The 135212-nt window shown below is 30.7% G+C and overlaps 3 protein-coding genes across 3 annotated transcripts; 1 reads left to right on the forward strand and 2 right to left on the reverse strand.

Annotated features, from left to right (window-relative positions):
* Positions 1-6137: 6137 nt before the first annotated feature.
* On the forward strand, positions 6138-25658 carry flfl (serine/threonine-protein phosphatase 4 regulatory subunit 3 flfl). The gene is given in 14 exon segments (XM_040713686.2): positions 6138-6515; positions 6591-6659; positions 8073-8158; positions 20577-21032; positions 22229-22312; positions 22314-22436; positions 22499-22774; positions 22864-23056; positions 23129-23332; positions 23429-23598; positions 23672-23823; positions 23922-24247; positions 24323-24486; positions 24549-25658. Coding segments are annotated over 14 exon segments (2562 nt in total). The 5' UTR covers positions 6138-6373; the 3' UTR covers positions 24666-25658.
* Positions 25601-26916, reverse strand: LOC121119067 (protein C-ets-2). The gene is made up of 4 exons (XM_040713687.2): positions 26406-26916; positions 26118-26297; positions 25946-26061; positions 25601-25884 (listed from the first exon to the last, which is right to left on the reverse strand). Exons 1-4 carry the CDS (start codon positions 26844-26846, stop codon positions 25758-25760), a joined length of 864 nt encoding a protein of 287 aa, XP_040569621.1. The 5' UTR covers positions 26847-26916; the 3' UTR covers positions 25601-25757.
* Positions 26917-38800: 11884 nt separating this feature from the next.
* LOC121118242 (uncharacterized) lies at positions 38801-120437 on the reverse strand. The gene is made up of 5 exons (XM_040712802.2): positions 120161-120437; positions 42050-42409; positions 41838-41976; positions 41595-41779; positions 38801-38978 (listed from the first exon to the last, which is right to left on the reverse strand). The coding sequence occupies exons 1-5, from the start codon at positions 120213-120215 to the stop codon at positions 38878-38880; spliced, it is 840 nt and encodes a 279-aa protein (XP_040568736.1). The 5' UTR covers positions 120216-120437; the 3' UTR covers positions 38801-38877.
* Between the last annotated feature and the right edge of the window lie 14775 nt (positions 120438-135212).

The raw sequence follows: 135212 nt of genomic DNA on the forward strand, positions 1-135212 counted from the left end.
CTCTAGTTAATAATGCTCTCGTTGGAAGCGATCCCATTAAGATCCGACTCTGAATTTTGGATATGTTTGAAAACATATACTTAGACATGTACTAACAAAATTAAAACAAGATCGGTTTGGTTGCTTGGGAGAGGCGTCATTTTGAAAGACGCAGAAGAGGCCCCAACTTTTATTTTTGGTTAAAATAAGATTATGATTGAATATAAGTTAAACTTTGTGTTCTTATGCCTCTTTTGATGTATTTTTTTGTTTATTTTTTATCGAGCCACTATGAGCAGAATTATGATCTTCTGAACAACGCTGGTACAACGCATTAAGCCCAACTTTGAGCGGGCCTAGAACGGTCCAGGTGAGTCAGAGAACCCTAATATTTCACACACTCTCTTATTTCAAGTAGAAAAGCTAGTTCTCCAAAAATCATCAAAATCGGTGATGATCATGTCGTATATGGTAAAAAAGTGTGCTTACCAAATGTATTTTTTTAGTTATTGTGATAATGTAAAGGTAGTGGATATTGTGATGGTGTCAAGAAAGCTCGCCTTGGGAAAGTTTACAGTAAGATTACTCGCCCTGGGCAAATTCATCTTAGGTGAGGATCGCCGGGAGGAACATTGCAATCCTTTATTTAATCCTAGTGGTAGTACACGGCACTGCCCAGAGTTATTAGGGATCGACGAAGATACACATTTTGCTTAATTAATATAGAAAAGGGATGAACAACTGGCCGCCCTCGTCCTCCCTCAGTGCGGCCAACAAATAGGTTAGTAATAATATGTAAAGAAATGGTCATGTGACCCTCCAATGATAGTGCTAAAAAAATCGCCCTTTATCATAGAAGTTATCCATCCCTGATATAAAAGATACCATCCCAACAAATCCTTAGTGTCACCTTCCGTTTTTCATGAAAATACTCACACGTAGCTACTCACTCAATAATCAGACATTCTCTCCTCAAGAATAAAAAAAGTAATATCATTTGATGAGCCACGGAGTACTTTAGCTCGTTACTAAACCTCATTCATTCATTTTTTTTTTTAAGTTTATATAAAGTACTTCCAGTTTTTTCTTTTTTATATGAGTAGAACCTTCGAGATCCCATTCATTTTACAAAGTGATCCCTATATTTTATACTCCCTTTTTCTATTTATAATGTACATATAGTGTATTGTTAAAGTAATTAGGTACACTATATATAGTCCGCCCGGTGACGTCTTGCCATACTTTCATAAATTATTTTTTATTAGCTAGATGGCTCTTAAGTTGAATTAAAATTACTTTTTGAACACTTTTTTATGATAATTAGGAAGATTTTTTTGCAAAAGAACAGATGTTGCACTCAATTCAGTAAAATTGTTTCAACTCACAGAATACTCAAATTGTATCTCATGTTAACATAATGATATGCCTTAATTTCCTTAATGGAACATGCTTTTAGATTGAAGGAAGCAAGAGTTGATGTTATTAATTATTAATACTCAGGATAACAGCTGTTTTCTAATAATAAAAATTAATAGTAAACTCACTGGAGTATATTTGTCAAGATTGTGTCTTTATCAGTCAATAGGTTCTAACAATCCGAGCAGTTCCGGTTCATAAACCGCTTGAACCGGAACCTATAAAGTAGGTAATATAATTTTTAATCAATAATTTTTCAAATTAAGCAAATACGACAGTAATTCAAATGGAAGAAGAGCTGAAAACTTAATTATCCGTTATCCATTTAAATTAGTTAAACTGTAGATATAATGGATTACTCATATTAGGAAAGACTCAAGGATGGGCGACCAATCATTACGTCACATTAGGTAAGAGCAGTGATTATCACTTCGTTAAGAGCCAGGATGTGGTAGAAGAAGAGGCAGTTCGATGGGATGAGGCATTGCACAGAAAGGGAGACACTCAAAGGTCGGTTCTTAGGAGATCACGAGGAAATGAGACTTGTAAGGGAGGAAGACTGTGAAGAACATGATGAGAACAGATCCATACATAACGTACATAAATATATATACTCGTGTTGACAAGGAATTTCTTACGAGTTCGAATAAAGTCTTGAGTCTTCTTATCACTTGTTTAAAATCCTATCCATGGAACTCTAAGAAGATTATTTGCTTTGTAACATTTATGAGGAGAGAATAAAATATGTCCTAGACAGCGGGAACGACTTTTGGTAGCTGTAACCAGAATAGTATTTTTAATTTTCTAAGGCTGTTATTATTATTCTTTAATTTTTGAGAAGTGAAAATTTTAGTATACAGTAATAACTACTTCGTGTGCTCATGAAAAACGGACAGCAACAAAGTTGGGGGGTTACTCGGGATTTTTATGTGTAAGTCCTTTTTGGACTTTTTGCTTTCAGCTGAGATAATAAAACGTCATGACAGCTAAGTAGCTCTCCTCCCAAACATTCTTCAAATATCAGCTAAAGGACGAGTGTACATTTTTTCCCTATTGATTGTCCAGCTATTATATCGGTTGGTGGATTGCCACGTCCACTTTCGTTTTTTTAAATATTTAAACAACAAAAGGACATATTTTATACGCCGCCAGCGATGAGGAAAATTGTACAGGTGCCGATAGGACCATGCTTTATCAATGATTCATTACTTTTATAGGGATCTAAAAGGTTATTTTTTTTTTCTAAATGGACCAGTAAATCGTTTGTTGGGTTTTTTAATCTCCACATAGTCGGTCCTAATTCCTAGATGACAATATTTTAATTTCCAAAAAGAGGATATAATTAAAGAATACGTATTAAGGAGTGATCGAGTTCATATATTGAAATTAATAAATTTAAGAATCAAATAATAATTAATTTTGATTCTTATTTTCAATTAAAAAAAAGAATTTCTTTGTTTTTCATTTAAAGTCAATTTTCAACAAATTATATTTCGCCCACATAAGCAGTTATGAAAATTTGGTGTATTTTTTAGCTTGTTTTTTTTTTTTTTGTTGTTTTTTTGAATTGGTAATCTGAAGAATAATTTTTCTTTTCCTTAGCAGTTGTCATAATTATTTAATTCCTGAGTAGTGAACATCCTTTCCTAAATAGATTCAATAATATTCAAACCCAGATTGAACATTCGTGTGTGCTGATAAAAGACGGAGCGTAACCCTGAGGATTTGTCGTGGAGTTATATTTGTAAGTCATTTTTGGACTCAGAATAGAATTGGGGATCAAAAGCGGAGTAATTCTAGCAAATGCCCATGTTTATATCCTTTTTCCTTCCTCCCTTGTCACAGCTGATTGTAGCTGATCTAATGAAAAGTCATGAGCATTATTCTTTCTCTCCTACAAAAAATTCTTCAAAATTATCAGGGCTACCATGTTTATTTTTTTAACATGCTCAATCTACACTGTATTTTTATAATTGCACATAAGACTGGGCGTTTCAATAATGTATCAACAAGTCCCCGAGTACTCCGGATAGGATGTAAGAAGAAAACATGTCCGGAGGAAGGAGGACGATTATTCACCCAAATATATAAATAATCAAGTCATAACGTAAAACTCAAGGCAAAAATTACGTATGAGTAGATATTTTTTTGCATTCTTCAAAAAAATATGAAGACAAATGACTCCTTAGTCATGCAAATATAGACACATAAAATAAAAATATTTAAAATACAATAGAATGTTTTCACTGACGTCATAAATTGTATCATAATTGAAAGTGAAAACCATTTTTGGGGCTCAAAGTTGATATTTTTACGATATAAAATGAACACATGTCCAACAAACCCTGATAAAGCTTTATCAAATGGCTTAAATTTGGGAGGTGGGGGTGGTGTTAATTTATAAATAAGAGCAAATAAAATTTAAGGCCAACACTTCGGATGAAACAACATCCTTTGAGCTCTCTAGAAAAAAAAAAAAATTAGTTTCCAGCCAAACCCCCTACCCCAAAAATTACCTTTTCACCCATGAATCCGAATTTTTTATAATCTATTTACAAAGTGTACGAGAGTGTCCAGTTTTTAGGGTGACCTGTTAATTCGATCTTTTGTGGTATTTTAATGAAAAAGTTATGGTTGTAAATTTTTAGTCTTCAAAGGGCGTTTTTGAGCTCTATAACCAATTGAAAACTACTTTTTTTTTAAAACAACATTCTCTATTTGTAAAGGATTCGGAAGTTTGAATTTAACTGTTATGTTGTTGAATTTGGCTGGAAAGAAAAAAATATTTTTTCTAGAGTGCTTAAAAGTGCATCCCAAAAGTTGGGCTAAATTTGAATTTAATACCCACCTCTCACCTGCTTAAAATAAATAAGTAAAATACTTAACAACTGCATTGAATACTCCTTGATGCCAATGAGAAACAGTGATATTTGAATTAAATCAAAGTAATATGTACTGAAATTTATTTTTTTGAGGGGAGGGGGGCTTGGTTTTTTTTTCAAAATTAAACATTTTTCCCGACTTCATAAATTCGTAATTTTTTTTAGTCCAAAACAAAAATTCTTTCATTAAGGGGGAGGGCTACAGCGCCTCCAGCCACCCCCTGCGGACACCCTTGTTTTTGAGCTTAGAAAATGTCATAAAAAAAAACAAATCTAAAAAATTGTATGGAATAGACGATGAATATAATAACACAGTTCAACATAAAATTTTCATCATAAATAATTTTGGATGTGTTTAACAGCATTTTTGATGCTAATTCCAAATTTGTCTTCAAATTTCTTTTAAGATAAAGCTAATTTTGTTTTTTTATAAGTTGGTTTAATTATTTGTATTAAATCAATAAATTTGATAAAGCCTCCTTATAGTTAAATGATATTTTTTGAATAAAAAATAGATCTACGAGTCTCAAAATTTGTACACATATCCACTGTTATTCTTCTAAAATATACTACCCTGCTGTATAATGGTAATAAAATGGCATCCGTAACTTTTGCTCATTCAGCCCATTTAAAAGAGGCATATAACAATATGGAAATACTTCTAAAAGCAATTAAATTTGACAGTTATCATTGGAAAATCTGTGGCTATTTCTAAATTTTAGGGATGCTTATGGGTTTATCATCAAGATTAACAGAATTCTTTTGTTTTCTATTTCTTTGGGACAGTCTTGCCACAAGGAACATTATACCAAAATTGATTTGCATCTTGGGTCAACGTATGTCCCAGGGAGAAACAGTATCTAGTCTGTACCCTTAGTGGATCTCCGAAAAATCTTTCTACCACCTCTACACATTTAACTTGGGTTTAACGAAGAATTTTCTTAAAGCAATGGGTAAATTCAATTCTGAAAGGTTCCAATATCTTTAGAGAAAATTTTCAAAGGTTAGTGCAGCAAAGTTAAGAGGGATTTTTTTAGACCACAAATTAGGGGAGGTTTTGAATGACACTGAATTTCAAAAAGCTTTACTTACAAAAAAGGCGTCTAGACAAAGGTTATAAAATCTGTGATGAGAAAAAAAGTTTAATTTTGTTGGCTTGTGTATATTGTACAATGAACAAATAAATGGATTAAAAATGAAAGAAAGTGACGAAATGATTTAAAAAAAGCCCTAAAATTTTATTCATGAATTCCCTACTTCATCAATCCCAGAGTATAAACAACAATTAGATATAGATATATTAGAGATAAATAAATTGAGACGCTAGCCCAATTTGAATAACAGTTAATAACAAATTTTGAACAATAATTTGACAATAGACTCGTACCACACAGGCCTAGGCGGTTTGAATTAATAATAATAAAACAAAGGTATTACTTTTTCACCGCGGGTATTTTATTAAAAATATTGAAGGCCATTTTCTTTTTTTATGTATATAGAAAATGTATGAATCATATGCGACCCCTGTCTAATCTCTGCCATTTCTGCCAAAAAAGAAGAAGAAGAAGAAAAAAAGAAAACGAAGGAAAAATTGTAGAGGTCCGCCATTTTAGCCAAATATATAATAGATGAATCTTAAAAAAGGCTAAGTTTGAAATACACTGATAGGAGGTTTGCTAAGAGCTTAAACGGATGTTACTAATATGAATAAATTGGAAATAATGTCGTTGAAATTTAGACTGTGCTAATTTAGAATGTATTTTTGAATTTGGCGCGTCTCTAAAATAAGAAGGTAGTGGAAGAGTTTTTGTTTCAGTTTTGGTCCTCCTCGAATATTTGGAAAAGAAGCTAAAAAAGAAAAGGAAAAGAAAAGAAGAAGAGAAGAAGAATTGAAGCAGCGACGTTTTCATGAAGGAATAATAAATAAAATAAAGTTTGGACCTTCTTTCTCTCTCTAAGGACGTGTATTTCTTCATTGGTGAGGATACAAGGAGTGGAAAACAAGGATTGGGTAGTTTTTATAGAGATGTGATGTTCATTTTTTCCGAACTTTAATAATTTTCTACCAAAGTTGACACAGAATACGCATCCTTGAAATGACGGATACTCGACGTCGAGTGAAACTCTATGCCTTAAATGCTGAGAGGCAATGGGACGACAAAGGAACGGGTCACGTCTCTTCCACTTATGTGGAGAGGCTCAAAGGGATCTCCCTCCTTGTTCGAGCCGAATCGGATGGTAAGAAACCTGCTCCTCCATGCGTCTCCTCACCTCACCTCACCTCGCATCATTTCTTACCTTCTCCTCTTTCAGGAACGCTGCTGCTCGAATCCAAGATTCAAAATGATACTGCCTATCAGAAACAACAGGAAACACTCATAGGTACTCATTCCCCATTTACTTACACTCTGCGCCACTCAGCCGTCAAACCTCTCCCAACGTCACTCCCATAAATCAATAATACACTCCAGTGTTTTCAGATTCACCTGGACCATTTGGGGGGGAGGAGAGAAGGTTCTTGTCTATTGCATCATGTCAAAATCAGACCCACGAATTAAAGGACTTAACCTTTCATTCCATTCCCTAGTTTTATTATATACTAGACCCTAGAATCCAGTCAAAATATGTCATTACCTCATTTTACAATCCTATTTCCATATTCTAGACAAAAAATTAACTACTACAATGGAATAAACAACATCTTTTTCTCTAATAATCCTACTTTTATCGTCCCTAATCCATCCAAAAAAACAAACCGTAAACATTTCATAGGGATTTACAGTACCTTTTACTTTGATTTAATTCAAATATGACTGTGTATCGTAGGGATCAAGTAGTATTCACTGCAAGTTTGAATTTTTTTAAATATTCTTAAAGACAATGGATGACGTTTAATCAAGATGGATTGAAATGTTGTTCATCTTAAAGTACTAAAAATATCAACTTAAAGAGTCCCCAAGATGCCGTTTCCTTCAGTTACGATGCAAATTATGAGTCAGTGAAAATACAAACTTTGTTACTTTTTGCACGTTTCCTTAAAACGATATTCATGTTTGTAAGAGTGTCACATATCATTGACCTTTCATTTTCATTGCTTGTTTTTTTTTTTTGCATCATCTCTAATCGAAGTGTTAATTGCATTGATAAACACTTCAAAAACTATCTACTTTTCCTACTAAACATATTTTATGTCATCATAACATGTTTGGAAGCTTTCCAATATCAAGTGACATGTCTATGACTTTTCATCGTAATAAGTAAATTGAAATAGGAGTTGAATTGGAAGGAACCAATTTTGGGAAATTATTCATTCTAATCAAGAAATTGAAACAATGTACATTGAATACATTGGACTCATACTATAAGCTGTGTATGCAAATTATTCTGATAATTTGTATAAGACTCGATATTCTTGGTAGTTCTGGCTATTATTTGAGTTTATTTGCATACATTTGTGAATGAAAAAGAATCATTATTAATTGCTTTCAATATATAATTATCTACCATCAAAATATCAACATACTTTTAATTTGGTTATCTATAAAATCTGTTGAACTCATGTAATTATAATTTTTTTTACTGTTTCAAAAAATACATAGCAATTGTTATGTTTTTTATGGAACACACTTAATAATGCAATAATAAGCCAATTAAAACAAAATAACTTTGTATTATACATAATTATTGGAAACTGGGTTCTTCTATGATGTTAATACATGAACCATTTTTTATGTTCCGTTTCTTATTATTAAAATTGTAACAATTAAATTTATACTATTTTTATTTTGCTTTCAGTTTGGTCAGAAGGAGATAACTTTGATTTGGCTTTAAGTTTTCAAGAAAAAGCCGGTTGCGACGAAATTTGGGAAAAAATTTGTCAGGTACGTTTTCTTATTGTTATTATGTTAATAGTGTACCAGAATTTTTACATAAAGGCTATTTAAATATTTATTACAATTTTATATAATGTTGTAACAATGGGATCAATTATTACAAAATTCCCTCTTTGCATAAAAATTTTACAAAAATTCATTCAAAAATAATTATAAACTCATTTTTATTGAATTATTTGATTTATTAATTAGATTAAAAATGAAATTATAATTATTTTTGTACAAACTTAAGAATCACATAAATACAAAATATAATCCAAATTAGTTATAATATAGTCATTGAATATAATCAGTCTCAGTGATGAGCTATCTTTTTTACAATAGTATCCGTACAAATCTTGTATTAATTTGACACCTTGAAATATCCAACATATAGGAACTATGATATTATATTTACATTTTGTATAAATTATCTATGACCTATATATAAGAAATTTGAAATCTACCTATGGGTTCCAATCCAACCATTGATAAACATTTACCTATCACACTCCTGAGCATAGTAAATAATGTTTTATTGGTATATCAGTTAAGAAAATTAATAATAGGTAAATTAATAAGTTCTAAGCATTTTGTCTCTTTATTTTGACAATTATATTAATATAGTTAGGACTATCTCATTTAGATGGTTTCAAACGGTTTCCTGGCGTATCTTTAGTTTCTGGAACATTGAATAAGTGCTCAAATGCCGGTCCAACTAGACGATTTCCATTATTTTATCGACGTCCATATTACCAGAACGGAATTGTTGAAACCACCACTTTGCTGTTGGATTCGATACTGTATTGGGTCCATAAACAGCACAATTTTATTTGCCCGCCTGCTCCACTTTGTCACCTTGGTTGGAGTGATACTGAAGAATGTATCCTATTTTCTCTTTTTATTTATTTCCATTTTGGAACGCAGTAACACACAACTGGCTTCGCCCAACACAAAACTGGAAATGAACTTTTTAAAGTGTACACTTAACCTTTAAGCATACTTTAAGTTTTTTTAGATGCAATGTATTAATACTGAGTTATAGGTTACTAAAAACATATAGCTAAAAACGCTCTGAACTTATTACTTAACCTAATATATCCATTTCTTATGTGTACACCGTCAATATTAAAAAATCAAGAAAAATAGGAAATCCCAATTAATTTTTTTATTTCATATATACATACAGAAAAAGTAATTCGAAGACATTAGTCTCAGTTATAGGCTTTGTATTAATTTGATTTGTGACTTATATTGGCTCCAATATGACCTTTCAAATAAGATCAGTTAACTTCTCACTCTTTTTTTTGTGACGATTAATTTTGCCTACTTCAAGTACAATTTGCGGCGCAACTAAAGGGTTAATACGAATAATTTGTTTACGGAACTTGACGATAATTCATCAAAGAATAGATATGTAATCTAGACTCAAGTTTGATCAAAATTACTCTAGTTGGCTTCTGTGTTGAAGGGCAATATTCGTACAGTCAACCTTTTATTTTATATAACTACCAATTTAAAGAATCTGTTACGGGGATCCAAAAATATCATAAGCTACGTGCTAAAATATTTCACTAATATTTTATTTATATTTATTTCAATGACATTTAAAGGAGTCTATGCATGATATATAAAAATAATAATAATACAGTTAAGGTGATTTGTGTCATTTTTAGGTTAAAATTTCATAAATTGCTTCTACAGGAAATAAATTTCAAAAAAAAATTAATTACTCTAACTTGCACATGTTATTCGATAACTAAACTTGACGGATGGTATGTCATCATAATTAGATAAATGTTTATCTAAATTATTAAATTACTCAGATATGGATGAATATATTGCTTTTCAATCGTAAAGTGCAAAATGATGAAAAAAAGTAACGCTCTCTTTTACTAATGTTATTGAAATAGGTTAAAGGATAGTTTATAATTAATTCGTCTCATTTAATCAATTGATTGTAATTAGAATAATAAATGTGTTGTCCAGGCCTAAAGTTTACTGAGTCTCGTCGTAAAGTTTTTTCTAAATTTCAAACGCAGTCTATAGTCTATACAATCACAATTCCCGATCCTTTTTTAAGTCTAAATTATTATGTTACGTAGAGCATAGCCACTAGCCATGTTAGTTCATTACTTAGTGTTGTAAATAGTATATTTCATCAGTGTTAAGTGTAATGTTCCAGTTAGAGGTTGTTTGTATTGTTGTCCCTCGTTTACGAGACCTTAAATCATGTTCAGAAACTTATAGATGCATTAGCAATAGATGGAATTTGATCCATTTCATTTGTTGTCCATCTTGTTAAACATCTTAAATTCTAAATATTTTCTTTAAACCGCGTACAATTATTTTTTACATATAGCTATAAATTAAATCTATATAGTCTCTGGACTCAAATGACTAAATAATACTTATGTAGACTATAAAATAAATTATTAAGCAATTGTGTGTTGTAGTTTGGCATTTTATGTGCCAACTCCACAGCCCTGATGTAGTCTAAATTGCGAATATTTGATTCAACAATTCAAAAACTCATTAACATTTTTTTACATGACATTTAAGAAAAATTTATTGTATTAAAATTGCAATTATGAAATATATGTTGCCCGTTAAAATAAAATAAAGTAAAACTGATTCTTCTCGAATTTTTGTGTAAATTTCCTTTTTTTAAGAATATTATGTTCCCTCAAATAACATACAATCACTTAAATAAATTGGATGAGTTATGGGATACACACAAGGGTTTAAGTGAAAACTATATTACTTTTGAAAGTTAAGAATTATTAACCGAAAACGGAAATCCACCCATTTATATCATAATATCCTGCTTATTGATTTGAAATAAAAGAAATGTGACCCGTCAAAATCATTAAAGCAAGCTAGAATGATTTTTCTCAAAATTGAGTGTGGATTACATTTGTATTCTTCAATGATGAATAATTGTCCATTTCTATCAGCAAATTATTCTTATTAACCCTTTGGGTACATTTCAAATTGCACCCAAAGTAGCAAAAATTGATCGTAACAATCAAAGAATGAGAAATGAAAACTCAAATTGGGGTTCCATATAAGTCTCTTAAATCAAATAAAAGTTCTAACCTGTAGCTAAAATTGATAGATATTTTGACTCATATCACAAATTTGAATACAAAGCCTATAATTGACTCAAACGTGTTGATGAAATATTGGGCTATATGTGTATATGAAGTAAAAAAAATTATTTTTGTTTATATGTTGACACACCACATGATTGTATCGTTATAAAATAAAATAGTATCTGCAATTATTTACCAATAAATGGTTAGGTCCCCTTTTTTCCCCTTCTTCTTTAGAGGGTCATTAACTTCATTTGTCATGAAACATGAGCAAATATGTATCTATTTTTAGTATGCTATTGATGTTATTATTTTTTATATTGATTTAAAGGTCTAAGAAAGGACTGCATGTCTATAGTTGAATTTTAAATTGGGCATACGGTCTAATGTTATTTTTTCATAACTTTCTTATGTACAGTAATATCTTGATATACGAGTTTGATTCGTTCCTAAACAGAATATGTTAAAGCAATTTATCCAGGGATTGGTAAAACGTAGGAAAAATAACAGTTTTAAGATTAGAAAAGGAAAAAAGTAGGTGTTATTAGTGTTGTACCGATCCTTATTTAAGACCGAGGACTAATGTACATTCCGGTCCCTCTTGTGGGTCCTAAAAGAATGTAAAATTGATCCCTCGTGACGTCAATGTGCGTGTTTTTTTTCCTTCTTTAATTATTTAGTTATTTAATGGAATAAATTATAGAGAACAAAGTAACCATTCAATATGTTCGTCTTATATTGTATCTAATGAAAAAAGAATTTTTTTTTGCAAGATATGTGCAATAATCTTATTAAATATTTCATATATCTTATAAATTTAAATAAAACATCCAAAAAATTATGAAAGATTCCAAGGACCGGTCCCAACGATTGGACAGTCCTAAGGACCGATAGGACTGGACCGAATAAATAAACACTGTCACGATAATAGGAGCTATCCTTCTTTTTTCTTTCATTCCATAAAATATTTATCGTCATGGTGTCAACTTCTCACTCTGGGTGAGGAATTCCTTAAACTTTTGGTGCAACTTAAGCAAAATGTACCAAATTAAATAATAAAACATAGTTGTACAATATTTTCCCTACTCCAATGCTCCAAAATCATATAACTGACAGCCCATTTAACAATGGGGCTTGCTAGAATTTTCAATTTGATGTATCGTACCGACTGTTGGGGAAGACAGACAGATTTTGACGTCATAGAGAATAGCAACAGTATATTAACACTATATAACATTACAAATTATATGATCAATAGTAATAGTATATACTCTTTGACGTCACTATTCAAAAGCCTGGTTCAAGTCAAACATTAATGAGAAAAGTGTCATGGTATATAATCTTGTATTTCTATTAACCTTGAGTAGTACTATAAGTCTCGCCGCTACCTTTTTATTGCGCTCTACAAAATACTCATTCCTACTTTTAATAACTGGTTTAAAAATTGCACTTAAAGGCCTTTTCGTCCCATCGTCGACTCCTGACCTATCCGTATCTATAAAAAAAAACACCTTGCATTTCAATGCAATTTTCTCATCAGACTCCACCTCGTATCTATAAAAACTCGTATTTAAGGATGTAACTGTATTATGTTAATCTTCCTCCAGGGTAAATCCCTAGAAATACAAATAGGAAAGGATGTTTTTTTTATGTAAGTGTTATGAGTTGGTTTATGGCCTCCTTCTGTTTAGCTTTAATTTATCCGTTTCGTGCGTATCCTATAAAATAGTTTCCATAGAGTTGTATGTAGAAACTTTGGATATTATGTGGTATTAGAAAATGCCTTCTAATTAAATATGTTTATACTCCTTTGGTGCATTACGTCACAAACCGCAGTCGTGGTTAAAGATAAGTCATCACTTTAATGAAAAAACATCAAAAGGGGGGGGGGAATCACCGCAAATATTTTTTTGCCAAAAAAATATATATATGTTAAGTCCGAGTTTGTATTCATCATGGTAATTGACTTCTTTTTTTTAACCACATATTTCATTGAGTGTCAAACTTAAATTACTTATGATAACTAATTATTTCCTTATTACTTCTACTTAATAGTCATACATAATCTCGTCTTTTCTTTCTCTTTGTTTGATCATGTGATATATTTGTAGACATACATACACACACTCATATGTATGTATATATATTATTGATCCTGTTTTACATGGTTAAAAGAGAAATCATACCGTTGTTTGTATATATATATATGGAAAATGCTTCTATTTTTCTTTATATATATATATATTAAAAGGGGGAAGTTGAGCATTTGAATTATTGAAACGTTATTAGCTTGTGTAAAGAGAAAGAAAAGTAAAATAAAGAGGGGCCCTGCTTTGCCTTTCTAATCCTAAAGAAGAAAATTTCCATTGTTGTCATATTTGCTTTTTAATATATTTATGTGAATATGGGAGAAATGGACAACCACCCAAGTAACCATATACACTATTTTAAGGAGCAAAGACAGGCTTCATGTGTTCTTTTCCTTTCTTTATGTCCAGGTTTTATGTATGTAAAATCTAATTAGCATAAAATTTGCTTTCTTAAATAATAATAGGCAATTATGTGTTTTATTGATGTGGTTAATTTGTCGATGATCAGGTGCTTTGTCTTCTTTTGAATAATATATTAAATGCTATTTTCTATGTATGTATGCATGCATGTAATGTGATACATATTGGAATTGTGTGTTGACTTGTCTTGAAGCTTTCAACAAACACATTTCCACTCAACTCACACCGTATGAGGAGAATTATAGTAGCAAACCAAGTTTTATAGTATGTGTAGAGTATAGTATTAAAAAATCTTTGGTGATCTAAAATTGTACTGTATACACATAATATATATTATTATTTTATTTTTTTGTATGAGCTTTCTTGACTTTCTACCGATCCTTTTTTTTTTTTTTTTTCTTCCTTGTTATTCCTAGGTTGCTCTTAATGTTATAAAAATATCCCCCTTGATAAATTATTCTTTTATTTCCTTATCTTCCTTACTTCTAAGATCAATAGTGATGGAAATAGAAGAAAGAAGGGGTTGTATGATGATTGAAAGGGGGGGGGGGAAGGGTGTTCAAGGGTTGATCATGAGAATGCAGTTATGATTTTTTTAATCATTAAGAGTAGCAATAATTATTGACGTTCGTTCAGACATATATGAGTATACATAATATTGACTTGAATATATTTCGATTCGAGAGCTCCTGCCATTCATATTCTGCATATACTTACATAAATACAAAGCACTTCTTCTTCTCTTAGTGTTGTTTGTATATGTTATTTAATCTTATTAGAAAGTCAATTCTATGTATGGTTTTTTCCTTAAGTTGGATGGGCTTTTTATTATTATTATTCTTTTAACTCACGCGAGGAGCATGTAGGAAGAAGAAGAAAGATGCTGCGTACTTCTATTCAAAATTATGTATATACATTTTATATATATAACAAATAAAAAAATAACGACCCAACCGGTAAAGAAATATATATATATACATATATGAAAAATAACTGCTTTCTTCGGAGTTTAAAGTTTTTTTTTTTTTTTTTCTTGTAAGATAAAGAAAAGGGAGTTATGCGCAATGTAATGCTTATTTAAATGTAATGACAGTACTTGAAGACGACCTCTCCTCATACATAGACTGCTCTTGTGATTTACATATATACAGATACATTTTCTTTTAATTATTGTCATTAAGAAAGTGGATTTGAAGCTCTTTAAATCGTAGTTGTAGTAGTAGTAGTAGTAGTAGTAATTGAAGGACTCAAGCTGAGAAGGAAGTGAGCTCTTATTTTTCAGCAACAACATATTTAGAAGATTGCCTCTTGATTTCTTTGTGTACTGTGGGATACTTAGATATTTAGACTCTGTGGTACATTGTGGAATAAATAGGGCGGTTCATTTTTCAACTTTTTTCGAATTTCTAGTATGGCTACTGTAGAAAAGTTGTGATATGCACTCTCAACCTTTCTTTGTGGTTTATTTTTTATTACATAAAAAATAAAACTCACCACATTCAATACATTTACTAGTTGTACGACGACTACTACTGCCCTCTTCTCTTTATTTATTTATTTATTATTATTATTATTACTTTGATCGTCTCCGTAAATATACATATATATAAATTCTCTACATTTTGATAGTGCTCGCTTTACCGCCACTCAGTCATTGAGCTTCCGTAAAAAGAAGGGGAAAAAATGAAGGAAGAAAATTATATATATATATATTTTTTGTTCTCCTTTTCCCCCTTATAGTCATCATATAAACGACGACGACTCTGTGTTTTATTGTCTTTAAGTAATGAGGAGGCATTTTTGTTCTTTTCTTTATTGTGCTTCTTCCTCCCGTCTGTTGTAGATGTTGTAGGATTTAATTTTTTATTGTGAGTGATACTCATCAACTAACTTATTAACTAACTGCAAATACTCTGCTATTTCAACAACATCATTTGTAGAGTGTGATCAAATTTCACTTGTAATCAAACTGACTGACAAAGTCTAAATTGTACTACAACTACTACTTCTACTCCATATTCTGTGTACTGTGTGAATGTGTTGAAGGAAGAAAAAAGAAAAAAAAAACTGCTACTGATAGTAGTATTTAGGTGAAAGTGAAATGAATTTTCTGCATGAACAGCAGCATCAACACTCTTGTTACATAACGTGACTATTACTATGTACTACAGAACATTGTTGAAATAAGGATGTAATTCATCATAATTTTAATATTAATTTCTTAAAATAGTGTTTGAATAAATAAATACATGCACAAACGATGATGAAAAGACTGAAAATATGCCAAATATTATTCAAAGTGAATAAAGATAGATAAAATACACACGATGAAGAGGAAAGCAACAGCAACTACTACTACTATTCATTGTTGTAATATTATTTACAACTTATGAGTACACTTTGTCATACCTAATCAGCTTCTAATATCACAGTAATTATTATTATCACAGTGTGTGTGTGTGTTTGTGCGGTGTCGTCGTAGATGTGGTATTTATCATCATTTGAATCTGATACGTATCCCCCTGTTGTTGTTGTTGTTGTGATAAAAGTGTGTCTTCATTCCTACTGTCATGACGGGCTGTGCCAAAGAAGGAGAAGGAAATGAGGAACTACACAGAGAACCTGTTGTTGCAGACTCTTCTTCTAACTCATCCTCCACTACATCCTCGACAAGAGGAGAGACTGACAGCTCCTCCACTATTTTCGATTCTCTTGTCAAAACCATTTACGCCTCTCCGCCATCATCAAAAACACTCATGATGCCGTCGCCTTCTTCCATTCTTTTAAGCAAAGGCACGCATCATCACCTTCTCCATTCCTCTTCTGCATGCAAAGGGGGAAAACAAGGAAAATGAGGGTGGAGGGGGTGGAACAGGAACCTCTCCCTCCTCTCATCAACTTCTTCTTGAAAGGACGATTGACAGTACTACCAGTGGTGGGGGTAGTAATAGCAATGAGGAAGATGACGAAGAAATTGTGGATAAACGGAACGACATGGCCCACCTTCAATCTCATCGTCACCACCACCACCACCACCACCATAGGAACTCTGTGGACTACGTAGGCCTTGCACTCAAACATTGGTCGGTCTATTTAGGAAATGCTCTACTAAACTATATTCATAAGGAGTGTAAGGCCGCCTCCTCCTCATCTACGAGTAATATGAGTAGTTTGTCCTCTTCCTTACCGTCACCATCAGTGAATGGAGGAACGACAGGCACGTCCTTTTGCTCCTCATGTTGTTGTCATCATTCCGCCACCTCATCCTCAACAAACAATGTCGTGCCTCCTCCTAATAGCAACACCATGCCTCCTTTGCATCAGGGGTACTACAACTATGCCGCTGCAGCAAGCATGAATCCGTACCTGAACAATAATACCATGGCATTTGTAAGTTCTTATCCAGGGGCGTCCGCAGGGTGTGTAGCCCTCCCCAAATTAAGGAATTTTTGCTTTTTACTACAATTTTTTTTTGCTCAGGTAAAAAGTTTTTAGCAAAATAGGGTGAATTTTTCCCCCAATAAATTTCCTTTTTTATGAACAGCTGTAGACTTTTGATAATTGTTTTCCAAAAAAAATAATTTTTTGAGCATGCTCTGGATTTTTTAAAAACCATTCAATAAATTTAATTTTTGAATGGTTTTTGAAAATAATTCCCAAAAACCAAGACAAAATATATATATAATTCTGCAGACGTTCCTGTTATCATCATAACCTATGTATTATTGTATGTATCTATAAATTTATCCCTTTCTCTACACAGTAGATATATGTATGTACATATAGGAGGGGGAGGGTTGGAGTAGTATTAGGGATAGCGCAGCAGATACTGCTTTTCAAGTATATATAAGAAAAAGATGAATCTTTTTTTTGTTCCCCCTACCTAAAGTTAATACTTTATGTACATATATACATACATACCATTGTCCAAATATATGTATGGGTATATATATAAATAAATATATATTGCCTTCACAAAAACAAAATAATAAAAAAGAAAGGCTATGAAAGAAAACGAAGAAGAATTTCTCTCACTTTTTGTTATATTTTTTAGATGAATACATTTAGATATAATTTTTTTTTTCTTCTTCTTCATAATGTGGTTTTTTAAATTAGGTAGGGAAAAGATATTGGTGGGAGTGATGATTATGATATTCAATTTGTATATATGTACATGCAATGCAGGGGAGTCTGTAGGGGGTGGGCTAGAGAGGTTCTGGACCTCCCTCCCAAATTAAGGAAATTAAGCTTTTTGCTATATATTTGTATCGTTATTCGGGGCAATTATGCCGCAAAGTAAAAAAATCAAAATTCGATTTTTTTATTTATAACTATGAATTTTGGAATTTTTTCCCTGAAAATTTAATTTTTGATATGTTTTGTCAATATCTGTGGATTTTGAAATTTTTTCATAAAATTTAATTTCTGTAAACATCTCTGGATTTTTGATTTTTTAAAAATTTAATATTTGAAATTTTGCTCCAAAAAATATATTTTTTTTGTGAATATCTGTAGAGTCTGATTTTTTTTTTTCGAAAAATTTAATACTTGCAATTTTATTTTTGGAAAAAAAAATCCCGAAAATTTCATTTTCTGTTAGTGTTTATAGATTTTTGAAATTTTATTTCCAAAACAATTAATTTCCTGTGTATGTATTTTTGAAGAAAAAAAAACCACAAAAATCTAATTTTGAAACTTTTCTTCTACAAAATTTTTACTGCAATGTCTCCTTTACAATCATGTACATAAGAAGGGGGGAAAGTCACAGTAATTTATTTGACCTAAAAATAATTACTTCAAATAAAGAAGAAAGAGTTATAACTGTAAACTTACTCGAATGAGATAGCAAAAAGGGAAAAAAAAAGTAAAAAAATTATGTATGCATGCATATATATGTACATATATAAAAAGAAAGGGACTTCAAGTAGAAAGGCGTTTTCTTAAAAGAAATTGGAGGAATTTATTGGTTAAAAAATTGTAATAATAAAGAGAAGAAAGTGAGCGATATGAACTACAAAATGCGTACTAGGTTGTTCCTACTACTTTAATACGTTAACTCCTTCCACTTCACTTGAAAGCAATAAGCTTTTATTATATCATGTAACGCTATTATTTTAATTAGTAATGATTTAGTAAATACTCTTCATTAAAATGGGGAGATAAATGAATAAGGTAGCTCTCATTAAAGCAGTGTTATAAGTCCCTCTCATAAAAAATGAACAGTTGTTTTCTCATTACAAATTCAATCCTCAAATTAATTTTGGTATTCTGTTAGTACACATATTCAACACTTTGGCATTAGATAAAAAGTTTAAATGTCTTGCCCTCTGCTCCGCGATTTACTATTATAAAAAAAATGGAGAGATAAACAATATATTTTGAAAGATTGTTTTTTATAGAATTTTCTCGAAATAGAAAATCCTGCAGCTCACCAAAAAAAGTCAATCCTATTTATCTGTGTAAAACAAACTAACAATGCAAACTTTGTGGGCATGTGTACTAGTTATGGGAACTCCGGCTCTTTCGGCTCGGTTCACTAAAAAAAGCTGGCTTTTTTAGGTCCCAAACGTCTCATCAGATTTTGCTGTTTTTCAGAATTTTTTCAAAATCTTTGCTCTGCTGCATAATATGCCTGAATGACTTCTTTTTTTTCTTAAGAAAATAAATCCCCCCAAAAAAAAAAAAAATTTCCTCATATGTTTGCTTTAAATTTTATCCTGACGAAAAAAAAAAGTTATAATTAAAAGGCAATAAATCCATTATTTGGGGTGAGCCGGCTTCTGTCGTTCACTTCAAAGAGCCGGTTCATAGAGCTGTTACGTTCCTGAACGACACATCACTAATGTGTACCAATATAATACAAAAATTTATTTGGGAATTAAATTTGGAATGAAAAATTAACGGTGTATTTTTTATCAGACCTTGTATGTATAGGTATATGAAGTCCGGCTAAAATTGAATCATGGAGTGAATAGAAATGACGATGCCTCCAAAATTTTACTTTTTATCTTTTATTAGAAGCTTATGATGATCATTTATTAATAAATAAAATGATCACTTTGTTAATATGTGGTTCACCAACACAAAAGTAAACTAAAATGATTTTTCTCAAAGTTGAGTGTGGATTACATTTATATTCTTCAACGATGAATAATCGTCAATTTCTATGAGTAGATTATTCATATTAACTTATTGATTAATCGTCACAATAAAAGAATGAGAAGGGAAAGATCATATGGTCTCAACATAAGTCTCTTAAATAAAATAAAGGCTCTAAAGTATTGCTAAAATGCTTGGGTATCCTAACCTCTACCACATATGTGAATTCAAAGCCTATAATTGACTCAAGTATGACATATTAGGCTGTATGCATATACCTATAAAATAATTAGGATTTTCTGTTTTTTCTGATTTTTATTCAAGAATTGTTTTTTATGTAGAAAATGTAGAAAATTTTATATAATGCATTCTATACATGGATTGTGGTTAAACTAAAACACAATAATAGACTTTTGAACAAAAAAATCTTACTTACTTACTGAAATTCAATCAATGATATAATTTCACGAACCGTGCTGCAATCCTACATTGTACGTAGATGTAAAATGCTGAATCAAATGTCTCTTATAAAATATATAATATTGTGAATGGTTGGTTTGATGTACATCGACTTTTTAACAAAATATGTTAAGTAATTAAACTACATATATACAACTTCAGTTTTTGCACTTATTATTACTTCATTAGATTTCCAGAATATGTACAGATATAAAATAAAGTATTTATTTGATTCAATAAGCTTATACAATTTTTTTTTTACAGGTTCAGGGAAAAGATCCCTCTGTTGATGTCACTCAAGACATGGTAGAAGAAAGTGAGGATGAAAGGTGTTTTGATGAGATGTCTGATTCAGTTTTGCCCATTGAATTACCTCCGTGCGAATTAGTTCGTCTCGAAGAAATATCTGAACTCGTGTCAAGTTGCCTTTCGTCGCCTATGCGTCGAGAAAAATTGGCTGTTGCCATAGAAAGTGAAACATACATCAATAAACTTCTTAATTTGTTTCACGTTTGCGAAGACTTAGATAACATTGACGGACTGCATCACCTTTACGACATCTTTAAAAATATTTTTTTCCTAAACAAAAACTCTCTTTTTGAGCTAATGTTTAGTGAAGATACCATTTTTGATGTGGTGGGGTGCTTAGAATTCGATCCAAATTTACCCTCTCCCAAAAAACATCGACAGTACCTGCGTTCTATCGCCACATTCCACAAGGTATTTTATTGTTCATAATAGTTTAATTCATACGGAGCTCAAATGGATTATTTTTGTTATGAGATCAAATTAGTCATCTTTACAGTCATAAAAATTACATAAATACTGTGTCTAATGAAAATCGTATTCCTTAATGATCAATGTCAATTTACAAATTAGTTTCAATATTACATATTAATTAGTATGTCTATGTGTATTTTTCTTGTATTGAAACGTCACATTATAAAGTCTTATTAGTGATTTAATTTCAATGCATATGATTAAGTAGTTGATTGGATAGTTTCTAAGAAATTATTAATTATCACTATCCAACAAAATTTTGGTCTTGCTAGGCTAAAATCCCTATTTAATATCGTTATTTAAGAAAACGAAAATGAAATACCGCACTAGGGTTGGCCTTTAAAAAAACGTTTTTAGAGTATTATTATTATAATATATATATTTAGTTTTTTTTACCATAAATATTTTGAATTTAAAACATAAGGTTTATTCTTCAGTTTTAACTATAATATAAAGCAATAGAAAAAAATGTATTAATTATCTTCCAAATATGATCCTTCATTTTACTGGATTTTTGTATGATTAGACACATTTTGTAGGAGCTGTATTAAAATTAACTTAATAAATAACATATTTGTAGAAATGCTTTTAATCCATTTCTATTACCCTTAATTTTCATCTATATAATTATTTCCCTTCAAAATATGACTGGATCATAATTATACTCTAAAAACGAGAGTTTTTAATAAAGGCTTTAAATTGCGGTTGAAGGGTTTTATTAGGCATTTTTGTGTTTTATGGCTTAAATAACAATAATAAATGTGGGTTTTAGCCGGCCGGCGAAAATGCTGTTGCGTAGTGATTTATTTGTTTATGGTCCAATTAATCTTAATTTACATTAAAATATCGCTCTATAAGAAGTGTTGTAATCTAATAACATTTTTTGACGTATAATACTACTTAATTCATTATGTCGTATTTTTTGGTTTCTAATTTCATGCTATTGAGTAACAAGGGACAATAACTTTTTTAAATAGAAATCTCTAGTTGTTGTTTTTCTTGTAATTTGTTTATTTAAAGGAGTAAAGGATCTATTAATTTGTATAAAGTCACGTTTGAGCTTTACGTTATAATTACTATAATCTATTGAGCTCTTTATCGAACAAATGAATTATACGTACTCGTTATTAATTTAGGTGATCAACATAAATAATGTGGAGCTTCTTTCTAAAATTCATCAAACATATCGCGTTCAATATATTCAAGATGTTGTATTACCTCCCCCCTTCAGTTTTTGAAGAAAATATGCTATCTACCTTGTCATCTTTTATTTTCTTTAATAAAGTCGAAATTGTGTCGTTAGTGCAGGAAGATGAACAATTTTTGAACGAATTTTTTAATCAAGTAAGATCAAATGATATTTTAATTCTGTTATCATGTGTTGATTGACTTTGCTTGTATATTAGCTAATGGATGAAAATACCAACGAATATCGTAGAAAGGAGTTAGTATTATTTTTGAAAGAATTCTGTACTTTCTCTCAAACTTTGCAACCACAAGCAAGAGAATCATTTTTCAAAACTTTGAATAGTCTGGGAATTTTATCTGCCATGGAAATAACTCTTGCCTCCAACGACAAGGTAACCAAATCTGCGTCAATAGATGTTCTTCTTCATATTGTAGAATTTTCGGCGTCTATGGTCCGAGAGCATATGCAACTCCAGCACAATTCAACTGATGAGGTAAGACTTGATTTGCTGTTGAACCTAGTTGGTTTCTATTGACTTTACATTGAGTTTGATTGACTTTTTTTTTTTTTTTTTTTTTTCAGGAATCTCTTCTCATGAACATCATAATACGGCAAATGAATTGTGATAGTGATCCTGAGATGAGTGGTGCAGTACAATTAATGGGAATAATAAAGACATTATTAGATCCTGAAAACATGCTGGCAAGCGTCAATAAATCTGAGAAAACAGACTTTCTACATTATTTTTACAGGAATTGCATGAGGGTATTAATTGGTAAGAGTAACTCTAAATTTGAAAGGAAATCCATGATTATCATCTTACTATTCTTCAATTTTATATTTATAGAACCTTTAAATGAAAGTACAAGTGGGGATAAACCTACAACGATGATGGATTCATCGACTGTGCAGCTCTTAAGTCTTATTCTTGAATTACTGAGTTTCTGTGTTGAGCATCATACTTACCACATTAAGAATTACATCCTCCACAAAGATCTCCTAGGTCGAATCTTAATACTTATGAGCTCTAAACATACATTCCTTGTTCTTTGTAAGTAAAAGTATTCATATTTTATAAATCTACTTTTGAATGTACATATTATTTCCTTAATATCTTGTGACTTGATATAATTTTCTTTAATTTCAGGTGCTCTTCGTTTTATGAGGAAAATTGTTGCCTTGAAGGACGAGTTTTACAATCGTTACATAATTAAGGGGAATTTATTTCAGCCTGTAGTATCAGCATTCATCAATAATAATGGCAGATATAATTTATTGGATTCTGCAATATTGGAGATGTTCGAATTCATCAAATTGGTGAGTAATTAGGATTTCAAATACATATATTTTGAAGGAAGTAATCATACGTTTTTAATTGGTGTAATTATAGGAGGATATAAAATCGCTTTGTACACATGTAGTGGAAAATTACAGTCAAACTTTGGACAAAATAACTTATGTTCAGACATTTAAGGCCCTTAAGTTAAGGTATGATCAGCACCAAGATAGAATCAGAGATCGGCAACAATCACAACTTGAGAGGTATTAATTTTGATGCTTTACTCAAGGATATATTTCTTATTTATAATTATTTTTTTTACACTAACTACAACGTGTTCATTTTGTATTGTTATTTTTAGTGTTGGATCAATTTTAAGACCTGGGCGCTATCGTCGTGATCCTCGGCAGGTAGATGAGGACGAAGAAATGTGGTTTAACAGTGATGTAGAAATTGAGGAGGAGGCTTCCTCATCTCCTACACAGCTAAGAAACAATAGCGCAATCTCAAATGAAGCTGCTGCTTTGGCAGCGAATGCAGCGAGCAACAATAATACTTCACTGAATCATGATGCCGTTCCGATTACTCAATCCATTGTTTCTACTTCTTCTGCACAGCCACCAGATTTAATGATCCATCCTCCTGAATCGACCAACGGAAGATTGACGATTGAACCAGACGCAAGTGGTATGTTAGCCTCGAACCAAGACAATAAATATAATAGTTGATGCAATCACTAATTTTTCATTCTGTTTATTTTAGAACAAGAAAGTCTAACGCATGAGAACGAAAGTTTAAAACAAGTTAGTGAAGTGGATGATGATTCAGCTGCAACATTAACATCCACTACACAAGCTGATAGTAGTTGTGGAACTACTGAAAGTATTTCGTCTTCTCCTAATTCTTCCTCGAGTACAATGAAAAAAGTGAGTCTATTCTCCATCAAGATTTATTGTTCAACTTTAGTTCAACTTATTAATATTTCTAGGGTCTCGTTGATTATGATAGTGACGAAGAAGAAACTGATGAAAACAATGAAGTAGATTCTGGGCCTGCTGTTAAAAGACAAAGGACATCCTTAAATTCTGATTCATCTAGCGATTAGGGACTTTTTATAAGCGATTTTTTTTATCATCATTATTTTTATTTTAGTGTGAAAAATAAGCATTTGCAATACTAGCTGAGTCGAAAGGAAGTTTCAAAATGCATAAATGGAAAAAGAAATGTAATACGTGAACCTCAGTATTTAATCTCTAATATTATTGGATATGGACCTTCGTTTTTTTTTTGTTTTTTTTTATTATACTTTTGTTCAAAGCAAATCATTTAGCACAAAAAAAAAAAAGAACATTGCAAAGCAGTAATTTATGGTTTGCTTCTTATTAATACGCATATAATTTGCGTAAGAGAAATGGACGAATTATTCGATTGTTTCCCCCTCATCTCATGGATAACAAGAAGAAGAGTATTGTCACATTGTCTACAGTGAATAAATGAACTTTAATGATACATATTACTACACATATGTATGAAGACGGTTTCATGCAGAAGAATTGTTATTTTTTGTGACAATTACTTGTTAAGGCAGTGTTGTTATTTTTTTAAAGATATCTTGTAAACTTATGTCCTCGATAATTAATATAAGAATGAACTTATTTCCTTATCTCTGTAAATTAATAAAATATAAAAAACCAATCAAGGAACAATACTCATTCTTTTGTTTTCTCTCTTTCTCTATCAATCCATCTATCTCTTCCCACTTCCAATTTAAAGAAAAAACTAAACATTACTTATAATACACATCTATACCAAGTACAAAAAATGTCAACTTCACTAACTTTGTCCCTTACCCTCCAATCTCTTAGATATTGATTATCTATCTATTACTTTGAGTAAAAGCAAACATATAAAAATAAATTTCGTACCTCGAAAAACGAATTATTCGAGAATACATTTTCTTTTTCATATTTTTTATTTTATTACTACTACCACCCTTTATCTTCCCTTTATTAATTTTTTTGTAAAGATGTAGAAATTAAATAAATATATATAATTATTATATTGTCGAAAACAGAGAATAAACGTCAAAATACTAAAACATTGTGGTCGCGATATAGATTTAATATATAAGTATGTATAAATATGTATTTTAAAGCTTGATTTGGATGTAAAAGATTGTATGATATGTGTGATGGCTCTAATCCGTGCTGCTTTCTTCTTTAATATGCGGAGACGACTGTTGCTGTAGCTCAACCATTGAGTGTAGTTCATCAGGGGCATAACCAAGAAGAGACTGAAGATCACAGACAAATCGATAAACGTATCTACAAATAATTTGAAAATAAAGTATTATTGCTTATCATGCGACTAAAGGGACTCGCTCACCTTTTACCAGCGGTTTTGTGAATAATATTTTTATCGTAATAGTATCTCAGTCCTCGGGATAATTTTTCGTAGTTCATTTTTGGCTTGTTCTTACGGACACCCCATCGTCTTGCAACCTAAGAAATGACAATTATGAGAAATAGTCGTCATAAATATACAATAATGAGCAAACCTCATCAGGATCTGTCAGTTTGAACTCCCATCCATCACCGGTCCAAGAAATAAATTGTTGGCAATTCTTATCTGTTAACAACTCAAGTAAAAATTGCCATAACTGGATTGGCCCACTTCCTTGATATCCAGCTAAGAGTGTCGCTGGTATCATGGATGATTGATTTTGTCCTTCATGTCCCTGAAAAGATGTAAAAAATATAAATATGGATGTAGGTTCACTCAATGATCATATAAATCATGTTCCAACTGAATGATTATAATTTCTATGGGATTTATCCTCACTTACTTCTTTCGGACATTTAATGATTGTTGAGTGTAATTTGGAAAGAAATGCTTTTCTATCAGATGTCTCTGATGAGGAATCAGAGTCAAGGACAGGAAATTGAAAAATAGGATGAGGTGTGACAGGAGTACGAGGGGCTGGAGAAATGAACGGATCTGCCAGCGGGGACCAAATTCCAGTTTGAGGTGTGCTTGGAGGGGTTCCAATAGACTGAAGATAGTAGTGAAATGGAGATGAAGGGGAGAGTTCGTAGGGAGAGCCCGGATCAAGTGCTAGTGGTGGAGGAATCCTTTTATGCAAATTTACATTTACAGAAGAAAGATCTAAAGGAGATTCCGTCAATGGTGGAAGAGTTCTTGAGGCTGCAGCAGCTAGGCGTAAATATAAAGCTTGTCGATAGAAATTTTCAGGAGAAATTTCGGGATAAGATAATGGGCTTAACATTTTGAAATATAAAAACACAAGATAGAAAATCTGACACAACACTTCAAACACTAATGAACAACTAATTCGTCAAATGAATTTATGTATATAGTTAATAAGAAGAATAGGAATGTTGAGCGTACGCAGACCGGTCATCACCCCTTTCTGACCCTTCATGTAGCTAGCTCCTCAATTCAGAGTTTCACGCCCTCCTTTCACAAATGAAACAAATAGTTACATCCAATAAATATTTTTCACCCTTGCATCCAAAAAAATACGCAACACGGATTTAACAAGGTTTAACTGAGCTGATATGAACTTATTGGTACTTAATTATATAATAATATATTAAAATTATGTCTTGATTTCTTATTATACGGAATTTTGGAGGTAAGAGTCACCAAACCTACTATTAATGATTTTTTATCTTCCCATTATTTTAAGGGGGGATTTGTATCTATAAATAGAGGTGTCTAGATATTTATAATCATTTGAAAGATGAGACTATCCTTACTACATTTTTTATTAACCTTATAACATATGATAGGTTCGAATAACTAATATAAAAACGTCGATAAATAACAATACTTAATTATTATGAATTCCTAAGCATTTTTTAGCGTGCATGTTTTTTTATGGTTGACAACCTGAAAAGTTTTTATTTGATTTTCTAAAGCTGTTATGATCATTCTTTCATTCCCGAGGAGAGAACATCGAAGTATAAAGTATAAGCATAAGTCTTATTGCCAAGGTTGTGCCCTTATCGGTCTAGCAGTTTCGGTTCTTGAACCGCTAGAACCGGAACTGACAAAATGGAACCGAGACCACAATATAAAACTTTTCCGTCTTGGTTCTTGTGCTTTTGTTCCTATATAGAATATATAAAGAAAATACAATAAATATTCTGCCTGAAAGTACCTGAGTTCCAAATAGCTAAGATCCTCATATGGATCAGTAAAAGTGGTTTTAGGCACCAGACATTGTAAATAAAAAAGGGAAGTGGTGGAGTAGAAATTATTGATCCAGGTCACCTACTAAGTTTATCAGGCCCTATTATATTATGACTATAATATTTCTTATGCCAGGGGTTCCCGAACTTTACTATGCCAAGGCCACCTACACAAATACATTTTTAACTGAGGCCTCTTTTATATGAAACATGTGTACTATGTATGTGTAGACTGAAAACAATCTTCAATTCTACCTCTTCCTGCCCTCCAAGCATCCCCTCACGGCCCCCACTTTGAAAACCATTGTCTTAAGCAACCTTAGTTTTGGAGCCCCTGATGTAACTTGGGGCACTACGCACTCTGCGTATAAGGTAGCCTGCGGCCCTGTTTGTATCTAATATCATTTCCTGGTCCCGAATTTTCTACTGTTTTAAGTGCCTGTTACCAAACTGAGCCTGTATAAAAAATAACCGAGACCGAAGATCGAGATCGAAACCGTAGAACTGAAATAACCAGTACAGAAAGAACCGCTGAACTTTATCCGGGCCCAACCTTGGTTATTGCACATGAATGATGGAGAGCCACCCTGAGGATTTGTTGTAGAGTTATATATGTAAAGTCCTTGTTGAAGGATAATTGAAGATCGATATCGGAGTAATACCTTTATACTAGATACAGAATGTGATTTGTGTTTATTTCCTTCCTTTAATAACTCTTCGTAGATAATCCAATGAAACGTCATAACAGCTAACCTGCTCTTCTCAGATATATTCGTTAATTGCTAGAAGTTACATGCCAATTTTCGGTAATGTTTTCACTTACCGAAAGCCCTTCAAATTTACAACTCTCTATACAAGTATATATGAATGCAATACATATACAAAATGTTATATACATTTGAAGCCTCTTAACAAAAAAGTAAGTAAATATGATTATACATTCAATAAGGGGTTTCAAAATTATCAGAGTGGTCATATGGGCACAAGTGACGCTGAACGTTCTGGACGCCTTGTTGAGGTTAGTACTCCAGAAATCATTGATAAAATCCATGATATGGTGATGGATGACATAAGAGGGAATGTGTGTGAGATTTCTAGTGCGGTGTGCATCTTGAGTTGGAACCCTATTTCCATTAATTTTGCAATCACAACTGCTTGTACATTGCCGTGATGGAAAATGACTTTTTTGTGGGCAAATCGTGAGCGTTTGTCTAGGAGCTCGGTTTTCAAACGGTCAAAATAAGGATTAATAATATGTACTTGTAATAGTTTTACCCTTTTCCTAAAAGTCGATGAGGATTATTCCTTCCGAATAAAAAAAAACAGTCCCCATAATCTTTCCGGCCGATTCCTCGATTTAACGGATGCCAAACCGAAAGTAATGGACTGATCTGGCTGAAAATTGGTGTGTGTTAATTCAAGAGATGCTACTAACTAAACATAACTTTATACGGACCATTAGTGCCATTTCTTGGAGTTTGAACGGACTTTTTAAACGACCCTCGTATGTATGTATATTTCATATACTTGAGCAATAAGGTTTTTTGTAGCAACTCTCATAATTTTACTCGTTTTATAAATTCAAGACCTTCAAAAAAACATATTTAAGAATATGTATTACAAAAAAATGAGATACCGGAAATTAATTCTCTTTTATCCTTTTAAACAGACTGAGAAAATATGAGTTATTTCTCACATGATTTTCTTGATGCACTCTTACTTAGTTTATTTATTATAAAGAAGTCATTATATGTTATTATAATTTAGATAGGAACTGATCTTTTTTTCTCCAAAGCTTTACATGGAACAGTATAACCGAACAAAACTAAATATAAGGATTTGGAATTAAAAATCCCAAAGAAGTAATTTGTAGCTAAGAATTAAAATTATAATTTATTTGTTTTGGAGAACCAATTAGTCATTTTTTTTAAAATCCTATTAATAGTCTATATAAAAATATATCTATAAATAAATATTTCTCAAATAATTATTTGATAAATATAACAATTGAATACTGAATAATTATAAAGGTTCAATCTACGATTGGCAAAAACTCCTTAATAATAAATTATATAACTCTTCTACCAATGATGTATGGTCGAGGCTACTGTAACGGATTGTATGGAGCACAATCTGTGTAAGGATAACCACAAATTGAATTTCGAATCTTATTTGTTTATTTACTAGAAAGTGGCTTAATGCAGCCTTGCTTAAGGTAATTCAATTTTTTGTGCCATTGACAAAGAAATAGGCATATAGAAACAACAAATGGATTTCGATTGACAGTTTGGCATAGTAAGGCTGCAGTAGATTAACATCTTCAGTCTACAGCAATGAACGTCAGCCTTGACAAAGAATAAACATATAGATACAGATATAAGTACCACAACATACGAATTTGTATTAAGATACAAACTGGTCGAGAGTTGACGACGGAACACAAGAGCCACTTCGTGTTTTTTTGTTTTTTTTTCTAGTTATTTATTTTAGCTTTTATTTGTTCTTTGACTCACGAACTCCGATCCATGAACGATTTAAACTCATATACTGTATATTATTGTATCTCTGTGTATAAAGGTATATTATAATTTCAACATCAGCTATTGGAAATAAATTTGGTTCACATTTTATTAGACTACATATGGGAACAATTAGGGGGAGGGGGAATTTTGTACAAAATGAATTGAAGACAATATTAGAATTGATCTATCAGCGCAGAATCCGAAACGGATCTCAGTTTTTCTCTCAGTCATCTGAATTCTGAAAAATCTGGGATGATAGTAATTCGGTACTATTAACGTTCAGAGTCATTTTTTACCCTTAAAATGATTATTAGTAGGATTAATAAAACTTATTTAAAAGTGTTTTCTTATTATTAGATAGTGTTTTTATTGACTCGGTATCTTGTTCACAACTTGATATATTTCCATTTTTAAGGTTGAAAAATGATGAAAAACGACACTCTTATTTAAACCCTTTAACTTATTGAAATACATAGTGATGAAGAATATCATAGCTACATTATAGAAGAATATTCAATGTATTATTTAATAATAGATCTATTTAAAAAATATGCATAGCCAAGGATTTTTGTTCCATTGTGTATTTTTTTAGTGATCCCATTTTGAAATATTAAGATGATCTACTCATCGTGAATGGATCGTTTTATTGTTACGATCCTGGTATCTCATTCCACAGGAAGGAGTCCACTATAGTCCCTTATGAGGTCTGGTAGTTTTCCTCTGATGAATTCTCCTTCAATCGTCCTCGTAGAATTCATTATCTGAATTCGAACATCTCTTGAGATGGATGATCAAGTTAGAATTATTTTCCTTCAATTGCCTCGATCTTCCTCTTACAAGCCATGTCATCATGAAATTGGCATTGGAATCAGAAGCAATATGATGATAATTTTCACTATTTGCTAGAACACTCCCATAAAAAATGGGATCACAACAGAATTGAACAAAAATCATTGAAGATTCATATTTCCCCTATGCTATCAGAGTCAATCAGAGTTGAATCTCATTTATCTAGTTAGAATTGTCGATTATATTAATGTAAGAAAAACAAAAAAAATATGACGTCATATTATATCCCGTTTGTCAGCTGATACAATTGATCAATCATTCACATATCTTGTTGTCTCTATATAAATTGATTTATCAATGGTTTGCCCTTTTAAATAGCAACCACAAAGGGAGCTTAAATGATTACATCAAACCCATGAAAAATTTATAATTGATTTGAAAAAAACAACAACTTATAATTGGTCCAATAAATAGTAAGTTGCATCAAATTTCTCGTCAAAGAACTCATGAGGAATTGAGACAAATTCTTATCCTTACCGTCAAAAACAACAACATCCAACAGAGATAGTATCAGAAATAATAATAATAATTATAAACATTTACATATCTCTTTATTTCGGGGTTTTAGTAAAGAGTTACGATCATTCCCTTGAGTCTCTCTAAGAAATGTTAAATTACCTTCCTTGGAACACCTCGCAGTTTCCTTACATTTTAATTAAAATCAACTTTGTTTTTGAAGAGATAGCAAAAGAAATGAATGGTTACATACAATGTAATATGAAAGGATATGCACATATTCAAGGGATTATTGCTTAGGAAATTGCAACTTTAATTAGACTGTAAGAGAAACGGCAGTCTAATCTATTTAGTTAGTAAAAACCTCATTTGAATAATACTTTTTATTGAGCAAAATTAAAACATGTATAAGTTGATTACACACTTTAAGGATGCAGTCGATCATTAGAGATAGGTATAGGAGATAAAGGGGGGTTTAACCCCTCTCAAAAATAGACAAATTCGGTAAGTTAATTTTATCAATGCCTTTTTTTAACAAAAACCGTCATTCACAGAAACGTATTTCATAAATAAATAAAAATTACATCAAATAAATGTATTTTTAATAAATTTTGTATTTAATTAGTTATTCATATTCGGGAAAAACTGAAAGTTGTCCCTTTAAAAAGACAAATATTCCCTACGGCCATGTAGCTTTGCATTTATTAGAGGTGGGTGGGGAAATGGGTTCGACATGGACTCGAAACCTACTATATGTTAGTGAACTCAAGAAAAAAAGTATTACCAGTATGGATCCTATATAATAATTATGGAGTTGAAATGAGCTCAAAAGATATCTGAGGACTGTTGTTCGGCTAAATGAAAATGTTCAAGGACTTGTAGTCTAATAACTTTTTCCTCACCTCTAGTTATTAATATGCGACGTTGGATTAATAGAAACCTTTATTTTCTAATTCCGAATTCAATTATCATTTGATTCTCAAATTACATAATAAAATTGCTAAGCACACAAAACGACCTCTAAAATTTTTTATCTGTCAAAAACAAACTAACGATACAAAATGACTGATATTGTTAACAAACTTTGTGGACATGTGTACAAACATATTAAAATAAAGGAATTTGAGAATGGAATGAGAATTGAATTCGGAATTAAAAATCATATTTGTACAAAATTTAATTAAGAATAATGCTGATTTCATGCACACTGTACCTGCGAACTTAAATCCCTTCCAATCAATCCCGAATGGAAGTGATTGTTATTTCCAGAAGATGAATGATGCGCTGAGAGGAAGGAAGTGGAATGAGGATGGCTATGTGGATAATGTCCCGAACTACTATTCGAAGAGGACCCATAGTAGGCAGCACTATCCGTTGGCCATGAAGAAGGAGGTGGTGTCGCACTATATGAAGGATCATAGTAGCCTCCTGGACTATAACCATATTCAAATTTACGACTAGAAGTTGATCCGTAGACGATGTTATTGTTATTACTAAAGATAGACGGAGAGGAGTTTGTGTACGCTGAAGAAGAGGAGGAGTAGGATTTGAGCCTTGATTCGGGTTGACCGGCAAAGTGACCTACTCCCCCAACACTTGGAGGATTATATAAGAGATCTTCAGCTGATGGATCCATAGTTTGTTTTTTTGCAAATATGTTTGTACGTATTATAACAAACTCATGTCACATTAAAGGACGATGATGCACAACAACTTACCTCAATGGTAGACCAAATAGACTATAAAGTATTTGATTATAGGTATGAGCCAAGGCAGTAGTAGTAGTAGTTCAGAACAGAAGTCTTACGGATGGATTACCCGCGCCCGATAATTATGATATTTTCTCTTTCAGAAGCGAGGTCAAAAATCTTCTTTAATACTACTACTTATTTTCCGTGGCTTATGCGCACAGATGGAAAATAAAGAGAGAGAGAGAGGCCAATTAAGGTCTCGACCTTTCGACTTCTTCCGCGCGTTATGGAAGGTAATAATGATGAGAAAAAATATATATTATTTGTCTATTACATATATACATACATATGATTATGTAGCTTCTTAAATGAGTACGAGAAAACTTATTTTTATAAGGAAGAATGTGACCTCTTGTGGGAAAAAAATATGATCAGGGGATTTAAATATATTACAGTAAAATTTTTAAAAGAAATTAGAAGTGAAGAATAAGAAGATGATAATGTTTTGCGGGAATATGTTCTTTTAAGTTATAACGAAGCATATACAATACATACATTGTTGTAATACCTACCTGTGGGCGTTCTACAGGTAGGTGAGTAGTTACCTCAAGTTATTTTTCATCCAATGAATAAAAATAATATCCTGAGATAAGAACCAATGAGAAGATATGAAGCTCTACGGAGAAGGGAGTTTTCACTTTGCATCGCTAAATGATGTAGGATGTGGTCGTCACTTTCGGAGGGTTATTATATTATGTAGTTATGAGGTAAAGAGTCAAATTAATATACATTAATTACTCCTTCTTCGTTGCCTTATTCATAATTACTCTTGAGGAAATCAGTGTTATGTTCTGTCAAAATTGTGGAAAAATTTAGTAACTATATTAGTGATTTTATTCCTCCTATTTGCAAAATACAAAAGTATTTCTGAGAATCACTACAGTCTTTATAGAATCTCTCCCTATCAAAGTTGCCAACACATGAAGAGTAAATTTTTAAAACCAGTTATTTCTATATTTTAATGGTATTTTGTATGGGTCTAAACATTGATTTTTTTTTGGAAAGAAATGTATTTGATATATTTCCGTTGCTAATTTACCATGGTTAACAAGATTTTTTTGGAGTAAAATCTGGTATAGAATGCACATGTTAGGTACCTTTTAGATTGGCTCAAGGTTAATAGAAATACAAGGTTAAACCATCGTATAACCGGGCTTGCTAGAATTATTAATTTGATGTACCATACTATGTAACTGCTGGGAAAGACAGACAGATTTAGACGTCATAGAGTACAACAGTGGTACTTTAACAGTAACAGTCAAAGAAGGAGTTATATAACTCTTGGTAACAGTTAAACCCTATGAAGTCACTATTAAAAAGCGTGGTGGAAGTCAAACATCAGTCAGAGAAGCGTTATGGTATAACCTTGTATTTCTTTAATCTTGGATTGGCAATATATTTTTTTAAATATAAGGCATATGTTATAGATGACAGAATTTTCTTCATTTTTTTTTTTTATAAATTAGAAAAAGTAGAAATAACTGGTTTTAGACTCATGATGATTTGGACAACTTTTTCATCCGTAGTTATTATAATTGGTAGGTAAAGAGAGTCAAATATATATAAATTAATTAATCCTTGTTCATCCTCTTCATAATCACTCTTCAGCAAATCAGAGTTATGTTGTCTAAAGGAAAATAGAAATTATTATTTTTTATTTTTAGTTCATCCTCTCCAAAAAAAACCAACAAAAACAACAACACGAAAAACAAACGATGGAGAGTCAATAGTAGTTAGTGCGAACATAACAAGAGTGAGCATAGAAGGTACCAATGTGATACTGATATCATTTCCGGAACATACATTCTCTCAAAAAAGTACCCGGAATTGTTTAATAAAACCCAAATTTCACATTTAATCATTAAAATTTATTTTGTTGCCTTCAAAGTAATCTCCATTGGATGCAATACATATATGCCAACGTTTTTCCCAGTCCTCAAAGCATTTTTTATAGGCAATTTTGTTATGACCTTTAGTTCCTTCCACGAATTTTGTTTTATGGATTCAATAGAATCAAAACGGATTCTACGGAGTGGCAATTTAAGTTTAGGGAACAAAAAAAAGTTACACGGAGCTAAATCCGGTAAATATGGTGATTGATCGATGTAGCTTATTTCAATGTTTGGCTTTGAATTCCCTCACAATCTTGGCTCTGTGCGATGGTACGGTATCCTCAAGTAAAATCCCCGAGTTGTTCTTCCATAATTATGACCTTTTTTGACAGATTTTCTCACGCAAACGCCTAAGTACACCCAAATAGTACCCTTATTGACCGTTTGTCCCTTTGGAACGAATTTATGACAAATCAGACCGCAGATATGAAAAAAAACAATGATCATTGTAAAAATTGTGCACGCAAACTGGTCTACAGATCGTGCTTAAACTAGGCATTATAATGAAAGACTATATGTGCTACCGAACTATATAAAAAAATTTTAAATCTCTTCAGCGTAGGAAATTTAAATGAACAATTCCCGGTACTTTTTGACAGAATATAGGGTCAAATATGAAGAGTGATAATGAAACATTGTTTATTATCAAACCGACTATTCTTTTGAAAAAAACAAACGACCAAAATCCATGTGGATGCATTTTCATCAATGAGAGACAGATCTTTCAGTGGAACCATTTTTTTTTTTTATGTATCAAAAAAAGTAATCAATCTTTCGTACATAAACATCGGGGTTTTCTTTTATTTTATTTTTCCCTCATGTTCTTAAAATCTATTAAGAAACAATGGAATCTCCACTACTTCTATATATCACAAGAATGATTCCTCCCACAATTTGTAAAAAAAAAAAAAAAACTGACTACAGAGTCCTATAACAAGAAAAGATAAAAAAAGATTCTAATTGTTAATTGAAATTCCATTTCCCCCAGCCAATACAAAAATGTACATACAAAAGACAAAGACATTTTTTCTATAGTCTTTTAAAATATCAATTCAAACTGTTCTATAAACACTTACGTTATAGTTGTTATTATAAAAAGTTTGATTTGAGTAGGTGGGAGGGACACGAATCTAGTGGTTTCGACAATTAGGAAGAATGAAAATTTATTTTCATAAATGTTTGTATCTTATGGGTGCATCATTAAATATATGTAAAAATAGAGCCCCCATATTTTGTTTAAAAAAACAAGAACTATGGTTGAGTTTATATTATGCAATGGTATACCGAGTGTTCGTATGAAATTTTTGTAAATAAATTTCTAAAAATTAAATCGATTTTTACACAAAATTATATTTATAGGAAAAAAGTTTCAAAAAATTCTAGGTATTTTAAAAAAATTAACTTTTTTGGACAAAAAAATCCAAAAATCCAGATTTGCACAGAAAAAAACTAAAATTTTTTGGAAAAAATATTCAAATATTAAATTTTTCGAAAACAAGTTTCAAAAACCCATTACAAAATATTAAATTTTTTTGTAAAAAAATTGAAAAATTTAATTAGATTTCAAATATTAAATTTTTGAAAAAATTTCAAATATTCATAATCATAGTAAGAATAAAAATTCCTTAATTTGGGGGAGGGGATACATGCCTCCAACCCCCCCCATCCTGCGGACGCCTTTTGGTATAATTGAAGATTGCGCTCCGAAATATTGTTATCGAAAAATTGCCTTTAGAAAAAATTGTCATAAATAGAAATAAATATACCTTCTGACCCATCTGAGGATCCCTTGAAAGTTTTCTCATCTGCAGATAGGCGACAAAAAATAACTCTTCTGTTTTCCCGAATTGCTATCCATGCACACGGGATCTGTTTAGAATTCTCATAGAACCTCAAGACAGCTCTTAAAAACCATCACTGCCTCTTCAAAGAACCTCCTATAAATCTCCTATGCTCTAATTCAATGGGTTGTGTAGAATATACTTGGGGCCTCAATGCAGATTAAAAACCATAAAGAACCAAGCTATTTATTTTCGGGACGTCTGCAGGGGGTGGGCTGGAGGGGCTGTAGCCCTTCCCCACATCAAGGAGTTTGTGCTTTTTACTAGAAAATTTAATTGATTTTTTTTTCCAAAAAATATGGTTTTTTTGTGAATAGCTTCGGATTTTTTAAATTTTTTTACAAAAAATTTAAATTTTGAGAATATCAATGGATTTTTGATTTTTTTTCCAGAAAATTTAATATTCAAATTTTTTAATTTTTGATAAATTTTTTCCAAAAATTTAATATTTGAAATGTTATCCTGCGAACACCTCTGTATAATGGAGTGCAGAATCCAAAACTGATCTCAACTTTTCTCACAGTCATCTGAATTCAAAAATGTCTGGGATTATAGTCATTCGTCCGGAAGAGGAATTTTATACAAAAATGAATTGAATACAATAATATAATTTATCTAAAAGCGCAGAATCCAACACTGATCTCAGTTTTCCTCTCAGTCATATGAATTCGGATATATCCGGGATTATAATAATCCGGGACTATTATCCTTCAGAGTCATTTTTGACCCTTAAAACAATCCCCAAATTAAAAGTAAGATTAATAAAACTTATGTAAAAGGTTGTTTTTTTTAACAATTAAAAAATGTTCTGATTGATTCTGTATCTTGTTTTGACCTCAATATATTTCCATATTAAGGCTGAAAAATGATGAATAACGGAAAAATTTCTTTAGACTCTTACAACTTATTCATAATGAGAAATATCATAGTTTATATTAACGAACAATATTCAATGTATAATTAAAAAAAAAAAAATTATATAAAAAATAAGCACCTCCAAGGAATGGATAAAATATAAAGTTCAGAACAAAATACTTTTTAACGACTTTAAACGATAATCGTCCCGAATTACTATAATCCCGTATATTTCGGAATTCAGATGACTGAGAGGAAAACGGATATCATTTTTGGATTCTGCGAATTTCTTCATAAATTTTAATATTGTCTTCAATTCATTTTGTACAAAATTCACCCTCCCTCTAATTGTTCCTCTATGTTACAAATAAGTTATTTTATTATCTTGAGACAAAAAATAGAAAAGGAATAATCTTATTTTCAAAAAATAAAATTTCCGTGCGGAAATTTTGGAAAAATATTTCCCCTCCCTGAGACAAATCTAAGGCCCGGTCCATCTTAAAGTAGAAGTAACTTTTATCAAAATAATGAGCTAATGTACCACGCGTGGATATTGTGTACATTTAAGCTAGCCTATTTCTCAACACATTTCTTTCTTTCCCCATTATTATTTGTAATGGGTGTTCTTTCATAAATTTTCATTCTACTATAATTTATAACTTCCTTTTTTCAACAGAAATAAATACATATATATATATATATTTTTTTTTTTTGTGAACTTTACAAAAGTTATTAAATATTGTAATATATATTGTATGGAGATGATAGAAACGAAAAAGATATGAAGGAATGAAAAGTCTTGGAAAGAATAAACACTTCCAAGAAGTGCAAATGTACTACTGACTAATAGAAATGTGACATTTATTGAGCAAAATAGTAAAAATAGAAAATATAATTATATCAAATGATTAAAATTGGTGAGTTGATTCAATTAAAGTCAGCTTTTCCAATAGGAGAGAATGAGTAGAAGGATTAGAAGAATATTTTGTTGAGAGAGTAGACGTGAGCTTCCGGCAGAAGCAAGTACGGTCGGATTTCCTGAAAAGAAAAATAATGTTATTAATACGGCAATACTGTATATTTACGAGGGTCGTTTGAAAAGTCCCTGCAAAGATGGCACTACTGGGGCGTATTGAGGTTATGTTTAGTTAGTAGCATCTCTTGGAAGAACATACACCAATTTTCAGCCAGATTTGTCTATTTTTTTTCTCTGTTTTGCTTTCGTTTGAGTCGAGGAATTGGAGTGATATTAAAAAAATGAACGATAAAGAATTTCGTGCGTTGATTAAACATTACTTAATGAAAGGCAAAACGCCTCAAGAGATTAAAAAGAAGCTTGATAAACAATATGGGGATTTTGCACCTTCCACTAAAACAGTTTATAAATTTTTCGGATGGGCCATATGGCCACAAGTGACGTTGAAAGTTCTGGACGCCATATTGTGATTACTACTCCAGAAATCATTCATGAAATCCATGATATGGTGATGGAGGATAGAAGAGTGAAGGTACGTGAGATTGTTAGTGCTGTGGACATCTCGATTTGGAATCCTATTTCCATTAGTTTTGTGACCACAACTGCTGAGGTGTGAGCTGGTGCATTGTCGTGATGGAAAAGGAATTTTTTGGTGGCCAATCGTGGTGGTATTTCTTGTAGTTTGGTTTTCAAACAGTTAAATAACGATGAATAATATACACCTGTAATATTTTTACCATTTTCTAGATATTCGATGAGGATTATTCCTTGCAAGTCCCAAAGAGAGTCGCCATAATATTTCCGACCCATCCTCGATTCAAACGAATGCCAAACAAAAAGAAATACACCGATCTGGCTGAAAATTGGTGTTTGTTCTTCCAAAAAATGTTACTAACTAAAAATAGCCTCGATACACGGCAGTAGTACCATATTTTGGACTTTGCACATACTTTCCAAACGAACCTTGTATTAGTGTTGACACCCAAAAAAATTTAGTTCAGTCTTAAATGATTTTCTAAACCGATTTTCACCGATATTTCGGTCCAGCCTGTGATTTCATATAGTTGATCAAAAATTGACTGTTTTCATATTGTCGACCGATTTTTTCGATCTCAATCTATGGATTGATTTTCTCCCTTATCCTGGTTTAAGGGTTGTACGTATATAATTTATGCGACACTTTCAACTACATATGAAGTTTCCTAACAGAAAAATAAACAGTGTATTTTGGTATCAGCTGTGAATGAACTTGCTTCTTTTCTCCGAATCAGTGTTATGAGCATAGATTGGTTTAATTATCATTAGCCCTTGTTAAGCTGTCAACACTGATTACCAATTATTGATTAATACCTAATTCCATAGTTGTGAAGAAATGTCTAACTATCAATTGATTTTAGGTCATTTTATGGGTTCTTTTCGTAGGAAAGGTTGCAAAATGCAATAAAGGTAAGGGCGTGTCTAATGTTCACAATTTAAAAACCCAACTGGATTTTTGAATAATTCATCTATAGCGGGGGTGGGGTAACTTTTTTTGTGCAGGTCCCAAAAGAAGTTACAGTAAAATTAATTTACCCCATACTTGTGAAATTTGTTTATTTCATTTAACACTAGGAAGTCCTTCTTTATGGCGTGGAAATTACACTGAAGTAGTGTTAGATCGGACCTAGGACTGATTTCATAATCAGCCTTCCCACATCCCCTCCTTTTCAGTCTTTTTTTTTCTATCTGTCCAATCTTTTTTTAGCATTCAACAGTCCTAAGGACTGATACCTTGGTACTTCAGTCCTACATTCCTAGCTATCTTTATAGGTGTTCTTCACTCGTAGCGAGAGGATTGAATAATATAAAGCGAAGAAAATAAGGAATAATAGCTAGAACGTATGATATTACGTTTTAGTCACACACTTGCTACTTTTAACTTGCGGTATCTATCTATTTAAAGAGGTTATGCAGGCTGTGGATATTTTTGAAATTTTTTACCAAATTTTTGAAAAAATTTTATCCTATCTTTTTTTTTTAAATCCAAAAACCAAGTTCCTCACAAAAAAGAATATAATTTTGCGAACGCCCTTGTTATGAATTATGATAAAACTTCAGCGACTCAAATGACGTAGTTACTACTAACTACGTCATTTCAGCTGTTTTAGTTTCCATAAAAGACCGATAAGGACCGGTCCTTGGAGTTAAAGATTTTATTAGGACCGGACTTATATGACTGTAGTCTTTTTAGTTCAACACAACACACATGAAAAATCCACTTTCATTACCACTAAAAAATAAATTAAATTACCCTATTTGGGGTAATTTAACCCTGTTCCTCTACCATTGATCTAAAGAATCGGTCTGGATCGAATTTTAACTGATACTATTGTTACTTTTAAGACTGATCAGACCGAACTTCTTTAAAGGGCGTAGTTAAATAGGTTTATTAAAAATCATAACAGTCTCAGATCAAACTCAAATTTATTAATATATAATATATATATTGAGAAGAGCAAAAAAACAACAAGATTCAATTAATTTGAAAAATAATTACTCCCAATAGGGGTGTGATCATTTTTAACCATTTTGTTTCTTTCCTTTGGACAGAAAAAAGCCGCTCTTCATACATATTTGTTCTTTTTGTATTCTGAGATTGAAAAATACTGCTACACAAAGAATAAAAGAACAAAACTCACCGCTCTCTGTTTTGTAAACGGTCCTCCTTTGAAGTGCATATTGCGTTCCAGGAAGCGTCACATGACATTCAAATACATTTTCCTCAAAACGGAGGAGTTTTTTGGCAAGAAGTACAAAAACTACTTTATGCCAGGCTCCATTTTGATAGTGATTAATTCGCTCTTCAATCCCTTTTAATCGCTCTCTATAAATAGTCAACTATGTAGTTTAATATTTTTAAAATCACCAATCCATGCATTTACCTATTTTGAGACCCTGTTGTTGGTTGGTAAAATATTTCGATGAGTGGCTCAGGATAGATATGATCAACGAGACAGGATATATTGAGATTAGAGGACTCAGGTCTTTGATATATCTGAAGGGACATACTTTTGGCCGGCTCTAAAATAGGACAAAATAATAATATGTACATTGTACATGTCGAATAAATCATTATGAATCATCGTAATCTTACCGTAAATCACCATAGGCTTCGTCTTAGATGCTTCATTCTGCATAGTCGAAATGCGACAGGTGTAATTCCCACTCAATTCCGTCGTGGGAGAATTTAAATAAAGAGCTCGGTGACGTCCATAGGGATGAGGACTGATTTCAAAATCTAGATTAAGACTGTGGCGCATGGATCCTAGGCCCTGTGGTCTGTTTGGGGGAATCCATTGATAGACTGTCCGCTTGTTGAGGTACCATTTGAGGATCATGCCATCTTTTTCTGTATGATTAAGAGTGTAATGACAATCCAGGACCAGGAACGGAAGAGAGCCGTTCTGTATGACAGATGGAACGAGGATATCATGGATGAGAACGGAGAAGCTCTCTAAGCAAATAAATAAAAAAAAACATCAATGTAAAGGATAACTTAAGATAAAAAAAAAATACAAAATAAACTTGTAAAAATCTTAACAATGAAAGGTCAATAAATCTTATTGTATCTTAAGAGTCTTGAAAGAATACTAGAAAGTATGTACATCTTATATGAGAATGAGAGAAGCTGTTGTTAGTTAAAAGAAGTATAGCAAGAAATAAATTTAAGATCTCCTATTATTTTTGGGGTGGTTAAAAAACGTATAATTTTTCATCAAGAATAAAAAAGATATATGTATGTTTGTACAATGAATGTTATACTTATCTTTGCATTAAGACGTCATGTACAAAAACATTGATGAAATCATTGAATAAAAAGCAAAATATACATGGATTATCTCTCTAGTTTACTAAAAAGTACAGCTCAAACCCATAAAAATATAGGCATATTACTAGTGTTAAGACCCGGTCCAAACCCGATTAACCTTCCTGATTTGTTCTCAAGTGATTTGTAGATGGATTTTGAACGATATTTCATTCAGAACCACGATTTCAGACCCTAAACTAAAAATTAACTGTTTTCAAGCCATGGACCAATTTTTTCGGTCTCCCTCTATGGACCGACTTTCGCCACTATACTGATTTATGAGAGGCAGGGGCGTTTGCCGGATTATACTTTTGGGGGAGCTTCGTACTTTTTAATATAAAAAAAAATGAAAAATTATATATTTTAGAAAAAAATTCAAAAACTAAATTTCAAATATTAAATTGTTAAAAAAAAAAAATCAAATATTAAATTTTTGAATAAAATATTCAAATATTAAGTGTTATAATAAAAGGGGAAATTCCTTAATTGGGGGGGGGAGGGGATACAGCCCTTCAGCCCACTGTGGACGCCCTTGACAACATTTAACATGTTATCTCTGTAATTGTGCCGATATTCACAATTTTAAAACATAGATAACGTCATTGACAATGTATCTATGGAATCGGTCTAATCCCAATTTGAAAAGAGTCCAATCCAGACCGATTTTTTTATAGCGATACAGACCGAACATCTATAAAGAACCAAATTGGTTCGATCCACAAAAAAACCTAATGATGTCAGACCATTCTAGGATTTTCAGACCGAAACCCAACATTACTATTTATTAAGATAAGATGATTGAAATAAAATTAAACAAAAATCATGTACGTATATGAATTATGTTCAGGATTCATGTAACCTTGATCAAAAAATATAGATTATAAATACTCTTCGTAGATGATTAAGGTTATGTAATTTTGTTTTAAAATATTATTATAAATTGTATTTGAGCATAATTATGATTTAAATACCATGAACTTTAGTTTTAATTATTAGTTTATATTTCTAGTTTATTCTAACGAAAAATACATAACCCTGTCTGGAACGTTGACTTGTATTATATTAGATGAATTTCTTTGCTAACAGAATTGATTACAATGAACTGCGCAAGAGATAAAAATAGCGCATATACCGAATTTTAGACGAATCAGAATTAGAGCTAAGAAAAAATATTCTTGATTGATATACATGACGCTCTTTAGTTATACATATTGATTTAACGTCCACCAAATGTCTCATAGAAACACAACAAAGCTCCCTCTAGGGATAATTGCTTAAATAAATTTTGTACAAGGAAGTCATTAAACTTTCAGGTCATTATCTCATAATAAATATTTATATACAAAAGAACATTTATAAACGACCCATTATTGACCTACATTGAGAACGAAAAATGTACAAATTATTAGGCTTTTACTTCAGAGTCATGAATTTATTTCTTATTTGGTTGAATTTTAAAAAATTTTCACTCCGTTATTTAATCTTTATTAAATACATTCTGAAATTGTAATTAAATCATATTTATCATAGTCTTCGACTATTTATGTGTGAACAATAAATTAATTTTTTGTAGACAGCTTTGAATTTTTGAAATTTTATTCCCAAAACTATAATTTTTTGGTAATAATTGTGGATTTTTGATTTTTTTTGTTTATTTGAAATTTTTTGAAATTTAATTTTAGAAATTCAATTAAAAAATATTTAATTTTTCAAATTTTTTTTAATCGTTCCATCACTAATAATATGTACTCAAATAGAGAAAAAAGATGACATTAATTCAATAAATCCAAATATTATCACATTTACGCTTCTCAAAAATAAAATAAAGAATATGTTAGAGGATTCTACACATTTCATATAGAATCCATAAATAACAATTAATGAGAGTTGAATTGATGAATTGACAGTTGTTTATAAAATTATAAGAATAAAGACTAATCAGTTTAATTATTTCGTATTTTGAGTATCTATATTTTTTATATTCTTACAAAGGTACTTTAATCTTCATTTCTGGATAGAGTCTAATAAATATCAAATAAAATCAAACTAATAGTATGATTATGATTTTTATGACTAAAAAAATTTGATGTGTAGTTGTTACGGGTAATGTGACAAATTGGGCATTTTACAAAATACCTCTTAGAGCGAGCAATGTGCAAAATGTCCTTTAGAGCGGGTAATATAGAAAATACCCGGGCAATCTATAAAATTTCCAATAGAGAAGTCAATGTTAATTTTCACTTATTTTACATTGTCAGTCAAAATGATTGTGAGTAATTAATTGCAATTAATTTCATAATTAAGGATTTGATTAAATATTTCATTGCAAGCAATTTGACAATCTAGTGCAGGGATGTCCAACCTTTGGATCGTGTTCAACATTGCGGCCCACCAAATGTTTAGGTTTGGCCCACTAATCCATCTCACTTCAACAATATCATCAAAACGTGTAGAACGCTCATAATACGTACAAACATTGAAAAATATTTGACGGTATCTCATATTTTCCCCATCCCTCGAAATCCCAGGAATCATATGAGAGATCAAATTGAAATATTCAAAACATGCACAAGTCCACTTGCACAACCAGTGGGCCTAAGTCTGATATAGATTGCTTAATGAAGCGGTAACGGTGTCTAATGACCCACCTTTTCAACCAGCTGTTCACTTGTACAAACCATGGGCTTGGGTGTATTATAGGACATTGAAAGGGGTCCTTCATGCTCAGGAAACCTGTAGGTACTAATACACCTTCTGGACCGGGGGTTCACATGCAAAATCCGTGGGCAGGGGTGTATCATAGGATATTAAAAAGGTTCTTGATACTCAGGATAGCGGCTAAGATTGATTTTGATTCCCCTTGTGGACAACTGGTTAACTTGCGTAATCTGTGGACCGGGCTGTATTATAATATTTTTGAAGGGCTCCTTGATACTCAGGATAGTAGTGGTGGTAGATTTTGATCCACCTGCAAAACCTGTTGACCAAGGTATATTTTGTAAATTAAAATGGAGTCTCTTGTCACAATTTCTTATCATACTATAGTTTGATTGTCTGAATATCATATGAATTTCAGTGAAATGTACTTAATCCTTTTTACTGTCTAACCTTTTAATATAGTGGGCCGCATTGCCACTTGAAATATTTTAATGGGCCACAGAACCTATTAAGTTAAATTTCCTGAAAAATGGCTATATAAAACAAAACTATTAAATACAAATTTGTTTTAATTTTAGACCAAATATAAATAAAGGCCAAATTTTATTTTTTAGGGCCAAACGGATTTAAAAAAAACTAAACTCTAAATCTTGTTAGAGGCTCATAAAATATGAGATACCGTCAAATATTTTGTTCAATGAACGTACGCATTGTGAGCGTTCCATGGGTTTTGATGATATTGTGATAATTTTGCTAAAAAATACTACTTGAAGTGAGAGTGAGTAGTGGGCCCCACCTAAACATTCGGCGGCCCGCTATGTTTCCCATCATCCACGGGTTGAAAATCCCTAATCTAGATTATCAAATTGCTTGCAATGAAATATTATCTTAATCAAATCGACCGGTTATGCAAATATGGTTTATGCAACAAATTTAACTTAATATGACGTTATTGGGTCGAAATTCTCATTTTTTCAACACAAATAACATCATCAAAATTCATCTATAGAATCCGTCTGGACCTAATTTTAAATGAGGCTGATCCAGAACTTTTTTTTTTCTGGATGACCGATCCATACCAAATTATTATTTTGTGCCGATCTTGATATAATTTATCTTTGAGACTCGTGCAAACCGATCTTCTTTAAAGTTAAACTAGTAATGGTCTGAGACCGGTCTAGGATTTTCATGCCGAAACCCAACACTGCTAACTACCATATTTTTTCATGTCTATTTTTTTTTTATTTTTTTTTTATAAAGGCTTGAAATATGCTTTGAAAATTGAAGACATTTCAAAACGTATATACACGATTAGTTGCTCATATTGCAGTAAATGTATTCTTTTAAACTTAGTTTTAAGGAAATGTATTTCAATAAAAAGTTATAAAGATTGATAAACAAGATATTGGCCCAACTTATTTTTATCTGAAAGGATTTAAATTATAGTTCACTTTCCGTGTACGTATTTATAACTTATTTTTATTAGGGAGCCATTTAATTAATCATAAATCAATCACTCAAATCAGCACGCGTTTCCTTTATATACTTTGAAAAATAATCTACTAAGGGCGTTAGAAGGGTTGGGCTGGAGGGGCTGAAGTACCTCCCCAAATTAAGGAGTTTTTGGTCTTTACTAGAAAATCTAATATTACAAATTTTTTGAAAAAATTTGAAATTTTCAAAAAAATTTAATTTTTTGAAAATAGCTGTGGATTTTTGAAATATTGTTAAAGTAAAAAGATTATTATTTTTCAAACAGCTGCGGTTTTTGGAATTTTTTTTCGAAAAAAATCAATTTTATGGGAAAGCTATGAATTTTGATAATTTTTTTTCAAAAAAATTTAATTTTTCAAATTAGAAAAAAATAATAATTTTCAATTTTTTTTGAAAAATTTCAAATTTTTGGCTTTAAAAAAAAAAAATCAAAAACAAAGCCTTTTTCCAAAATATAACCCTGCGGATCCCCCTGTCAAAAAAACTTTACTTAAAAATATTTTTTACAGATCTGGTTTTTTATACTTAATTTAGAAGCATATTCCCTATTGTTGCCTTTGTTTCTCTGTTTTGTATATAACTAAAATTTGTTACAAATTTTAATTAAAAACGGTTCTTCATCACGTTCTTAGCCTCTAACGCAATAATTGACGCTGTGTAATGTTGTCAAATGTCAATATTTATGCTCCCCCTAATTGGTGTTCTGAACGTTAATTAATTCAATTAGAATCAGCTCATGTTAAGCCGTGAACAATTTTCAACAATTATTGAATAATAATTCCATAGTTGGGAAGAATTGGTTTATTATCAGCTGATTCTGGTCCTTTTTTCGGTTTGTTTTTGGGGGAAAAGTTGTCATACACAATATAGGTAACGTCGTACTATAATAACGATGTTTACAGTGAACACAAAAATCAAATCTAAAGATTCGTAAATTACAGAATAAAAAGTAATATTAATCCGTAAAAATCACATAAATTTATAAGAGCTCATTCTTAGGTTTCGGTTTGAAATAGTAGACCGATATGAGACTACGATATTTAGAAAAGCTAATTCAGTCCTTTGTTCTATTTGTCATATTTTGATGTTTAACTAAACTTGTTCTGGTAAAAAAAAAAAAAAAAAATGGCCTAAAGAAACTGTAAACAAAAAAATATCCATGTCAACCTAGAAATAAAAGTATCATAACCAAAAACAGGAGTAACGCAGAGCTGTAATTCTGGAGCTATCGCCACGTGGAAAATCACCACAGAGATCTCTAAAGTACTGACCTGTAAGCACTCTACTGTTTATCAAATGACCGCGAGGGCACAAAAAAAGCTTCTACAAGGTTCAGATCAAGGACAAAAGAATCGATTGAAGCAGTTAAAGGTACCATAGGCAGAAGAGTTAAGGACCATCACCAATGCTTGAACCAGCCCAGAGCTGAGCTTTGTAAAGAACATATGTGCGAAGCTCTGCATTAGGCCAGAGCTGGACATTAAGGGTCCATTGATTGAGCATATAAATAAGGTGTCCTTTGATTGTATTTATCAATTAAATTTTCCAAAATTTGATGATATTTTTGAAATATAACAATTTTAGTAATTTTTCAAAAATTCAATACAACCGTATTGTAGACGGAGAAGCCTGGACGGACGAACCAAAAAAAAGGGTATCGAATTCGAATTCGGAATCGAAAAAAAATCACAAAAATTGCAAGTTTTTTATTTGATTGTTCATTTTTTTTCCCCTTGCAAAATATATATGAATAGACCCCACCATTGAACATGCATTTCACCCTTATTCCCCATTTCAATAGAATTTATATTCTATTCATTTGTATAACAATTCTAATTTGAAGGTTTTTATTAAGAAAGAAGAAAACCTTTTTTATCCCTGTTCATAGATAATTATTTGAAATAATACAAAATCTATTTATGCAATATATTCATAATAAAAAAATAGAAATGTAATCTAGTGTCTCTTTATTTAATACTTTTTGGCACAAATCTTCGTTATCAGACTTTAGTATTTTTTTATTGTTATTTGTTTTTAAGGTTTATTTTGGCATTCAGTGAATTCGATGATTATGCATGAATATACTTTTTTAATTAATTAATTATTTCATAACGAAGACTTATAGAATTCAAAATGAGTTTAATTGAATAAATGTGGTATGAACAAACTAAAAAAAAAACACATATATTATCTGCAAGGGGTGTCAAAAAGTTGTGTACTAATCAAGAGAAAGAGATTGAAAGGCGTGGAGGAGAGTTTGAGTATGAATAACATTTAATCTTTAGTAAATACACTCTCAAATAGCACTTAAATCGTATTGGTCATAGTCTTCGATTATTAAGGTGTGAATGTCTCTAATATAAAAATGTACAAGTATTCAAAGTTGTTCGTAATTTTTGAATAAGTTGCAGGAAATGTCAGCAGGGTGTTGGCTCAAGGGTCTAAGCGCCCTTCCCCAAAATTGAATTCTTTTCTTTTACTAGAAAATTTAATATTTGAAATTTTTTTTCAAAAAATTAAAAAAAAAGAAGTTTTTTCCCAAAAGATTTAATTTTCTATATACAGCTATGAATTTTGAAATTTTTTCCCAAAAAATTTAATATTTGGAAATTTTTTTCTAAAGTTTTTATTTTTTGAAATATAATTTTTGTAATTTTTTCCAAAAAATTTAATTTCTTGCAAGCAGCTGGTTTTTTAACCTTTTTTTTCAAAAAATTTAATTTTTTGTGAATTATCTTTCCAGAAAATTAACTATTTTAAATTTAATTTGTGAATTTTGTTATCCAAAAAATTTAATTTTTTGTAAACAGTTGTAGATGTTTGAATTAATTTTTCCAAAAATTAAAAAAATTCAATTTTTCTAATTTTTTTCCATTTTTGTATTTAAAAAAAATTCAATTTTTCTAATTTTTTTCCATTTTTTAATTAAAAAAATTAAATTTTTCTAATTTTTTTCCATTTTTGTATTTAAAAAAATTATATATTTCAAAATGAGTTTAATTGAATAATGGATGAGCTAGCTAAAAAAAAACATATATTATCTGCATGGTGGCCTGAAAGTATTGTGCACTGACGGAGAGAAAGAGAATGAAAGGCATGGATGAGGATTAGAGTATGTATAACACTTTATTTAGATAATCATTCTAAATGATAGTGACTCGCCTCTCAGGATATTTATATATAATACAAACGGCTGATGAGAATAAAAAGAGATTGAGAGTAAAGAACTGACTTAGTGATTGTAATACCCGACAGAAATTATGTCACAACGTTAACTCGCTAGCACAAAAGCACCCTATGTATTTTTGTTGTCAGCTGTCGATTCCTTCCTCTCGCTTGTAAGTTTAGTTATGCAGTAATATTCAAGGTTATTCATAAGATACATGGACAAACTTGCACTCATATATAGTAATATATTGGGACATCATAAAAAACCAAGACTAACAAAAAAAATTGTCGGAAACTGGAGGTAGAGCCCCCCCCAAAGTACTCCCAAAACCGTAAAACTTACATTTTTATTACCCCATAAGGTACAGGGACAAAAATTGCATCTGTGTATATAACTATGTCATGACAGCATAAATAATCAAAACTGACCCAAAATTTCATTTGGAAACTTGAGATCAGACGCCCCAAAATGTACTATGTACAAAATGCACCCTCCTCCCCCCTAAATGGAAAAGAAAAAATTGATAATGCTTTAACAGGACATTATAACAATCCTAATCTCAGTGACATATAAGCATATCTCCGATGCATGCAGCACTTGGCGATACATTCTGCCTGCCTATCATGCCTTAATGGGTTGTGACTACACAACGTTATTTTTTAAGATGTGATGGTACTATATGTACATTGTTGTAAGGGTTGTCTATGTACCTTATGGTTCAAATAAACCGTCTGGAGGTTATTCTCAGGGAGATCTAGAAATAATGAAACAATGCAAATCAGGCTGACAAAAAAAAATTAATGTTTTATGTGACAAGTGGAATCAAACCTTCTGTACCTTATGGGGTGAAATCTTCTGTAGTTGGACATGGCAACAACGATATTTTGACAAGACTATGTTTGTTTTATTTAATCAGAGATATAATATAATTAAAAATTTTATACTATTATAAATTTATGTAATAGTTATGAGACACTAATGAATAAATTAAGTTTATACCTTATATAAAGAATAATTATCACTTTTTATATATCTGAATATAATTAATTTATATTTCAAATTATAACGTAGCTTTAAATATATACATAAAAGGAAGTCGTGTGAGACCGTCAATAATGTTTAAAATAAGATTGTTGTCTAGCTAAAGATGTTGGTCGATAAGGTGTATTTCTTTGTAGCTATCTGATGCTCTAATTGTCCATAATAACAATAGTCATAATAAGTGATACTCTTTTTGATGACAACTTAGAGATACATAGATCCAATCTTGCATCCCTGCCAAAGCGGAAGGAAAATATCAATTTACATTTGAATATTATTTTGACATAAAATTTCTAACCAATTTGTTAGTAATTTAAAAAAGAAAAATCATAAAAGTGTTTCCTTTTTAGCGTTGTGACTATAAACAATACTGGCCATAAATCTCCTCCTCTCTGTTATACCACCAAGATCACATTTCAAGAGTGACTAATCGGAAATGAAGCACAAGTATATTTTGGTTTGATATCCTCCCTTCAAGAAAACGAACAATAAATATATTAAAGACTGGATAATGTGTATGCAGGAGGTAGGCTAGAGGGCTATAGCCCCCCCCCCAAAAAAAAAACCACTAAGTGAAATTTTGCTTTTTACAAGAAAATTTGAGATTTAATTAAATTTTTCAAATTTTTTTCAAAAAATTTAATTTTTTGTGAATAATTATGGATTATATAATATATATTATTTATATATATATTTATTTGAAATTTCTTTAAAAAAGATTATTTAGTGGAAATAATATTTTTTTTTCAAAAATAATTAATTATCTCTTAACAAAATATGGATTATTAAATTTTTCTCAAAAAAAAAAAAATATTTGAAATTTTTTTTTAAAGTTTAATTTTATGTGAATAATAATTTATTTATTTTTTTCCAAAAAATTTAATTTTCTGTTAATAGTTATGGATTATTATATTTTTCTTCAAAAATTTAATATTTGAATTTGTTTTTTTAATGTTTAATTTTGTGTGAATGGTAAATTTTCTTAATTTTTTTCAAAAAAAATTAATTTTTTGTTAAGAGGAATGGAATTATTAAATATTTGTTCAAAAATTTAATATTGGCATTTTTTTTAAGTTTTCATTTTGTGTGAATGGTAAATTTTCTTAATTTAAAAAGAAAAAAAAATAATTTTCTGTTAAATACTTAGAAATTTTTTTAATATTTGAATTATTTTTTTAATATTTAATTTTCTGTGAATAGTATATTTTTTCAAAAAGAATAAAGGGGGCCTCAGCTGACATGGCATAGTAAAGTTCGAGAAACCTTGGCTTAAGAAATATTATAGTTATCATATTATAGGGCACCACCGAGCTTAGATGCGAACATGTATACATAATCTACCCCACCCCTTCCCACTTATAAATACACCATCTAGTGGCTAAAATCACTTTTACAGATCCATAAGAAGCCTTGAGCTATTTGGAGATCAGATACAACTCCATCCCCCTGGCGTTTAAAAAAAATCATTGGAAAATGCTGCAATTACATAAAAAAACACTGAAATTGATTTATTGATTAATGTTAATTTATTTTTATAATATAGTATTTTCTTTATATATTCTATATAGGAACAAATCTACAAGAACTGAGACCGATAAGCAATATATTAGAGTCTTGGTTCCGGTTCTACCGTTTAAAAGAACCGGAAACGCTAGACCAATACGGGCACAACCTTGGCTGTATCTCGTTTGAAAGATAATAACAATAACTTATCATTAATGAGCCCAACTTAATGACTTATTCTCTACCTGGCATGGATATGTACAAACTCCTCCATAGTTGGTACTTTTTTGTGTGCAAACTTTCTTAAAAACTTTACAATTATTGTCTATGTAGATGAAAAAAATATAAATGAATTTCCGGCACAAATATTTTATTGTTTCTCACGTCTGAAAGTCAAATTGCAGAATGGAAGTATATCTATATATTAATATTATAACAAATTATATCGAATAAATGAAGTTTATTTATGTTTAAAGTTTTTTCTGATATAACTCAATATATATCCTTATTTGGAAGTGCATCACACATTATTATAGTCAAATCCCATTTTTGCCTTTCTTTTCCTTCAAGATAAGCAACTGTTTTTGAATAAATTAATCGCTTTAGCAGATGGTATTATATATACATAGTATAGTCAGATAAGAGTAATAATACTTTATTTAATAAACATTTGTTTATATAACGAAATTGATCTGATAAGAGGTAAATATAATTTTGTAGGGATAAAACTATTTTCATTGGCGAAAAAATTGTCTTTTTAATTTCTTTCAATTAAATTTTGGAGCATTTTCTCAAAATAGTATATATATATATTTTACTTAATGGTTGTCTTAACCATATTAGGGATCTTATAAATTCTGGTCTAGGATGAATATTTTTATTTTTTTTTGGCACATGGAATCGTGTGTATATGGCACTGATATTTTCGTGTATATACATATATATAAATAAAAACAAAGTGAGTTAAAACAAATCACGTTCGTGTCTGAAACAAATGATTTTTTGTGGGGGATTTTTAAAGTAAATATTGCATACAAAATATTTATTGTACATAATACAATATTATATGTGTGGCCGTCAACACAAAAGCATGTTATAATTATTTTCTTCAAAATTGAGTGCGGATTACATCTGTATTCTTCGAGGAACTATCGTTAATTCTATCAACAAATTACTTTTTGAGTGTGTTACAAATTGTATTTAAATTAGCGAAAATTGATGGTCACAATAAAAGAATGTGAAATTGAAGTATTTTATTTGAGAGGGGGTATATTGGGGTCAATGGTGTTGTGTCATTCCTTACTTATTGGGCCCAGTCCAGTCTTTGGACCCATCCTTAGGACTTTCATTACTAGTACTGATATAACATATTTAAAAGAATGAAATAAATTTGAGAGACTTCATCAAGGAACAAAATTTATAAGTTTTAGAACTGATATACAGGACTGAACTGGATCGGAACGAGACTGAAATGGACAAGTCTGCAGTCTTCAGTCATTAAGAAGGATCGACATAACACTAGCGGCCAAACTAAGTTTCTTAATGAAATAAAGGTTCTAAACTATGACTCAAATTCTTGGGCATTTTAACTCGTTTGAATATTAAGCCTATAATTAAATCTAATAAGTTTATGAATTATTGTATGTACGAGGGTTGTTTGAAGAGTCCGTGGAAAAACTGAGAGATGACTACTGGCACGTATCGAGGTTTTGTTTAGTTAGTAGTATCTCTAAGTGAACACTTACCATAATTCAGCCAGATACGTATACCGGGCCGTGCAAAATTATTTACGGATGATGTAAATATACTTTTTAAGAGGTTTTGTGGCAACCAACCTGATTGTTTCGTATTTTTACTGTTAAAATAAACAAAAATCCTTCCTGTGAGAGCGTAACAACTTCCACACGTGAGACCATGTCCAATCAGGAAACAAAGAGGATCGAAATTGCAGCCTCCTCCGAGCGGGAGTGCCTCATAACAACATTAAGGAACAGGTTGGGGCCTCGTTGAAGACAATTTACAACATTTCCAAGCGCTTAGAGGCTGGGGGTGATCTCAAGCATTCCCCTGGGGCTGGCAGGAAGCCCACTGTCTCAACAAGGCAAGTAAAGGCAGTGTTCAAGAGGACTCCCAACAGGTCCATTGCCGACATGGCCAGAAAGATGGGAACGTCGAGATCAACTGTTTCAAGGGCATTGAAAAGGGCTGGAGGAAAGTCCCTGAGGCGTACTGAACACCCTCTGCTAACTGAACGTCAGCGAGAAGTCAGACTTGAGCGTGCCAAGAAAATCTTGAATGATATCAAAAGCTCATCTGGACGCATCATCATTTTTTCAGATGAGAAAACTTTTACGGTCGATCCTGTTTTTAACAGGCAAAATGACCGTGTTGTGAGCTTTGGAGATGTGCAAGATAAGCACCGCTATGTGGCAACAACAAAGCACCCTGCTTCGGTGATGATGTTGGGTCTCGTGGCCTCCAACGGGAAGGCCATGAAGCCGGTATGGTTCCCCACTGGCTACAGATTAACAGCGGAGGATTATGTGAAGATTCTGACGTCCAAGGTCCACCCACGCTTCCAAGAAAGCTCAGGAGTGGCTCAAGGACAACATGAACTTTTGGCCCACGGACTACTGGCCCCCTCAGAGCCCAGATCTGAACCTACTAGACTTCTCTATCTAGGCGCACGTGGAGACCAAGGCCTGCAAAAAACGACACAAGAACATAAATGCCTTAAAGGCTGCTGTCAACAAGGCCTGGGCCTCCATGGACGCCGATTACATCCAACAAGTCTGTGGCAGCTTCAGACGTCGCCTGACCAGTGTCATTGAGTCAAATGGTGGCTACATTGATTAAATTTGATCACAAACTATTTTATTATTCTAAAAATGTATGAATATAATTCGAAATGTCATTATTGTCCGCGATATGTTCTGAACAAAAATCGGTAAATAATTCTGCACGGCCCGGTATTTCTTTCTGTTTGGCACTCGTTTGAATCGAGGAATCAGACGGAAAGATTATGCCGACTGTCTTTTGGATTCATAGACTATGTCGAAAAGAGTAAAACTATTACAGGTGCATATTATTCATCGTTATTGGATCGAGCTACAAGAAAAACGCCCACGATTGGCACATAAAAAAGTCATTTTCCATCACGACAATGCACCAGCTTACACCTCAGTAGTTGTGGTCGTAAAATTAGTGGAAATAGGATTCCAAACTCGGAATCATGCATTTTCAATCTATATCTATCCATTCCCATATCTTGGATTTTATCATTGATTTTTGGAGTGGTAACTTCAACAGGGTATCCAGCACGTTCAGAGTTACTTGTACCCTTATGGCCACTCCGAAAATTTTGAAACCACTTGTAAACTGTTATAATTGAAGGTGTAGAACTCCCATAATGTTTATCAAAATTATTTTGTCTCTCTTGAGACGTTCCAAGTAATGTTTATTCAACATCAGAAATTATTTTTTGTCCATTTTTTGAAAATCACTCCACTTTCTCGATTCAAACGAATGCTAAATAGAAAGAAATAGATCAATCAGGCTGAAAATGGGTATGTGTTCTTCCAAGAGATGCTACTAACTAAAAATAACCTCGATAAGCGTCAGTACTGCCATCCCTTGGAATTTGCACGGACTTTTCAAACTACCCTCGTATATATGAAGTAAATAATCAATTGGGATTTTCTCCTCTTGTTAATTTTTGTTCAAGATTATATATATGTTGACACACTACATGACCAAACCTATTGAAAATGAAAGTGAATAAATCATAAATACATATATGAGTTGAATATGTTTGTGGGTATATAATACATACCTGTCCCCTGCCTTGATGAACAGGAAGTTCTTACCCCCTTCAAAAACCTAAAAAAAATCGTGAGAGAATTATGTATGTTGAGTCGTATTACCCACTCACACATATCTTGAGTATGATATAGGTAATCTTAGAAGAAAAAGAAGAAGGAAGTTTTCTTTGTCGTGTCTATTGTTATTTAAATTTATGGTTCTTTTTTGTAAACAATCATTTTCCCTCTCTCGCCATTTTTTTTAAGTTATTCAAAAACTCTGTCAGGCGGAAAACAATTTTACTTTCAAATCTTTCCCCTCCAAGAAAAAGCCCAAATGTAGTGTAATCTACCACTCACTTTGTTACTTTTATTGTATCTCGCAACCTTTTATCCGAAAAGAAACGGAAGAAAAGGTTCAATATAAATTAATAGTTGGTTCATTCTTCTATGCAATGAGTATACAAGGGACCACTCACTTTGTACAAATGAATACAAGACAAAAAAGTAATTTATCTTTGAGCGCAGAATCCAAAAGGGATCTTAGTTTTTCTCTCAGTCATCTTAATTCTGAAATATTTAGAAAAAGATATATTTAAAAAATATGCAACTCCAAGGATTTTTGTTCCATTTTGTATATTTTATGTGATCCTATTTTTTATGGTGGGTGTGCAAACAAATAGTCTACATTATCATCATATTTTTCAGACGTCAATACCAATTTCATGACGTCATGCACTGTAAAAGGAAGATCGATGCTATCAAAGGAAAATAATTCTAACTTGATCATCCATCTCAAGAGATTTTCGAATTCGTACTTGGATTTCCATCCAAGGAAAACTACCAGACCTCAGAAAAGAGTAGATTGGAGTCCTTCCTTGGGAATGAGTTAACAGGATCGAAACAATAAAGTAATTCATTCATGATGAGTGAATAATTTTCATATTTCAAAATGGGATCACTTAAAAATATAAAATTGAATAAAAATTCTTGGAGAAACATATTTTTTAAATATATATACTTTTTAAAATTATACATTGAATATTTTTCTATAATATAAGCTATGATATTCTTCATCACGATGTATTATGAATAAGTTATAATGGTCCAGAGAAAAATATCGTTTTTCATCCAAAAAATCGAAAATTATCAAGTTGAGAACCGAATCAATAAATACACTTTTACATAAGTTTTATTAATAATCGTCCCGAATGACTATAATCCTAGATATTTTAGAATTCAGATGACTGAGAGATAAACTGAGATCCGTTTTGGATTCTGTTCCCATAGATAAATTCGATTATTGTCTTCAATTTATTTGTACAAAATCCCCCTCCCCCCTAATTGATCCGCTGTGTTATTCACTTTTTATTTTGGGAATTGTTCATAGCTCAACAAGAGCTAATTCTAATTCAACCAATCAAAAACCTTCAGAACACTGGTTAGAGGAATCAAAGTTTGTGTTAATAAAGTATTAGAGTCGGAAAGATAGAATGTCAGTCGGAAATTTTGGATTAAAAATTGAAAAAGAGAGGTTTGAAAACATAAAATATACCTTTTTATATAAAAAATGCTTTTTAGAAATAGAATAAATATTACTTTCTTTAAAAAAAACCACGTTAATAAGCTAAATATTGACAAAATATACGAAAAGAGATCCAAAAATGTCACTTCATGAAAAATGAAATATCAGTCGGAAAATTTAAAAAAATCTGCCACATCAACATACGGTTTACATTTTTCTGTTAGTGAAGGAACGCTGTGTACGATTTTTAACGCCCATGCTTTATTGTACCAATATTGCCCATATTTTGCATACAAAATACATATACAACATTATCTTGCAGATCTTATTATTATCAAAGAAACAAAAAGTTTTTGATACTTTTTTCCGTAGTTTTTATGTTCAGTAGTCAGTATATGTACATTAGACTGTACTGTAATGACAAAAATTGGGGATTTGGACTCACGGGATATTTTGCATTTTATTCCTCCGAACAAGAAAATAACCATCAAACGTTAAAAAAAAAATGGTTCTTCATGAATCCACTTATATTCGAAAATTTGTAAAATGTCAAAAAAACATCAAAAATGAAATTTTGATGTAATTTCTTTAAAATTATCGATTTGAATGTAATTACAGGACTTTTATGTTATTAAGTACTATAGATTAAACATATATTCTGCAAAAATATTCTAACAATTGATCTCTAGCAGGCCTCATAATATGAGTATTTTACTTCCAAACATGCTTCCAAAAAATAAATATTTTCTTTTTTGTACCGTGTATAACGCGCCAATATTTTGACGTTTCTCTTCATTAATCGAATTCCATACAGCAAATATACATTCGTTGTTCATTTATGCTAAGTAAGACACCCTATTTTACCAATTGATAATTTTGAACTAAGAAAACTGTCTATAAAACTCTTAAAATTACTGCCTTTTATTAATTATTCTTTAATTTCTAGGGTTCGTTTGTTTTTATTTATTCATATTCTTATATTTTATAAGTTTGATATATTTCATTTATTATAAATATTTAATTCCTTTTTTTCAATAAAACTAATCAGTTGATTTAGAAGAATGGCTATTGTATTAAAAGGCTCAGTGGTGTTGTTCTAATCCTAGATATTAATGATTGAATTATCACCCTCAATTGAGGTTAGGGGAACAGTATGGCTGTAGACTGATATCTCCAAAATCACATCAAAATAAATACACGGTACCAAAAAAAGAATATTTTTTTATTTGGAACATGTTTGGAACTAAAATACTCATACCATGAGGCAAGTGAGAGATCCATTGTTAATATATTGTTGCAAAATATATGCTTCATCTATAATACTTAATAAAATAAAAATCCTGTAACTTGATTTAAATCGAGAATTTTAAAGAAATAACATAAAAAATTTCAATTTTTTAAACGTTTGCTGGTTATTTTCTATTTTAGAGGAATAAAATGAATAACAAAACTATCCCTATATATACAAAATTCCCAGCGTTTGTCATCACGGTACAGTCTAATGTACATAATATATCTCTGTTTTTTTTTTTTGTTTCACTTAGTCAATGCATTTTTGATTGCTTTCAATTTCCGTTATCTTCTCATAGTCCATGAACTTCCCCTCCTGATTTTCTACAGCTTCATCCATTTTCTTATGATAGATAAATATATTTTTATTAACACATCACAATATATGGGTCTGTGTTCATTCTGCGTAAAGAAATTGATCTGATTTCCCTCTTACATACACATATACAATAGGGATGGGACCGTAAGCTAAAACTAAGGTTTGGTACGAACCACAGTACATCCTTCACGGCACGCGGTTTGGTATAGTATATTAGTAAAATGTTTTTTTGATATGTCTAATTTAGTTTTTCAAATTTATTCAATATTTTATTTGTTAATCATTTTTTTTCCAGTGGAAATGGATTATTCCTAAAATTACTGATCTTCTTTAAAAAAAAAAGGTATATCCTAAATATTATTAATTTATATAGATATATATATTTATTTTTTTTGCAAAAAAAACGAGCTTGTCTACCTTTTCTGGTAATAAACAAGACCAATGCGCAGTCACAATACAGGTGTGCGCGTCTAAAACTGAATACTCCTTTAAATTTTAGGCGTTATTCCTTGTCTACAGGCTTGTCGGCTTGACGAGGGGTTCTCTTGTAGACCTTAAGGCCAATATCTTTCTTAACTAGCCGGTCCATGGTCCTTTCGCTGACGTTGAACTCCCTGGAGAGGCCGCTGACGGCGACCTTGCCTCTCTTGTCCTCGACAGACTTTTTCACGGCAGCAACCATTTCGTCCGACCTTCGAAGCCTTGACTTAGATCTTGTGGACGCCTCAGGAGTCCCTTTGGCTACCACGCTGTAAACGGTGGTGCGGCTGCAGTTCGGAACCTTGGCAATTTCAGTGGGAGTTTTTCCCCGCGCAGGAAGTTCCAAAATTGCGACTCGACGTCTTTTCCATATTATCGGCTGTTGTTTCACTGTTGCTATTTAGATTTTGTTGGAGTTTTGTTTATAACTAGTCAAGACCCTTGCCTCGAAGTATAAACCGGTTTCCACTCAATAAAATCACGAATATGTGCATGGCGTAAAATTTAAAGGATTGCTCAGTTTTAGACGCGCACACCTGTATCTCCAGCCGTCGAACAAATTATTTAACTTGATACAAATGTACCTGTAGTTGCGTGCGTGGTATTGTGAAGTTAACTTGGAAACATTGGAAAATATATGTAAATTATCCTTCCACCATACTTCTGGGCTTTCGTCAATGGGATGTATTTTATTATTTTGTCAGTCATTCACTTTTTTTTTTATAATATATATGGATAAATATATAAATTATTTATTAATATCCTAATATTCCTTATTATATAAAAGGATACTTATGGATTAAAATCTTACTTTATTATCTAAATCTATTAATTTAAGAAAAAAAATAATGACCCAAATTTTATAGTATCAAAATATTTTATCTGTCATTATATATTTACGTAGGGTAAAAACGTACCGAACCACGGCACAACCCCGTAACGTACCTGTCCTTATAAACATACATATCCATGTGCTTCTAAAATTAAGTTTTACATCAGATGGAGTGAATTATTAATTGGCTAAGATACTTTTAATTCATAACTTTATTTAACTAGTAAAATGATACCTTTTGCTGTTATTTTCTTGTATTTATATTAAAATATCTAGAGTTGTATAAAATATGACTTGCTGGGTTGTAAAAATAAAACTATTTACAAAAAAAAAAAAAATATCATATATCAATTCTCCAATTTTTTTTCAAAAATCAACAGTTATTCCCTATAAATTAAATTTTTGGAATCAAAATTTCAAAAAGTAAAATTTTTGGTATAAAATTTTAAAAATAATTTTTTTTGGGAAAAATATAAAAAATCCACAGCTATTGACGAAAGCATAAATTTTTTGAACTTTCTTCAAATATTATCAAATGAATTCAAAAGTTATATTTCAAATATTAATTTTTTGAATTTTTTTTTTCAAAAACCCAGTTATTCACAGAAAATTTAAATTTTTGGGAAAAATTTCAAAAAACCATAGCTATTCATAAAAAATTTAATTTTTGGGAAATAAATTTCAAGAATAGTTTATCCTGAACAAAAAAAATCTAGTTTTAATGAAAAAATCCTTGATTTGAGGGGGACTTCAGCCCCTCCAGCTCACCCCCTGCGGACACCCCTGGCAGAGCAGCAACTGTCACAACTTATTATTATATTAGCTGCATGTAGCTATCAGATCAAGAAAACGAACACAAATCATCGAATTTTTTGAAAATTAAATTTTTTGGAATACAACATCTTTATCTATTTTCAAGTGATAAATCGAATATTAAAGAATATAAAAAGTACGAATACTGACTCAGTCAGCATATTGTATTTGGAACGGTGCTGGAAACTTAAAATGGGTGAATTGCGACCTAAAAAAAGATCCATGTTATTCAAACTAAAATGGGTTGTTTATATACCGAAAATAGTTTTTGAGGCCTCAAACTTTGCCAAAGTTAGTTTTTTGATGGGTCCTATCTGTAAAAGCCCCTTGTTCAGAGAAAAAAAATATATATAAACCCAAAAAGGGTTATTTTAATTTAACTAAAAATCGAGGTTGAGGTATAAAAGCAAAATAAATGTTCCGTTGTAAATTAAAGAAAAAACCAAGATGGTTGAATAAAAAGTAAACAAAAACTATATATGTATGGATTATGCTGGGGATCCACGCAACTTCGATCAAAAATTTTAATACACTTTCGTAGATTATGTTTTTTTGTTCTAAAATAACTTTTATAATTTTTTAGAGTATAATTATGACTCAGATTCCATCCACTATGGTTTTAATTAATAGTTTATGTTTATTGTTTATTCTAAAGAAAAATGCATATCTCTGTCCTATACGTTGACTTGTATTATTTAAATTATTTTAGATGAACCTTAGTCAAAAGACGTGATATGAATGAACTGCGCAAGGGATGAAAAAAGCGATTAAACAAAATTTTAGACGAATCAGAACTAAAGATAAGAAAAAACATACTAGAATGATATACCTTACAAGACGCCTCTTTCCATATTAGTCTCTTTAGCTGTACATATTTTATTTCTTTGTATCCTACATTTGTGAATCATATATTTTATAACATTTAATAGTTAAATTTAAATTACATATGTAATGTGTCAACATAAAAACAATCTTGGACAAAAATCAAGATAAGGAGAAAACCTCTATTAATTTTTTTACTTCATGCTATATAGATATAGCCAAATATTTCACAGACATATTTAAGTCAATTATTGGCTTTGTATTCAAATTTTCGACATGAGTAAAGGTACTCCAGAAATTTAGATATAGTTTAAACACTTTATTTGATTTAAAAGACTTAATTTGGCACATATTAGGCCCATTGATATAAAACCTACCCATTTTGGCACACCCAAAGATTTAAAGGGGTAATAAAAATAATTTTTCGGAAGAAAATGGAGGGCGTTTGTGAAAAAATTCAGATATAATCCACACACAATTTTTCGAAAAATCCTTTCGGATTGCTTTTGTGTTGACAATAAAGTAAGCAATCTTGATTTGCAGAGGAGAATCTGCAAAGTTTTCCCTCATTCCCCTTCCTCTTTTTCATTAGTAATTAGACTAATGGTCTCCTTTCCTACCAACTACTACATCCCTCAATGGCAGGTTAAATACATAAGCGAAGTATTAAAAAAAAAAAACCCTGTTGTCAATAGACATTTTCTCGTCCATTTTAATGATCTCTTTAAAAAAGTGGGTCTAATTTTTTTTACCTCATTTTTTTCGTCATGATTTTCTTTAAAAAAAAATTAGATGAAGAGAAACTTTATATTTAGACCTTACATATATATGTATGTAAAATATGGAGTAAAAATAAAAAAAACGTTTTCTCATCCATCAGACCTGATGCAATAGTCATATTGATCATTTTACCTCGTTTTTTTTTTTTTTTTTTTTTGTATATTTATATAAATCCATAGATATGTACATAGTAGACATGTTTGTATAGTGTATAGAGTGATAACTATTTTGAAAATAATTCGTATGAAGGTGCCCATTTAAAATATGAATGTGTCATGTCCCATGATTACACAACTAGTTATTTTCAAATCTTTCCAAAACAAACCAGGACCGTTTTAAAGATTTTGACTTATTTTAGTATAAAGCTGCAAAAATATACCGACGTTAAATACGCTCCAAACATACATAGATAGTATACAATAAGAAGGGATGGAAAAGCAAAAATAAACAAATTCATCAGTCATCATAACCAATCCCTCAATAAATCAAATAACTTTTTTCTAAATTGTGTATATTTTGAACACTTTTCGTAAAACGATATCAATAATTAAGTCGATAATGATTTGTAACAGATTAAGGAATATAAATAACTGAAAAAGACTGGGAAACCACATTAATTAAAACATATTTTATTAAATGACACAAGGGAACACTCATTTTGTACGAATCAATTCATGCCAAAAAAGGAATTTATCTTTGAGCGTAGAATCCAAAACTGATCTTAGTTTTTCTCTAAATCATCTTAAGTCTGAAATGTCTAAGATTATAGTACTTCCGGAGTATATCGTTATTATCATTTTGAAACCCTAAAAAAGAATATCCAAATTATGAGTAGGATTAATAAAACTTGTGTAAATGTGTTTTTATTGATCTGGTATCTAGCTTTGAGCTCGATATCTTTCCATTTTTAGACGGAAAAATTATGAAAAATACATAGTCATTAGGAATATCATAGAAAAATATTTAATTTATCATTTATAAAGATTTATTTAAAAATTTGCATCTCCAAGGATTTTGTTCCATTTTGTATTTTTTTTAAGTGATCCCATATTGATATATAAAGAATATCTACTCATTTTGAATGGATAACTTTATTGTTACGATCCTGTTATCTCATTCCCAAGGAAAGAGTCCACTCTTCTCCCTTATAAGGTCTGTTACTTTTTCTCAGATGAATTCTCTTCCCGTATTCCCTTGTGGAATTCGAACATCTTTTGAGATGAATGATCAAAAGTTTCTTCCTTCGATTGCCACAATCTTTTTTTTCGGGGCATTACGTCATCAAATAGGCCATGAAATCGGGGAAAAAATATGATAATTTGCTGGTACATCACCATAAAAAATGGAATCACTACAAAATAGAACAAAAATCCTTGGATAGTGAGGGTAAAACTATTTTTATAATAGTTAGGCATGTCACATTCATGCTTTAAATAGGCACCTTGATTTTATAATTTTTTTAAAATAGTGATCACTCTAATATTTATATACATAAAATGAAATTTGCAAATGACAAGCTCCCTAAAAAGCAATGCATTAAATGCAAGCATATATATATATATATATATATACAATATACATAGCCATAGATTTATAATATTAGAATTATAATTTAATTTATATAAATATCTATTTTATGCCGTTTCATGTTTATATATTTTTAATCCAAAAAAATTGTATTAATAACATTTTTTTTTCTCTCTCTCTCTGACCACACTTATATAATACACCAATGGGAATATGCATGTATGTGTTAAATATACATAGCATGACAAAAAAAAAAGGCACATTACAATAAATCAAAAAATCAAATATTTAATAGCAAATAATCATAATTATTATTTATCAAAAGGTACATATTATACCTAATATGCAAACAAAACAATATTAACAAAACTCGTCAGATTGACGTTGTCAAAAAAAGATTCGATAACCTCGTCACGCAAAAGCAATGACATATTTTCTAATTGTATATGTTGTGCGTCAATATAAAAATAATCTTAAACAAAAATCAAGCAGAGGAAAAATTCCTAATTGTTTTGTTTTTTAATTCATACGAGGGTCGTTTGAAAAGTACGTAGAAAGTCCGAGAGATGGCACGATTGTCAAATATCGAGGTAAAATTTAGTTAGTATGATCTCTTAGAAGAACACAAACCAACTTTTAGCAAGATCGGTCAATTTGTTTCTGTTCGGCATTCGTTTGAATCGAGGAAGTGGAGTGATTTTCAAAAAATGGACGAAAAATAATTTCGTGTGTTGATTAAACATTACTTAATAAAGGCAAAACGCTTCAGGAGACTAAAAAGAAGCTTGATAAACATTATGGGGACTTTCAAAATTTTTGGGAGTTCCAAATGGGCACAAGAGACGTTGAACGTTCTGTACGTCCTGTTGACGTTGCTACTCCAGCAATCATTGATAAAATCCATGATATGGGGATGAATGACAGAAGAGTGAAGGTGCATGAGATTACTAGTGCTGTGGGCATCTTGAATTGGACCCCTAATTATATGAATTTTGATACTACAACTGTTTAGGTGTGAGGTGGTGAATTGTCGTGATGTAAATCTACATTTTTGTGGGCCGATCGTGGGCGTTTTTCTATAAGTTCGGTTTTCAAATGGTCCAATCACGATGAATAATATGCACTTGTAATAGTTTTACTCTTTTCCAAATAGTCGATGAACATTATTTCTTACTAATCCAAGAGACAGTCGTCATAACCTCTCGCCGATTCCTCGATTTAACGAATGCCAAACAGAAATAAATATACTGATATGGCTGAAAGTTGGTGTGTATTCTTGTAAGAGAGTCTAATACTAAACATAACCTCGATACGTGCCGATATTGCCATTTCTTGTACTTTGCACAAACTTTTCAAACGACCCTCTATTTGGTAGAAGTATTATTAATTTCTAAAGTTTTTTTTAATGAAAGCAAAGGATGTAACTTTCTGCCTTGTATTGCCTTGTTGTTTTTTCTTGGCAGAGGGTGTGCAACATAAATCAGGGTTTTTTTTTTTAAAAGTACATATATATGTAAGGAGAAGGCAATAAATGTCTGTGCCATTCTTGATTCTTTGTCTTAATTACATCATCAAGAGGGGTTGGGGGGAAATAAAAATATAAAAAGGCTCAAGGTTATTATAATTTGTAAACAAGGATGGGAATCTATATGAAATAAGTTTTGAAGGCAATGTTGTCTAATAAATTTAATAAAAATAACAAAAAAAATTACAAAATGTATGACATTCCAAGCGTTGGAAGGAGGGAAATAATGTATTTAGACACATTTATGTATATACTGGGTGAAAACTAAGAAATTAGACAGTTTGCATATTATCTGAAATGGTTTATATAAGGGATGGTACGATTACCAAAAAATAAACCGATGGCAATTCCAATGCGATTCTGGTAAAAATTTCCCATTCTTTAATACTTTAAATTATGGTTAAAAATTACCATTTTGCTATCAGAGGTGTCCACAAGTTTATACATATTTTTTTTTTTTTTGAGGGGAGCTTAATTTTATAATTTTTTTGTGAAAAGCTATGAATTTATTAAATTCTTTACAAAAAAATATTTTTGAAAACAACTCTGGATTTTTGAATTTTTGTTTTAGGAAACTTTTAATATTTGTAATTTTTTTCGAAAAATTTAAGATTATAAAGTTTCTTCTTTGAAATTTTTCACCAAAAAATTAAATGTTTTAAATTTTTTTTTCCAGGAAATTTAATTTTTTTGAAAGCCCTGAATTTTTGATTTTTTCTTCTAAGAAACCTCGTTTTTTTTGTGAATAGTTATGGATTTTGGAAACTTTTTTTATAAAATTAAATATTTGAAATTTCATTTTTGAATTTTTATTTCCAATTAGTTTGATTTTTGAAATTTGTTGTGGATAGCTTTGAATATTTTAAATTTTATGATTTAAATTTTTTTTTCAACAAAAATCCGAAACCAAACCCCCTATTCCTGCAGACGCCTTTGGGTCACTTTGACTTCTTCCAAACATGCTCTTGAGGTTATCTGGATTAATAATAATTTTCCTACGTTTGCACCCCCGGTGATTCCTGGAGAAAGAAATATACTATTTGTATATGGATTTCACCAAAAAATAATTCCTAGGTTAGATGGAGTAATTGTAATATTATAATGTTAACCTATACTTAATCAGTGCAACTCCATCCAACCAATTAAAGGAACATTAAAATAAAGTTATTATTTTAATTATAAAGAGTTTTTATGGTCATTCCAATGGGCATTGAAATCTTATTTGAAGTCTGACCCATCCGGATTAATGTCTTTATCTGGACTCTAATGCCCCACTTTGAGCTCATTCTCAACTAAATTAAGTGTTTCCAAACTGCTGATATTTCATAAATACTATGTAGCACCCAAGGTTAATTGAGCCACAAAGTTAGACCATCATATAATCGGGCTTGATAGAAAAATCCGTGCCTCACAACCTCATACTTTGATTTGTATGAGTGCATAAAATTTTAGTTTCCACCCGGTATATTGTAGAGAGACAGAACTATTTATATTTCAATCGCAATATCATCTATTTCAGAATAAATAAATATTTATTGATTGATATGTATACAAATAGATGGGTATACATACATAGAAATAGAAACCAAATAAGAATAAAGAGAATATTATATTATAGAGAAAAATCCTTAGACATGAAACTATGTTGTATAGATAAATGTATACAGTCCTTACTTCTGGAATCTTTTTTCATTTTGATTTTTCTTAACCCACCGGAAATAACCCCAGGAAGGAATAATATACATATATAAAAATCCATTCTTTCCGGTCAATTCTTTCTCCTCTTTTTGATTTATCAAATTAGAAAAAGGGGGACAACCCCACTCTCCCCCCTAACTAGACTCATCTTCATTATCAGATACTTACAGATGAAGTCATATAGTGATATAAGAAATTATGCTTTGCTTGGTTCTATGTAACTCTTATTTATGAAATTACATATTTATTATTTCTTGAAGGCATTGTAGTTTTTTATGAGGAAAGGGTTTTTTTTTCTTCTAAAGGACACCAAGAAAAATAATATATATATAACTAGCACAAACACGCCATCTTATAGATAGCTAATGATTCATTTTAAATATTTAGTTATATTTAGATTAATTCTAAGCTAAAACGATCTACTATAAAAATATAATAGGTAAATCTCTTTGTATACAACATTTTTTTGTTGTTTTCTGGACATTTGGTGTAAATATAATATAGACAACCCATATCTTAGAAAAACTTTGAGACATGGAGAATCAATCTTGTTTTATGAAAAAAATCATCTTATTAGCAAAAAAAATCAAACTGCATTTTTATCACTGTTTTTCTAAGTGGGAAATATATCAGACACGCACATAAATTATTTTAATATTTTGAAGGATATACAGTATTTTGTATAATATTCTTCAAGAAATAAGGGTCACAATTATGATTCCGTGGTTCAAATATATTTTAATGTTGCGTCAACATAATAACAATTTATAATATAAATATTTAATAGCAAATAATCATAATTATTATTTATCAAAAATGTCATATTATAACTAATTTGCAAACGTAACTATATTTACAAAAAATCGTCAGATTGAGCAGTTTAAATAACTATGCGATAACCTCACAATCCACGAATGGAATTACTTATTTTACCAATTATTTATGTGGTGAATCAAACATAAAAACGATCTTGAAGAAAAATTAAACAAAGCAGAAAATGCTATGTAACTTTTTTACTTCACATAGAGATTTCAAAACAATACTTAGGGTGGGTTCCAATAAGTGTATTTCTGTTTTCAGCTCATAACTCTTCACTTTCAAGAATTATAAGGTATTCTCTCAAACACTTTACTGTAAGCCATACCATCTGGGATATCTAACTATATCAAATTCATCAAATTTAGTTATGTTTTTTGAGGTAATTTGTATTTATACTAAAAAAATATTAACGGAAAAAATCACATAAAGTCTAGTTCCTGAAACTTAAAGCAAATAAATAGTTATAACCTAATTATATAGAAGCATTCATTAGATGAAAGTCTATGGTTTCAGGTACTATTGGATTTATTCTGATTTAATTTAGGTTACCTAAAAAAATCCTTTTTTCTAGCACGAGGTCAAACAGAGTTAATATAAGCAAAATGAAATTGATTCATGGCATGCCAACAATAGAGGGTCGTTTGGAAAGTCCGTGCAAAGTACGAGAGATGACAATACTGGGGCGTATCGAGGTTATGTTTAGTTAGTAGCCTCTCTTGGAAGAACACACAACAACTTTCAGATTGATCGGTCTATTTCTTTTCTGTTTGGCATTTCTTGTAATCGAGGAATTGGTCAGAAAGATTATGGGGACTGTCTTTTGGATTCACAAGGAATAATCTACATCGACTATCTTGAAAAGTTAAAACTATTATAATTATTATTCATTGTAATTGGACTGTTTGAAAACCAAGCTGCAAGAAAAACGCATCACGAAAATGCACCAGCTCACACCTCTGCAGTTGTGGTAGCAAAATTAAGAGAAATCGGGTTCTAACTCGAGATGCCCATAGCACTAGCAATCTCACGCACCTTCACTCTTCTGTCATCCATGACCATATCATGGATTTTAACAATGATTTCTGGAGTAGTAACCTCAGCTCAGCGTCACTTTTGCACCGATGGAAACTCCAAAAATTTGAAACCCCCTTATAAACTGTTCTATTAAAGATTCAGAGACTGCCTATAATGTTTATCAAGCGCATTTTTAGTCTCTTGAGGGGTTTTTTCTTTCATAAAGTAATGTTTGATCAACTCGCAAAATTATTTTTTGTCCATTTTTTGAGAATCACTCCACTTCCTCGATTCAAACGAATGCCACACCAAAAGAAATATAATGATCTGGCTGAACGTTGTTGTATGTTCTTCCAAAAGATGCACTTGGACTTTGCACGGACTGGTCAAACGAACCTCGTATGGTAAGTGATATGACTCAATTCCTATATTCTTTAAAAATTAAAAAGTATTTTTACAATTACTAAAATGATAAATATACAAACAGGAAATTCTTCATATAAAAAAATTGACTAGCGTAAAAACTCAGATACTTTTAAACATCCTAATACCGTCAACAAAAAATATCATGCTAAATGTGCATGGGTACATAAACTTATAAGGAAATGAGATACACTTGAGTCTTCAACAATACTCAGGGATTTATATTATGACAACATATCTTTTTAGAATAGATGTATAAAGCTGAATATTTGGGCTTGGTTGGTTTACCTTCATTCTAAAAGCATTATCTTTTAGTTGATAGTAAAGCGGTAATTGTGTACTTACCCTATACTTCTTTTTTTAAATGGGCTTCTACACAAAAGGTTAAGCTTAAATATAATTAACTTTATTACCAAATTAGGATAAGAGGTTTTGGATGAAGATAAGCTATAAAATTTAAAAAAAGTTTTTTAGTGGTACACGAAAAAGTGTGGTACATCCATTTGATCCCACATCATGAGATCAAATGGGAAGTGTCATAAGTATTTTCGTAATGCGGCTAAAGAAGAAACCAAAAATTAATATGGTAACCCTGAAAATGTGAAGAATGTTTAGGAGATGAACAGGTTAGCTGTCATGATTTTTTAATGGATTAGTTGATAGTAACTAAAGGGTTTTTCAATAAGGACGCTCACATTTTACGTTGATAGGTTTCGAAAACGACGTCATATTTGCTTTTGTTTCTTTGACACCTGTGCTCAAAAATAATTGTAGTTTCATCATGGAGCAGTACACACTCGAGCAACGCTTGCAAATTATTAAAATTTATTACAAAAGTGGTGAGTCTTTGATCCAAACTTTAAGAGCATTAACGCCAATTTATGGTCAACGTAATCGACCTACAAAATCAACAATTCAACGTTTGGTGAAAAAATTTGAGTCCACATACACGCTACATAATGTTCCTGTGCCAGTGAGACAAAGAAATGCACGAAGTGTAAAAAATATTGCTGTTGCAAGCGCATCAATTCAAGATGACCCAAATTTGTCTCTTACGCGCCGTTCTCAATCGTTGGGCATCTCTGTGACATCGTTGTGGCAAATTTTGTGAAAATATCTTGGCCTAAACCCGTATAAGATCAAGTTGACACAAGAACAAAAGCCGCTTGACCATTTCAAAGGTCGGGAATTCGTAAAATGGGCTGAAGGAAAATTCTAAAATGATAGTGATTTTCAACGTAAAATCATCTTCAGCGATGAGGCACATTTTTGGCTCAATGGCTTTGTTAACAAGCAAAATATGTACTATTGGGCCGGAAAAAAACCCACATGTGATTCATGAGGCGCCATTACATCCCAAAAATTACTGTTTGGTGTGGATTGCATGCTGGCGGTGTTATTGGGCTGTACTTTTTCGTCGACGATGACAATCGCTACGTTACTGTGAATGGAAATCGTTACCGCGCCATGATAACCGATTTTTTTTCCTGAATTGGAAGATATGGACTTGGAGGATATGTGGTGCCACTTCACACACAGCAAATGTTACAATCGATTTATTGAAGAGTAAGTTTGGTGAGCGTCTTATCTCCAGAAATGGACTAGTCAATTGGCTGCCTCGCTCGTACGATTTAACGCCTCTAGACTATTTTCTTTGGGGTCACGTGAAAGCCCTGGTCTACACCAAACGTCCGTCGACGTTAGAAGAACTCAGAACAAATATTCAACGTGAAATTGCTGCAGTTTCAGCCAATTTATGCGGCGGAAAAGTAGTCGAAAATTGGGTTCAACGATTGGACTTCGTAAAACGTGCACGTGGTGGTCATTCAAACGACATCGAATTTTATTTATAAATTAACTTGAATGTGTTTTAACGGCAAATAAAGAAATCGTCGATATCTCAAATCGTTTTCGTTTTATTTTAAAAAAAATGTGAACGCTGTTAATGAAAACCCCTTTTTAAGAGGAAGGAAATAAACACAAATCCCACTCCGTATCAAGCAAGGACAATGACAGGAATTACTATAATTTTGATCCTCAACTCTACTTATGGACAAATCCTTAGACGTTACTCTTTATCACCTGCCCCGGAATGTTGTTGTTCCGAAATAATTGAAACTGCCCCAGTAAGGCAAGAAGTTATATTAAAAAGTGTAACAAAAGTACTCAATCATGTCACAAAGTCTTCTCCGGGTCGGTTAACGTCACGGCAATGGTTCTCCAACTTCCACAATTCCTCTCCCTTCACTAACTTTATCACTCGCTAAACACCGTGCGTGAGGTCTTTTTGGTTATCAAAATCTTAATCCAGGAGCAGGTGCTTCAGCTTACATCGGTCACAGAGATTGAGTTCCGGGCTATAGGAACTATGTTTGAACACAGTTCAGTCCTAAGAACTTATAAAGTTCGGTCCTTGATGTCGTCACTCCACTTTATTTGTTCTTCCTTTTATCAAGTCGAGTACTGACAGTCCGAAGAACCAGTCCTAAGACTGAACTGGTCTTATAAAACACTAAATATACCACTCTTCATCTCTCTTACAACTTTTTTGGTAAAGTTTTCAAAAAAATTGTGTAAAAGACAATGTTTTCTCAAACTTTTAAATGAATTGGTCAAAAAAGGAACCTACGTTGTCAAATTTTTAATATTTAACAATAAATATCCTTTTTTCATTTTATAAAAAGAAACGTGATTCAAAATTATCTGTATGAGTTTAGTTTAAAAACCATAAATAGTCAAAAAGTCAATTTATGTGATTAAACTTTTTTAAGTTGACAATTTTAAGTCATTTTAAGCCATTCTGACGGTCCATATTAAGCTTTGATTTTATAATAGGTAATAGATATGTAAAACTCTAGCCATTTGGGAGATCCCAAATGATCACCCTGTTTGGCAAACGGAATAGAGAAATAAATTAAACATATAACCCGTAATGACCCACTAACAAATCAGGATTTGACTATATAAGAGTCATAAATAGAGTAAAGAAGGAACAAGCTTTAGATTCTCAAAAGGTTCTAGGAATATTGTCCTCAGTAAAATTGATATGAAAAGTGAATTGCCATCAGGAAAATTGACTGTAATTTTATTATATGCATATGTGTACAGATCTACCGATCTGTCCCATCTACAAACAGGACTGACCCATCTTAGGATCTGGTGATAGTTTCATCATCTGTAGAAAAAACGTTGAACATACATAAATAGCAGCTATCGATTCTGCTTTTGTAAAAGAGTATTGGGAGATTAGGAGAGGTCTTTGAATGTTTTTGAAGACACGGTGGTGGTTTTTAATCTTGAGGACCCAGGTTTATACTCCTCAACCCTTTGAGCTGGAACATAAGCAATTATAGTAGTTGAAATGGTAATAAGTCTTTGTTGAGGCCCCACGATTATCCTACACAAATCCCGTCTTCTAGAGAGCAATTTGGGAAATTAAAAGGATGATTTTAGTGTCTCCCATCTACAGGCTGAGGACACAAAAATTAAAATCCTCTTCGAGGCTGCCTAGCCTCAATTCTAAAAGTCTGACAATTTATAACTTGCGCCAATCAAAAGAACTGACAAAAAGCGACAATTTGATGTTTGTCTTGTTTTTGTGCGATCAAAAAGGTTTGAGTAACAAGCAAAACATTAGAGAGTGTGTGACCTCCTCCACGCACAAGACAAGAAGATCTTTACAGTGGACACTGTTCTGAACAGGGGAAATGATTGCTTCTTGGTTGAATCAAGACCAATCATCCAGCTCATGCCATGATCCTTGGTGCCGTAGTGTCAGACGGAGCAAGATGCCTCCCTAGTTCTTCAAGGCCAACTATAAAGTTACAATGTACGTCTACTACAAGGTTCTCAAGTACCATGTCTGGCCATAGTTGAAGAGTACGTTTCCCAGGGACACCTATGTGTTTACCCAGGACGGTGCCACGGCACACACGTCCAAGAATGTGCTGTATTTGAAATAAGGAGAAACTGGCTGCATTCTGGCCGGCAAACTTCTAGCCTTCGTCCTCACCCGACGTGTGAACACCCTGGACTTTGCTGTTTGGTGTGTCTCTTGGAGGACAAGATAAACAAGACTTTTCACCCAAATGTTGATGTCCTGAAGGCCATGATCACGGAGGAATGGAACAACTTACCCTTAGACTTAATCTAGGCCAGCTGTACTTCTGTTAGTCTCCGTATTGAAGCCATCATTCAGAATGGAGGGGGGACATAATGAATAAAAAAGTCTAGAAAATTATTGAATTAACAACTTTCGCTTCAAAAGTTTGCAATCAAATGCTACAAACTAAAAATATGTAGAATTGATAACGGCTTATAAAATTTTCTAATTTTTGAGTCCTCTCCCTGTACAGATGGGAAAACTTTCAATGGATCCTTCATACTTATTTGTAGAGTGTAACGATTGCTAGATGAATCACTGTAAATCTAGTATATAATTGCTGGAAAATGCCCTCAAAATGTTTATCCTTGGTTGTATTTATAGAGAAAATATAGAACGACAAAGTTTTATTGAGGAGGTTGTTATTCATGTCAGCTGTTGTATGGGTATTTATGGTAAATCAATAAGTGGAAGAGGAGAGCAGTTGACATGAGCCTATGCTATATTTATCTATGGTTCTATTTCACTCTATATGGATTTTGGCTAGAAATACCCCAAATAGAGTATTTTTAATAAAGGTATATGTAAAAGTGGTAAAGGACAATATATTAATACGTATTCACAACTCAAGAGCCTTTGATTTATAACCCTTCTCCCTGCTATAGAAATCCCTGTATGTGCGTAGTCAAGAAGAAAGGAAACAAGGGTTCTGACCCTATTCTATCATACTCTATTCCATGATTTATAGAGCATCATCATCTCCTAATTATCTAATAGAAAAACTTACTTAGGATTCCACATTTCTCATTCGACTGTAATAATAAAATAAAATAAAATAAAAAACATATATATACGAGTATAGGAGAACCCAAATAAGGGTAAAAAATTAGTACATTTTTACGAGTTTTCATTATTATTATTTTTTTTTTTGCTCATAGAATCCTTTCTCTTTAATTTCATTACTTTTATCTTAAATTAAAAGTTTAAATTTAAATCTTTTTCTCTATATTGGATTAAGTCCCCATTTTTACGAACAACGTCTTCTTCCCCCATTTATCTACTTTGTTTCAACCATTTCAATTGATGTAGACTTGATCTAGGTAGAGAGAACAACAATTTGCTATCTTTTAAATATTGTATGAAATACAGATCTCCAACATACCTGTCGCATCTTTTAAAATCCCTCCTTAACTCTCCATTATTTTGTAAAAGAACTTTCCTACTTTGTTTTTTATCTCTCAATAAATATGTATATACGGCGTAGGGAAGCAAAACGTGGACTCGAAATACATCAATATTAGGCAAAAAAAAAAGAATTTAAATAAAACATGTAAACAAGGTTTTTGCAAAACTTTTTTCAGTCAATATGGTCAACTTAATTATCAACCAGAGCCTTAACCTGTCGCCTGAAGGCCAGGCAGGAGTTGTTGACGAACTCCTTCCACAAGTTGTCAAATGCATCCACTTTGGAAGACTTCAGTGATTCCACATTTGGTTAAGAGGTCCTTTTGGGTTTCCCTCTCCAAAGTGCCCTCATATAAAAAAGTCAAGTGGGTTCAAATCTGGTGAAGAAGGGGATACTCTTTTGACCAGAATTGAGCCATGTTATCTGCACAGACCCTTTGTCAGATGGCGGACGTGTGAGAGGAGGCGTCGACTTCGTGTTGTGTCGGTATTTATTTAGGATCAAGGACTGTGGTCAAGTCTCACTTTTAGTCCTTAAAATGTACATAGGTAAACTACATCCCTCTTGACGTCATTGAGTACGGTGTTACTTCGATAACACATCAATACTGTATGTATTTTTTTGTCAGTTGTCAATACACTCGCCTCACTTGATACGTCATGACTACTTCATAATTTATTCTTTTAGATAAATACACAAAGTAATAAGTTATTCTATAGTTATGCTCCTATTCTAAAAAGCAAGAATACAATTTCTTGCTGATCCCTTGTAGTTTATATAATATATATATGGGCTATTGTATTATTTCTATAAGCAAGTTTGGCTATCATACACAATTATTAATGTGGATTACTTCACTTTTAATAAAATATTAGTAAGCAATATTATAATACAGTATCGAATAAAATACTATGTAGGTTTGAATAATATGTAGTTTTTTATAAAAAATTATGAAGAAATAATATGACAATGATAGTCTGGGAGATAAATTGCAGTTGGTATGATTGGCTTATTTGGCTAACTACCAGATGATTTTGAGCCTTTGTTCTGTTTCTGTTTAGAGAAAAGGTTGCATGATAGAAGAACGGTAACGACGTGCCAAAAGTACACTTTTAATATAATACGAGGGTCGTTTGAAAAGTCAGTGCAAAGTCCGAGGGATGGCACTACTGGCGTGTATTAATATTATTTTTAGTTAGTTGCATCTCTTGGAAGAACACCCCCCCAACTTTTAGCCAGATCAGCCAATTTCTTTCTGTTTAGTATTCGTTTAAATCGAGGAAGTAGAGTGATTTTCAAAACAATGGACGAAAAATAATTTTGTGTGTTGATTAATCATTGCTTTATGATAGGCAAAACGCCTCAAGAGACTAAAAAGAAGCTTAATAAAAATTATGAGGACTCTCTACCTTCAATTACAAAAGTTTATAAGTGGTTTTAAAATTTTTCGAAGTGGCCATATGGATAAAAGTGACGCTGAACGTTCTGAATAACCCTGTTGAAGTTACTACTCCAGAAATCATGGATAAAATGCGTGATATGGTAATGAATGGCAAAAGAGTGAAGGTGCGTGAGATTGCTATTGCTTTGGACATCTCGAATTGGAACCCTATTTCCATTAATTTGAGCAGTGAGCAGGTGCATAGTCGTGATGGAAGAGGACTTTTTTTGTGGGCCAATCATGGGCACTTTTCTTGTAGCACCGTTTTCAAACGGTCCAATTAACGATGAATAATATGTAATAGTTTTACTCTTTTCCAGATAGTCAATGAGGATTATTCCTTACGAATCCAAAAGAGAGTCGGCATAATCTTTCTGGGTGCTTCCTCGATTCAAACGAATGGTAAACACAAAGAAATAGATCCATCTGGCTATGTGTTCTTCCAAGAGATAAAACTAACTAAACATATCCTCGATATGCACCAAAAAGGTCATTTCTTTTTCAAAAATACTTTTCAAACAACCCTCGTAATGTGGACTTGTTGATTATTGTCATTGAAAGGTTGTAAATGATTTGTTTTATCAACACTGCTACTCCTAATCCTTATATATTTACGTTCTATAACAACAATAACATAAATATGCAATTTTTTTGTGATCTCTCTCTCTTGATAAGTAACAAATGATTTTCTCTACTATTCAAAGTACATACATAATAATATGTATTATATTTGATGGGTATGGAAGAAGTAAAATGAAATGAAGGAAGAAATTAAAGGGTACAGATGAAGAAATTACAATTTCTTTCTCTATCCTAAGGCCCTACCTCTCAATTCCCTTGATAGGATGAAGATCTAATCAGGATTCGAGTAAAAACTCTCTTTCTCCTTACAATTTCCATATTATTTTTATTTTATATATACCTTCTATGTACATATCCTCAACACTTCGTAAAGGATTACACCATAAATAAATGGATCTTACAAATACCTAAGAACATTCATATATATTACCTATGTCGTGTGTCAACATAAAAAGCTATTTTGAACAAAAATCAACAAGAGGAGGAAAAAACAATTTACTTTTTCCTTCATTTATAGATAGTCATAGGCATATTTGAGTCAATAACCTATAGGGGCTTTGTCTTGATATTTATGGTGGGATTTAAGATACCCAAGAACTTTGACTATAGCCTAGAATCTTAATTTGATTTATGACTTATATTGACCCTGATATGTCCTTTACAAGGCTGTTCCCTTATCGGTATAGCGGTTCAAGCGGCTCCAGGTCTTTAATCTCTAGAACAGAAACCGAGACGAAAATGAGACTGTAATATATTGCTTATCGGTCTTGGTTCTCGTGTATATTTTCATTTGTTTTATTTTTTTGTATATTTATAATTCTTTAATATTCTATATAAATAATTTTATGTGAATGAAACACGTCGTAACCTTTTTGTATCACGTAACCTTTCATCCAAAACGGAGCAGAAAAAAGGACCGAAATCCTCTGGTAGTTAGCCCAGAGCTTCTTATGGATCTGGAAAAGTGTTTTCAGGCACCAGACGGTATAAATAAAAGAGAGAAGAGGTGTGTTAGATTATCAAGGTCCGCTACTAAGCATGTCAGGGCCCTAGAATATTATGATTATAATATTTCCCAAACTTTACTATCCTAAGGCCTCCTACACTAATAATTTTTTAGCTGAGGCCCCTTTATACGAAACATGTCTACTATGAATATGTAAACAGAGTAAAATCCTCAATTCTCCATCTTCCCCCATCCTCCCTTCATGGTCCCAATTTGAAGACCGATATCTTAAGCAACCATAGTTTTCGGGACGCTAATGGAACTTGGGACACTACATACATACTCTTAGTATATGTTTGTATTTAATATAATTTCCTTGGCTCGAATTTTCTACAGAAATGCCTTTTACCAAACTTATCCATTATTAAAAAAAGCTGAGACCTAGAACAAAACCGTGGAAATGAAAGAACCAAGACTGGGACCGAAAGAATCACTAAACCTGAACCAGGCTCAACCTTGGTCCTTCCAAATATTAATTGAGTATATAATATTTGATGTTCTATCTTTATCAAAAAGTAAACATTCGATTATCAAAAATTTATCATTATCATGTTGGTACACATGTCAACGATGATGTGTGTTGACAATATTAGCAATTTTGCATTTTTAGTTTGTATTTGACCAATAAAAAGGATAGCCCTCTTTTTCTCCGTCATTTTCTACTCTTGGTGGTTTTTTTTGCAATTTATCATTCTTTTACTGCTTGGTTGTTGGATTTTTTTTGTAAAAAAATTTAAAATATTAAATTTTTCGACATAATTTATTTACAAAAAAAAAAAAAATCGAAAATTTTTGAAAAAATTTATAATACTAATTTTTTGGAAAAAAAATATAAGATTAAATTAACTAGTAAAAAGAAACATTTCTTAATATGGGGAGGAGGCTGCACTCTCTCCAGCCAACACCCTGTGGAAGCACCAATTTCTAGAAAAATCATTATAGGTTGATTTGTGTCGACGGTACACACATGTATTAATATGGGGCTTCGGTTTGAAAATCCTAGACCGATCTGGGAATGTTCTAATTTTTGTAAAAACAAAACTATTGCAGAACCAAGTTCGGTTCACACGCAGTTAATTTATTAAAAACCTGATGACAGACGAGCTGGTCTCCTGTGAAACATTTTTTTAATTTTCAGTTTTATATTATTTCACATACCGAAAAGGCTTACAAACCAATATATGGACTTCAAAGATATTACCAAGGTCAGATTAAGTATATGTAATAAATCAAATTAATGTTTACTTATACTTAATCGGTGTAAATCAAAAATCACCAATTGATGGAATATTTTTTAAAAAATCACAATTATTTCAAAAAAGAAAGCAACACGTCATTTAAATAGATGAAAAGACGATAATACATGGCGTTACTATATTTATGTGAATGTAAATGGTTGATAATAATGGTAAATCAATCATCATTCAATTATATGTAAATACATTTTTTAAGTAGTTTATTCTCTAAGAGATTTCTTTTGATCAAATTTTTACCACTTTCCTTTTGAACAAAGAGTTTATTTGACAAATATAAAATATAATTTATTTTATAGTTTGCTAACAGTATTTTTGGAATAAATAAATAAATATTATTTAAATCAAATCAAATGATAAGTAAGTGCATAATATATAATATATACTTTTTTAAATGTGTCTTTTAACACAAAATCAAACTAGATGAACATTCTAAAAATTAAATGTTAATATTTGTATTCTTCAACGAATAATTATCGTTCATTTCTATCAGGTTAGAAAAAGTGATTTTTTATGTAACTTAATTTATATGGAGTAGAATCTTTATAGCACCTGACACCTAAATAGACTTGTATAAAAATTATACATAATTTTTTTCCTTTCGTTTTAGGAGCTTGTGAATATTTTAGTTAATATATTTTTTGCATATTAAATTTAGTGATAGGATGATTGATCGGAATCGGATGTTGTTTTTTTAAAAATCAGAATTGGCATCGGGAATATAATGTTTATTTTGCGATTCCGATTATTATTTATTACTAGTATTTACTTTTCGAAGATATGAAAAAAGATAATAAAGACATTTTTGCAATTTACTAGAAAGTATAATATTGTAAATTAATTTTCTATGAATATCTATGTATTTGGAAATTTTTTCTCCAAAAAAATGGATATATTATATTTATTTATTTTTTAAATTTTATATTAGAAATTCAAAAATATTTTAAAAAAATGTATTTTTAGAGAAAAGCTACGGATTTTTGAAATATTTTTTAAAAAAAAATTTTATATTTGAAGTTTTTTTACAAAAAATATAATTTTTGAGAATCGTAGTAAGTTTTTGAAATTTTTTGTGAATAGTTGTGGATCTTTGAAAGAATATTAAATATAAAATTGTATATTTTAAATATTTTTTCAAAAAAATTTGTATTTGAAATTTTTTCTTATAAAATTTTTGTATGTGTCAACAGCTGTGGATTTCGGAATTTTTATTCCAAAAAAATTAATTTTTGAGAATAGGACTGGGTTTTTGATATTTTTTTCCCAAAATTTTTATTTGTTGGGAAAGTTGTGGATCTTTGAAAGAATTTTAAATATCAAATTGTATATTTTAAATATTTTTTCAAGAAAAATTTGTATTTGAAATTTTTTCTTATAAAATTTTTGTATGTGTAAACATATAAGGATTAGGAATTTTTATTCCAAAACAATTAATTTTTTTTTAATTTTAAAAACTAATTAGATTACCTTCAAAAAATATACTATTACTAAAATAAATATCATGAAACATAGACAACTAGATATACAAGATATTATGTAAAGTGTTTATGCGAAATTGAAAAGTTATTAACCGAAAACGGACATACACTCATTTGATCCTATTCTACTCTACTCCTTGATTGTAAATAAGATAAATGTGGCCAGCCACCAAAAAATTAAAATTATTTTTCTCAAAATATAGATTGGATTACATTTGCAGGTGTTCTTTGACAACTAATGATTGTCAATTTCTACCAACAAATTATTCTTATGAACTCTCTTAGTGTGTCGTAAATTGAATTTGAAGTAACCCAAATTGATCGTCAGAATAAAGAAATGGGAAATTGATTGCCTTTATTTAAAAGGAGTCATATCAGGACCGGTGGTTGGAAAAAGCGTCAACTGTCAAAACCCCTTATACACCCCGATTGTTGAGGCTGTTTTTGGGTACCAACGTATCCCAAAATAGCATAAAACCACCCGCCAATATTTAAACTACTACTAAGAGCCTCTCACAATCCCTCATTTACACCCCAAGTATTGGGGCTGTTTTGGGAGGCCGTCGAAGCCATCCATTTTTCACCTTCTAACATCCCAATATTTACCTCAGAATACGGGTTCAGAATTTATAATTTTACATTTCTTATTTTATATGTAGGGATAAGACAATAATATTTTATACGTATTAACTATTTATTTTCGTGGAATATATTGGGTTGTTGAAAGGGTCCCTTCATGTAATTTAATTAATAGCAGTGGGTTTCATCTCATTTTGGGGGGCAAAATAGACCCAAATTTTTAGGGCAAATACGTAAGTGAGGGTTTTTGAGGGTTCCTCATTGTTAGTTTATGTAGGGATTGTGAAGTAAATATCTCGGGCAAGAAATGTCTGGAGTGAAATGTCGTAGAAACTGTTATTTATATTTTGAAATGTAATATTTTCCGGTTGACGTTTTGTCCAATTGACATTTTGTCGACCGATGTTCTGTAAGTCGATAGTTTGTCTGTCGACATTTTAACCTACTATCATCGGGGCCAATATAAGCCCCTTAAATAAAGCACGGGTTACAAACTATAGCCAAAATTTTAAAGTGCCTTAACTTATGCCACAAATTTGAATAATTGGGTATATAATTGACTCAAATATGTCTGTGGAACATTGATCATTGATAATTTGACAAAATTTGGCTTTTTGGAAAAAATTTACACTTAAAATGTTTTAGAACATTTCTAAATTTGAACGAATAACCTTTTAATTAGAAATGATAAATGACCAAAATTTGGACATTTTATATTTTCTAGACCAGTAGTTCTCAAATGGGGTACGCGTAGCCCTAGGGGTATTTGGAGGCACAACAGGTGGTACTTCAAATTTTGAAAAATATTATACAAGATAAACATCACTGAACCTTATAATGCTTTCGTTATTTTATTGGATAGTAGAATAAAAAAATATTTTATAAATGGTACATCACTGAAAAAAGGTTGAGAATCCCCGTTTTAGACGAGATAATAACTTTGTATATTATAGAAAACTATAAGAATTTTCTCAAAAGTGAGGAGGATGGGGAGAATGGCCCCTATGGTTCTGTTGCCACTCGCTGTATGTGTGTAACTAATGTAATTAAAAAATAAATGAAAATTTTCTGCTTTTGTTGATTTTTATGTTGAAGTACCACACATATATATATAGATAAATATAATAAGTATATCAAACTAGTGAGTTTGCCAAAAAAAATAAGGAATTTTTGCTTTTTAGAAGAAATTTGTTTCGTATTTCGTGCAAATTAAGCAGCAGAGGATTAAATTTAATATTTGAAATTTTATTCAAAAAAATATAAAAATATAATAAATTTCCCAAAAATGTAATGAATGAATTTTTTTTTTTTTAATTTTAATAATTGAAGTTTTTTTCCTAAGAAATTAACATTTGAAATTTAAGTTTTTAAATTTTTTGTGAATAGCTGTGGATTTTTGATTTTTTTTTTGAAAAAATAATTATTTGAAATCTAAGTTTTGAATTTTTTTTTTTTTTAATTTAATTTTCTGTGAATCGCTTTGAATTTTTTTTCAAAAAATTAAACTTTTTGTGAATAACAAAGAATTTTTGAAATATCTTTCCAGTAAATGTAATTTTCTGTGAATATCAATGGATTTTTCAAATGTTTTCCTACAAATTTTAATATGGATAAAATAAAATCCAAAACCTAGCTTTTCCCAAAATATCCCCCCAAAATTCTCTGTTAAAATACTATATGTAGAAGGAGGTTGAGAGAAAGCCCTTTTGATACATAATACATGCATATTCAATAATAAAACTTCATCTTAAAACATACATAGATCTCTATCAAGTTCCAAGGATATGCACGAAATATGTATATACTCGTTTATGTGGATATACATAACTATAAATTCATTTGAAATTAATTTACAATAAAATAGTATTAAAAAGAATCTAAAAAACATACTAGAAAAAACAGTTATATCATGTTTTATACAAACGACGATAAAAGCCTCTATGTATTACTTAGAATATGTAAAGGCTTCGAGAATTGAATTAAGGCAGTGGTTCTCAAATGGAGGTACGTGTACCCCTTGAGGTATTTGGAGGTGCTCCAAAGGATACTTGAGATTTTGAAAAAATATTTTAAAAGCGGTACATAAGTCAGGAGCGTCCGCAGTAGGTGGGTTGGAAGGACTGTAGCCCCCAGCCCCAGATTAAAAAATTTTTATTTTTAATTCTTTGAAAATAACTTTGGATTTTTTAAATAAAAATTTATTTTTTCGTGAATAGCTGTGGATTTTGAATTTTTTTTTTTGCTCAAATTTTTTTTTTTTTTTGTGAATAGAAAGGGAATTTTAAAAAAAATTTTCAAAAATTAATTTTTTTCAAAATAGCTTTGGATTTTTGAATTTTTTTTTTTGTGAAAAGTATGGATTTTTAAAAAAAAAATCCAAAATTTAAGTTTTTGGGAAGAGCTTTGGATTTTGAAAAGAAAATTCCAAAAAAAAAAATTTTACGTGAATAATTAGGGATTTTTAAAAAAAAAAAAATCCAAAAATTTAATTTTTTGACAATAGTTTTGGATTTTGAACTTTTTTTTCCAAAAAGATTGTTTTTTTGTGAATATCTGTGAATTTTGACTCTTTTTCTTTGTACAAAAGTTAATTTTTTTTTGAAAAGTTAGGGCTTTTTGAAAAAAAAATTCAAAAAACTTAATTTTTTAAGAATAGCTTTGGATGTTTAAATTTTTTTTCCAAAAAATTTATTTTTTTGTGAATAGCTGTGGAATTTTTCTTTGCAAAAAAAAAATATTGTTTCATGAAACACCTAGGGATTTTTGAATTTTTTTTTCCCCAAAAATATAAATTTTGATCATAACTTTGGACTTTTGAAATTTTTTGAGAAAAAATTCAATATTTTGCAATATTTTAAACCTTTAAATACTGTCACTAAAGCTAAAAATTCAATATTTTGCTATTTTTAAACCTGTAGATACTGTCACTGAAGCTAAATATTATTTTTACTGCTAAGTGGGTACTTCAGTTAAATAATTATTTTACAAGTGGCACATCACTAAAAAAAATGTTGAGAATCCCTGAATTAAGGTATTCCAAAAAACAAACACATAAACAAGCAAACACGGTAAATACTTTTTTATGTCTTTATAAGAGTGGAATAGTATTTTTATAGGTTGTTATTTCAGGGTCTCCTGATTCTTCTTCTTTTTTGTTTGTTCTCCAGTTTGATGACTTTTGAGAAATAAATACAAATGTGTTATGAAAATAATAGGCAATTAGTTTGGATTTATCCCCCCCCCCCGTCTCCCCCCTTGTGAAGGGAGTTTAAATCTCTCAAGCAGAAATATTATTTCAAAATAATTCATGTTTTAAATATCTTTATATTTAAATAAACATTCATAACAATACACTTTAATCTGCATATTTTTTATTATTATGTAAAAATAATAACTATGTAGAACAAGGCATTGAATGTATTATGAATGTAGTAAGTACTCAGAGAGCTGTTTGTTAGTGTTGAGACCTGGTCCAAGTTTGATTTTTGGTTTTTCGGTTCGGTTCGGTCTTAAATTACACAGGGGAACAATAAGAGGAGGGGGGGAATTTTGTAAAAATGAATTGAAGACAATCTATGAGCACAAAATCCAAAACTGATCTCAGTTTTTCTTTCAGTTATCTGAAATATCTTGGATTAGGTATAATAATTCGGCACTATTAGCCTCCAGAGTCATTTTTACCCATAAAACAAACCCCAAATTAAAAGTAGGATTAATAAAGCTTAAATATAAAAGGGTTTTTTATCATTAAAAAGTGTTTTTATTGATTCTGTATCTTTTTCTTAACTGGATATATTTACATTTTTAGACACACAAATGATGAAAAACGACACTCTTCTTTAGACCTTTATGTCTTATTCATAAAACATAGTGATGAAGAATATCATAGCTTACATTATCAAAAAATATTCGATATATTATTAACAAAAAATCTGTTTAAAAAATATGCGTCTACAAGGGTTTTTTTTTTCTATTTTCTATTTTTTAAGTGATCCCATTTTGAAATATTAAAATTATCTACTCATCGTGGATTGATTGATTTATTATTTTGATCCTGGTATTTAATTCCCATGGAAGAAATCCACTCTACTTCCTTATAGGAGGTCTGATAGTTTTCTTTGGGAGAATTCTCCTTCCGTCATCCCTTGTGGAATTCGGAATCTGAATTAGAACATCTCTTGAGATGGATGCTCAAGTTACAAGTATCTTACTTCCATTGACTCCGTCTTCCTTTTTTGAGGCATCACGTCATGAAATTGGCATTGAAGTTCGAAAAAATATGATGATAATGTGGACTCAAGGCTAGTACACCCCCATAAAAAATGGGATCACTACAAAATCCTTGGAGATGCATATTTTTTAAAATGATCTTTTGTTAAAAGAATAAATATTTTCTTAAATTAAACATTGAATATAATTTCCATAATATGAGCTATGATATTCCTTATCACTATGTATTATGAATAAGTTACAGGATTCTATGGAAGAGTGTCGTTTTTTCATCATTTATTAGCCTAAAAAACTTAATTACTTCGATCCATTAAAAATTATACAAGTTTCAGGCCGGTCTAGGATTTTCAGAGCAAAACCAAACACAAGTGAATATTTTGTTTGTATGTATATAATATGTATTTCCTTATACGCACTGATTCCATTAAATGTATGCTAATAAGTATTTAATTTATTTACATAATTTATAAGAATGTGCTAATTGAAGACCATTTTCATGCAAAGAGATGGATCAACTTTCACTATTATGGAGAAAGTCCTGTTTTTATGAGTGAAACATCTCAAATTGAGACCCTCACAAATTTATTTAAAGGCTTTAAGTTCTTCTCACATTTTTATCATCGTTAAAGGAATACTCTCTACATTTGGATTGTGTACTCTTTACCTTTCTAGAGGCAACCAGATGCAGGAATAATTGAGCAAAGGTATCAGCTGACAAAAGGGGTATAAAATGACGTCACATTTGTTTTCTTCCATTAATAACTTTATTCGCAATTCTAATTAGGTAAATTATATGCAACTTTGATGACTGATGACGTAATAAAAAGTAAATCCATCAACTTATTTCTTTCAGCTGACGTTGAAATTATAATACAGCAATGTACACAAAGATAAAATAATATAAAGTAATACTAACATTTGAGTTGCATTCATTCCTGGACCGGAGTTTGTAAATGAAGTGCATGCCAATAAACTGTCAACTAGTATCTTAGGACAAATTTGTATGCTGTGGCGCTAATATTTCAAAATACTACTGTCAATCGAAATCCCTTTGTCGTGTCTATGTATTTCTTCATCTATGATATAATACAGGGTACACAAGCTATCCAATGCACCTTTTTGGTGCACTCTCTTGGGCAAACGTGGAGACTTAGGCAGATTATAATTTTTTTTGTTAGATAGCTTGTTCAAAGTTACACCAGTTGGAAAAAAAAATTAATCAATTAACAAATTCGTTGTCCAAAATATTTGAAAAAAGCACGAACCCCTTCTTAGAATCCGCACCGGGAGCTACAAAAAAAAAAGTGCTCGTACTCTGGGACTCGGTGAGACGTTCGTTTTCAAGGTGAGGGGAGAATTTGAGGTCTCAGGAACACTTTCGAATGACGTAAAGGGTAAATTGTGAGACTTTTGGAACTGAGGCTAGACAGCCTCGAATAGGATTCTAATTTTTGAGTCCCCACGCTCTAAAAAAATTGGTGGTCATTTGGATTGACGGTGCTCAATGGACAAACGCGCTCGGGAGACATTATTTTCTTCAACTCATTGAGCTTAAGTTCGATTCACTGTCTCTCCTATGGAAGGAAATCTACATTATGTTAATGGACATTAACGATAATTCATAGGTCAGATGTACTAGTTATAATATTATAATCAGTGCGAATCTATAAAATCAGTTAAAGGAATATTTAAAAAAAACGCATATAAAAATATAAAATGTTTTTTAGCCTCCTCAAGAAAAAGTATGTTGAAGACCCTGCATTTTTTTTCTTCCAGTTGTTCTTTTAGGATAGCAAATTGCTTATTAGCTAATTAAAATTTTTACTTACATTTATATATACAAACATTCTTAAGAAAACAATTAAATATGTATTGTTTTTAATAGTACTGTATTTTGCAATATGCACATATATATAAGGCGAGAAAGGCTAATTTTACTAAAAAGTTAATATCTAAATATAAAGTAAGAACATTATAATTATGCATAAAAGCATATACCTTCCTCTAAAAATTTTAATTTAAATTATGGAAGAGAAAAACAAAAAAGGATGAGTAACTGAGACTAACTTTTTCCCTTGGGAGATATGGTGCGAGAATAAAAGGCCATACAATAAAAAAGGAAAGGTTACAAAGATGAAAAAATAACCCCATTCTTTTAAGTTGATGTTTTAGATTAGAGATAATTACTATATTTTATCGACACCGAACGAGAATCCTGCATTTGAAGAAAGATGGATGATGTTGGGTTTATTTTAGTTCCAGTATCTTCGGTATAAAAAAAGAAAAAAGTAAATCTCTTTCTTCTATTATCTCTGTTATCACTTAAATAGGCGGTTTCAAGGGCTGAAAGTGGCTCTAAATAGTTAAAATTCTTTCTACTTAATAAATTTTAAAAAATTAATAAAAAGATTCATTCTGCCACAAATATTAGCCTTATTCCCGGATACGATAACTGATGCATTATAGGATAAGTGATTTAAAATTAATAATATCTCCCATTATACCGGTAGTTGCATAAATACGCGGACTATTTGCGGGAAGTAATTAAATGTATAATAAATTTCGTATGACGTATTTTTTTTCAGAATTATATAATAGAAAATTTATTCTGGTATAAAATTTAATATAATTACTGAGTATAACCACCATCAGCTGCTATTACACCCTCCAAGCGCCTGCGGAAGGCCTTGCACACATTGGTGATGTAATGGTCTTCCATGGCTGTCCATTACTCATTGAGACTGGCCTTCAATGAGTCCAAATTGGGGTGGCGGGTAGCACAGGCCTTCTTCTCAGTTTGCCACCACACACTGTAGTCAAGGGAATTCAAATCAGGTGATTGAGGTGGCTAAATGTTTTTGTGAAGGCATCCTTCACCTAATCCATATTGATTTTATGTGGTCTGCCGGTCCGGACACCCTCCTTCAAATCTTTTCCCTTCTTGACAAGCTTCTGGACCTTGAACACAGTAGTCCTGGATAGTCCAGTGTCCTTGATTATCTCCTTGACAGACCTACCGGCGCGGAGGAGAGTGGCAACCATATGACGTTGGGCCTCGTCATTCATCGTAAACGACTTTGTTTGATGCGAGTAAGAAAAACAAAAATAAAGCCAAAAGATTTACCGAGTTACTTGTGCTAGAATTTTTTATTTCCGGTAACGGAACCTCGAGATATAAGCGGTTTAAAAATTAGTCCGCGTATTTATACAACTACCGGTATATGTTCTTATATATGGTTAAAATGATAAAAATGTAATTAAGGTCAATAGAAATAAATGGTTATACCATAACGCGTGGATACTGATGTGACCATCACGCTTTTAAAAATCTTCGTCATAGTGTATGAGTGTTAGCGTTTTTTTCTTAAAATCTGTTTTTCTTGCCAAGCAGTCGGTACGATACATCAAATTGAAAATTCGAGCATGCCCCATTACATGATGGTCTAAACTTGTATTTCTATTAACCTTGCAGTATATATATTTCTTACGAGGGGCGTCCTAGGGGGATGTGCTAGAGGTGTTGTAGACCTTCTCCCCCGTCAAAAAAAAATCTCTCAACAGCTATGGATTTTGGGAAAATTTATCAAGTAATTAAATATTTGAAATTTTTTTTCAAAATTTTTATTTTTGATAAAGTTTAGTTTCTTGACAATAAACATAGATTTTTGAACTTTTTTTTTGCAAAAAATTAAAATTTTTATAAACAGCTGTGGATTTTTGGATTTTTTTTTATAAACAAAAAATTTTAATTTTTTGTAAAGAGCTGTGGATTGTTTACATTTTTTTCTAAGAAATTTAATTTTTTGAGAAAAAACCATGAATTTTGTAATTTTTTTGTTACTAACTGTTGAGCTTTGGAATTTTTTTCGAAAAAATTAAAAGATTAAATTTTTTTTTCCATAAAAAAATATTCTAAAAAATTAAATTTTTCAAATTGAAAAATAAAAAAAATTACAATTTAAACAAAAAATTTAATTTTTCAAATTCATAAATAAATAAAAATTTTATAATTTTAAACAAAAAATTTAATTTTTTTCATAATTTTAAACAAAAAAATTATAATTTTAAACAAAAAGTTTTCTATTTAAAAAAAAAAAAATTTTTCAAATTTATAAAAAAACCTTGAGGCCCCTCAGTCACACGACCTACACATTCCTTTATGCTTAAAAAATAATTCCTTCTCAAGAATTAAATAATAATGATGATAGTTTTAAAAAAAAGTTCTGTTGAAGTTGAAACAACAAAAATGCACTCCCGCTTTCTAGGGCATATTTTAGACACCTCATCATATACATTATATATACTTAACACTGATGCATTATGAAATGTGCAATTCAATTGTGATCATAATATATTTAAAGTCTTATTCTATTGTTCATTTCTATTTGATAAACTATATAAATATTTTTATGACTTTGAGCCATAAAATATTTTGCCACATTGCCTTTTTCACTTTTAAAATAGAGAAATGTTTTAGGGGCTAATGAATTGCATTCTTGTATTTTTATGGCTAAAATGAGAAGCACGATCTAAAAAGATATACAAATCGAATAGAACTTTCCTCTTTTTTGATGAAAAAATAGGATCATTATCCAATAATTCAATAAATACATATATTTTTTTTAAATTGACATTTCATTATTAAAATATTTCTTCTGGTGGCGATTTTTAATTTATTTTTTAAATTCAATAAAAATCCATTTAGTAGAGAAACTTTACCGCGAATATATCAATGCTTATATTGAACTATTTTATCCACTTGCAAATTGAACATCAAAAGGAAAACCAAAAAACTTGGAAAAAAACATATAGTATCGAGCCTCTGTATTACTTTTGTTGCCAACTGTTAACTAAGCTGCTAAGTTTGTCCGTAGGAATATTTTCATCAGAAAAATACGAAAAATTTGGCAACAAAATTTTAGTAACGACAACTAATACTATCCGGTTGAAATCCCATAAAAAGATTTGACCCTTAAGAATACTTTGTTTTTCTCAAAGTCATCTAAATTCTGAAATATTTGATATTGTAGTAATTCGGGACTATTCTCGTTCAAAGTCACTTTTTACCCTTAAAACAATCCTCAAATTAAAAGTAAGATTTCCAAAACTGATGTAAAAACGTTTTTTTATTGTTTAAAAGTGTTTTATTGTTTCTGTATCTTGTTCTGAAATAGATATATTTCCATTTTTAAGCTAAAAAATGACACTCTTCTTTAGACCCTTATAACTTATTCATAATACATAGTGATGATAAATATTTTGGCTTATACTATAGAAAAATATTCAATGTATAACTTAATAATAGATCTATATAAAAAAAATATGCATCCGCCAGAATTTTGTTCCATTTTCTATTTTTCCATTTTAAAATATTGAAATTATCTACTCATGGTGAATGGATTGCTTTATTATTTCGATCCTGGAATCTCATTCTCAAGGAAGGAGTCAAGTCTACTCTCTTATGAGGTCTGATAGTTTCCCTTGGATGAATTTTCCTCCCGTCATCCCTCGTGGAATGTGGAATTCGAATTCAAACATCTTTTGAGATGGAAGATCAAGTTTCTTTTTTTTCTTCTTTTATGTGACATGGCATCATGAAATTGATACTGAAATCGGAAAAATATAATGATAATTTTGACTATTTGCTATTACAGCCCCATAAAAAAAAGGGAGCACGATAATATAGAACAAAAAACTTTCGAGATTAAATCAATTTTTTGGCTTGAATTTATTTGTACAAAATGAGTGTTCCCCTGTGTAATCAAAGATATAGAATCTTAACCAAAGATATATATCTAAGGTTCTTAAAAATAAGAAAATAATATCTAGACCAGTCAAACCTTCATCTGTCATGGTCTGGGCTGATTTTTCCATCAAGAAGTAAAAATTTACCTATTTGTCCGATCTAAGGATACATAGATAGTTTTCCCATCTGCAGAAAACCGTTTAATATAGATAATGGCAGTCGAAGATGCCACGTTAAAAAGTATTGGGCAAATAGGAAGTATCCTTTGTGGTAATTAAAGTGGCGGGGGTGGTTTTTAATCTTCCTTGATGCTCCAAGTTTAAACTGAACAACCGTTTGACATGGATAGAGGATAAGTAATAATACATATAGAGGTATTTTTAGTCGTGGCAGTATTTTTTAGACTGTGTCGAGATCCCAGGTTTATCCTACACTCTGGTGACTGTCTTTTGGATCAGCAACGAATAATCCTCATCGAATTTCATGAAAAGGGTAAAATTATTATAGGTGCATAGCATTTATCGTTATTGGACAGTTTGAAAACCGAGCTACAAGAAAAACGCCTTCGATTGACTGTCAAAAAAGTCATTTTCCAATGCGACAATGCACAAGGTCACACCTCAGCAGCTGTGGTGGCAAAAATAATCGAAATAGGGTTGTCATTCTTTTTCGTCCATAGTTTGAAAATCACTCCACTTCCTCCATTCAAAAGAATGCCAAACAGAAAGAAATAGACCAATCTGGGTGAAGGTTGGTATGCGTTCTTCCAAGAGATGCTACTAACTAAACATAACATTGATACGCGCCATTAATACCCGTTTTTTGTTTTTGTTTTTTAAATTGAAAAATCGTCATTTTGTCAGAAAAAGTAAAATTTTCTAGAAAAAACTACAGCAATTCACAAAAAGTTATTTTTTTTTGGGAATGAATAATATTAGAGTATTATAGATTCTAGTCATCCACCTCTTTCCCTAAACTTTAGGTATCATTTTTCTTTAAAAGGGATGTTGTTGAAACTTCAACGGCTGAAAGGAAGACTTTGGAAAAAAAAACTCATTTCAGCTGTTACAATAAAAGACCGATAAGGACCAGTCTTAGAACTGATGAAATTAATAAGGAACAAGCTGCAGTTTTCGTATTTTTTTAGACTAATTCAACACTAGTATTAGCCTCTTCCGAAATGATTGAGACTTGAGGTTCGCTTGAAGGGAAAGGAGAAGAGTTAGCTACAAAATTCCATTAGTATAGTTTTTTCATGAATTTTACTATAGAAAACATTCCATAGTCATTCAACGACTTTATAGCTAATGCCTAAATACCACATTTGCACATGCTTTTTCCATTCGTTGCTGAACATGGAGACTCACAATTTTCGCTCGTACTTTTTTGATACGCAACAAACTGGGTAAAACAGTGTCTGAGATCCACATTGACCTCATTTACCCTGATGCCTGCCTGCCCTAGTCGTTCAACTATCTCTCAGTGGATAGCACTTTTAATCTCGAGAAAGGTGTCTCATCAGGACGTTCCTGGGAGACAGGGACACCCAATAACATCGGCCAAGTCAAGTATTTGCTAAAGAACAAACCGATTGAGCGTTTGAGAGGCCACAGTGGTGCTTTCCCAACCGCCCATAGTAATTTGTAGAATATTGACAGATGATCTCCGCTTCAGAAACCTGATCAGCGTATGGTACAAAAAAATTCTCTTCCAGGCCAATAAGGATTTGCAAAAGAAGTGCTGTAGGTCCCTGATTAAGCCCCTCCAGGAGCATCAGAAACAGTTTTATTGAGTCTCACCTGTTTTTAAAGGATAAGTCCTGGTTCTTCTGGAACAGGAGCGAGCGGAGGGATGTCTGGGAGGACCGTGAACACCTCACACGCAGTGTTCAGCGGTTAATGATTTAGTGAACGAAGGGGAGCTCTCCAGGGAGTTGTGTGAGTTGGAAAACCATTTCCATGACGTTATCCGAGCCGTAGAAGACTATGTAACATGATTGAGTACTTTTGTTATACTTTTGAATGTAATTTCTTGTCATACTGGGCCAGTCTCAATCATTTCGGAACAACCTAATTTATTTAGAAAATATTAGGTTATAAATGAAATTGTCAAAGAATGAAGTCATCCATTAGACATACAAAATGTATTCCCTTATTTTATTTCACTATCAAACGACAAACCTATATATATATATATATAAGAGAGACAGGGCAGTCATGATTTATGTATTAAAAGACAATCCATTGTGCCATTCATCTATCTAAGGAAATTATTCAAACGTAAACGTAATTTTTACTTATTTATGTAATACACATTGATATATATATATATTGTATAAAATATGTAAAATAGGTATATAACACAAATATTCGGAGAAAAGCTAACTTTTATTCATTTATAGCTAAATAAATCCCCCTCCATCTTCCTAGACGACTTTTATTTCTAATTAAAGTTGAATAAGAACTTATATATTTACATAAAGTGAGTCCAGGAAGGATTGAATTTTGATAAAAGTAAGTGAAAAGGAATATGACATTCCATGTTGCTCGGAAAGAAAAAAAAAGTTATAATTACAGATTGCAAAAGAATTTTTATATATAGGGGATCTCATCAAAAAATAGAAAAAAGGAAAAAAAGAGGCCCTAATGTGGTGTTTATCTTTTATATCCATAGCTATAAATGAATGTATGCATTAGTGTTGGGTTCCAGTCTAAAATCCTAGACCGGTCTGAGACTGTTATGCCTTTTAGGTGACAAAACTAATTATATGGGGGTCTGCAGGAATATAATTAGGGAAGAGGGCTTTGGTTTTTTTATTTTAAATATACAAATATTTAAATTTTTTTGGAAAAAAAATGAAAAATTAAAATTAAAAATAAAGTTATCTAGTAAAAAGCAAAAATTTCTTCTTTTGGAGAGGGAGGCTACAGCCCCTCCATCCTACCCCCTGCGGAAGCCCATGAGTTAGGTCTGGATTACGGTGTTACATCACTAAGACAAAAATTCACAGTGTACCTTGTTTTTATTTTTTTTTCAAAAAATTAAATATATGAAATTTAGTTTAAATTTTCCATTTTTTTTTCCATAAATTTTATTATTCTGTAAATAGCTATGGATTTTTGAAATTTTTCTCTCAAAAAGTAAATATTTGAAAATTAATTTTTTGTAATTTTTTCCACAATTTTTTTTAAATACTGCGGATTTTTGAAAATTTGTGTCTAAAAAGTCTATTTTTAGAGAATAGCTATGGACTTTTGGAATTTTTTTATCCAAAATATTGAATATTTCAAATTAAAATTTTTGGGATTTTTTCTTTAAAATTCCAAAAACTAAGACCCCTTCAAGATATAATCCTACGAAACCCCCTGTATCTGACGATGTTTCTACTTCTTTACTACTAATAAGTGTTCTGAAAGTGAATTGAGGTTGAATGAGCTCTTTGTAAGCTCTGAAAAATCCTCAACCATTATTGAATTCCATGGCTGGGAAGAATTGGCAGACTTTCAACTGATTACAGACCTTTCTCTGTTACTTATGAAATGAAATATTGTGTGATACAATATATGTAAGGACGAGGGAATAATCTGATAAAAAATCGGTATCATTTAAAATTCGGAGATCCATTTTTTTTTCTGATGACGTCATGAGCTTTTCAAAATGTCGGTCTAAATCGTTCTAGAACAAATTACTATAAGGGAAAGGTTGTGCCCTTATTGATGTAGCATTTCAAGCAGTTCCTGTTCTTGAACCGCTAGAACCAGAACCGACAAAGTTGAACCAAGACTGCAATATATTGCTTAACAGTCATGGTTCTTTTGCTTATTTTCATTCATTGTATTTTTTGCTATATTTATAAGCTTTTAATATTCCATCGGTATAATTTTATGTAAATTTAGTACGTCACGACTTTTATGTTTTCATGCAACCTTTCATCCAAAAAGAAATAGAAAAAATCCTGGTCCACTACTAAGCTTGTCGGGCCCTATAATATGATAAATATAATATTTCTTAAGCCAGGATTTCCCAAACTTTATTATGCAAAGGCCTCCTACACTAATACTATTTTAGCTGAGGCCCCCTTTATACGCAATATTTGTATTATGTATTTGTAGACTTAAAGCAATCCTCAATTCTACATCTTTCAGACCCCACCTCCCATTCCCCATGCCTCAACTCACGGCCCCCACTTTGAAAACCATTGCCTTAAGCAACCTTGGTTGTCGGAGCCCCTGTTGGAACTTGCAGCAATACGCACTCTGCGTATAAAGTAGCATCCACTCTTTTTGTATCTAATATCATTTCCTGGGCCCAAAATTTCCTAGCAATACCCCTTGTTTTAAGTTCCTTTTAACACCTAACTGAGCCTCTATAAAAAAGAACCGAGACTGTAACCGTTGAAATGAAAGAACCGAGACCGGGGCCAATAGAACCACTGAACCTGAACCGAGCACAACTCTGCTAAAGACCGTCTCAACACTAGTATTTATCTAGCACATGAAGTGGGATAAAAACACCACAAACGAACGAAGGAACGAAAAAAACAAAACATAAAAATAATTGCAAAACAGTCCTAGTGTATAGTCGTTATTATTATGTTATTAGTAGGACACAAGCATTCTTGACAATGGGAATTCTACATACTCTACAGAGTATCACGAATAATAATTATATGTTATTGTTATTGAAGTGATGTGATATTGTGTTTGCTTCTTTTCTCTACATTTATTTTTGTTTTTTTCATTGAAGGGATTTTAGGTTCTATTCAAAAGCTTACATTCTACATAGATAGGTTGAAATCCCTTCCGAGAGCGTGGAATTGTAGATACATGGATAATGATGAAAATCCAGTTTAGAATGTGCATGTTTTAAAAAAAGAAACCGAAAATCAATATGGTAACCCTGACAATTTGAAGAATGTTTTGGAAGGAAGAAAGAATAATGTGCATGACTTTTCATTAGATCGGCTACAATCAGCTGTGACAAGGGAGGAAGGAGAAAAGGATATAAACAAGGACATTTGCTTCAGTTACTTTGATGTCGATCCCCAATTATACTCTGAGATCAACAAGCACTTATAGTTATATCTCTGCGATAAATCCAGAGGTTTAGGCTCCGTCTTTTATGAGCACACACGAATGTTCAATCAGCTTTTGAATATAATTGAATCTATTCAGAAAGGATGTTGACTACTCAGGAATTAAATAATAATCAGTAGATATGTTACATAAGAGGGAGTGTTCTTATCTTTTTTCTCCCCGCGTATAAAGCTGCTCAAACAACTGATGAATAAGACGTTTCGTGATGCATAAAACGCCATAAATATATACATCTCTTAAATCATAAATTTGTTGACTTTTTATTTTTAAGACATTACAAAAAATTTACCCTAATAATGTTTAAAAGGTTTAAACTATATTGTACATTGCAAAAATTCGAGAAAAAGTTGCAATATTCAGCTTCAACTAAGATATTAAAATAACTTCAATTTGATTTGATTTTGGGCCAAAAAGGAATTTGGGTTAAAAAAATCCAAAAATTAATCATTTTTGGGAAAAAAATGTAAAAAAAAAATCCACAACTGTACACAAAAAAAAATTAAATTTCTTAGAAAAAAATTGAAATATTAATTTTTTGGAAAAAAAATTTACATATAAATTGTTTCGGAAAAAAAAGAATTATATTAAATCTTTTGAAAAATAGTTACAAAAATCAACAGCTATTCACCAAAAAAATATTTTTTAAAAATGATATTAAATTTTTTGGAAAAAATAATTTTTACCCCTATTTTCTCGATTTTTTTTTTTTTTCATTCTTATCAAAAAATAATTCTAGTATATAGGAAAAATTCCATCATTTTGAGCAGAAACTACAGCCCTCCAGAAAAAAAAACGACGCCGCTGATAGATAATTTAATTATGTAAAAAAAAATGCAAATATGTTTATATTTGCATTATATTGAAAAAATGAATATTTTTTGCAAGATATGTGCAGTGCTCTTAATACATATCTGATATATCTAATTTGGCTTGATAAACCATCGATATTATTAGGTCAAATTCAAAGATTCATTTGTACTTGTGTACAATTTTCGTTATGATTCTTGGGAAATAAAAACATTCAAGTTTTATGTTAAAAACTAAAACTTTGGTAAAAAATATTTGTTCAGATTAAATTAAAATGTAAGTAAGACAGTTAGTTATTTGTTGAAATCTGTATCTTGACATTTTAAATTTTTCAAACATAATACATAATTTTAGCCCTTATCCCTTAAATATTTCTTTTATTTTATTGGCTTCAAACAATTTTATCAAGTACAAAACGTTTCATGGAAGACATATAACGAGAAAAATAAAACAACAACATTGAATTAGTTATTATTTTTTCTAATTACTAACTAATAATTACCTCCTTAACGTTTTTGCTGATGCAATATCATACTTATAACTACTCAAACTGTTATTGTAGATTTAATTAAAGTTTGTGTATAATTTTTCGTTGAATATCATATAAAAGGGCGTTTTTTCGAACGTTGCATCTGTGCACAAAACTATTTAAGGGTTAGGTTACTAATATTTATTATTGTACATTAAAAGAAAAATTAACTCATTCGGGAAAAAGAAAACTTAACTCATATGGGAAAAGAAAAATTAACTCATCTGGGAAAGAAAAAAAAAATGTCATCTTTATTCTAGATATCTTGAGTTCTATACCAAAACTTAAATATTTTTTAAATTTCTTTTTTTTTTAGATAAACTCTATTGGGAAAGTTTGAGAAATTTGAGAAAATTTGGTGGAGTGATGTAGCTCAATGGACAAAAGTCTTCGGTAGATATTATTTTCTTGAGGTCAATGTGATTAGGGTAGAAAAAATCACCTCGAGAGAAGAAAATATACATTATGAAAATGGATTTCAGGTCAGATGGAGCAATTTTAATATTATAATGTTCACTTATACTTAATCAGTGCAACTCCATCAATGGTTTCTTATTGGGTGGTCCATTTGAAATCTAAACATTACTAATTCAATAATTAATGGAGGTTTAGTGATTGAAATTAATTCATATTTCGATATATTAAAGCATAAACAATTAGTTACAAAACAAAACAAAGTTGAGCTGTCTACCTTACGTACAAGTACAGAAAATTACACTTAAACGTGATCGACGAATTTCCTTTCACGCACTCCAAGGAGTTGGGTGTCTCCAGACTTCTTATTTGAAATCCTTATGACATAACTCATAAAATGAGAACTGAAAGAAGCGAATCGATTATTTTTTTCCTCTGCTTCTATAAAGCATTTTCCTTTACGTCACAAATTGCATCATAAACCGAAAATAACGACACGTTAAGAGCCTGAAGTAATATGTTTATTGACGAACCATTAAGAGCCTGAAGTAATATTTTTATTGAATTCAAAAATCCACAGCTATTTACAAAAAATTAATTTTTTTTATGAAAAAAAGTTCAAAAAACCACAGCTTTTCACAAAAAAATTCCAAATTCCTACCTATTAAGAGAAAATTCATTTTTTTGTAAAATAATTTTAGAAAATTTTGAATTTTTTTTAATCATTATTTTTCTTATATATTGGGAGGGGCTACAGCCCCTCCAACCCAACCACCACCTGCAACCACCTTTGAGTATGTACATAGGATTATTAAAAAGAAATATGTATATTATCCTTGCAAATGTCATAGTTAATTTATTGTCTACACGATGTTAATAAAAATTTATAAGTTATAATCTTATAATAAGATACACATTTTTAGTACATATTAGGCTATAATAAAGATAGACATTAACAATATATATTTTGTTAGATGGTAAAGTTTAAGTCCTTTTATTTCCTGGACCCATTTTGACAAAGAAATACAAGGCAGTAATTCACCATTTTCCTTAATCTTAATACTTTCTTTAAAATTTAATACTCCATGCCCCCAAGATGGCTAACATTACCCAATCTGGGTTCATGTGAAAACGCTCTTTCTATCTGGTCCATCTATAGATAAAAATATAGACAAGCTTTTTGTCGTAACCCACTTTATTTTTTATATTTTGTTAAATACTAACAGGAAGGACATATTTAACACTTTATTATTACTCTTTTGCAATAATAAACACAGTAATCCAAACCTAAATGCCGCTTTATTTTTCATTCAATGACAACATTTTGTACTAACACATAAAAATATACATGGTTCAATAGATTTTCTTGTTATTCATAAAAGAAAAAATAAGAAATAAAGAGGAAGCTTGTGTAAAATTTGAAAATTCAAATACTTAAATATATATATTTTTTTATCTGTGCAAAAGTTTATAGAACTATATATAAAATAATAAATAAATTTTTTTCCAGAGAAAAATATGGGTTCATTCCACTATTTTTTTTTTTTTTTTTTTCTTACTTTTGTAAAAGTTTTCCTTTCACAGACTTTGAAATAAACATAAATGTGTCTTATTTCATGTATAAATATTTATTGTGTTCTTTGTAGTACACTGTTACTCTGGGGGTTGTTTTTTTTCAGTTAGATATGCATAAAATATGCCCATGTTTACGTACAAACAAATGTGTGGTTACAAATAATAAACTGAAAAGAAATCTGGTAATCTTGACAATTTGAATAATGTTTGAGAGGATAACAGCTTAGCTGTCTCGATGTTTCCTTAAAGTAGCTGTAAACAGCTGTAAGATGACGGAAATAATCACATTTTTTATCCGTATCAATATCCAATGTTACTAGAACAAGCTTAGATAACAAAAAAATGGCTGGAAAGAAAGAGATTTATTTAATAAATCTCTTTCTTTCTATTTCTGGTGACGTCATTGGAAGGAGTCATGGTTATTAATACTAAAAACCCAAAGTAAGTTTTTTAATTTTATGAATTATTAAAATTCAGACATAGCACATGTTAATAAACAATATATTATAATATTTTTGATTTTTCATATATTTAATTTAATTAGGCATTTAAAACTAAAAGAGTCTGTGCAGTGGCTATTTAAAAAAAAATCCAAAAGGCGTTTCATACCCCGATTCCCAAAAGAGCAAAAGGTTGTGTTTGATAATTTATCAAATTTAAACCTTACTTTTTGCAATATATATTTAGTAAAATATCGCTTAAGAAATAAAGAGTATTCACTTCTATGATAATGGTATCATTTATTCAATTTTACTTTTTAAATTGATGTATTATTAATCTCGTTCCAATGACGTAACCTGGAATAGAAAGAGTGAGATTTATTTAATAAATCTGCTATACTTTCCCAGCCATTTTCTTGTTGCTTAACCTTGTTCTAGTTAATCGATAGAAACTTAGCTCTAATTCAAATTGAAAACAGGGACTTGTTGTACAATAAGCTCGCTACTTTAAGCACAAGTGTGTCTAAGATTATGATTACCACAAAATATTACATATTTTGCTCACATGACTTAAAATTTTCCAACTAATATCCCATTAACAGTCCTGACCCTAAGGAAGTAATGATGAAAATCCACTGTACACTGGGTATGTTAAAAAAAAAGAAACTGAAAATCAATATGGTAACCCTGATAATTTTAAAAATGTTTTGAAAGAGAGAAAGAATAATGCTCATGACGTTTCATTAGATCAGCTACAATCAGCTGTGACAAGGGAGGAAGGGGAAAAGGATATAAACAAGGACATTTGCTAGTATTACTCTGATGTCGATCTACATTTCTACACTGAGTCCAACAAGGAATTATAAATATTTTAAGGATAGGATGTTCACTACTCAGAAATTAAATAATAATGACAACTGTTAAGGAAAAGAAAGTTCATTCTTTATACTGTCAATTACAGATAAATGGACCAGCTAAAAAACACACCGGATTTACATCATTGGACTCAGATTAGTAATGAGGATCCACATTGTAGTAATTTCCTACTTACATACTTCAGGGGCGTCCGCAGGAGAAGGGCTGGATTGTACTGACTGTTAGGCAAGACAGACAGATTTTGACAAAACAAGCAATTACTCATACACTATGAGGTCAATATTATAAAACGTGTTGAAAATCAAATGACCTTACCTTAAAACTATACTTTATTAATTTAAAAGGTTATAAACCAATTGTTTCAGGTATAAAATGGCTTTAATGATCGCACCATTTAGAATTTATTTTCTTATTAATTTAAAAATAGATTTTTAAAAAAGCATTCAGAGTTGAAAAAGTCATTTTTGGGGTAGGAGGCGGGGAAATTTGCGGTCGATTAATTTTTTTTCCAAAATAGTTAGAAATAAGTTGAATTTGCTCATTTTCAAAAATTATATGTATATAATAAATATTCTTAACGGCTATAGTTCCATAAGTTGAACATATCCCTTATATATTTGTACGATAGCAGAGAATTGCCGCAAGAAATTTGCCTCAGGAAAATTTCTATCTGCAGAAATTTGTGTACAATTATACTAAGTGTATAATTATTCATCTTCCGATCTGTCCCATCTAAGAAACCCTTATTATTTTTCCCGTCTGCTGATGGTTGATAATAAAATAACTGTCCTAATTTCTCAAATTGTATCCCAAGCACACAATATTTGTGAATGATAATCGTGGGACCTGGAGAAAGGTTAATAACCACAGCCACCACTTCAAAAAAAAAACCAACATAATCAGATATGCTCCAGGTCAAAGGGTTGTGAAGTATTTATAAACTTGGGGCTTAGAGGCAGATCGCTACTTCGAGAACCAGAATTGGGACCCCTCCTAATTTATCAATACTTTTTCACAATTGCAGCTTCGACGGGTGTTATTTATGTTCAACGACATTTCTGTAGATGGAAAAAACTATCTACATATCTTTAGATGTGTCAGTTCCATCCGTAGATAAGACAGATCGGCAGATAAATAACGACATAATAGTATCACTGTGGTCGATTTTCTGCAAATAATTTTCAACTGATATAAAATTTCCAATCATAATACAATGCAAAAGTATTTTCGCCTGCTGGCTCAAACTTACATTCGTTATTGTTATTTAAGCCTTTGTTAACGAATATGACCATTAAAACTTCCAACCTTTTCTGGTTTGGCCCTTAAAGTATTTTTTGAAAAAATAAGTTTTTAGAGTATAGCTACGATTCAGTGTCATTTTTCGAGATGAAAGAACTATATAGATGAAAATCAAAATAAATAACAAATTGATGCAAACATTTCAGGATTTGAAAAATCAATTGTTTAATACATTATCTTGAATACAATTAATAAAAAATACATAGAACCACCCAAACATTCAGGGAAATGGAGGACCTTACATAGCAGCTGATATATTTTTATTAGTTCTACAAGTGCTTCATCCCATTGGTGAAGTTATAGAATAGACCTTATATTTCCATTTTTTTAAATGCCTTTAAAAAGCTCCATATTGATTGATTTTTGGTCAATTTAGTTTTCAATATTTATAAAGAAATTTAATCAAATAAGTTGGTTAGTTTGGGTTGAATATAGATTTCATTACTATTCCTGGGAAAACAATTGTTGTGCTTATGAATTTATAACTAACTATATAATTTATAATTTAGATGTAAGGGGATTAAAACAAGTTTATAAAAGCTTCATATTCAAAATAATTGATTTCTATTCACCAACTTATTACTTAGATTATAAAATCATAAGCGATTCAATTTTTTTCTCCGGAATACCATTTTAATCTATATTAACGCAACCTAACCAGGTCAAAAATCAAAATTACATGTGACAAAATTACTGATGGGAAAGTTTACTTATCTTTTTAACTAGTTAAATTTAAGTTAATTATTATTTTATCTTTTAATAACTAGTTGAGTAAAAGTTAATTTCGATTTCTATAAAAATTATCTACCTATTTTTTTTAACTCGTTAAATTTAAGTTAATTAACTTTAGATTAATTTAAGTTAAATTAACTTACCGAACCTTGGTTAAAATGTTAATTTTGAGGCTAAAAAATAACTATTTCAGTTCAATTCAATTGATAAATTTATCAGGGCTACACAATAAAGAGTATTCTGTCTGTCTATCTGGCTAGAATTTTCTCCACTTCCAATTGGACTATCAAGAAAAAAAACAGATTCAAACTTCCGACATCTTTTGTTTTTAAGCGAAAAAGCAATGCAAAGGAAGCCTGCTTCGTATGATAACAACCGGAGGAGGCTAATGTGGAATGAAACACGCTCAACGACGTGTCTACTGATTTTCACTTAAACCTTAACTTGATCAAATTAGGTTAAATATAAGTAAACTTATATAAGTTATGTTAAATGACATTAACTTGCCCAACTCTGTACAAAAGTAACATAGGTTGAAATTGAACCTTTCAGATTGAAAACACGACAAGGACATAATTAATTTAGATGTATTAATTATAATGTCTATCTACATATACGTATACACTATACATACACAAAATTGGGGCTGTGCTACTCCAGTCGTCTCTTTAATTATAATTCCAAGTCATGGCTCTTTATATGTACATTTGAATGTATCGCTGTAGATATCTAGGTTTACATATGTACGAGTGCTATACATATATCTATGCTAAGTTTTTCATTCTCTTATATCCTTTACCCACAAGAATAAAGACAATATACATACATTTATTCATGTATAGAGATATATCTAAGGATTATCTCTGGACATTAAGAGTGAAAAATTACTTAAATGAAGCAGTTATTTTTCTGCAATTCCCCGTGTTTTAAAATGTATGTATAATTGAGTATACCAATTTGTAATATGTGTTTATGATTGTCTATTTTTCGCTTAAATTCAAGCTATTTTGATTGAATAGAATCTTAAATCACTCCTAAGAAATATGTGTTTAAGGAATGTCAATCGTAAGAACTTTTGTTACGTAAAAAAAAGGAAATTAATCTGGTAACCCTACCAGTTGAAAAATGTATGAGAGGCTAGCTGTTTATTTGTCCCTACGTTTCACAGCTGTGATATTAAGGAAATAAACACCAATCCCACTTTGCATCAGGAGAATAAAAAGAAGCTTGATAAACATTATGAGGACTCTGTACCTTCGATTAGCAGTTTATAAGAGGCTTCAAAAATTTTGAAGTGACCATATGGCCACAAGTGACGTTGAACGTTCTGGACACCCTGATGAGGTTCCTACTACATAAATATTTGATAAAATCCATGATAGTGCGTGAGATTACTAGCGCTGTGGGCATCCTGAGATGGAACCCTATTTCCATTAAGTTTGCAACCAGGACCGCTGAGGAGTGAGCTGGTACATTGTCGTGATGGAAATGGACTTTTTTGTAGGCTAATCGTGGGCTTTTTTCTTGCAGGTGGGTTTTCCTACGGTTCAACAACGATGGATAATTTTCAAGATAATTGATGAGGATTATTCCTTGTAAATCCAAAAGACAGTCACCATAATATTTCCGGCCGATTCCTTGATTCAATCGAATGGCAAACAGAAAGAAATAGACCGATCAGGCTGAAAGTTGGTGTTTATTCTTCCCCTATTTTCTAATTTATTTATTTTGCTCATTTTGGCACGTAAATATAAAAAAATCCATGAATGGGGGGGGGTCCCCCATTCATGGAGCTTTGCTTATATCCCTACCTTTATGTTATGATTGTATTTGTAGGTAGTTATCCCAATCTTCTGTCAACTAGTCTTATTCGATATACAAGTACTATGTTGGTATCAGGGTACAAACACATTTAAAAGTGTCATACTAAATTAGAAAATGGAGCTAGTGCTTCCAGTGTCTCTACGTTATTTATAAAAATAGCTCACCGATCACTTTTAAAAAAAAAAACATGTAACAAAAATCCTTTTAGATATATATTTTTTAAATAGATATATTTATTATTAAATTAAACGTTGAATATTCTTCTATAATATAAGTTATGTTATTTTCATCACTATGTATTATGAATAAGTTATAAGGGTCTAAAGAAGAGTGTCGCTTTCATCATTTTCAGAACGAGATACAGAAACAATAAAAACACACTTTTACATAAGTTTTATTAATCCTACTCCTAATTTGGGGATTGTTTCAAGGGTAAATGTCTCTTAACCGTAATAGTCACAAATAACTAGAATCCCAGATATTTCAGAATTCAGATGAATGAGAGAATAACTGAGATCAGTTTTGGATTCTACACTCAAAGATAAATTCATTTTTTGGCTTGAATTTATTTGTGCATACATTATGAGTGTTCCACTTTGTCATTTGTTTGAGTAAAATCGTTCTAGCCTATTTCGATGTTGATGGGACACATGTATAAAAGGGAGCAACACAGAATACTAAGTAGAGAAGACATCCACTGCATATTTTTATCCTTTATTATTTTTTTTTTTTTAAATAAAATATAATATGAAGTCAATTCACACTATAAAATATATTTCTCTTTTTTGGTTATTTAATGTAGCATAAGTGGTACCAAAAAAAAAGAAAAAAAAGACAAATAAGAAAGACAACCATGCAGTAATAAGGAGTTCTTGTTGTAAAAAACTGACTCTATCATAAAAAGCACTCCTCATTAAAATGGATCATTAAAATTTAAAAATACATAATTAGATACCAATCAAAAATCAGTCAAAAAATCGGAGATAAAATGATTAAATTGAATTAAAATATAGGGGCGTCCACAAAGAGTAGGCTGGAAGGGCTGTAGCACACCAATTTAATTAATATTGCTTATACTATATATATTTTTTTTTGTCATTAGGGAAAATTATGCACCAGAGCAAAAAATTTAATATTTGAATTTATTTTCCAAAAAAATTAATTACCTTTGGATTTTTTAAATTTTTTTTCAAAAAACTTTAATTTTCTGAAAATAACTATTAAATTTTCAAACAAAAAAATTCCGTAAAATTTTAATTTCTGTAAATAGCTATAGAATTTTCATTTTTTTTTTTTCCCAAAAATTTGATATTTGAATTTTTTTTTTCAAAAAAAAAAAATTTTCTGTGAATAGCTACGAATTTTTGATATTTTTTTTTTCCAAAATTTTAATATTGGAAATTTATTGTTCATAATATTTTATATTTGAAATTATTTTCCTAAAAATTAAAAAAAAATTAATAGATATTGATTTTTGAAATTTTTTTACTAAAAAATTTCATTTTGATTTTTTTTTTTTTTTTTTTAATTCCAAAAACTAAGCATGCAGATTCCCAAGAATTAGTGTTGTGTTGGGGCTCGGTCTGAAAATCCTAGACCGTTTTGAGACCATTATAATTTTTGGGGACCAAAATAAGTTAGGTCTGGAACGGTCTCAGAGAAAATTTTAGAGTTATCTTCTATACTATTACAGCAAAATACGTCCTTGAAATCAACACATAACAAGTACGTGCAATGCAGGGTAGTTCTATGCCCCCTCCCAACCCACCCACGCAAAAAATAAATATATATATAATCCTGCGGACGCCCTGATCTGTGTTCTGAACATTACTTTGTTGAATTTATATTATTTTTTTGCATAATGGTTCCATAATAGAGAAAATTCGAATAACTCGTCTAGCAACTGATTTTGGGCAATTTTTTAATGCTTCTTTTAAGAGAAAACGGTTGCAATTTCCAATAAAAGTAACAACGTTGGTGAGCTTTACTCCACATAATATTTTGATGAAGTTATATATAGATCAATCAAAAAACAAAAAAAGGGCAGTTGATCTATCCCAAATGAAGGATTACTTCTCATTTGTCATTCTCATTATGAACAACGTATAGAAATGTATGTATATTAATTAGTGATAAGACGATTTGAAGAAAAATCCTGACGACAATTTTTCAAAATTTAAATAATAGTTAAAAAATTTACCATTTTGCTATCAGGGGAGTCCACAAATTATATATTATTTTTTTTTCGGGAGGGGGGAGGCAGCGTTGTTTTTTGAATTTTTTGAAAAAAATTTTTATTCAAATTTGATAAAAATAATAACAAAAAAATAATTTTTTCGAAAAAAATAGGTATTATCAAAAAATGTATATTTTTTAATAATTTTTATGACTTTCCGAAAAAGAATTGCAAAAATTAAATTGTAAATATTAAATTTTTGAAAACAAATTTCGAATATATAATTTGATATTTCAATTTCTTTCAAAAAACTATTCACATAAAAATTTACAAAAAATAAATTTTGAATATAAAATTTTTCAAAAAATATTCAAATATAAATTTTTTTCAAAAATACTAATTTACAGAAAATTAAATTTCTGAAAAAAAATGAAAAAGTAAATTAAAAATATTAAATATTTTCTAGTAAAAAGCAAAAATTCTTTTATTTTTTGGGAAGGATGGGTCTTTTTTTTCATAACTTAGAAAAGTGATAAATAGTTAATCAAATTGTAAATCAAACATTATTTTCCTGATTCCGAATCATCAGCCCATCACAAATAATAATAACCATAGAAATGAACCTTTTTTATGTGGGGATACTTAGAGTTATGCATAAAACATAAAATTTGATAGAATGAGGAGAAAAATGACATCCTGAGCATTGCTATCGTAAGCATTTTTATGTATGTAAAAAAAAAATACACAACTGCTCAGAAATAATTAATTTTTATGTAAAAATTTCATAAGTTAAATTTCAAATATTACATTTTAGCCAAAATAGATCGCCACATTAAAAGAACCAAAAAATGATGGATTGTATTTGAAAAGGGCCATATTTGTGTGAATATAAGTCTCTTAAATCAAATAAAGGTTCTAAACTTTACTTAAAATTCTTGAGTATCTTAACCCATGCAAAAAATTTGAATAAACAGCATATAATCGACTCCAATGGCTACGTAATATTGGCTTTTTTGTATGTACGAAAAAAAAGGTGATTTTCTCTTTTTCTTGATTTTTGATTAAGATTTTTTTTATCTGGACACACTTCATAAGTAGTATGTACATTATTACATCATTCTGAATCAATCCAGAAAAAAAAATTCATTGAATTTGTTAAATTTTATTATAATAAATGATTTTTTTTATGTTAGTTTCCATCCAATAAGTTCATAAATTTGCAAAAAAAGAATTCAAACAAATTATAGTCTGACAACTTGAATAATATATCATACAATTTACAAATTTTTATTGTCTTATTATCTTAAAGTTAAATTTCAAACATTACATTTTACGGAAAAAATTTCAATAATCCAGATATATTCACAAAAATATATTATTATTATTTTTTTTAATTTCAAAAATATACAGCTGTTTCCAAAACAATATTAAATATTAAATTTTTGTCAGAAAAATTTCTAAAATATATAGTTGTTTAACAAACATTAATTTTTTTGGGAAAAAAAATGAAAAATTAGATTTCTAATTAAATACTAAAATATATTCAAATATTAAATTTTCTAGTAAGAAACAAAAATTCCTTGATTTGGGGAGGCTATAGCCAGTCCATCCACCCCCTTGCAAAACCAAGTGGATAGCCAACAACAACAAAAATCGCTCGTTTAAAAATGCTTAAGATTTACAACCACTGGCATCATAGTACTTTTTGGACAACCTATTCTATTGACTCTATCATTTTTGTCATCACCATTATTATAATCATGATAGTTTGAGAGCTTGCCAAACGTACAAGGAAATAACACACATTTACCTTCCCTTAAATAACTCTTTATGAAGATGTCAAAATCATAAAAATAGCCCATGTTTTATTCTGAATAGTAAAAGTATAAAAAATGATAACCACATTTATGTATATTATGTATTAGTAGTGGTCCATATTAATGATGATTATTATTATATTATGTAAGAAGAAGAATACCGGGTGGAGACTAAATATTTACACAATGTAGATGTTATTCTGAAATGTGTTTCTTATAAACTTATTTCAAAAATATTATTTTATATCTAACTTTGTCCAATAATATTCACACAAAATTTGAAAAATTAAATTTTTTTGAGCTCTCACTTGGTAATTAAACCGAACGAATTAGCTTGAGCCCTACTCTGATGAGCATTTTATCCCAATTAAAAAACAATAAATATTATGTTAATTAGTTTCTTCAAACCCCATAATTTTGAAATTGTATGTATGAGTCTGTAAATTCGCAGTTTTCACCCGGTAAATAGAAGGGCAGAGTGCAGACTGCATCAGTGTGATTAAAAAAATATATGCATATAAAAAATGTATTTATAATGATATGTCGAAGAAGAAAAAGACAAAAAGAAGGCCCTTATTTTATTGCCTCGATATTTATAACTCATTTATTAAATAATATTATTTTGTATTTGTTTTTCTTATTGGTGAAGGGAGTCTATGTGGTCATATTTATTCTAAACAATTAAGCTCAAAGGGCATAAAAATAGATCATAAAACCATATTCTCCCTCCTACTTGAGCATACATACAAATCGCTAAAAGGAAATTGAAAGAATTAGAAACATACTTACATACTACATATAAATTTATGTATGTATGATGATTTATATATCATTTACATATGTGGGATGTCGTCAATACAAAAGCAACCTAGAATTATTTTTCCCCAAATAGAGTAAGGGTTACATTTGTATTCTTCGACGAATTATCATCCATTTATACCAAGGTTTGGATAACTTTTTTTAGCGTTACCGGAAAGAACATGTAGTAATATTAATTTAGCCTAATGTTTATTTGCTTATTTCATTTAACACGAGGAAGTAAAAGTCTTTCTTTATGGCATGCAAATAAGACGCAAGAAAATCTGTGTAAATTACACATTGACAAAGAGAAATAAAACAGTCACGTATTCTTTTTATCTTTACATGACACACCATCACAATTAGTTTATTATTAGCATATATTTCAAAATCTTACAAAAATAAAAAATAAGAAGAAGAAATATTATTGAATCCACTATTTTCTGTTCAGGCATTAGAATGTGACACTTGGAAATCTAATCTAAAAAATATTGAAAACTTGAATATTTTATTTATATCCGCTCTCTGTTCTTGGAAAAATGATACTGTTCCATTATGGATACAACAGTCTCGATATCAGGAATTTTTCCAGGATTCAGGATCCAACTGGATTCTGTATTTCCTTTTCAGATTTACAATGGGTGAAAACCCTTGTTCGTAAAGGTAGGTTGTTGCAAAGTGTAGCAACATTTTAGTAGTTTCAAATATGCGGTTCTATAAGCCTTTGCAGCTTTTGACATCTAAAAGTTTGAGAGGTCATCATTGGCCTAAAATTCCATGAATAATTCACTGTTGGAACGAAGTTTAATAAGTTATTCCACCAGTCCTTCAAACCTGTCAGAAAATTAGACACATTACATTTGAAAGGATTTACAATCCAGATGACAGTATATGTATGAATCCGACTCTGGGAAGTAGTCGCTTAACCTTTCCGTAAGTTTGGTCAAGTGCCTTGTGACTGTTTCCTTCTTGTCACTAAGACTGTAGTCTAATTTCATTATAATAAATGATCTTTTTATATGTTAGTTTCCATCCAATAAGTTCATAAATATAGAAAAAAGAATTCAAGCAAATTATAGTCTGACAACTTAAATAATATATCAGACAATTTACAAATTTTTATTGTCTTACATTGTTATTTGTGTATGTTACCTATCAACATAAAAGCAAGCTAGAAGGATATTTCTCAAAATTGAGTGTAGTCTTTGTAAAATAATTGTCCATCTCTATCAACATATTATTCATATTCGCCCTTTGGTTCCATCAAAAATTGCACTTAAATTAGTCAAAATTGATTGTCCCCTTAAAAATAAATGATAATTGGACTTAAATATTTGGATTTTCTCATTATGTTAAAAAATTGATTTCATGTTGATGTACCATATATGTAAATTGCAAAGTTTTTCCTTGATCTACTTGCTATCAATAGCAAATGTAACATTATGTAGTTAAATGCCAAAAGTATGGACTTCCCTCAAGATTTGGGACTCCAGTTGGACTTGAGTCTATATTTAGAAGACTCACGACAAGACGTGGACTCGAAAGCTAATTTAGATTGAACACCATAAAATCTTACCAATATAGAGCCAGGGTGGTCTGGAGGTACTGCAGCCTCCCCTAAAATAGGTGATATAAAATTTTTGGTCTTAAATTTTGAAATTGAAGTATTTTTTTTTTTTTTAAAGAGCAAACAAAAATTTTAAAATTAATGAAATCCTTGGACGAAACATAAATTATATATAATTGGAAAACAAGGATTATAAAATTTTTAAGACTTGAATCGAAAATAGAGAGGATTTTGTTTTCTTAAAAAACAACAAATCCTATAGCGGAATAAAAAATTATTTTTTTGAAATTGAAAACTATTATTCATGAATTTATCATTTTTTGCAAAACGATGAGCTTGTCTACATTTTCCGGTAATAATATCGCAAGAAGTCGAAAAAATTATTTAGCTTGATAATGATGTGCCTGTAGTTACGATGTATCAACAAGCTAACTTGGAAACATTAGATAATTTGTTTAAATTATCCGTCTATTATACCACTGGGGTTTCGTTAACTGGTTTGTATTTTATCAATTTGTAAGTCTCTTTCTCGTATAAACAAATATATAATTTTTTTTTTATCTTAATCTTTAATTAAAAAGATAACCAAAATATTATAATTTCAAAATATTTAATATGTGATTATATATGTCCTTACCGTCGTACAGCTCAAGGGTAAATAAGTACCAAGCTGTAAGGGATCGTACTGAACCGTGGACAACCCCGTACCGTACGAGCACTAATATACATATATATATCCTTCTCTGGATGCCCCTGAGAGCCTATATTAAACATAGGGATGGACATTTGGGATAGACATTTCGAAGAGTGCGATGAGAAGGCGTGAGCTAGACTTATGGTACTACTGAATAAGTAATAAAATATACTACTTCTATCGATAAGATAACTTCAACATTTAAAATAGCATTAATTCCGGGAAAATAAAGTAAAATAATATTTAAAATACGTATTATTATTGTTAAATGGCCTTTAAATAAGCCAAAAGTAGGTAGGTGGTAATTTATCATTCAGAGAGAGGTTTTTATAGAATGAACGATAGCAACAAAGCGTGTTTCCTTTTCTAATTTTAAAACTGTTATTTGTCTCTACGTTTTTCCCATCTCTGATTTTAAGAAAAAAGAGCTCAAAGACCCATAGATTTTGTATCAGTGAATGGATCGATCCTCTTGGAAGATTAAATGTTTAAAGCAATCCCTGAATCCCTTTCGTTCATCCCCGTTGAAGCCATCATGATCATGGATTCACATCGATTTATTCATCAACTCCCTTCCGCTTTGAAGTCCCAGTTTAATCTAATTTGTCAACTTCACATGTTAAGGACTCATTAATTTCAATTCAAAACCAACTAATTATCTTTTTGAATACTGTAATCTAAATGAAACTAACATTATCCCTGTTTTTTATTATCTAATTTATCCTTTTAAGACGAGATATAGCATCTGCCGCGCAAAAACAATAGAACTTGAAAACGAAATATAGTGTGTAAACTACGTTCAAAGTATATACCTAAATATACATTTCTATATCATAGATCTTTTGAGCTAGGAGAGACTTGGTCCCTCCAAACTCCGTCTATAGACAAGAACCTTTCTATTATAGAAACATAAAATTTCAGCCCTATTTTTTTCTTCTTTTTTTTTTCAATATCGAATACCCACTTGCTTTTTTCTATGTACAATGTAAACCTACATCTAAAGCTATTTGATCATGTAATTGAGAAACACATTACTACTGACGGACTATAAATAATGTTACAAATTACATTATTTTAAGCTTGAAGTGATTATTACATTTTAATAGTGATGTAAAAAAGTCCAGTTTTACCAAATCCAAAGAATCCAAGCTTTCAGCTTAGTAGGAATGTTCACTCCAAAGCTTGAAATGAAATGGATCCAAATCTATGTATGGTTTAATGCATGAGGTCATTATTAATGTAAAGTGGGGATATTTCATGAGGTACATTCGTCCGGGGATACACTTCCAAAAATAGGGACGTCTAGTAACCCTACTATTAAACACTTTTATTCAAAATAAATTTCCAAAACAAGCATATATTTGAAGTCCCGAGCCCAAGCATTTAAAAACTTTATTTGATTTGAAAAACCAGACTTGTGAGCGATCACGAAAAAAATTGCGGTCCGATCAAAAAATGTGATCAGAAATTAACTACAATATAGCGATATAACGATCAGGGCCATTTGTGATCAGCGATCCGATCAATTAAATTGACATCATATTCAAAAATACAATTTCTTTAAACCTATATTTAAATATACAAATACCTTTTTAACTAACTAAACGATTTTACAGCTTTTTCAAATATTTTATTATAATAAATAAAAAAATATTAGTAGAAAAAAACTAAAATATTGTCTGCCGGCGAATAATAAAATATCTACATAAATCACTTCTAGTCTAGCTCTTTATTTGACATTAAGCAGCTCCTGCTTCTATAGGTTGTCGTCTCTCGGCCTTTGTCTAGTTCTTCTAAGGATCTATTTGCCTTGGAGTACAAACGCTCGCTTCTGACACTGCTATTTATAAATATCAGCCGAAATTAGTTCCCACGACATATATAAGGATCGAGATTATAAAATTTGAGACGAAAATCAAGACCAAGACCAGTATTATTAGTTCGAGACGAAGACCATGATATTTCGAGACCGGGACGAGACCAAAACCATAAAAAACAGTCTCGAGAGCTGTCTCAAGACAAAAACCGGTATAGAAAATCACAGCACTGTTAGATGATATTGTAATTTTATATAAATTGATCGGATCGCAATTATTGCCTATTTCTGTTGCAGTATAGAGATCAAAACCGATTGCGATACTGCGATCAGCGATATAATATCGCAATTGATCGCCCATCAGAAAAAACTTCGATCAACAAGCCTGTGAAAGACTGAATTTGGGCCCAATTTTGAGCCCTTTTAAATAAAATATTTTGATTTCTAATTATTTTCTTGTAAAGAACAATTTTGTGTACTTTTTGAGGAATTTATTCTTCGACAAATTTTAGTATAATTTGTCAAATCCACACTCATTTTTGTGGAAAAAAATCATTCTTGTTTGCTTTTCTGTTGACGGGCACCAAGTTTTTATCAACATAAATATCTCTAATTTATATGATGCTTCGTTAATTTTTATAGAGATTCAGATGTCTAAAGAATAATATATACACATAAAGAATGGTAAAAAAGTTATACTTCTTTATTTCAAACTTACGAGGTTACTCTAAACAAAAAATAAAACAATACTACTTTAAAGCGCTTATAACTATTCCAAAATAAATAAAAATGAAAAGACAAAACTTTAACGAAATATTTATTCCTTGTTACCATATTAAAACTTCCTCTAACATAACGAAACATTTTAATGTGTGCGTAGAATGATTTTTCTGAAAAATGAGTTTGGATTATATTTGTGGGCTTCAACAAATTATCCTCAATTTCAATCAGAAAATTATTAATAGAAACCCTTTTGGTGTGAATGAAATTGACCTTTAATTAGCCAAAATTAATTGGGACAATAAAATAATGAGAAATGGACAGATTTTATTTAAAAAAGGTCATATGGAGCCAAATATAAGTATGTTAAATCAAATATTGGTTCTGAATTATAGCTGAAATTCTTAGTTATCCAAACTCATTTCACAAATTTGAATACAATGCCAATAATTGACTCACTGGCAGTCTACCTCACAAGTGCTTCACAATTTTTACAATAATTTTTTTCTCGCTCTATTCTGTTGGCATTTTTGCAAGTCATAATTGTAGAATTTACGTTTCATGTACGTTGGGTGGGGATTTACAGTATCAAGCATGTCCGAAAAGACTTGCTTACGGAACTGTTTTTGCAGAAAATTCAGCTCTTTTTGGAACAAGCCGTGCAGCAACATGTTTAATACCCCAAATTTTCAGTCAGAATGGTACGAACTGACTCTTGAGAGATGTAAAGGTAATGTGAATTCCCTTAAGCTTGTTTGACGATTTTTTGTTCACTAATTTCGTTCATTGTAAAAATCGTGGAGCACTAGTAGGTAGAATGACTTATCCAGCCGCTGCAAGTAAACTCTTTCTTCAGATCGCACTCAAACTTAGCATCATAATGAAAGACAATGCTACAGACCTAGAAAAAAATATGTTTTATAATTCCTTCACCACGGGCAAAAATTAACAATTCCTGGTACTTTTTTGACAGAATCTATATGAAGTAAAGAATAAATTGAGATTTGCTCCTTTTCTTAATTGGCGTTCAATAATTTTTTTATGTTGACATATTCAAGGGCGTCCACAGAGGGTGGCTGGATGAGCTGTAGCCCCCGCCCCAATTATCCAAATTTCAAAAAAAAGTTAATTTAACAAAAAAATTTCAAAAACATTAACTTTTCAAATTTTCTTCCCCAAAAATTATTTATTTGTAAATGGTTCTGGATTTTTTTCTAAATTTAAGATTTGAAATTTAATTTTTGAATTATTTTTTTTAAATATATTTTTTTGAAAACAGCTGTGGATTTTTGGAATTTTTTGGAAAAAAATCTAATTCTTTGCAAATAGTTTTGGATTTTTGAATATTTTTTTGGAAAAGTTAAATTTTAGAAATTAAATTTTTGAAATATTTTTTGAAGTATAACTTTTTGAAAACAGTCGTAGATTTTTGAAATTTTTTGACAAAAAAATTAATTGTTTGCAAATAGGTTTGGATTTTTGAATTTTATCCAAATTAAAATAAAATACTTGAAATTTAATGTTTGAAATTTTTTTCTAATAAATATAATTATTTGAGAATAGTTGTGGATTTTAGCAATTTTTTTCAAAAAAATTATAAAATTAAAAATTTCTTAGAAAAAAAAATTTATTTTTTGTAAATACCTGTTGATTTGTGATTTTTTTTTCCAAGAAATTCATCTTCTTTTAAATAACTGTGGATTTTTGGTTTTTTTTCAAAAAAATCCTTTAACCAAATACCCCTCTCTCCTCCCAAATATAACCCTGATGCGGACGCCCTTGGTATTGTCGTGGAAAAAAAGTTACTTCAAAAATAGAAGACTCTAATATTCACTTGATCAAGAGCGATCTCTAGATTAAAAGTTAGAGTACCTTCAATCATTCAATTAAATTGAAAAAAGATTAATAAAAGTATATTTATACATATTTGTAAAAATATGTATCTTGTTGTTGACTGAAAAAATACACACCACTCACAACATAAAAACAATATAGAAGAAAAATATATTAAGTAAAAAAATAACCAAAGATTTTCTCTTTTTTTTTTATGTTCTAGATGGTTTTTATATTGTGAGTAGTATTTTTTTTTCAACAACAAGATACATATTCTTACAAATATGTATAAATATACTTTTATTAAATTTTATTATTTGAATTATCATCAAACGGTATTAATATTTGATGCAAAACTGACTCAATTTTGTAACCATGCATTACTTTTTTGTCAAAAAAAAAAAAAAAAGAGAATTAATATTTTTATATTTTAATCTTTGCTTTTATTGTATAAAGAAATGTACTTTGATGACAAAAGAGTTTGCATTCAAGCAGTAATGTGACAATTAATTTCCTTTTTCTTCATGGGCTTGTTTAAGTATTCAATGGAACGTCATAATACATATAATTAGAATGTTGTTAATTAGTAATTAAATGATTGTGACTTATTATTACCATTTCTTTTCCTCAAGAAATGATAATATTATGTGTCCGCATTAATCATTGTTTAAAGTAGTATAACTTATAGTAAGGCCCATTGGTACAAATGACGGTTAGTGATGGTAATTTGGTATTAATTTTTGAATGAAATTACTATCAAAACATATTACAAAATATGTTGGTAAAGGATTGCTTTCCGGAAAATTGCCCTCAGTAGAAAATGGGCAAAAATTATTATATACATATATGTAGTTATTCATCAACCGACCGGTCCCAGAGGGGTCTGGCCCATCTAAGGATCCGTTGAAAGTTTTTCCAATTGCAAATGATCGAACATAAAATGCATCGGAATCGGCAATAATCGGCTCCATAATGCCTTTTCTACTGATACCTATCCATAGTTATTCATATGGATAATATAACCTATTTAAGCTCATTTGGATATAAAATTATAATTACAAATCAAAAAAATAGCTAAACTAGACGACGTCGTTCCGACAAATTCAAAAAAAAAAAAAAGAAGGAAAAAGTACATAGAAAGATTATACAAATTTGTATGTTTGTACAGGTAATTTACTTGAAAGTCCATAACAGTAATAGTTTGGTTGAGTGGTTTACTTTGAAACCATTAAGTAACTTCTTCATTAAAGATTTTAGAGAAATGAAGTTGAGTCCATTTGTTATGCGTCAAGTTCAAGACCTTAGTGTTCTTCCCGCGTGCATTAAAACAGACACACGTTTAGACTTGAGCACTGGTTTATACACATTTCAATTCCTAGGGCAAGGATATAAGGATCAGTTAGGAATTGGAGACAGTTTAACACCATTTAATCTCACACATGTGGGCCGAAACAATAAAATAATAGAAAATAGCCTTTTGTTAATGTCGCAAGTATTTTTTTTTTTTTTTTTTTTTTTTTTTTTTTTTTTTTTTTTTTTTGCGCTGAGGCAGTTGCAATTAGATCAGACTTTAAGTATCTAACAAAGGAGGGGTGTTGCACTCCCTAATATGAGTCAACAAGAAGTTAATGTACTCCTGAGCACGGTGAGTAATTAACTTTTTTAAATTTAAATTTATTTACAAATAATTATGATTGATACATTTATGTGATTTTTTCCCTTTCCCGTTATTAATAAGAAATTAACTATCAAAAAATAAAACAATTTTTTTATTTGTTTATGAAATTCCTTTATACATAATAATGATTCAAAGCCGGCTTAAAAATTGGTTTCGTTATATCCCTTAAAATAATCCTTGTAATTTTCCAAATCTACCTCAGGCACACGAAATTTGTATAGAATAACCGATGGACTTTGCAACAGATTAAAAACCGCAGTTGCATCTTCAAAAACTCCCAATGGAATTGTTTTTGGTTGAGCAGTATACACGTGGGACTTCCGGGCAGATTAAAAACCACCAGGACTGCTTCAAGAACCATAAAGAACCCCTTCTAATTTTCCAAAGCTTTTTTTAAAGTGCGAGGCTATTTTCAACTAGTTTTTTTAAAGATGCCAAAAATATCTCAGGAATCCTTAGATGGGGTAATCCAATCTATTCCTCGAACAGATTGTTATATGAATCACTACATATATAGAATAATTGTTGTCAATTTTCTAATGAGGGCATTATTCCAATGATAATCTTATGGGGGCAATATATTACTAGAATTATAAAATATATAACGATTAATAATGTGTATAAGATTTCTCTAAGAGTTCAAGGACTAGACAGGGGCAAGACATATGATGTTAGTGAATTTAGATCCTTCTTAATATCAGCTGCTGTTATATGATGATGGGTGGGGTGAGCAACCGTTCTTTTTTACCCCCAACATGTCCTTTTCATAACCTTTTATGAAATGTCCGAATTTATGGAGAATAATAAAATTAAAATGTTAAAAAACAACGTAAAAACAAAATTAATTAAGTAAATCCAAAAAATATTATTTAAAAAAAAACAACATAGATAAATCAAATATTCAAGTTTCAAAATATATTTTATGATTAACCAATATCAATATTACTTTAATCTTAAATATATTAATTTTCAAATACTAAACCCCTCCCAAATTCTTCAAAAGTGGTGAGCCAATTGTCCCTTGGTACCTATACAGGGGCATATATATGTACATATTTTTTTTTTTTTGGTTAGGGGTGGGCTTAGTTTTTCGAACTGTTTTGATAAAAAAAACCAAAGATTAAAACTTTTTGAAAGAAAATCCAAAAATTAAAACTCTAAAAAAAATCTTAAATTAAATTTTTTTGTCAAGAGGGTTACTAAGAAAAATAACCTCTAAATAAAACAGGGAAGAAAAGACTGTTCAAAAAAATTTCAAAAAAAAATTTTTTGAAAAATTTTTAAATTCCATAGCTATTGACAAAATATTAAATTTTTCGGAAATTAATTTCAAAAATCCACAGCTGTACATACAAAATTTCAAAAATTACATTTCAAATATTAAAATTGTCAACCATTTTTGCGTAAAATATTTTCATTCTGACTTAAACAAATTCTAATAAAAAATTCCTTAATTTAGAGAGGGGTTACGGCCCCTCCAGCCTACCCCTGCAGATGCCCCTACTACAGCTCCGGCGACACTGACCCACTCTTTTCTGAACAATTTAAAAGAATTAATGAAATTTTCTTACCTCGCCCAGATGAAATCACAAAGTATAAAAGTATCCACAACGAGTAAAACAACATTTTGATGTGTTAAATAAACAAAAATTAATTAAACATGTGATATAACTAATCTTCAAGTATTGTCATTTTTATATATATATAGACTTTTTTTTTTTTTTGATAATGTATCTTGAATATGCTTCGAACAAAAATTGAAGAATAACTTCAAATTCAAGAGGGTTACTATGAAAAAGAAGAACAAGTTAGTTCTTCTGTCAATGGGATATTATATTTTTTGACTATACCCTCTAAATAAAACAAAAAAAAAACGGCTTTTGAGAAAGTGAGGGGAAAAGGCGCCCCTTTTCTCCGTCTCTTTACGTCGTGAATGGAAAATTATATACACTTCGTATATTATCATGTATACATATATTTTTATTCTATGGAGACAAGTTACTATTATAAAATGAAATGGCCATTCATGTAATTGTCGATTGGTTATCTTTACTTTAGTCTAAATTGGATTTCTCCCTTCCTACACTCCGCTACTCCATTTAAGTAGATGAAGGGCCTGGGATGAATGTTCAAAAAGAGCTGTTGAGAGTCGTTTGAAAAGTACGTGCAAAGTCTATTATGAGAGTCGTTTGAAAAGTACGTGCAAAGTCTGTTAGGAGAGTCGTTTGAAAAGTACGTGCAAAGTCTGTTACGAAAGTCGTTTGAAAAGTACGTGCAAAGTCCGATGGTTGGCACTACTGGCGCGTTAAAGACAAAACTTCTTGGCAAAGGAATTTGCTCTTATTATCCTTCGGAGGTAGAAGATTAGTTTGACGGGGAACACAACTGCTCTAAGAAGGACTTTAAAATCATTTTTTCAGGTCAAACTGCGTAGCCATCTGGTTCATTGTTTTATAGAGGTAAAAAATGTTTAATTTTCACCTCTTTTATCAATAAAATGAAATACCCTCAAAATGGACTTGACTTTAGTTAATTATCTAATCATTTAAAGTATTCAATACTTCTCTAATTCTATACATATGTCAATGAATTCAAACAAAAGTACATAGGTAGTAGTTATTTTTTTACAATACAGTTCGATTATAGTGTATAAAACAAAGAAATTCACCCACTCAGACTCTAAGACAGTAAAATAGTAATACATTTTTTATATATTATATTTGAAAAAGCCCATATTGGAGCCAATACAAGTCTCATAATTCAAATAAAGGTTCTAAATTGTAGGGAAGAGCCTTGAGTATCTAAAATCCTTGAACAAATTTGAAAATAAACCTAATTGACTCAAATATGTCTATGAATTATTGGGCTGTATGAATATACAAGGGTCCTTTGAAAAGAATGTGCAAAGTCCTTGCCTTGAGATTGCACCAATGTCGTGTATTAAGGTTATATAGCATCTCTTGGAAGAACATACACCAACATTCAGCCAGATCGGTCTATTTCTTTCTGTTTGGCATTCGTTTGAATCGAGGAAGTAGAGTGATTTTCAAAAAATTGAGGAAAAAGAATTTCATGTGTTGATTAAACATTACATTTTGAAAGACAAAACGCCTCAAGAGACGTATAGTAAGCTTGATAAACATAATGGGGACTCGGCACCTTCATTTGGAATAGTTTAGAAAAGGACCTTTTCGTGGGTGTCTTTCTTGCAACTCGAGTTTCAAACGGTACAATAACGATGAATGATAGACACTTGTAATAGTTTTACCCTTTTCCAGAGTTCGGGATAGTTCCAGATAGGATTATTCCTTGCAAATCCAAAGACAGTTGCTATAATATTTCCAGCCAATTCCTCGATTCAAACAAATGGCAAAACTGAAAAAAAAATACCAATCTGACAGAAAATTGGTATGTGTACTATCAAGAGATGCTACTAACTAAAAATAACCTCTATACGCGCCGGTAGTGTCTTCTCAAACCTCTTCAAATGACTCTCGTAGAATCGTGAAAAATGGGATTTCAGTTGGAATTTTTGGATTATTTACGGAACTTTCAAAAGCTTAAAATTTGGGCCTTTGGAGATATAAAATGTACCTTTCAAACAAACAGGATTTTTTTTAAATAGAGAAAATATTACTTTCTACAAAAAAAAAATAGGAAAAGCAACCCCATTTTTTAACCTTTTACGAAAAATCTTTATTAAAAAAACCAATTGATTTATTAATAAATACCCGTCCATTATTTTTAGGAAAAATAAAAGCCCCATATCATATTTTCAGCAACAAAAAAAAGTCACCTCATACTTGAGTAGGAAAAAAATTAGATGTCAGTCGGAATTTTTGGATTATTTACGTGATTTAAAAAAATGAAATGAGGACCTTTTGGAAATATAAAATAGACTTTTTCTATAAAAAGAACCTTTCAAAAATTAAGAAAAAAATTACTTTCTAAAAATGAATAGGAAAAGGTACCCAAAAAGATTTGACTATTTCTTGAAAAAAAGGGTAATTAAAAAAATAAAATGAACCAAATGCTTGATAAAAAAAGGCCTATATTTTATTTTCAACAAAATTGTTAACACTTGGTGCGTCAGGAAATATCTTCTTGAACCTTGAAGTCGTCGTCACTCACTCTTCTCAAACTGAAAAAATTACTCTTGAATACTTATATCTGAGTAATGATTAGCTATAATCGAGTAATAACAAATTGATCTGATTTCTTCTAATTTGTATCATATTAACATCTTGGCGAATTATATAAAAATATCATATTCTATATCATTATAGCTTTTGTTGTAAAAAAAAAATGAGATTCACGAGATTGATAAATTTTGTAACAGCAACTTGAAGAGTGTTTTTTCCCCCAAAGCTGCCATCATTATTCCTTTACTCACTCCTGAAGAGAGAACATCAAAATATAAAGTAGTCATTAATGTGTCAAAGACAAAGAGTAGCCCTGAGGATTTGCTGGGAAGTTATAAATGTGAGTCTTTGTTAGACTCGCTTTAGAATTGAGGATCGACATCGACGTAATTCCTATATATATCATTACTAGATACGGAGATAGATTTTTGTTTAATTCCTTTATCTCAAAGCTGATCGCAGCTTATAAGAGCTAAGCTTCTCTCTTCTAAACATTTTTCAAATCATGATTACCAAATTGATCTTCCATTTCTTATTTTTTCATTCTTAGTGATTGAATCATTTTATCATAATTTATCAATCTATATGATGTAAGAAATAAATTATGTACTAAACAATTACCGTATTTATTTTATAACAAGATACAAAAATAATACTCTGCTGGAAAAGTGGGGATGCAATGGCCCTTGTCTCCTCCTCCCCTTGTAGCATGGAACCCTAGTAATCAAAACTCAACATATTTGAGTATACAATAATCCATGAAAACAATCATAAATTCATCTCTGAAGTTTAATTTTTTAAGTATAAAAATTAATGGAGTCAGCTATTTGTAAAAAATTCCTTGTATTTATATAAAAAATTAAATTCGAATTAACTCGAATCCAACATTAGTATTAATGTAGACAATATTGTCCCGTTTTTATATAAAAAAATTATCTAACTACAATATACTATTTTCTGGAGAAAGTAATTATGAAACACTATTTGCAAAATCTTAGATCTCCCTTCCAAATTATGTCATAGTACTGAATTTTTAAAAATAGAAAAATTGAATTTTTGATATAAAATATGGGATTTGTAAATCTTCTAGCACCACATCAATTTTACAACTATTTATCAAATGTTGTAGTTTTATAGGTTTAATTCAAGAAAACATACTATTGACTTCAAGGTGTATTGAGATGGGCTTAATGCACGCAATTTCACTTTAATACTAGTTTAAAAGTTTTAAAAAACTGCTAATTCCTCGAAAATATAGATAAAACGCAAAAAACAGCTAAAAATGTATATATAACGTCTATTGAAACAATATTTCATTTGATTGTGTCCAAGAACAGGGGCGTCCGCAGGATTATATGTATTTTTTTATAAACATAATTTTTTTTAGAATAGCTCTGGATTTTATAATTTTTTTCAAAAAAATAAATTATAAATTAGGATTTACTCCTTTTCTTGATTTGTGTTCAAAATTGTGTGTATGTTGACATATTCAAAGGCATCCACAGGGCGTGGGATCTTGAGGCTGTAGCCCCTCCCGCCAAATATGAACATTTTCAAATAAATTCATTCTTCAATTTTTTATTTTTTTTCCAAAAAATTCATTGTAATTAGCTGTGGATATTTGAAATTTTTTGTGAACAGCTCTGGATTTTTGAATTTTTTTTCCTCACAAAATTTATTTTTTGTGAACAGCTGTAGATTTTCGAAATTTTTTTAAGAATAACTGTAGATTTTTGAATTTTTTTATTCCCAATATTTAATTTTTTGTGAACAACTGTATATTTTTAAAATTTTTTGAGAATAACTGTAGATTATTGAATTTTTTTTCATAATATTTAATTTTTTGTGAACAGCTGTAGATTTTTGAAATTTATTTTCCAAAAAATTCAAACTTTCCATGAATAGTTATAGATTTTTGAAGAAAAAAAAATCAATTAACCAAACCCCCCACCCCAAATATAATCCTTCTTTGGACTTCCCTGAAGTTTCTGTGGAAAAAAAAATTACTCCTAAAATGGAATACTCTCATATACACTAGTATCAAGAGGAATCCCTAGGTTAAAACGTAGAGTACCTTCAATCTATACAACAGCCCCGTAGCGACATGATGTCATAATATGTAATATGTAAGTATAGGAATAGCAAATGCAAAATCCCTCAAAAAGGACATAAATTAGGGAAAAGAGCAATTAATACCTCATTTGGCTCATATCCATTCTTAATTCATCAAAAAAAGAAAAAAAAATAAGAGTATGGGCGTTGCCGACTCTTATATTCACATACATATAATATGTGATCTTCAATTAAACTTGGAATGTCTCCAATTAATGCCTTTAAAAAACTTATTTTGTATGTATGTATTCGTTTGTGGGATCTGGAAGACAGCTCATGGTATTTATAACAGCAACAACATTTCTGTCTTTAATGTTTAGTCAAGGGGCTTCATAATAAAATTTAAGAGTTCAGTCATTGCTTTAATGTTTGTAGTAAGGAATATGGGACAAAATGTATAATTATGGACTAATCTGCAAGGATATAAATATTTTTTTTTTTTGAAAAAATATAAATTTTTTCAAAAATAATCAAATAGTCAATAATTTGGTTCAAAGAATTCCAAATGAAGCACAAAATCATCCTAACAAGAGAGTGTGAACTTTTTATTATTATTTAAAGCTATCATCTTATGTCCTATTATTTATTAATCATTTATATTTTTTTTTTATATTTAAATATTTTTTTATAAAAATGGCTGAAACATTGGGATGAATAATAATAATTTTAAAAATTCAAAAATACATTGTTATTCGCAAAAAATTTCAAAAATCCACAGTTGTTCAAAAAAAAAAAAAAAAAAAATTTGGAATATTTAACTTTTTGAAATATTTTATCCAAAAAATGCAGTTATTATCAAAAAATTAAAACTTTTTGAATTTTTTTGTAAAGTTCAGACCTGTTCACAAAAAAAATACATTTTTCAAAAAAGATTAAATTTCAAATATTAAAGTTTTTTGGTAAAAACTTAAAAAAATCCATAGCTTTTCACAGAAAATAAAAATTGTTGGAAAAAAAGATGAAAAATTTAATTAAATTTCAAATATCTAATTTTCTAGAAAAAAGAAAAATTCTTTAATTTTCGAGGCGACAGTTCTCCAACCCTCAAAATTTTCTTTCAGAACATAATAAAAAAATAAAGTTACTTGTATGAGCTCGTTTAGATCGTATTGAGCTTAATGCTCTCAAAAAGTAGAATTGAAACTAAGTACCGATATCAATCTCGAATTTCATTGAGGATAGTGTTGCAGCAAAAATTAACGAACAAAATATAAAATTCTTTATAATAATTTTTCCAAAGTTTACATTATTTTTGTCTTGAAATTTTATTAAAATCCATTGAAGATAAGGCATACATATAAACAGATTTATTTATTTTTAATCCCTCAGATCAAAGATGTAACAAGAACGAGTCAAAATAATCTCTAATAAAACATTTCTCCACGCGAGAACTACTTCTTCAGAGATCGCGAGGACGGTAGGAATAAACCAGGCGGCCGTTTACATTGTAAAAAGGAGGATAGAAACCATAGATCTTGGCTCTGGAAAAACAAAGTGCCTCTTTGGAGAATGAAGAATACAAAAATGTTGATGTGGTTCGCTCTACAGTCCGAATTTTAAATCCCTGGATTATACCTTCACGTTGCAAATTTAGAAGAAAGCCTGTAGATTTCCCCACGTCCTCGTGAATGTTCTGAAGACCACAGTCAATAAGCAATGGATATGATGCCTGATCCATATATCAAAGCTATCTGTAAGGACTTTTGAAAAAAGTTGAAGGTTGTCCGTGCAGCCAAATATGTTTTTTTTTTTTTCTTTTATTTGAAATACAAGCATATTTCAATAAAAACTTGAGTAGGTTTGTCCTGCCTTGCCCGGGACATGAAGAACTCTTCTGCTGAATATAAAACAAAGAATAAAGACACTATAATATTAAAAACTATTCTAATGTTGGTTTTATGTGTATGAGTATAATCATATATAGGCATTATTTAGGCACTCTTCTTTCATGCAGATGAGGAAGTAATTACTTTATTCTGAGTGAGAAGCCGAACTCACAGTCTCGTAGCCGCATCCCTGAGTATCAAGGAAACCTCTTAATATCTCAAAATACGCACCAGATCTCAGGTTGTACAGGTAAAGTGCTGAGCTTAAATAAAGTTTAAACTCTACCCCCACCGGGTTTCTAGGCATGAAGGAACCCTTCTAATATTCTATAGTACACCCTAGCCCACGGGTCGAGACGGTGAATTTCTTGGCCCAAAACAAGTTAAATTTCTCCACCGCCCCTTCCCTGAGCATCAAGGAACCCTCTTAATATCCCAAAATATATCCTGGCTCTCAGTTTGTTCAGTTGAAACACTAAGGCCTCAAGGCAGTTTAAACTACACGGCCGCTGCATTTCTAAGCACCAAGAATTCCTTCTAATAAGCTACAATACAACCCTGTCCACGGGTTGTGGGCTATTGGTCCCTCAGGTAGGTTAAATTCTTCCACCGTCGCATTCCTGATCATCAAAGAACCCTTCTAATATCAAAAATACACCCTGTCCCTCACGTTGTACAGGAAGAGTCTTCAAAATTTGATTTAAATACCGTAAAAATACGGCATAAAAAATTTCACCAAAACTGTTTTTGGAGCCTTAAGAGCCTATAGGAAAATTAATCCAGTGTTTCAGCCGTCATTGAAGAACAGACATGCACACAGACATTTACATTTATTTGATAAAAATTATGAATTTCAATTTTATTATTTTCTACGGTTTGTTATTCTTGACGAAGTCAAAATGTAGAAAAAAATAGTTACACCAGTTATAGAGTAAAATTCTACTTTTGAGCCACTAGTTCCTTGTGACTCATTTACAAATATATTAAAACCCAAGATTTATCTATCACTATAACTTGATACTTTATAAGTTCAAATTCTAAATTTTATCGTTGCTGCAATACTCATATCCAAATAGGTTTTTCTCAATGTTTTAAAAATCTAGGGTAAATCCCAATACCATTAACATACCTATAATCCTATAAATGTGTCAACAAAATATTTGAAAATAGCATCTGTAATATTTATAAGATATAAGAAATGATGGGAGATCAATGGCTCAGGAGATTTTTATAGTAAATTTATTGCATAAAAATTGATGGGATTGAGCAGTAATAAAGTATGAATTTGTGTAGCTTTTTTTTCCTTTTTTGGTGGAGAGGGGGGAATGTTGTAAGTTTATTGTAGAGCATACCCAGAGGATTGCCCGTAGGAAATACACCCCCCCAAATACTGCCAATACAAAATTGTTCTCCAGAAAATTTTCATCAGAGGAAAATTGCCTGCAATTATACTTGGTATTTTTCAAGGGGTGGTACGATATGGGTTGTTCCGCGGTTCGCTATGATATTTGTGATCAATGTAGAAATGTTACAGTAGATTATCCTTGTGAAAATAATACCTTCAAATGCAACATCCAAAGCCTTCCCCAATTATTGCAACCAATGAGGAAAACTTTATAAAAAGAGATAACTAAAAGGGAAATAGAAAATTATATAAAGCTTTACAACAAAAAGGATAAATCTCCAGGACCAGATGGTTTCCCTATTGAATTTTATAAGATATATTGTTCTTTATTAAGTCCGTTGTTAAAACAAGTTTATAGTGAAGCACTCTCACGAGGTTTTTTCGATCAGCATATTACATTAGGAACGCTTACATTAATTCCCAAAAATGGAAAAGACCACAGCTATGTCCAAAACCTAAAGGCCACTAACAATTTTAAACACCTCCTATAAAATATACAGTAGTGTACTTAATAAGAGAATTGTAAAGGTCATTCCTCATACACATTATGCTCAAAAAAGATTTGTTGGAGGGAGATTAATGGAGGATGTAAATAGGGGAACAATGGATTCAATAAAAGTGGGAAAAGAAATAGAGAATAGTGTGACGTTGGTGCCCATTAATTTTATGAAAGCTTTTGACAGCATTTATCACGTTTTCTTTTTGAAAAACTTAATTATGTATGGTTTTGGTAGTTACTATATGAAGATGGTTGCGCTCTGCCTACGTAATATCTACACAAAATACTTAAATGATGAAATTTGAAACCTCTTGTCTCTCACACTATTTATCTTAGCAATGGACCAACTTATTAAGAAAATTCACTCAGCAGATTCGATAAGGGTCATCAACTCTGGGGTTTCTGGACATAAGGACGATTTGATTATTTTGTATTCTGGGAGATTAGAAGTCGCCCAGAAATCTGTTAGTTGTACACTAGAAATTCTTAAAACTTTCGGAAATTGTTCTGGATTGATAATTAATTTCGCTAAGTCAAAATTCTAAGCAACAGAGAAAATATCTTACCTGGTCTAGAAATACAGATAGTACCTAAGATAAAAATCCTTGGAGCTATAATATCTATCACGGGGGACTCTCTTACGGAAAAATAGAGAGAAATCAAGGAAAAAATTAGGAAAATTTCTGCTAGATATACATATCTTGTTGGGAGGAACTTGCCAGGGAGAATTCATATTTGGAACTATCTTATCCTTCCTAAAATAACGCATGTGTTAAGAATTACACCTTATAATGAGAAATGTGCAACCATGATAGAAGAGTTGTGCGTGGATTTTCTGCTTTTGTCCGACAAGAGAAGGATAACGTGGAAGCAAATTATCTATCCTAAAAAGTATGGAGGATTGGGTCTAATCTCAGTGAAAAATTTTGGGAAAACACTTTTATTTACGTAGTTCAGAAGATTGATTAATGAAGAATGCACATGATCTAAACAATATAAAAAAATATATATAAGTTGAGAGTCACCTTCATTTTGACACATTTCTTTTTTAAAGGACCAAAAGAAATAATCGGGGTTTTAAAATCACAAAGGGCTTTTTTGAACGAAGTTGCAAAAATAAGCAATGACATTTGTGCAAAAATCCTTCCCTTAATGACATGGCAGGAACCCATATTAAATAATCAACGTTTTAATTTTTTATCTGGTATATCCATCAAGAAAAGCTTGACTTCGTTGGAGAAATTTTTAATAACGAACTCAAAATGACCTTTGCTGAGGAAATGGAACGGAAAAGAATTTCAAAATTAATTACGGTGCGTAGAAGACAAATTGGCCCAAGGGATTCCTTGTTCAACTTTATAAGAGGAATGACCAACAAGTCGATTTGACTTATACAAATTCATGATAACGTCAAAATTCAATACGTAAGACAAAAAAATAGAAAGGGCGATTCATTCAGAGAAACGGCTCGCATTTACGAGATTTTTGGGGCTATGTCTAACAATTTGTTCGAGTTTTCAACATATTGGTTCCGATACAGTGTAATAATAAACACACATACTATGTGGAATATTCATGGAAGTACTCGGGAAGATAGGGTTTGCTTCTTTTGTAAATCTGCAAGGGAAACTGCAAATCATTTTTTGTCTGAATGCTGCACCACAGAAAAATACAGAGATAGAATCGTGCAAATAGTATACGAAAAATATAGAATAATTTTAAGAAATAGCCATTTTGCTTTTCTTTATATTGGCCCCTACCAAAAAAAAAATCAAATATTTTATTTCAAAAATTTTTATGGTTTTTTATAAATTTAAATCTACGAAAAACCCTTACCGCTTGACATGCTAAAATATGTAGAAAATATCGGTTTGATTTGTTAACTTTGACAATGTTTTAAGTTGTTTGTTTTTTTGTATCGAATGTTTATATTATATCAACAGAAATTTAGTTAATTAGAATAAAGTTGTTGTACTTCAGTAGAAAAAAAAAAATATTTGAAATTTTTGGCAAATAACAATGATTTTTTTTTTTTTTCATAAAAATTAATTTGTTTGTAATTAGCTAAGAATTTTTGAGTTTTTTTTTTGCAAAACATTTAATATTTGAAAATTTTTTACAAAAAATTAAATATTTGAAATCTTTTTTCAAAAAAAAAAAAAATTCTATTGAATAACGATGGATTTTTGAAAAAAAATTCCAAAAAAATTAAATATTTCAAATTTTTTTAAATTAATTTTGTGTGAATAGCTATGTTTCCTACTTATATTGAATTTAACAGCTTTATATTGACCCGATATGATTTTTTTAATATAACCTATCAATTTATCATTGTAAGAATCAACTTTGGCTACTTAAAGAGCAAATATCTACGCTTCCAAAAGGTTAATAAGAATAATTTGTGGATAGAAATTTACGATAATTCGTCGAAAAGTACATTCGACGAAGGTAATCCACTTTCAATTTTGAAAATAATCATCCGTCTTGCTTGTATATTCACGGGCCACATATAAGCGCTTAAATATATGTATCTCTATTTTGGGTACACACTGTATCGATAATACAACAAAATAATAATTGTCAAATCACTTTTTCCCATTTACTTTTAAACTTTTTCTGCACGAATTGAATTTAAAGGAATGATTTTTTCTTTATAACATAGGAATGTTGTTGTTTTTTGTCAGGGAACGGAGTAAAACATGTTAATTTCCAAACTTTTCTACTTTGAAGAACTTTTATTAGAAAAATTAAAATAATAGTAAAATATTTTTAAAATACACAAATATATGAATGAAAAAAAAAGAAATTAAGCAATTTATTTAAAATTATGCATTATAATAATTGAATTAATATATACTCGTCTAATCACAGATGGGTATATGAACTATTCATATTAAAAATACCTGTGTCTAGTGTTGTGTTGGTCCTTATTTACTCAATCCCTTCCAGTCTTAGGACAGGTCCTTAAGACAGTTGAACCTTAGAACTGTCAGTAGTAGAACTGATTTAAAAAAAGAATTAATATAGTTGATTGACGTCATCAAGGACAAAACCTTATAAGGTTTTATGCCTGATATGCAGAACTGAACTGGACCGGTTTAAGACTAGGGCGTCTGTAGGGGGTCGGTTGGAGGGACTGCAGTCCCCAAATTAAGAAAGCTTTGCTTTTTACTAGAAAATTTCATATTTCAATTTTTTTTTTACAAAAAAAAAATAATTTTCTGTGAAGAGCTATGGATTTTTGAATTTTTTTGAATATAACTATGAATAATTTTTTTATTTTATCTTTGTGAATGAACCTAGATATGTTTATTACATTTTTTTCCAAAAAATGTAATAACTTTGATTTTTTTCATAAACAAGATGGATTCCCCATTCCTCAATATATTTTGATCTTTCCATTTTTCCAATAATATAAACTGCGTGGAGCTAAAAGGCTGAAACTTGAGTTGAGAGGGAAAGTTGTCAGAGGCTACTAATAGCACAGTTAATGGTATCTTGGGTCTCACCCTGATGAAAAAAGAACTCAAAAGGTGTTTTTTTTTTCTCTAATACGTTTAAAATGCAAATTATGAAAGGTTGGGCTGTGTGTAACTGTTGAAGTCCTGGTTGTACATTGAACAATTATATGTATATGTGCCCATGGAGGGTAAAATAATGTTATTAATAGTGATGTACAAATAATGCATAAAAATGGAGATAATGATGCAAATAAAAAACTCAAAAATGCAGAAAAAGGCCAAAAATCCAAATACATCTGGTAAAATAGGATAAATTCTTGTAAATAAAAAACTAATATATAATTAAAATTTCTCAATCAAGCAGGCCCTGGTTCCATTGAATTATCATCTGGTGCGGCTAGATCAAGTCTTCGTAGAGTTCTTCTCTAAGAATTCTTTGAACTCCTTGTTGTTGATCTTGGCAAGAGGGATATTAGCAGAGGATTTATCCTTTCCTTTTCTTCTCTTCCTTCTCCAATATTCGCACTCAATCCTTCCATTGGTTCTAGGAGAATTTGCACGTTCACCTCGCTCTCTTTTGTCTCTTGCGCACTCGCCGTCATGTTTCTTTGCCGTCATACAAGCTTGCCTCCAACATGTTTGCCGTGCTACATACTTGCCGCACAGCACTTTCGCTGTCAAAAGTTATAAAATAGATCTTATAGAGTAAATATTGACATTTCATTGCTATTTTAAGAAATAAATAAACACTTTTTTGTTCTAAATTGAAGTCAGGGATTGGGTATGTATTAACGAATTGACTTCCTTAATACTTGTAAAATGAATAAATATCTTTATAAGCTTAAAATTTCTTTTTTTTATACCGTTCCATCACTATTCAAAGATAATAGAAGAAACGTTCCAACAAAGAAATCCACGAGTGGCTTAGCAACATGCGGAATGTTCAGGTGTATAGTTTTAAAATTCAACCTAGTGATGTGAATTTCGGATCTATTTGACGAGTCAGACTGTCAACCGTATAATATATATTACATAACTTTTGACGGCGAAAATACCGGGCGGCGAGTTTGGAGCACGGCAAGCATGTTGGAGGCCAAAAAAAATGCCGCCGAGGGTGCAGGAGGCAAAGCTGCCTACCACCCTTCACTTTACTCTAACAACTGAATATTTTTTAATCTAAAAAGGGTGGGGAAAATGCAAATAAATCTTATTTGCATAATTTGGACATCACTAGTTGTTATTATCTATATTTTTTTTATCTTTTTAAGAATAGCATTTTTTCATTACATAACTAAGGATATTGATAGTATAATTGTTGGTTAATACCCGACGTTAATATTCCGTATGAATATACATGTAAATCTGCTAATTTATTGAAAAAAAATAGTAAATGGATCATTTGGTAAACTAAACAACATTCTATTCAAAATCGGGCAATTTTCTTAATTATATATTTTTTTTTTTTTTTTTTTTTTATTTGAAGGCTTTAGAGTATTAATGATTTTATTTTGTTTCTTTAAAATTTTATCTCATAATACTGCATTTTTTTAACTCGTAGATAAGAGAATTATTTAATATAGTTTGAATAATTAATTTTAGCCCAATAATAATTATAATTTAATTACAATCATTTTTCTACGCACTAAATTTAAAATAACCGGAGGTTTAACGCGGTGTTATCTCATTGACATAAATTCTACATTGTAAAATGTTGTCATCTGTCGATGTATCTGTTTTCCTCCCTCTAATCAGTGATCTAAACGTTGATTGGTTGAATTAGAATTACTTCTAACGAAGCTGTGAATAATTTCTAACAATTATTGAATAAATAGCAGTACCCACACATTGCCCGGACTTATTAGGCATCGACAAACAGACAAACTTTACTTTAATAATATTGATTTGCTTTATTCCTCGTAATATAGAAGAAAACTTTGGAACGAATCATCAGGGATACTCTACGTTTTTGATGAGTACACTACTACGTAGTTACTCATTACTTAGATGTTCTGTCCTTAAGACTGAAAGAATAATTATAATCACTTGAGAAATTGAAAAACACCGTTCAGCTTGCCCAAAACAACAAAACTAGCCCACTAAAAATACTTAGGATTTACGACCCTAAATATATGTCCTCCCGTTTTCTTTTTCTTTTTTAAATGAAGCGCAGAGCTTTGGCTTTACACGCCCGTTAATAAACCTCTTCTAAAGACACATTGATTAGCAATGGTAAAAATCCAGTGTAGAATGGGCATGTTAAAAAAAATCAACATGGTAACCCTGACAATTTGAAGAATGATTTGGAGGAGAGAAAGATTAATTCTCATAACGGTTCATTAGATCAGCTAAAATAAGCTGTGACAAGAGAGGAAGGAGAAAAGGATATAAGCAAGGAATTGACTAGAATTACTCCGTTGTCGATCCCCAGTTCTACTCCAACAAGGACTTACAATTATATCTCCACAGCAAATCCTCAGGGTTACGCTCCGTCTTTTATGAGCTCACACGTACGTTTAAACAGGTTTTGAATATAATTGAATCTATTTATTCAGGAATTAAATAATAATTACAACCTCTAAAGAAAAGAAAATTCCTTCCCTAGGATAATAACTTTAAAAAAACGGGCAAGCTAAAAAATACAATACTGACGTTACAAGTCAACACTAAATATTATGTAATGTATGGAATGAAAATTATCTTCTTTTATTTTCTCTCAATCTGTAAGATCGTGCAACTTCGTTTGAGTAAGATAAAATACAAAGAAACTTTAATATTTAGATAAGTAAACATGTAGAATAAAGTTCAAACTGCATAGTACATATATGTACACACTTCCTCATAGATTTATAGAGATCAAAATATTGGAACTATTTTCTCATGCTCAGAGCAAACTTAAAGGATATAGAAAAATAGATGTATGTATTAATGTATATATAGACAGCATTAACGTATTTCAACATAGTTACAATTTGTATAAAATCCTCACTTGTGGTTTCGTTTGAAAAGGTTATACCATGGACATCTCGAACTACTCTCTGGACTACATGTAGATGAATAAAAAAGCACACCAGCTCCAAGACACGGCTTATTTTCAAAAATTGATTAGTCATTGTTTTCAGTAGTGAAATATACTTTACTGATAGCTTTAGGATTCCGATCGGGACTGTTAAGTTTAAGA

This window comes from Lepeophtheirus salmonis, chromosome 5 (assembly GCF_016086655.4).
Source record: "Lepeophtheirus salmonis chromosome 5, UVic_Lsal_1.4, whole genome shotgun sequence".
Lineage (NCBI taxonomy): Eukaryota > Metazoa > Arthropoda > Copepoda > Siphonostomatoida > Caligidae > Lepeophtheirus > Lepeophtheirus salmonis.

Excerpts from the sequence above, each read along its gene's own strand:
- LOC121118242 (XM_040712802.2), bottom strand. The coding sequence starts at position 120,215 with ATGTTGTTTTACTCGTTGTGGATACTTTTATACTTTGTGATTTCATCT. Across the intron at positions 41,977-42,049 it reads GAAGCCTATGGTGATTTACG|AGCCGGCCAAAAGTATGTCC; the intron begins GTAAGATTACGA and ends GTCCTATTTTAG. Across the intron at positions 41,780-41,837 it reads ACAACAGGGTCTCAAAATAG|AGAGCGATTAAAAGGGATTG; the intron begins GTAAATGCATGG and ends GACTATTTATAG.
- LOC121119067 (XM_040713687.2), bottom strand. The coding sequence starts at position 26,846 with ATGTTAAGCCCATTATCTTATCCCGAAATTTCTCCTGAAAATTTCTAT. Across the intron at positions 26,298-26,405 it reads TCATTAAATGTCCGAAAGAA|GGACATGAAGGACAAAATCA; the intron begins GTAAGTGAGGAT and ends ACATCTTTTCAG. Across the intron at positions 26,062-26,117 it reads AACTGACAGATCCTGATGAG|GTTGCAAGACGATGGGGTGT; the intron begins GTTTGCTCATTA and ends GTCATTTCTTAG.